Source organism: Leucoraja erinacea, chromosome 17 (assembly GCF_028641065.1).
Source record: "Leucoraja erinacea ecotype New England chromosome 17, Leri_hhj_1, whole genome shotgun sequence".
In the NCBI taxonomy this organism is placed as follows: domain Eukaryota; kingdom Metazoa; phylum Chordata; class Chondrichthyes; order Rajiformes; family Rajidae; genus Leucoraja; species Leucoraja erinaceus.
The window spans coordinates 14,278,609-14,422,787 of record NC_073393.1 but is presented as its reverse complement, the minus strand read 5'-3'; the positions used below and the strand labels follow the sequence as shown (position 1 = coordinate 14,422,787).

At 42.1% G+C, this 144,179-nt stretch overlaps 3 protein-coding genes across 8 annotated transcripts; 1 reads left to right on the top strand and 2 right to left on the bottom strand.

Annotated features, from left to right (window-relative positions):
* Nucleotides 1-1,531: 1,531 nt before the first annotated feature.
* Nucleotides 1,532-37,644, bottom strand: prmt7 (protein arginine methyltransferase 7). Its single transcript, XM_055648614.1, has 17 exons — nt 37,455-37,644; nt 30,565-30,601; nt 29,911-30,060; nt 26,145-26,253; nt 24,261-24,373; nt 23,801-24,045; nt 21,779-21,959; nt 17,003-17,130; nt 16,473-16,608; nt 13,490-13,573; nt 13,052-13,099; nt 10,471-10,560; nt 7,942-8,103; nt 6,548-6,622; nt 5,913-6,073; nt 4,199-4,295; nt 1,532-2,688 (listed from the first exon to the last, which is right to left on the bottom strand). Exons 1-17 carry the CDS (start codon nt 37,625-37,627, stop codon nt 2,527-2,529), a joined length of 2,151 nt encoding a protein of 716 aa, XP_055504589.1. The 5' UTR covers nt 37,628-37,644; the 3' UTR covers nt 1,532-2,526.
* Nucleotides 37,645-40,208: 2,564 nt separating this feature from the next.
* b3gnt9 (UDP-GlcNAc:betaGal beta-1,3-N-acetylglucosaminyltransferase 9) lies at nt 40,209-47,830 on the top strand. The gene is made up of 2 exons (XM_055648613.1): nt 40,209-42,064; nt 45,990-47,830. The coding sequence occupies exon 2, from the start codon at nt 46,472-46,474 to the stop codon at nt 47,720-47,722; it is 1,251 nt and encodes a 416-aa protein (XP_055504588.1). The 5' UTR covers nt 40,209-42,064; nt 45,990-46,471; the 3' UTR covers nt 47,723-47,830.
* Nucleotides 47,831-66,818: 18,988 nt separating this feature from the next.
* Nucleotides 66,819-131,819, bottom strand: phaf1 (phagosome assembly factor 1). 6 transcript variants are annotated; one of them, XM_055648609.1, is made up of 16 exons: nt 131,140-131,819; nt 124,064-124,146; nt 114,885-114,968; nt 99,132-99,175; nt 95,523-95,602; nt 93,248-93,342; nt 92,155-92,252; nt 90,943-91,055; nt 82,974-83,107; nt 82,152-82,235; nt 81,988-82,070; nt 79,109-79,152; nt 73,791-73,843; nt 71,842-71,905; nt 69,097-69,169; nt 66,819-68,485 (listed from the first exon to the last, which is right to left on the bottom strand). In XM_055648609.1, the coding sequence occupies exons 1-15, from the start codon at nt 131,201-131,203 to the stop codon at nt 69,105-69,107; spliced, it is 1,188 nt and encodes a 395-aa protein (XP_055504584.1). In that variant the 5' UTR covers nt 131,204-131,819; the 3' UTR covers nt 66,819-68,485; nt 69,097-69,104. The 6 variants fall into 6 exon arrangements, with proteins under 6 accessions (XP_055504584.1, XP_055504585.1, XP_055504586.1 ...); XM_055648610.1 differs by having other exon boundaries at nt 71,847-71,905; nt 114,885-114,990; nt 131,140-131,818; XM_055648611.1 differs by lacking the exon at nt 73,791-73,843 and adding an exon at nt 75,088-75,140 and having other exon boundaries at nt 71,847-71,905; nt 131,140-131,818.
* Between the last annotated feature and the right edge of the window lie 12,360 nt (nt 131,820-144,179).

Sequence of the window (144,179 nt, the reverse complement as noted above, 5' to 3'; positions counted from 1 at the left end):
ACAAAAAAAACCGCAGCTCTTACCTGCAGGTCCAGGTTAAAATTGTTGCTACGGGTGACTCCGCGGTTCTCCCCCGCCAGCTTTCCCGCGTTTCCACCTAAAAGGTGAGTGGAAGGAACGCAGAGTCTTCTTACCTGCTGTTCCCGACTTTCAAATTCTGGAACGCAGAGCCTCGTTACCTGCTGTTCCTGGTTTTCAAATTTTACCGCTAGGGGAACGTCGTTCCTCCTTGCTGTGACTGGTTGCAATGCGTGTAGCGATATGTCACGCATGCGTCCTGGCGGGGTTCTTCACGTAGTTACTCACGTGACTCCGAAGTAAAATTCATATTTGTCTTACAAGCAGGTTGGGCAGAGTCAGTGATTGATACATTCTGTGCGCTCCAACATCACAATGGGTTCATAACTCATTCAACATCGATGGCATGGTCATATCTTTAGGCAAGGTGCAACTGAACAAAGTATAATCTATATATCTCCTGACATTTATTAAATAATGCAGCAAAAATGACAAAATGATAAGTCTCATGAAGCCAGAGTGACTGACACAGCAGTCTGGGATGATTCTTCTTCCAAGGCGCCATCTGAAGGTTGAGGATAACTTGTTTTCCACTCTGATTTTATTAGTTCTAAGGTGGATGTCAAGGTGAATGTGGGAATCATAGACTCTTTCACACTTGTGGCAGATAGATGGGTAGATGGTTTTGCTCCTTCTGCATTCATGCGGTGTTTCTATGTGTTCCCAACGATGGTTATCAATGTCGGGACTATGTGGAGTGACTGCAGCTCTGTACAAGTATATTATGGGATACCACAAGTGCTTTTTCCACTTTGAATAGCTGTGGGCCAGCAACATGGTAGTCTGTGTGGTTGTTGCAATTCATCAAAGCAGCTTTCAGCAGATACTTGTTCCTTTGCTTCTGTCAACCTGGTACGTTTTCCATGCAACACTCAAAATACTGTGTTTACTTCAGGAATTTGGCATCAGGAATGTGAATGACATGGCCTGACATCCTCAAGCATACCCTAGGATTATACTCATCAGTAAAACACAGATGATCATTGCAACTCCTGCTAGGAGCTGGTTCTTGACAGATTGATATGCTACAAGATGAATAATGCCAATAAAGGATATCAAAGAGCCAATAGAGACAACATACACAAATCCTTTTTTAACCAAGGTTGCACACATTATCAGTAGTATTCAACAGAATAACACATATAAATACATCCACCATTCTTTTACCAAGCAAAGGGCAATTCAATTTTTGGGGAGAAATAGCTTTCAATCTCCAGTATAAAGAGAAAGGGAATGAAAGCCTGCACTCTGGTAAGGGGTTCTCATCTCACTAAAACATTTGCTATTATGTATTCATTTAACAAAACCTCCAGTAACGCTAAATTCATTCTGCACTGAGCTGAGTGAATTTGGAGCAAAGTTCGAATTCACTAGTTTGACTCAAAGCCAAATTCAGCTGTGCTGAACTAGTCTGACAATTAAAGAAAGTAAAAGAACCAAAACACATGTGAAATGAAATTGAGTTACATCTGTGTATTACAGGTCAAGTTATGTGGAGTGACTGCAGCTCTGTACAAGTGTATTATGGGATACCACAACTGATCTCCAGCTTACATACATGTATGAATATGAATTGGTAAAACAGGGATGGAGATTTATAAAATGATATTAACAAAGGGAAGTTTGAAAAATCCATTAGTCTCCTTTAGAAGTAAAGTAAATCTTGTAATATTTGAAACCACAAGTTAGGAGCAAGGTAAAACACTGACTTTACACAATGAAGACTGAAGGTTAAGTAGTTAAAAGCACAGAGATAAGTCGTGAAAGCCGGAATTTGTGTCAAAGAAGAAGAAATTTATACATGTTCTTTCATGGTAACAAGTTAGCTTTGAGTTGTTGCCATTTCGACAGCAGCCTACATGCACATATGATACCATAAATTGATTATACAAATAATTTTCTAATTGTTTTGGGAGTATTTGTTGAGGGATGAATGTGATTGAAGGAACTAGTCAAGCTGACCATATCCTTTCAATACCAAGAGATTGTTAAACATCCACAAGCAGGCAAATGGTGTCTCGTTTTAACATCTCATCCCCCAGACGATAGGTACAAAAATGCATCACTGTCTCCAAACAACCACCCACAACATCCCAGATTGCCTGCTCCAGCCCTGGTTTGGTTCGATTTCACACCTTTGGCACTCAGAGATGAGAGAGTCAAAGCTGGGACAGGTAGGATATGTACTGGGCCCATCCTCTTTTCCCAGTAACTGTCTACACAGAAAGCACTTTAGTGTACCAACAATGTCTCAATAAAACATATCTGCTTGTTCTTCCTTCGAATTCATATAGGTGGACTCAGTTCTTCATCTCCCAGTTGGTGTGGATCTGCGCATTCACAAGAACAATATCCGGGCCCAGATTCAGTGGCTGTTGCTCTGCAGGACAGCCAGTTTTCCGGTTACTGACCTCACAAGGATACTTGTCCTTCACACACTCCTGCTGATTACAGGCACAGCTGGAAATCCATGGCTAGTTCACCGTTTCTTGGGTGGAAAGTCACGCTGTAGGCAATGGAACTCTGTTTGTTTGTCAAATTCTCCTGACTGGCCTCCGAGCGGAGGAAGTAAACACCCTGCTTGTTGTGTGGATTCCACTCACAGTCACCCTGGCAATGGAAAAAGAGTTCACAAACCATCAGCCAAGATGGCTGCTGCTGCGTTATTCGGGACAGGTGCCCAACAAAGGCCCAACCCCACTTGCCATCAACCGTGCCTCCGTCTGACATCCCTTAACCACCCCCTCCGCCCTCTTCCCTCACCAGAGTTATCCCTTCTGCCCCCTCGCATCCGAGACTTCCCGTCCGCCACTTAAATGGTCGCCTCTATCATAGAAACATAAACAATAGGTGCAGGAGTAGGCCATTCGAGCCAGCACTGCCATTCAATATGATAGTGGCTGATCATTCAAAATCAGTACCCCGTTCTGGCTTTTTCCCCCCATATCCCTTGATCCCCTTAGCCCTAAGAGCTAAATCTAACTCTCTTTTGAAAACATCCAGCCAATTAGCCTCCACTGCCTTCTGTGGCAGAGAATTCCACAGATTCTCAACTCTCTGGGTGAAAAAGTTTTTCCTCATCTCAGTCCTAAATGGCCTACCCTTTATTCTTGAACTGTGACCCCCCTGATTCTGGATTCCCCCAACATCGGGAACATTTTTCCTGCATCGACCCTGTCCAATCCTCTAAGAATTTTAAATGTTTCTATAAGATCCCCTCTCATCGTTCTAAATTCCAGCGAATACAAGCCCAGTCAGTCCTGCCATTCTGGGAATTAACCTGGCGAACCTACGCTGCACTCCCTCAATAACAATAATGTCTTTCCTCAAATTTGGAGACGGAAATTGCACACAAAACTCCAGGTGCGGTCTCACCAGGGCCCTGTACAACTGCAGGGTCATGGGCCTGTCCCACTTTGGCCGTCAGTTCCGCGACAGGCCGTTGGCGCGCAAAGATTTCATTCACTACAAAAATTTCGGAGCACCGCACGATGTCGCACATAACTACATACCCCTCCGCGCTTCTAAGTGGGACCGGCCTCGCGCGACCATAGGATGCCCTTACGCCTCAATGCGACCACGAGGTTGCGTAATTTGCGTGCCAAGGACATGTAAGTGGGACAGGCCCTTAATTTCTTCATCTTTGTTAATACCCACCTCCTGTTCCAAACTATTCCCAAAATTACGCAGAACAGATATTTCTCGGTCCAGTTATCCCACGGGTAGTACTCTGATAATTTACTATCTGATTGTTTTGAAATTCAAGCAGCTTGGCATCTGGCTCATTGGGTGCAAATTCCTGCTTTCCCTTTACACACTGAGACCATGGTTCCTGCATTTCCACTTCACCCCCAACCCCCTTCTCACCTGGGCCCTGCCTTCATGCTCCTTTGAAACAGGATCCTCTTTTGAGAAAAACCTAGCAATTTAATTGCAAAAACTAGGATACTGTTGCATGGCATATAAAACAAAATGCATTTGAGCTGGGGTGGAGTGTTAATTGGAATAAAGTTTGGAAAATCTGCTTGTCCAGTACCACCAGTCAGCCTGATTAACTAAGATTTACTATGTTGAGATCCCACTGGACTTGAGCTTACTGTGAACAACAACAAAGCCTTACCATATCAGAATGAAACCTGGTTAACCCCGTGGAGACAATGATGTCTTTGGTTAAGCAATAGTCCATCCAAAGCACTACTCCATGACAAGTGCCAGATCTAGAAAACAAAACATCACTTGAATGTTCTAAACTTATACTTCAATTTTTAAATTGGAATTAAAACTTTTAATTTTAAAAGAAAAATTGAACCTTAATAAATAACAATCTGCAGAGGTGCAGTGAAATGGGGCTGAGTTTTTAATTCTTTGCTTGTAACTTTTAATTATTTTTAAGCTGCAACTTTTTCCACACAAAGGGTGGTGGGTGTATGGAACAAGCTGCCAGAGGGGATAGTTGAGGCAGGGACTATCCCAACATTAAGAAACAGTTAGACCGATATATGGAAAGGGCAGGTTTGGAGGAATATAGACCAAAAGCAGGAAGCGTAGCTGGGACATGTTGGTGGGTGTGGGAAAGTTGGGCCGAAGGGCCTGTTTTCACTGTATCAGTCCATGACTACATTATGCCTCCACCATGCATGAATGCTTCAAAATCAAGTGGTCGTGTTTTATTGCTATATACTCAAGCATAGAAACATAGAAAATAGGTGCAGGAATAGGCCATTCGGTCCTTCGAGCCAGCACTGCCATTCAATATGATCATGGCTGTTCATCTAAAATCAGTACCTCTTACCTGTTTTCTCCCCTTATCCCTTGATTTCCCTAGCCCCAAGAGCTAAATGTAACTCTCTTGAAAACATCCCTGGCCTCCACTGCCTTCTGTGGCATAGAATCCACAGATTCACAACTCTCTGCGTGAAGAAAGTTTGTCCTCATCTCAGTCCTAACTGGCCTACCCTTTATTCTTAAACTATGACCCCTGGTTCTGAACTCTCCCAACATCGGGAACATTTTTCCTGCAGTTACAGTAAGTGAAAATCTAGCAGGCAAGCAGGGTGCTTTTCCAACCACCCCCATTTGAAGACCACTATCTTCCACCGTTTCTACCCAGTGCTTGGTACTTACTTCCGGCAGTCGCTGGTTGTCCTCCAGGATGCACCGAGCTGCAGCCTGATCCATGCCGGTCACCTGGGCAAATTCAGCACAGAGTCTCTCACGGCAGTGGCGCAACGCTTATGACGGCAAGGGACTCTTGCACTGAGGCTGCTCCATGGCTGGAGCTGCAGCAAGCGACTCGCCAGCCCGGCAAACGCTCGGCAGCCCGGCAAACGCTCGGCAGCCCGGCAAACGCTCGCCAGCCCCAGCTCCCCGTCCGCATCTGTCCCCGCCGCTGCTTCTGCTTTCATCCCTCCCTCAGCCCCGGCTCTCCAACACCCGTGGCCCATGCAGTTGATATGAAATTTGAAATTTTTGTTGATCACAGAATTTTTCATGACAGTGAGAAATTTGTGATCAGCGTGAGAAATTGGCGAAATGCGTGATTCTCATGCTCAATTCATGAGAGTTGGCAGCTCTGTTATTCCGGATCTTAGGAGCGAGATGAAAGCATGGCCCATTCATGCCTATTCCCCATTTCCTGGTCAGCCAACCAATCTTCCATTCATTTCATACACCAGCCCCAGTAGCTTAAATTTTCTGCAAGTCTTTGATCCATCACCTTTCCAATTACCTTCTAAAAGGGGGAGCAGGCATTGGCTCATCATTCACACCCTTTAAATGCCTTACCCCGAGAAGAATTTCTCCTCCCTAAAGGAACCACTTGCTGTTGTCCATACCTCAAGAGCTGCATCGAGCCGGCCGAGCAGATTGACTGCACTGGTACCTCACGGTAAAAATCAAAGACGAGGACCTGGCATGGGTCACTGAGTGCTCTGCAGGGATATTCCCAAAGAGGATGAGGCTCGGCCTCCTGACTCTCCCGGAAATTCAAGGAATTCTGGCAAGAAATTATACAATAAAATTGAGAACAAAGTAGAGAATGATCGTTGCAACATAATTTTACTGAACCCATCCAATACATTGCAAAACCAAACATGCACGCATATACATGCAGGTGACGCATGTCATCTGTGATTCAGTTGCAGGCTCCTTGACTTCATGACTATGACTGTGTCTCACCTCGTAGACAAACACAAATCTTAGGTTGCCAATTCAGTCTAGGAGGTAGAGCACAGACAATATGTTCGGGTTTTCAATGCTTTCAGACTGACAAAGATTCCATGGCACTCTGTGAAATATAGCTGGACATGCTTCCCAGTCAATATTAAATGGCTTGCAACTGCCCACTCAACCTCCTCTGAATACAAAGCCAAGTCACCCTGCACTGAATCCAGTTCCCACAACTGTCTAGCCCAGCCGTCCAAATCAGGCAACTGATACTCCAAAAGCTCCATCGTCAAAAAGTTCTTACCTGTACCATCTCATCCATAAGGTTGACATCAAAGCCTTCACATTCCCTGCAGGGTGCACGGATGTGCCAGAGGTCCTAGAGAGCGAGAGAGAGGACAAATGGGCAGTATCTATGGAAATAATACCCCACCCATTCTTTCTGCCATTTTATTTTATCTGCAACTTAAAATCACTTTTTTTTTTAGAAATTTCTATTTTCCAAATCCAACAGTGCAGTCTGACTTGCTGAGAGTTTGCAGCATTTCCTGTTTTTGTAACACACAAGAGTGATATTAGTAGCTGCAATTTCCCCAGCCGGCCAGCACAGGGTACACAGTTCAAATAATTGGGAATTTCAATTATTTGGTGGTTCTGTTGGGCTCTGGCCTGTTGAATATTGGGCCAAGGAAATAGCAAGAGCAACGTTTAATGTCCATTCAAAATTGGCCCCTGATCTGAGTGGCTTATTTGGCTACTTCAGAAAACAATAAAAAGTCAACCACAGTAATGTGCTGGGGGCAGCAGGGTTAGATAAGGATGCAGATTTCCTTTCCTCAGAATGCTGGCACCATGTTGTTTTTTTATGTCTGGTTCTGTCTGGTTCTTTCATCGTCACCATCATTGACCGAGCCTTTTAATTCAATTTTATTAAATTATTTAAATTTAAATTCATCATTTGCCATTGTGAACCTCAATCAAATCCTCCAGATCAAAAGCCTCGTACCACTTTGGCCACATTCTCAAACTATGGTCAAAGCAGTTACTTTACATAGGTTCAACAATCATTTTTCATTCTCTATTTATGAAACTCAGGATCCCATACACTTTTTTCATTGTTTTTACGACAAAATCTGTATGAAAGTCTCGGTAGACACAAGGAACTGCAGGTGCTGGTTTACAAAAAAAGGCACAATGTGCTGGAGTTATTCAACGGGTCAAGCAGCCTCTCTGGAGAACTTGGATAGGTGACTTTTCAGGTAAGGACTGAAGAAGCCTGTGACCAGAAACACCAACTAACGATGTTCTCCAGAGATGCTGCCTGACTGATGAGTTACTGCAGCACTGTTTGTGTCTTTTTTTGTATGCAAGTCTGTCTCTCTGTTCCTAGACACTTTTAGAACTGTGTTATTTAGTCTTCCTGCCAAAATGAATTACTTTAGACTTGTCTGCATTCATTTTCATCTGCATCCTGACTGTCTATTTTAGTTTTGTATGTTGTACACTCATGCCCATGTTTTACATTCACTGAATAAAGTAATGGTCCTAGTTGACTCTTGGACCTGCCACTATCCAGCTTAAAAATCAACTGCTTACCAGGACTCTGCTTTCTGACCAAGTTATCCTGCGTTCCTTAAAATTTGCTACAACTGACTGCACCCTCCTCTCAGATCATCTTTGGCCAGTTCTTTTACTCACCTCAAACTCAACGGCCATCGCAAACAGTGTGGCAGACTGCGGCAGCACAGTGAATTGATTACCCAGGTGCTTAGCCAGATAGGTCCGTGCGTACCAGAAATAAAGGTTGTGCCAAGGTAAAAGGCTGGTGGTGAAGAATGGCTCCCCAATCAGAACTGATATCTGGCACAGAAATAACCCATGGGGAAGAAAAATACACATGAAAAGTGAGTATAATACAATAAACACATTGCCGGATTTTAAAACCCACCTCATCAGAAATCAGTCAAAACTCTGTTTCTTTGCTCACCGTTTTATTTGAGCATATACCAGGAAAGCACCCAGACAGAGTGCCAGGAAGACTTACAACCTACATCTCAAACCATGAACATTATACCTTAAACTTTATGACATGTGGACTTGTATAATCCAATTTTCTTGTATTGCTTGTATCAGCTATGTATTGTTCATAGTTACATTTACTTCAATAACCATACATGGTTCCAAAGCTAAAACCTCTTTCTACATTTCTCAGCATTGAATTATTTTCCAAGCATGTCTGTGGATCCTGACAAAATTCTGTGGCCTTACAGTTGTTCTGCACAGTCCGCTAGTTTAATTACAGAAAACTGGTCACACTTGTTTAGGAAAGGGTCAATTGTTCTATAATAACACCTATGTCAATGGCCGAAGCATCATGAGAAGAGTTTCATTAAAACCCAATCAAACCCAATCTTAGCAAACCCAATCACTTGATTCACCTTCAGTCTGGATCCAATGACATTTTAAGACCTCCAGTAAGCAATACTGAGCTACACACACCACCCCATGCACCATATCGAGACATGGATGATCAAGTCTACATGTGGGCTTAACTTCTCCAATTGCCTAACAAAATCCAATAATCACAGAAGAGCCCATAAAAGGGCTGCCCCCCCCACCTATATTCCTTCCACTGGCTTCACAATTATACTTCCTCTATCCTTACCTCAGTTTTTGTCTCTTAATCTCTGGTCTTTATCCAACAATCTAACTATCAAAAACCCTCTTCACCTGTATCCACCTATCACTTTCCAAGCTTTGTCTTGGCCCCACCTCTCCTCCAGCTCTCTACCTCACGCCACAAGCTGTCTGAACAGGGGTTCCGACCTAAAGCGTCACCTATCCATGTTCTCTGGAGATGCCGACTGCACCCGTTGAATTATTCCAACACTTTGTAAACTAGCATCTGCAGTTCCTGCTGTCCCCGAGAACAAGATTTGATTAGGCTTGGAAGGACCCCTCACCATGACAGATTGTTTGCCTAAGCTCAATATTTAGGTTTGAACAATGATTAGGTAACTACATCACAGCTTCAAAGCAAAGAACAGACTGAATTTCAGAAACAGAAAAAACACACAATTTTATTTTGCTGTTGTAACAAATTAAAGATCCGGCCGTCTTTATAAATCACTTTTCAACTCCTCCTCTGCACTTTGTATCCAAATACTGTCACTTTGTATTATAAGAAACACAAGCACCCACAACAGCAATATATTATGACTAGATCATCTTTCTTAGAAACATTAATTGAAGAATATATTTTGCTGATAGACAGGAACTAAGACTATATGTTTCTCATTTCTTCACCAAGATAGTGTAATTGATTGACCATCTGAGAGGGTTGGTGGCACTTTTAACACTGGTGATTATGTACTTCTCTCAATCCTGCAACAGCCTAGATTTTTGCATTCAAGAAACAAGAAACATGCCTGTCAGCCTAACAACATTTACTGGTCTATTAAAACAAATACTGTTTTCTCTTATTTCTGCCATTTCCCATATTTTTGCTGACTTTTTGCCCATTCACTTTATATCTATTTTCACTCTTTGCACTCTTTACAGTTTACTTTTCCAGAGCTTTGTGTTAGCGACAAAATTGGGATACCTTATACCTGTTCCCGTCATCTAATTCACAGCTATTGAACTTAAATAATTAAAACTTCCAGCACCTCCTCAGTTACCAAGTGCTAACCTAAAATTACATTGTGTAATCATTCATTTCTCTATCCATTATGTTTAATCCAAATTGATACATTACTCCTAATCCCACGAGCCCTAATCTTGTGTGGCGCTTTAAAGTAGAAACCTGCAGCTGGAATTATTGCTCTTATTTACTTCAGTTAGAAAATCTATTTACTCAGCACGCAGTCTATTGCTGAATGAAATGGCAGCTCAATTCGTCAAGAACAGCAAAATTATTTCCCTAGCAAAATACAGCAAGTATAGTAACATGAATTGTATGTGTAAGATCAATTGTGGTTACTTACAGCCACATGTGACTGATGGGCCTGTTACTGCAACATGCGGTGCAAAATAGGTTGGTTACTAATTTTGGATAAAGTAAGCTCCTTAGCTGGGAGTGCAAGAACAGGTTCATATAAAGTTTCAGCCTGGTCAAAGCCTTGCATTTTTGAAACATGGATTACTTTATTACATAGACTAAAAAAGCATGACAGGCATCACAAATTAACCACATTTACTTTGATCTTCACTCAAGCACAGGCTTACCTGGTTGTTATCTAGGTCCACAGGTGTTAGCTGCTCCGGACTTTTGTCAGAAACTATCACCTTTCCAGTCAATCCATTATCAGCTAAAATCTGCGGATCATATATATATATATATAAACATATTTAGTGGTCTGATTCATGTGATAACCCTACTGCACTGATAAAACTTGTCATGGATAAACTATCCAGCACCAACACATCTCCGGGATATCCTGAAGCATTTCCTAACATATGGACTATGTTTGAAATGCAGTTACCGCTTTATGGAGATTTTTTTAATTATTTGAGATGCAGATATATTTGGCAAGACCAATACCAATGCTTATCCCCCAATTGCCTTTGAGAAGGTGGTAATGAGCACGGCAGTTCCTCTGGTGAAGTTTTTGCCCACACCACTGTTAGATGGGGAATTCCTGGATGTAACCCAGCCATGAAGGAACTGCAACATATTTCTAAAGCAGAATGGTGAGCAATTTGGAGAGCAACATGCAGCATATGATGGTCCCATGAGTCTGAAGAAGGGTTTCGACCCAGAAATTGGCGGAAAGCAGTCAAAATAAATCAACAATACAGTTTTTGGCAGAACATGCTTGCAAAATATTTTTAATACTATTCACTGAAAAATTAATAATTTACAAGGACAGCATTCTGTTTATAAAATGATGGCATCATGTCATAACCATATAACAATTACAGCACGGAAACAGGCCATCTCGGCCCTATAAGTCCATGCCGAACAATTATTTTCCCTTAGTCCCACCTGCCTGCGCTCATACCATAACCCTCCATTCCCTTCTCATCCATATGCCTATCCAATTTATTTTTAAATGATACCAACGAACCTGCCTCCACCACTTCCACTGGAAGCTCATTCCACACCGCTACCACTCTCTGAGTAAAGAAGTTCCCCCTCATGTTACCCCTAAACTTCTGTCCCTTAATTCTGAAGTCACGTCCTCTTGTTTGAATCTTCCCTATTCTCAAAGGGAAAAGCTTGTCCACATCAACTCTGTCTATCCCTCTCATCATTTTAAAGACCTCTATCAAGTCCCCCCTTAACCTTCTGCACTCCAGAGAATAAAGACCTAACTTATTCAACCTTTCTCTGTAACTTAATTGTTGAAACCCAGGCAATATTCTAGTAAATCTCCTCTGTACTCTCTCTATTTTGTTGACATCCTTCCTATAATTGGGCGACCAAAATTGTACACCATACTCCAGATTTAGTCTCACCAATGCCTTGTACAATTTTAACATTACATCCCAGCTTCTATACTCAATGCTCTGATTTATAAAGGCTAGCATACCAAAAGCTTTCTTTACCACCCTATCTATATGAGATTCCACCTTCAAGGAACTATGCATGGTTATTCCCAGATCTCTCTGTTCAACTGCATTCTTCAATTCCCTACCATTTACCATGTACGTCCTATTTTGATTTGTCCTGCCAAGGTGTAGCACCTCACATTTATCAGCATTAAACTCCATCTGCCATCTTTCAGCCCTTTCTTCCAAATAGCCTAAATCACTCTGTAGACTTTGGAAATCCTCTTCATTATCCACAACACCCCCTATCTTGGTATCATCTGCATACTTACTAATCCAATTTACCACACCTTCATCCAGATCATTGATGTACATGACAAACGACAAAGGACCCACCACAGATCTCCGAGGCACCCCACTAGTCACCTGCCTCCAACCCGACAAACAGCCATCCACCATTACCCTCTGGCATCTCCCATTCAGCCACTGTTGAATCCATCTTGCTACTCCTGCATTTATACCCAACAGTTGAACCTTCTTAACCAACCTTCCATGAGGAACCTTGTCAAAGGCCTTACTAAAGTCCATATAGACAACATCCACTGCTTTACCCTCGTCAATTTCCCTAGTAACCTCTTCAAAAAATTCAAGAAGATTAGTCAAACATGACCTTCCAGGCACAAATCCATGTTGACTGTTCCTAATCAGACCCTGTTTATCCAGATGCTTATATATATTATCTCTAAGTATCTTTTCCATTAATTTGCCCACCACTGAAGTCAAACTAACAGGTCTATAAGTGCTAGGTTTACTCTTAGAACCCTTTTTAAACAATGGAACAACATGCGCAGTACACCAATCCTCGAGGACTATTCCCGTTTCTAATGACATTTGAAATAATCAGCAGGTAAATGGAGGGGATGTTGGTTGACCACCCAACATCAAGAAGCAGGGGTACATCAGCACACTTAACCACATTGTTAGACAGGAGTACACGCATCAAACTGAGACCGAGTCCAACAGGCGCTGCGGAACACTGCTAAGCTACGTCCAACAGTTGAAGGCACCACATCCTGTAAACTGGAGCCAAGACATCACCTTGTGGCCGAGTCTGTCAATAGACTGTACTCAGCCCTGGGGCCAAGTCCATCAATTGACCGCACTAAACCAAGGGGCTTGGAGCTCATTTGTTTATTGCAGCCAGCAATACATCAAGCTTCCAGCTGCACAATATATCATTCTTTCTACTATACAAAATTGCTTTTCTCAAACAATAAAAATTCAAGTAAGTTCAGTTCAATCCGTGCCAACTCACCTTCCCCATTACGCGTCTTGACATGGCAGAAATCTCTAGACTATAAACCTACAGAAACACAGAGTTAGTCAAAAAAGGAACATATAAATAGTTTGATCCAAGATAGACACAAAATGGAGTAACTCAGCGGGACAGACAGCATCTCTGGAGAGAAGGAATGGGTGACATTTCAGGTCGAGACCTTTCTTCAGACTGATGTCAGGGGAGTGGGCGGGACAGAGATAGAGTGTAGTCGGAGACAGTAAGACGGGTGGGAGAACTGGGAAGGGGGAAGGGATGGAGTGGAAATAAAGGGCTATTTGAAGTTAGAGAAGTCAATGTTCTGAGCAGCAAAAAAAAGCCTTGTTGAGAGTAGGAAAAGCAACTCCTATACAAAATGCGACAGAGAATTATACCCAAGTGCTCACCTTCAACCCTGACCTACAATGATGTCCATACCTGTGCAGCACCCAGCAAATGAGCGAAGATAGAGAGCAGGCTTCCATCGCCGATAGTCATGCACACGGCGTCTGGTTTCAGAATCTGAAGACACAACATAGTCAAATCCATAACCATCATGATCAAACAATGTACACAGAACACTTTATGCCCCAAGTTAATCCTAAGGTGCAAAGCTCTGAAATAACATTGCCCAATTCTTTATACAACGCTTAATATTTTGACTATACCTGATCTGTGAAGATCAGTTTGCTTTGCTGATTGAATCCATCCATCTTCTAAGATAGAATGGAATATTAACAACACTTCAGCTGCTTTCCTTCTAGCCATTCATCTTGTAGCATGGCAACAAAATTGAAACTGAACATACTGGAGATATGATAATATGCACAGCAGGTAGGTGTGCGTGTGTGTGTGTATATATATATTAATCACCGACAGTGATGTGCTAACCCACCATTCATTCCAAAGTTTTGCAGCTTGCCCTTGGTAATTCAGGTTTATATTAAAATAGGAATTGTATAATATTTGAAGAACAAAAAAACTGCAGGGTTCTAGGAAAAAGGGAAGCTTAAAGGGGCCAACTAGATTGCTAACGGAAATTTGCAGTACAGACTTGTTATTCCTTTGGTGTAATATTATTATTTGATCAATCAATCAATCAAGCAATCAATCAATCAGTTTTTATTCATCACATACACAATAAAGTGCAGTGAAATTAACTTGCCAGCAGCGGTACAATCAAAAAAGAACACACAATACACAATAAAATTTAACACAAACATTCCCCACAGCATTCTTCACAGTCAGTTCTCCTCCATTGTTCCCCCGTGGTCAGGGCCATAAACCTCCGCAGTCGCCGCTGCGGGCGGATGCACAGGCCCTCTTGTCGGGACGGCATGTCCTGAATCGGTGCTTCCCTACCGGAGACCGCGGCTTCAGGGTGTTGTAGGCCGCAGGCCGGCGGTCGGAGCTCTCCTCCGGGGATCCCCGGTGAGGGATCCCACTCCGGATGGTAAGTCCATGCCGCGCCCATGGCTAGAACCTCCGCAGACCGCTGCTTCAGGATGTCATTGGCCGCGGGACAGCGATCGGATCTCTTCTCAGGCGATCCCTAACGAGGGATCCCAGGCTACGAACGCAGCGCCCGCGGCTAGAAGCTCCGCAGACTGCGGCTTCAGGATGTTATAAGCCGCGGGCCAGTGATCGGAGCACTTCCTTCTGGCGACCCCGGCAAGGGCTCGCCCGCTCGGCGATGAGAAGTCCTTGCTGCGCCTGCTGCTGAAACTCCGGGCCCGACACCGGGAAAGGTCGCACCAATCCATGGTGTTAGGCCGTGAGGGAGGGGACATGGAAAATGTCACCTCTCCGTGGAGGACGCAACCAAAAGCGGTTCCCCCCTTAACCCCCGCACCACCCCCCACACAAGACACACCAAGATACCTTAAAACACACATTTGGAACACATTAAAAAAAACAAAAAAAAGTAGAAATGACAAACACGCTGCTGGCAGGGCAGCCGACTCGTAGCGCCCCCATCGATGAATCAGCTGCTCCTTGCCCAGTTACTGTTGTTACCATCTAAGATTACTTGAAAAAAAAATTGGGTTCCATTACACACCCTCCAGCACTGCATCAATCCCACCAATCAAGGTTCTGGTAAATAAAGCAATGGGTACATCATCTAAACCATATGGTTGGGTACACATTCTTGATTTGACATGTATTCTCCACGTTGCATGGAACCTTTCACAAATGGGGCACTGAAGACATAACATAAGCATTGCCTGGAATTAAGAAGAATGGGAAGTGATGACATTGAGATTTACAACATTTGAGAGAGATTGACGAAGGGCATGTTGACAGATTTTCTCTCCCAGCTGGTGATTCTGGAACTCAGGTGTTGGATAAAAGGTTAGCTATTAGAAATGAGATCAGAATAGTAACTCTTTGGAATTCTCTACATAAAAAGGACGGTGGATGACATATGTTAATGACAGAGCTTGATTATCTTTGGACAGCAAGGAAATTAAAGGAATTGGTTGGGAAAGTTTCAGACTGGATCAGCCACAATTTTACTGAAGAAGGCAGCAGCTCCGTGGGAGCCATAGAACGTTCTCCTGCATTTACTCCATGTGCACCTAATCTTTGATTGTGGTGGAATCTATATTGCTGCCCTTGCTGCATTTGTCATCTCTGCAGAAAGACTGGATGAACCGTTGAAGGCTACGATGGTTAATCCAGTCAAATACCTATTTCTCCCCTCCCTCTCAACCGACTTCCTTTCTCCAGCTTCACAATTCACAACTCTTCAATCTTGTCTCACACCTTCAGTCTTTTCATCTCTGGCCTTTGTCCAACCACCTGGTTATCAAATAACCCTCCTCATCCATGTCAGCCTATTACCTGCCAGGCTTTGTCCTGCCCCTCCTTTCTTCCCACTCTCTCCACACCCACCCCCCAAACCTACAAGAAGGGGCCCAACCCAAAATGTTACGTATCCATGGTCTCCAGATACTCTGGTTGACTCCCTGTGTTACTCCAGCACTTTGTCTTTTTTAGGATAAATGTTCCTAAGTTCCTGCCTTTACTTTCCTTGTTTTAATTTTAGCTTGTTCATATAATGAATTATTCCCTCTCTCAAACTACCTTATGAACAAAGGGCAAAAGACCAAGCTGTGCGAGGAACACAGCGGTTCAGACGGCATCTGTGGATGGATACAAACAGTTCACATTTAGCGGTCAAGATCCCAAATTGTTCAGATTCCAGTATCTACATTCTCTTGTGTCTCCATTCTAACAAAGGGTCTCTGATTTGAAACATTAATTCCGCTTCTCTCTTCACAGATGCTGCCTGACCTTCTGAGTGTTCCCAGTATTACGTGTTTATAATTCAGACTTCTAGTGTCGTTTTTTTAGTTCAATTTCCTGTGCACAGATTCCAACATGAGTTGTGACTAACAAAATATTCCAAAGTGCTCACTGTTTTCAGGGCCTTGATGTAGGTGTTGTTCCTTTGTTGGTCATTTAGCTCTCCAAATCGCTGCCTATTACACATGAGATGGGCCTGACAGGAGCACAGTGGCCGTTCGCTCAGCACTTCAGCTTCACGCTCAACGCTGTGGAGCACAATGTTAGAGTCAGATAAACTAGAGCCATATTACTTCTTATTTCTTCAGTCCTGAATGTTGTCAGTCTTGGAACACTTCCAGATGAAAGGCAAATATATAGGCCAGATAATATCGCAAGTAAATCTAGATGAGGAATCATGGACTGTACAATGTAAGGCACAAGATTATGTTGTCAATACATAGTATGGAGCTTATGTACACACTGTACAATTTGTACACACAGGATATGTACTATAGGCTGAATAATGGCATCAACATATGATATATTTTAACTACATTAACGAGCAAGTGTGTATGGGGAAAAGTACAATCTGCAAGGATTACAATCTGCACTGAGTATTCGCCTGTCCAGCACTATAAATAATGATTCTATATTACATACCTGCGACGCTGCAGTTTATACCACAAAGAGTAATCATCGTGCATGGCTGAAATACGCAGACATTCCCCTTCTTGAACGGGTATCTCCTGGGGTAGGAAGTACACACACTGCATCCAATGATCTCGCCACTGATAAACAAGAATAACTCAATTTCAGACTCAGATACAAGGTGCAGTCATGTCAAACATAAAATAGGTAAGCTAGAGATGATGAAGAGCTCTCAAAAGAGATAGCATTGCTTGACTGAACTCTCCGGTTGCCAAAAGTGAAAAATATAAAAGCAACAATATCAACAAAAAATAATTCGCAACCTAAAAGTAATGAGAATGTATTTTAAGTTTTCATGAGTCACTTTACAGTGAGTTATACTTTTGCCCTTTCATGTCAGAAGTGGCTTAACACCTCCATTTCCCCTGCTGTTGTCTGAAAAGAACAGTTTGACCATCGTAAATTGAACGAGCCGCACCTCATATTTCGCTTGGATAGTTTACACCCCAACGTTATGACCATTGACCTCCAATTTCAGGTAGTCCTTGCTTTCTCTCTCTTTCCCCTCCCCTTCCCAGGTCTCCCACAACCTACTGTCTCTGCCTCTTCCTTTCTTTTTCCCACCCTCACCACCCCCCACATCAGTCTGAAGAAGGGTCTTGACCCGAAACGTCACCTATTCCTTCACTCCATAGATACTGCCTCACCCACAGAGTTTCTCCAGCATTTTTTATCTACTTTCGATTTTTCCAGCATCTGCAGTTCCTTCTTAAACAGTTTGACCAGTTGGTGATTTTTCCTCTCTTCTTACGATTTCTATTGCTAAACTACTTCACAAATTCAGAGATAGACTCTCACCATTACAGCTGGTAGTATATTGATAGAGAATTAAGATTTAACAACCAACAGAAAGCAAAGTTGAGGGGACCCAGCATAATACATTCAAATATGCAGATCTGCAAGAAACCAAATGGCAGTGCAAATTGCCAGTGGTATGCTGATCGGGCTCAAGGGGTCACATGGCAAATTAAATATAATTTGTAAAAAATGGGAAGTCATCCACTTTGATAGAAAACATATATAAAAATGCAGAATATTCTTCATATGGCGAAGAGGCAAAATGAGTTTGTGTTCGGAGAGGCAAATCACTGAAAGTTAACATGCAGGGTTAGGAAGGCAAATTATTGTTAATTTTCAAGGGAGTCATACTGAAATAACATTGTGCCTTGTGAAACCTGCAATACAGGGCACAGGTCCATGGTCTTGTTGCCTTGGGAAGAAAATACTTGTAACATAGGAAGTGCAATAAAGATTCAGCAGGTTAATCCCCAGGATGGGAGGGACCATCCTATGTGGAGAGATTATGCTCTCACTTGAGAGATTTATCTCTGGGATTCATAGGGTCTCCCCTGAGTCCGGTACCTGGAGCCAGGGGTCACAATCTTAAAATAAGGGTTCAGTCATTTATGAGAGAAACAAGAAGAAATGTCTTCACCCAGAGTAATGAATCTTTAAAATTCTTTACCCAAGAGATCTGTAGTGATTCTACCACTCAAGTTTATTTAAGTCGAAGATTGATAGATCTGTGGGCCTCAAGGGAATCAAGGTATATGGATTCAGTGCAATAAAAGTGGCATTAAAGTAACAAATCAGCTATGCTATTATGTTCTTTCTTAGTGGTGAATCAGGTGTAGGGGGTTAAACAGCCAACTCTTGCTTCTACTTCTTGTGTTCTTATCAATACTTCAGCCAAACAGCCACCAGTCATATGCAAGCCTAGGTAGTTCTAAAAGATATTTTGCCCAAGGTATATCTATATTTAAACCTAATAATGCTCTCTGGGGTTACAAAGTTGTGGGTTCAAGCCGCAAGGACTGAATCCACTACAATTTTGCGGATTCTGAAGTGGGAACTGGATTACCAAAGGAACTGGCTCTAGAAATAGTGATTGAATTGTTGTAATCTTCTAAAAAATGACAGGCTCTGGAGAAGTTCTTACCAGTTGGTAGGTGGCATAAGTAACTCCATTATTTTAAAAAAAGGAGAGGGTAATAATAAACAAGGAGTTGCAGACCAGTGCACTCAATGTCAGCTATAAAACAATTGATGGAATCCATTACAAAAGATGCAAATACAAACACATTTGGAAAGTATTAATGGGTTTGGATAAAGTCGGCTGGGTTTATGAAAAGGAAATAATGCTTAAAAATCTACTAGAATTTGGTGAGAATGGACTTAGAATAGATATGGGAGAGCACGTTGACGTCTTGCACTTGGACGACGTTTTTGTTAACAGTCCAACATAAGGGCATAGTGTGCAAAATTAAACTACCGTATTTCCCGGTATGAGGACACTATTTTTCACCCTAAACTAAGGGCCAAAAATTTACCTGCATCTTGGAGGCGGAAGGTTAGATTGTTTGCCATGAAAGATAGACTTGGCTATCCCTCAGTACAGCGGCTGTAAAAGGACAACACCGCTGGGGGGGGGGGAGAAAGAGTTCCTTCCACAGCGTGTGGGGAGTCTGGCCCGGGTCAGCTGGGCCGCCAGGGGTAAAGTTGCGGGGAGCACAGGAGCGTTGTGAAGGAGGGGGTCGGGGATCATGCCAACAACTCACTCAGTAGCTCGGGTGGCTGCGAACGGCCGCCGGGACCGGACTGCGGAACTGCAACAAGACCTGGGGCTCGCAGGGGACTTGGGAACTGCAGCTAGTCCCAGGGCTCGCAGGCGACCTGGACACTAGCCAGTCCCGGGGATAGGCGACCTGGACACTAGCCAGTCCCAGGGTAGGTGACCTGGACACTAGCCAGTCCCGGGGCAGGCGACCTGGGCACTACAGCTTGTCCTGGGATCTGGGAACTGCAGCCAGTCGCGGGGCACGCAGGCAATCTGGAAACTGCAGAAAACTAATTGAAAAACACTTGAAAATTATGTATTATTAGTATGTATTATTACTAATTACTAATTTAATTAGTACGTATTGTTACCTCCATTTATTAACTATGGCGATAGATGTGGCCCGCCATCCGCTCATAAACATGGGTCCTGGCCCCTATGCAAAAAATGTTGCTGACCCCTGGACTAAACCTAACCCTTGATCCTGTCCCTCCAGCCTTTTAAAAAAATGTAGCAACTCAAAATGGGGGTGCGTCTTCATTGGCGGGAAATACGGTACATAGATTGAAAGCTACATACAAGCATGAATTTAAAAATTGGGAGGAAAGGTATAGATAAGTCTTTTTCCGGGTGGCAGGAAATTACTGGCAGCGCGTATGGATCACATGCTTGGGCCCCTGCCACTCACGGTACACTAAAAGCAGGGGGGGTGGGGGGGGGAGACGTTTGAGTGTTGACAAGGGTGCAAAGAATCTCCCATGTAATTTTGACAAGATAGGTGAATAGGAAAATGCATTTTAATGTGGATAAATGAGAGGTTAGCCACATTGATTCTAAGTCAGATTATTATCTCAATGATAGACAAAAATGTTGGAGATACTCAGCGAGTGAGGCAGCATCTATGGAGCGAAGGAATAGATGATGTTTCGGGTCGAGACCCTTCTTCAGTCGGAAGAAGAGTCTCGACCCGAAACGTCACCTATTCCGTCGCTCCATAGATGCTACCTCACCCGCTGAGTTTTTCCAGCATTTTTGGCTACCTTCGATTTTTCCAGCATCTGCAGTTCTTTCTTAAACATTATCTCAGTGGTGACAGAATAGCAAAAGAGGTGCAACAAACTGGCGTCCTTGTATATCAGTCAGAGAAAAACAAGTAATCACGTGCAGCAAACAATTACAAAGATAAATGGCATGTTGGCCTTCAATGCAAGAATATTTAAGTACAGAAGCAAGGATGCCAGCAATACTTATACATATCTTATTGAGACCCCATTGGGAGTTTTGTGTGTGGCTTAATTCGCTCTTTGTTCTCCTTATCTGAGGATGGATGCCCTAACAGAATTATACAGACTAGGTACAAGTATGATGTAGACTATGACTGAGGAACCAAAAACACCATATTATCTGATTTGATTGGATAGCCTGCAAAAACAAAACTTTTCAACGTCTCCAAATGCACTGTAGAATGTAACCCATCGGGATGCATCACAGCTTGGTTTGGCAACAGATCTGTCCAATTCCACAAGAAATTGCAGAGTTGTGATTGTTGCCCAGTTCACCACTCAGACCAGCCTCACTACACCCCTCGCCCCCATCCACACTTCATGCTGTCCTGAGAAAGCAGCCAACATATTCAAGGACCTTTTTCACTCCAGTCATTCCCTCTTCTATCCAGAAGAAGATATAAAAGCTTGTAAACACAGAAAGAACAGCTACTGAACAGACCTTCCATAAACTAGGGTGTAGTTCCAATCTTCCAACCTAGCTCAATGTGGACTTTGTGTCTGTACTTGTAACACCATAATGCTGCATTTTAATCTTTGCACTGCCCATTGGCCTTGTGTATGGTTTGATTGTAATCGCATATAGTTTCATTCGATTGGATAGCATGCAAACAAAGCTTTTCACTGTTTCTGGATACACGTGACAATAATAAACCAATCAATGTTTTAACCTGGAGCCCACATGTGCCCTCTCAGATGTGCAGAAAATACTGCAGAGCAATACTTCAAAAGTGGGACCTGCTCAAAGCCTACTCTGAAATGTTGAATTGGATTCTTCGCAGTATATCTAATTTCTTTATGAGTTTACAACTGCTAAAGCCCATTCCTACGCCTCCACCACTTCCGGTTATTAGCCGCTCATATCACAGAACCAACATGCTGCCTTACCTGAATACTATTTGGAGTCGGATGTGCCCAGTATGGTGCCATAGTACATCTGATGGTTCCTTCAGGGTCCATTTCCATGTCCCACCAGGACAGTACAACATGGGCTTGCCCACTGCCAGTTGCTTGGACCTGCAAAGTGTGCTGGGCTGGAGAACTACTCACTGCTTTACTGAAATCCACACTGCAGAGAAAGCAAGATGTTAGAAAATTAAGCTTCTTTTTGTTTTGTGAGCTTAAGCATCACACTTTAAAAAAATGTATGATAACTGCTCTCATGACCTAACACTACCAGTGATTTATTCACATGCACATCTTAACCCGGAATACTTTATGCTGATGAGAAAAATTGGAAGGCATTCCAAGCTATTTAGAGATTTGGTTGCATTGCAGTTATGTTACTGCATCAAAGTTTGGACCAGTGATTTGGAGATCAGAGCTTGAATTCCACCATGGCAGCTGGTGATTTCAAATTCAGTTAAGTTAAATATGAAGATTTCATAACAGGGATCACATAACTACCCGACTGTTGCATAAACTTGTCAGGTTCACTCACGCCCTTTAAAGAAGGAAAATTATTATTTACAAGTAACTTCAGCAATGTCCACTCCCGGTGGGAAGTCTAGCCATGAATGTGGGAATGGTATCAGCAAACCCCAATGTTCAATCCAGATGTGGGGATATTTCATGCAGCCTGCCAAACATGAGCAAGGGAAGCTGTGAATGATCACCAACCACAGCCCTTTCTCAGCCAAAGAAGATTTCATATTATGCATCGAGGTTAACGAGATGCATCCTGGGTGAATTATTGTAAACTCCATTAATGGCAGTAACTGAATGACAACCCTTCTAAACTAGACCTGCCTTACGTAGCAAGTGAATTAGAACAACACAACTAATAGACCATGCCCTTACTGTCCATTCTCAGCTGCTTATCACTAATTTTCCCTCGGTCATAAGGCCAGAAAGGGAGATGTTCACTCATAATTGCACAGACTCAGCTCCATTCTCAACTGTACGGATCATTACGTTCAACCCACACCCAGCACAACTGGGCCATATCCAGGGTTAAGCAAGCAAGTGGCAAGTAACATTCAGATGTCAAGCAATAACAATCTCCATCAGGAAAGAATGCAACTATCTTCCTTGACATTTAACAAACCATCATTAATGCCCACCTTAATGTCCTGGCAGGCCACCGTCAACCAGAAACTTAACTGAACTAGCTGTAAATGTGACTAAAAAAGCAAATCAAAGATCAAGCATTCCATTGATAGTGACTCTATAAACCCTTTCCACCAACTACACCATACAAGTCAGGAATGTTTAAATACTAATCCTTTATCTGGATGAGTGTAGCACCAAGAAACTTGATAACATCAAAAAGATGGCAGCTCAATCTTCACTAACGTCCACCTTAAGCAGTTCATTCGCTCACTCATTCACTGGAACACTGTGGCTGCACTGTGTAAATACACAAAGCAGCATAGCAATCACCAAGGCTTTAACTGCACCTCACAATAAGCAAACCCTCGCACTTAAAAGGACTATGGCAACAGTTACAAGGAAAATCAACCTCTCCAAGCTCCTTCTGAATCGTACACTGCCTTAACTGAGAAACATTTCATCATTGAGTCAAAGTCCTGGATTGCATTATGGAATCCAGGCTCCATCTCAAAACATCACCATCCATGTTCTTCACAGATGTTGCTTGACTCGCTGAGCTACTCCACCACTTTATGGATATTTTGTTAACCAGCATCTGCAGTTTCTCATGTCTACTCATTATCTAACAACAGCTTCCCCACAAGGACTCTACTTTCTCAAGAGTCATCCAGCAGCACCTCCTCAGGGTTATTTGGAACGTCAGCAACTCCCATACTCAGCAAAAAAATTAAATAAACAGTCCTACCTTTAGCTATACAAATAATTCCACAAATAGGCAATGACATTTGATGGAAACTTTGAATTCCTTTATCCCTTCTCATAAGTATTCATTTTCCAGCAGGAAACCACTGATCATACCTGAAGATCTCTGTAACCTCTGTAAGGGTGGTGAAGTGGTTTTGGTTCACTTGATTGAGCTGAATGTCATAGACGCATGGGCACCCTGCACACATGTCCATGTCCTTTGTTGGTAAAATAACCTTATCATTTCTGTCCTCCATTCCGATGTGAATTGGCAGCAATTTGTTCCAGGCCCACATCCGCTCTGATTCCACCAGCTGTGCATAAACGGTGGCTCTGTGTGGAACAGCTTCACATTCATCCTGTGGCCATGAAGAAGGTAGATAAAAATAAATAATCGAACTAGGTTGTAAAACATAACCTGCTTTGCTTGATTTGATTGTTCTAGGTTTGCAGAAATTATTAAATAAAGAAGAAATAAATACTATGCTGCTATGAGTCAAGTACCTGAACCACACACTGGGGAATCATAAAGTCCCACAACAGGAGTCACTTTGCCCCAATATCCTCAACCCACCTGGACAAGGTATTTGTGAGCATGCTCGTAACTTGGCAGTGCCCCCTCGCCAATAAGCTCCGTATCAAACAGCTCCGTGACCAGGATGTTAGCTCGGCATGACATGTCACCATCTGCAGAGTGGAAATCATTGTGAGGAAGGTGCAATCAGCATTGTTCAATGAGGAATCCATTAACCACCATCCATTAACAGTCAACGTAATGACACAGCATGAATTCATTCTGAAAATGGGGACATCAAATATAATAGCAGCATGGCTGTTCAAGTGCTTCTAAAAGAAATAAAGCTATTGAAAGATTGCATCTGTTCCTCATTAGTATCCCTTTGATCAGCAATAACTTTTAGATGAACCTTTAAACCTATTTCTCAAACCAGTTGTGTTAGCATGTTGCAGTATAATTACTACATCAGGGATGTCTCCATCCTTGGCAGTCCCAATACTGACTGCTTTCCTCTCAGAGACCTCTTTGCCAAGAGTACTGTCACATTCCTTCTACACCGGTCATCTCATCTTTGATCATACTATTATTAACCAACTGGTGAGTCTGATGATGCAAGCTTATGCGAAGCGTTGTTAGAACAGTATAACAGGCCCAACTCACAAAGGTCATTAACATGTAATGTTAACTCTGTTTGAGCCAAGGAAACAGACCCTTCAGTCCAATTCATCCATGCCGAACAAAATGTCCAATTTCAGTCCCATTTACCTGCCTTTGGCTCATATCCCTCTAAACCTTGACTATCCATGTGCAAGTCCAAGTGTCTTTTAAATGTTGTTATTGTTCCTGCCTTTACTACCTCCTCTGGCAACTCATTCCCTAAACCCACCACCCGCTGAGTGAAAAAGTTGCCCCCTCAGGTTCCTATTAAATCTTTCTCCTCTCACCTTAAACTTATGTTCCCTGGTTCTTGATTTCCCTACCCTATGTAGAAGACTCTGTGCATTAACACCATCAATCCCCCTCATGATTCTATACACTATATATGTTTGAACTCTCCTCCTTCACTTTAATAGGGAACGTGACAAATTGAACAATTACATCGTGTAAACGCTGCCTCCTGGAAAAGGTCTTATTGCTACAGCAGGTCAAAGAGTCAGTTACGGTCATTGAGAATCAAGTGCTTGGTGTCTCTTTAGCAAGCAGCATCTTTGTCCTTGTAATATTGCTTGCCATGTGACATGGTGAACTGTTATGTGTGTCATGGAAGTCAAATCAAATTAGATATTTAAGATATTACCACCGTGGTGATCACAACTCATTCTAATCAAACAACATTATACATTGCTAACCCAGTAATACAATTAACTGATTGGGGTAGTCCATAATCAGGGGCCACAGTTTAAGAATAAGGAGTAAGCCATTTAGAACGGAGCCGAGGAAACACTTTTTCTCAGAGAGTAGTGAGTCTGTGCAATTCTCTGGCTCAGAGGGCAGTGGAGGCAGGTTCTCTGGATGCTTTCAAGAGAGAGCTAGATAGGGCTCTTAAAAATAGCGGTGTCAGGGGATATGGGGAGAAGGCAGGAACGGGGTACTGATTGGGAATGATCAGCCATGATCACATTGAATGGTGGTGCTGGCTCGAAGGGCCGAATGGCCTACTATTGCACCTATTGTCTATTGTAATATTGCTTGCCATATGACAGGTGATCAGTTATGTGTGTCATGGAAGTCAAATCAAATTAGATATTTAAGATATAGCTTAAAAGTGACTATTTTGATTACCAACGTGGTGATCACAAATCATTCTAATCAAATAGCTTTATACATTGCTAACCCAGTAATACAATTAACTGATTCTATGCTACGACTCAACAGGTAACACACCACCATAATATTTCCTATCAACGTTCTCTTTAATACCGACCACCTCAAGTGTCTTACCTGGCCCCACTGTTACCTCAGTTGAATGTTTGTTGATGACTTTAATTTTTCCACTGTATCCATTTCTATCCACAATCTTTACAGCAACATCAGCCATTGGCTTAAAAACCTGGGTAATGATAACAGAATGACCATAGTAAGACCCATGTTATATTCTATATCCCATTTCCTTTATACTGTGTCTCATTATAGATGCCTGCCCCAATGATTAGAAAGCTACTTCCTGCCAGTACTGTGAGCAAGGCCACAGATCTTGTGAAATATTGAGCATCAGAATATAATCATAACCTACGTTCCAATATTCAAGAGACAAGTCAAGAGTCAAGAGAGTCAATTTAATTGTCATTTGGACCCCTGGAGGTCCAAACGAAATGCCGTTTCTGCAGCCATACTTTACACACAAATAGACCCCAGACACAACATAATTACATTTTACATAAACATCCATCACATAGCTGTGATGGAAGGCCAAAAAAACTTATCTCTCCACTGCACTCTCCCCCCCCCCGATGTCAGAGTCAAAGTCAAAGCCCCCGGCTGGCGATGGCGATTGTCCCGCGGCCATTGAAGCCACGCCGGGTGGTGCGAGGTCGCACACCGGGTCTTGGTGTTGGAGCCCCCGGTGTGCGCTCGCAAAGTCCCGCGGCCATTCCAGCCGCGCGGGGCAGTGATGTCAGGCCCCGCTCCAGGAGCTCTTCGACCCCGCAACACGGGCGGGAGAATTCGCCGTTGCAGGAGCCCCGAAAAGCGGTCTCCCTCCAGGGATCCGCGGGCTCCCGGTGCCGCCGTCCGCAGACCCGCAGTAGCAGCCTCCGACTCAGCAGCAGCATCGGCAGCAGCAGCAGCAGCAGCAGCAGCAGCAGCGCAGCAGCGCTCCTCCACCGCTCCACCCGCTCCGGTCTCGGCCAGCTCCGCGACGGCAACGGTGAGTCGGCACCAGAGTCCCCGGCTTCTTCCCGTTGGAGGCCGCTCCTCGTTGCGGCCTCAACGACACCTGAGACCCGACGAGAAAAGGTCGGGTCTCCAGTGCAGGGAGAGATTCAAAAGTTTTCCCCCCCCCCCCCCACCCCCCCCCACACACACACCCCCCAACATAAAATAACAAAAACTACATAAAAACACAGACAAAAAATAATAAAAACGCGGACAGGCTGCAGAGGCCGCTGCTGGCCAGAGCCGCGCCGCCTTCCTTACTACGGTACTTACTACGGTACTACGCGCCGCCTTCCTTACACGGTACTAAGAAGTTACTTCTTTAAGTTGCGTTTGAGATCGAAAGAGATTTCTAAAGGTAACCCATCAAATTAATATCTTCAGAACATACAACTAACAGATCATTTCCACGTTCGGTTAATTTTGCCATGAAAGTCAAGTCAATACTAAAAAGATCTATCATCACAAGTTTGAGCCACAATCACCTTTGCATGTCCCTTCTCTCAAGATCACCATTGGGATCAAGAATGATTTGCTTCTTTTCCATTTTTGTGGCTTCTGAAGTAGCTAATGAGTCTGCCACGGATAGTGGGCAAGTTGTGAAGGAGTATGCCACAGTGTAGGTTTTCGGTCAGCATCCAATACATGGCCTTGGGGTTCTGCGTGACGTTTCAAATGCTCCTTCTCCATTGTGCAGTCATGGATCAGAGGTTTCCCCGATGTCAGTGGAGATGTTACTCCTCTTTACTGAGGTCTTGAGCACATCCTTGAATCCATTGCATATCCTTGAATCTATTGTTTATGCGGTGTTCAAATCATATAACTTTCTTAGGTGGAAATTTAAGTAAAATGTTGTTGACTCAAGTGCAGCAAAAGTAAAATCTGGAGCACAGCCTAGACCATAATCTGCAATCCTTGAGAGTCAGGGGGTGGAAGTTAGTGGAATGGCGATTACTAAGGAGAAGGTGTTAGGAAAACTGTAAGGTCTGAGGGTGGATAAGTCACCTGGACCGAATGGACTGCACCCCAGGGTTCCGAAGGATGTGGCCTCAGAGATTGTGGAGGCATTGTCGAGGATATGGAGGTGATATTTCAAGAATCACTAGAGTTAGGAGTGGTTCCTGAAGATTGGTAAAATGCAAATATCATCCTGCTGTACAAGAAGAGAGCAAAGCAGAAGAGTGGAGAATATAAGCCGGTTAGCCTGACTTTGGTGAATGGTAAGATTTTTAAGTCAATTATAAAGGTTGAGGTTATGCGGTACTTAAAAGTTCATGATAAAATAGGCCAAAGTCAGCACGGTTTTGTAAAGGGATGATCTTGCCTGACGAATCTGCTGGAGTTCTTTGAGGAAGTTAATAGCAGAATGGACAGAGGGGAGGCTGTAGATGTTGTTTACCTAGATTTTCAGTACGCCTTCAATAAGGTGCCGCATGTCAGGCTGCTAGGGATGATGAGAGCCCATGGCATTAAAGGGAAGATACTAGCATGGATAGCAGGAAGGCAAAGAGGAGAGTAGCAATAAAAGGCGCTTGTTCAGGTTGGTTGCCAGTGACTAGTGGAGTTCCGCAAGGGTCGGTGCTGGGGCCACTTCTCTTCATGTTGTATATTAATGATTTGGATAAGGGGATTGAAGGCTTTGTGGCCATGTGTGCAGATGATGTTAAGATAGGTGGAGGGATAAGCAGTGCAGAGGAAGCAAGGACTCTGCAAAAGGACTTGGACGGGTTAGGAGAGTGAGCAGAGAAGTGGCAGATGAAATTCAGTGTAGCATCATGCATTTTGGTAATAAGAATAAAGGCGTATATTATTTTCTAAAGGGAGAGAACCGAAAAAAACCGAGATGAGAAGAACTTTTTTCACGCAGAGAGTGGTGAATCTCTGGAACTCTCTGCCACAGAGGGTAGTTGAGGCCAGTTCATTGGCTATATTTAAGAGGGAGTTAGATGTGGCCCTTGTGGCTAAGGGGATCAGGGGGTATGGAGAGAAGGCAGGTACGGGATACTGAGTTGGATGATCAGCCATGATCATATTGAATGGCGGTGCAGGCTCGAAGGGCCGAATGGCCTACTCCTGCACCTAATTTCTATGTTTCTATGTTTCTATGAGAGTGAATCCAGAAATAGAAGGTGCAAAGGGACTTGGGAGTGCTGGTGCAGGACTCCCAAAAAGTTAATTTGCAAATCGAATCGGTAGTAAGGAAGGCAAATTCAATGCTAGCATTTATATCAAGAGGACTGGAATACAAAAACAGAGATGTAATGCCCAGGCTCTATCAGGTTGCATTTAGATTACTATGAGAAAATTTGGACCCCATTTCTGAGGAAGGGCTCTGGAGAGGGTCCAGAGGAGGTTTACAAGAATGATTCCAGGAATGAGTGGGTATGATAAGCGCTTGACAGCACTGGACCTCTACTTGCTGGAGTTTAGAAGGTTGAGGAGGGTTCTCATTAAAACCTACAGAATAATGAAAGGCATAGAGTGGATATGGAAAGGATATTTCCACTGGTGGGAGTCTCGGACCAGAGATCATAGCCTCAGAATTAAAGGGTGCTCTTTTAGAAAGGAGGTGAGGAGGTACTTTAGTCAGAGGGTATGTAAACTCATTGCCATAGAGGACTGTGGGGGCCAAGTCAGTTGATATTTTTAAGTCAGAGATAGCAAAATTCTTGATTAGAACAGTTGTCATGGGTTATGGGGAGGAGGCAGAAAAATGGGATTAGGAGGCAGAGAACAGCCATGTTTGAATGGCGGAATAGACTCGATGGGCCGAATGGCTTAATTCTACTCCTATAACTTGTGAGTAACACATCCACCGGCTACCGAATCTCACCTCAACTGCAAAACATAAATCGGCGCCAGCTCTTGCTGCCATCATGGATAACAGCCCTGTCCCAGTTCCAATATCCAGGACAATCGCCCTCTGACCTCGTTCCTTCACCCTGCGGACTGCTGCCCGAATTCCACTGTAGTACTTCTCATTCTGCAAAATAGTTTCATGGTTTTAAGCATCTGCTGTGCTCACTCATACTGCAGTTTCTCTTTTTTTTTGTCCTGCAATCAATCATTTTTAGGTCTCCACAAACAGCAGATAGAAACCATGTTACTCTGAAACAGGCCACTGCTTTAAGAGAAAAGACAGCAAACAATGCAAAAAAAAAAATTCACTTTTAGCTGCCCAAAAATGGGAAAAGATCAGACCACACTAACATTTTTGGTACTGATAATCAGTAGTAGTTTTAAACAAGCATTTCAGAACCTAAGCTACAAATAAGTAGCATGTAGCCTGGACAAAATCAAAACCGATTCCATTTTTTGTGCAATGAGTCATCACTGCATTCTTGAGTTTGGGAGTGAAAACATGCCACGGATTCTGTGCAACTTGCAGCCCAGCTCTACAGTCTGAAAAGGCTAGACAGCTTAATTACAGCCTGAACATAAATACATTAAAAAAAAATAATAAACCTATTTTCTGTCACACACTTACCCTGTCTTTGTCATGTAGCATATCTGCATAAGATGACCTGATAGGGCAATAAAGAAAAATGTTAATTCTAATAAGTTTAGCATTCATATAACAAATGGTTTTAATTTGTTTGGCTGCATTAAACTAATTGACATGTTCAGATGTCAGATACAGAATCCTTATAACTTGAAATCTGATTGAATGAAGCACATAGCTTGCGGTTAGAATAGCAGAATCCAAGCTGCGAAGAAGACCAGACCTAATGGGTTTCTGACTAAATATATTTTTTTAAATCCTTAAACAAAATAATGTGGCTGCAGGAAATATAAAATTAAAACAAAAAAATGCTAGAAATACAGCATTCATAGAGAAAAAGCAGGATGAGTTATCCAAAACTGGCTGGTAACCGTATAAATGGAAGCAGGTATGGGATTTCTATGCAAGCATCGGTCAAACATGATTGCATGTTTCATGTTTAAAACATGCAATCATGTTGCATGCTTCAACAAGATTGTTGAAACAATCCCAAACCTATCGATCAAAATCCCAAATCTATTGACCAATTTAGATCATAGACCCTGGGTGTTGTCTGTATGGAGATTGTACATTCTCATCATGACCACGCAGGTTTTTTCGGGTGCTCCGATTCCCTCCCACACTCTAAAGATGAACGGGTTAAATTGGCTTTGGTAAAAATGTTAAATTGTCCCTAGTGTACAGGATAGTGCTAATGTACGGGATGATTGCTGGGCGGTGTGGACTAGGTGGGCTGGAGCCTATTTCTGCGCTGTCTTTCTGAAGTAAGATATCTCACTAATGTATGTAACAGTTCATTGGATGTGGAGCCAAGCAGTGGAGTTCCATCTTGCTGAGACTTCTGAGCATCCTGGCACAGGATCATATTTGGTCCATAAAGGTTTCCATAAATAGAACTGTGTATAATAAGATAAAGGAAGAAATGCCTTTTCTAAATTATTTTGGTTTGATGTTTTTAATCATGTTTCAGTATGTACTACTTTTATTTTATTTTATTTTGAAGGAATTAATATTTATTTGTCATCTTTAAGTCTTCTTACAGAGCAAATAGGTCCACTGAGGATGCCATCGCCACTGCTCTTCACACTGCACTAACCCACCTTGAACACCAGGGGAGCTATGTGAGGATGCTTTTCATTGACTTTAGCTCCGTCTTCAATACCATCATCCCCAGCAGACTGGTCACCAAACTCATGGATTTAGGACTCTCCCAACCCATCTGCCTCTGGATCAAGGACTTTCTGTCTAACCGCCCCCAGACCGTCAGATTGGGCCATCACCTCTCCACCCCCATCACACTCAGCACTGGCTCCCCACAGGGCCCCCTCCTCTACGCCCTCTACACCCACGATTGTGCCCCCGCCCACTCCACCAACACCATCGTCAAGTTTGCGGACGACACGACTGTGGTTGGACGCATCTCAGGAGGAGATGAGACAGTCTACAGGGAGGAAGTCCAAAGACTGGCAGACAACAACCACATCCTAAACACCACAAAAAGAAAGGAAATTATCATAGACTTTTGTAAGAACAGTGCAGCCCTCAAACCCCTATTCATCAATGGGGACTGTGTGGAAAGGGTCTCAGACTTCAGATTCCTGGGCACACAAATTACAGAGGATCTCTCCTGGACTACAAACACCACCACAGCAGTCAAGAAGGCCCAGCAGCGACTCAACTTTCTGAGGATCCTCAGGAAAAACAACCTGGAGGAGAAGCTGCTGGTGTCCTTCTACCGCTGCTCCATCGAGTGTGCTGGCGTACTGTATAACCACATGGTATGCCAGCTGCTCTGCAGCGGACAGGAGAGCCCATCAAAGGGTCATCAACACCGCACAAAAAATCACTGGCTGCCCACTGCCCTCCCTGAAGGACATCTTCAGCTCTCGCTGCCTTGGCAGGACAGCCAACATCCTGAATGACCCTTCCCACCCTGGACACAACCTGTTCCACCTGCTGCCCTCTGGCAGACGGTACAGGTCTTTCAAAACTCGCACAGACTCAGAGACAGCTTCTATCCCATAGCCATACGTGAACTTAACAATGCAAAATAAGAAATAGCACTCACATTCAACTGAATGGTTCTACCTCAGCTGCTATTGTTATTTATCTGTAATTTTTTTTTTTTTTAATGTATATATTTTTACCTTTTCTTATATATTTAAAATTGCTCTTGTGAATCGCACCATGGGATTGACTTTTAAATTTTGTTGTACCATGTGCAATGACAATAAAGAGATTCATTCATTCTTATTGAGTCCACATCACAAGATTAGATATTGTTCAGCCACAGCTGAACACACTTCTCAGCATTTTCATTGTAGGCAGCGAGATTGGCAGCTGTGCATTGGTTTTCCAGTTGGGGGCATTTCCGCAGGTGTTCCATTGTTTGTGGTTCAATACCACATTCGCAGGCGACATCGTTGGAGTTATATCCCCACTTGTTTAGAGACACCTTGGCTCTGCCAACACTAGTACTCAATCGATTGAGGCATTTCCATCTGGCCCAAGTTGCATCTGCACCAGGAGGGAGTTGCTCACTTGCCGTTAGAACCATGGCAGTTGAGGTGACATGGTGACATTATTAAGTGTCTGTAACATTGTTGTCTTTAATGTCCTGGATATCAAAGCCTTCAGAGGTATTTTACTGCATCGTTGGGAGATCTTGCTACGAAATCAGTCATAACAATGGCAATCCAGGGTCTTTGGTCTAACAGAATACACCTTCAGCACCTGGACAAGGTACAATCATAGGGTAGCTGCAGGTGGTATATGCTAGCAAGATCTGGACCACTGTTATAGAGATGCTGAAATATTAATTGTGTTTCTCTCCAAAGGTGCTGCCTGGCCTGCTAAGTACTTGAGGCATTTTCTGATTTGCTATCAAGTCTATTGCTCTACAATGTCTGAGATTCCCCATGCATGCAGTGGAATACTTCTTTCTTTACAATTGTAATCAGTGAGATGGTGCACGATCAGAATATGTCCTATAAGTGACAGTACTACATTTATTTTATAGTTGAATGCTCATATTACAAAAAAAATTGAGAGGCTAATTCGCAGTTTTTATCACTTGCATTCTTCACCACCTTTGTTTGACATGCACTCTTTACTATCTTTAAAACTCCAGTCATGCTGTGACTAAAATCATCACTCAACAAAACATATTTTAGTCTTTCCCAGTCTGGAGAGAATATCTTTCCCACAAGGATGCAATCATTCCCTTTTTACAATCTCTACACACTCATGACTCTGCAGCCAAATTCTGGTCTAAATTATTTTCAAGTTAGCAAATGGCACCCCCATAGTGGGCCAGTTCTCAGACAATGACGAGATATAAAGGAGGAGATTGAGAGCTTAGTAATATCTTGTCAAGACAATTAACTTCAGGAAATAAGGTGGATTACATGGTCCATTTTATATCAAAGATGCTGAAGCGGAGATGGTTGAGCGCTTCAAATTCCTAGGTGCAAGTACACCACCAATTTGTTCTGGTCCAATGCATTGATGCCTGGGTCAAGTAAGGGCATTAATGCCTCTAATTCATCAGAAGACCAAGGAAATTTGGTGTGTCTGCAATGACTAACTAATTTCTACAGTTGCACCATAAAAAACATTCCATCATAATGCATCTCATCTGATGCAGATGGCAACTGTTCTGTCCAAGATTGCAAGAAATTACAGCGAGTTGTGAACGCAGCCCAGTAATAAGGTCATAATTTATAGGAGCAGAATTAGGACATTCAACCCATCAAGTCTACTCCGTCATTCAATCATGGCTGATCATCTATCTCTCCCTCCTAACCCCAATCTGCTGCCTTCTCCCCATAAACCCTGACACCCGTACTAATCAAGAATCTATCTATCTCTGCCTTAAAAATATCCAGGGAGTTGGTCTCCACAGCTTTCTGTGGCAAAGAATTCCACTTTGTTGTCCATTACACAAACCAGTCTCCCTTCTACTCCAACCATCAACTAATCTATACTTTACACTGCCTTGGGAAAGCAGCCAACATATTCAAGGACGTCTCACACCCAGTCATTCCCTCTTCCAACGTCTTGCATCGGTCAAAAGATATAAAGTTTGAAGGCACATAGCACAAAATTCAAGAATAGCTCCTTCCACAAATCAGATCCTTGAATGGACCTCTCAATGCCAGAGATGAATTCCTGATCTGCCAATCTACCTCGTTACAGGCCTTCTATTTTTTACTGCACTTTGTCTGAAGCTGTAACGCCATATTCTGCATTCTGTTTATTTTCACTTTTGCACATCCTGAAGTAAACATGCATGGTATAATTTGCCTGCATAGCATACAAAACAAAGTGATAATAATAAACCAATATCAGAGTGAAAAAAAGGCTGGTTTCTCTTGGGCTTCTCACTTTCAGGACACTGAACATTCAGTCTCACAACAACATCGCTTAGGGGTCAATTTAAAACAAGAAAATCAACTTTTCAAGCTTTCAGTTTAATAAGAAAAATTAATGTTAATACAATTGTATCCATTAGACGTACAAGACAAATATAGAGCAGATTAAAATTATTTATATTGTAACATAGTCTACAATGATTTGAGAATTGTTACAGATTATAAATATCAGGAAAGTATTCACAAGGTTTGAGAAGGCAACTGCTGTCCGCTGGGTGGGTGGCTGACTGTATATTGCCCTCTTCCCCAAAATATTGCTAGTACTCAAGGTAAGGGGAATAGTTCCCCTATACTCTAAACAATTATTTTACATGGATGTCCAGTTATTGCCTTACTGCAGTATAAAGCCTTATTCACATAATTATTGCATTGAAGGATGCATAATGTGAATGGAATAGCTAAAATATAAAGCTTCATCGATCATAGCTACGATATGCAGGCAAAGATAGCACATAGTGAATACTCCCAAACTTAAATATACATTGAATTGTTTGTTTTTTTGAACTGCAGAAAAAACTAAAAGTAAAAAATGCAGAAACAAGAAACTGCAGTTGCTGGAATTATGAGGAACTGTTGAAGGTGAGACAGAGCACCCCCTTAAACCTTGTATATTGCATCTAATGCTCTTGATGTGGCTTCTTCTAAATTGGTGAGATTAAGCTTTGACAAGGGAACCACTTTGCCTAACACTTGTGGTCTGTCCAGGAGGGCCAGCTTGAGCATATGATTTCTTGCCATTTTTAATTCCCCTCACATTTCCATACCAATCTGTCTGTCCTTCATCTCCACCACTGTCAGAACGAGAGCACACACAAATTGGAAGAACAGCACCTCATACTCTACTTGGGTAGCCTAGAACCCACCCAGAGGTGCCCCGAGGTGGAGGACTTTCCGAGGTGCCACATCGCCCACCATGAAGGCTCGTCGGCCAACGGGACCTCACCCGAAGGCTCGTCGGTCGACAAGATCAGGAACCTGCCTGAAGCCTCATCAGGACTCGTCGAAAGGCTTGTCAGGGCCCGTCCAAATACTCGTCGGATGACAGGCAGGACCAGTAACTTGCCCGAAGGCCCGTCGTACAGCGTAACCGGGAGGTAGCTGGAGACATTAGGCGCTAGAAGTGGGCTGGTAGGAGGGTTGTATTGCCTTAACGCTTTCAGGGTCGGCTGCAGGAGATGCCCTTGGGACACAAAGATGACTGGACTAGGAGAGGGACGTTGGTTTGCAGGAACTGCTAAAGTATATCGAACCTGTGGGCCTACCTGACTTTGGACTGTGAAAATTGCATGTGAAAAATAAAGTAACATTGAACCTAAAGACATGAACACATTTGTCTTTCCCCTGTTCTCTTCTACCCTATCCCTCCCTCTGGTTCTACATTTAATTCCCCACTGGATCCACCACCACTTGCCTTCTCTTCTTTTTCCCCCAGTTATCTCCCCTCAATTTTATTAACAAGAAAGGTCCTAGCCCAAAAAATATGTTCCCTCCACAGATTCTGCCTGATCCACTGAATTCCACCAGCAGTTTGATGTTTGCTAAAAAACAGAAAATGCTGGAAATACTCAGCAGATTTCGTTTAGTTTAGTTTATTGTCATGTGTACCTAGGTACAGTGAAAAGCATTTGTTTTTCAAGTCATGTCTATATTTTTTGTATTTTCTGTGTTTATTTTTAATATACAGGCAGCCCTGAGTTACAGGACTAGGAAGGAACTGCAGATGTTGGTTTACACCAAAGATATACACAAAATGCTGGAGTAACTCAGCAGGAGAGACAGCATCTCTGGAGAGAAGGGATGGGTAACATTTTCAGTCGAGACCCTTCCTTCAGAAATTTCCTTAGTTATAGGAGTTGTATTCCTGAGAACTACATGAAAATATTATCACTAGCTTAAAAAATGCTTTAGAAAAGTATAGGAGTATTTGAAAAAAAGTGATTGCCCAAGTCAAGTCATTCAAAACATGGGTAAAATAATATACGTGCAAATGTCTGGGTTACTCATCAGAGGCGAGAGAAAAATAGTTGCTTTCAGGTTGGCCATTCAGTGGAACTTAAAAGGTAAAGAACTGCAGATACTGGAAATCTGACAAAAAAAAACAGAAAATGCTGGTCAGGCGTCACCCATGAAGAGAAAAAAAACGTAAACGTTTCATTCCTGATGGAAGAATCACTTTCAACAGGCGTTGCTTGACATCTCGTGAATTTGCAGCGCTTTCTGTTTTTCGCCTCGGATTTCCAGCATCCGTGGTTTTATTTTATTTTCTCCCTCCCTTGTGTTTAAACACCGGACACGAGGCGGAGGCGGCGACAAACAAGTCACCCGTGGCCACTGTCTGCAGTGGAGCCAACGTCAAACTGCGCCGCCGGCGAGGCCAGGTCAGGTCACCGGCGAGGCGGGACGGCCCGGCTCAAGAACAGCGGCAACACGCTGAGTCGGTACCGTGCTATCTCCTGATGGTAGTCATAGTCCTCGTCTTCCTCCTCCCACTCGGTGGCCCCAGTGGTGGGATTCGCTCTGCTGCAGAACGTCTTCATGATGTCGCTCGAGCCGGCGGGGAGAGATCTAGAACCACGCTGCCATCTTGCCGGCCCGGCATGCAGCGCGCCGGTCATGACGGGACCACGTGACCGCCGCGCCGAAGCGATCCAATCACGTGACTGTTAAGTTGCGGGTCTCCAACACGTGTCCGCGGTGCAGGGCTGAAGCTGGGGTGTGGTATCACCGTGATGGGCTGCACCCTTGACAAGATCATCGCGGGCAGACAGATCCATGAAAACTATAGGGTGATTTCACTAAAGGTCACTGGAGCGTAGATCCGCACCCACGTGACCAAAATTCTCAAGTGGAGGACACTCGAGGGTTCGGTACATGTTAGTGGATGGGAAAAAACGCATTTTCCCACCCGTTAAAAACATAGAAAACGGCGAGGTTGTGAGCTGCAATTTACTGTGCCAGTCGGGGTGACCGTGAGGCACAGCTACCTAGATTTACAGGGGAGAAAAAAGATAGCAAGTAAGGTAAATTCAAGAGGGAACTGAAGGTGCAAATCCAGCGGAAATGAACAGCCGACATTTCCTTAATAAGGCATTATTAACTTACTTTTGATAAATTCAGCGAGCAAACGCGATAATTCCCGATATTTTGGACCTGTAAATATCCACGGCAAATGTCGGCTGTTCATTTCCGCTGGATTTGCACCTTCAGTTCCCTCGAGTGTCCACTTGAGAATTTTGGTCACGTGGGTGCGGATCTACGCTCCAGTGACCTTTAGTGAAATCACCCTATTTGGATCCACACTCAGGAGCCACACATGTGGCGTTCATTAACAGTGTAGAAGGTGGTGGCTGGTTACAGGCTGACATGGATGTGTTGGTGAGAAGGTCTGAGAAATTGGGATTTAATCCAGATAAATGTGATGTGTTTTGGGAACACGCACGGGGCTAGGATATATACAATGAATGTTATGGTTCCAGTGAGTATTGAGGAACAGAGGAACTTCCTTGTGCAAATCCTTGACGATGTTAAATAGCATGGGTAGGAATGTAGAAGGGATACATACTGGCCTTCATTAATAGGGGCATTGAATACAAGCGCAAGAATGTCATGCTGCAACTTTTAGCCAGAGGACTATGTGCAATTCTGGTTACATAGTATTGGAAGGATGTGATAATGCTGGGGAAGATGCAGCAGAGGTGTAACATTTTAGCTGCAACGAGACCCTGATCTATTTTCCCTGTAGCAGAGACGGTTAAGAGGATATATAAGGTGATTGGGGTACGTAGAATTATGAGGAGTGCAGATAGCAATGATTGAAGTAAACATTCTCACATATCAGAGGTGAAATAAACTAGAGGAAATAGATTTAGGGTAAGAGATTTCGAGCAATCCGTCAACATTTTCTATCTAGAGAATGGCAAATACCTGGATTGCATGCATAGTCGGAGAGAGTGGTGGATTAGGGCTACAGAGAGGATTTAATTTGTATCTAGATGAGTTTATCTTGAATCACCTAAGCATTAAAGGATACGAGCCAAATGCTGGCTTGGGTGACCATTGATCTGTGTGGATATGATAGGGCGAATGATCTTTCCAATCGGTGTAACTTTAAAGCCTCTTATTGCGTTCATCGTGAAACTGCTGCTGATATTTAGTTTTGGCTGCCCATTATCAACAGGAGGCTCCTGCATAATCATATTATTATGACAGGCCTACACAGAGGTTCAGCCATGCAAAAATGTGTTTTCCCTCCAACTTTTTGCCTATTTTTCTTGCAATGCTGATTAACCTGGTGCTAATCAGCAGCCGCTTCCACGCCTGGATTTCCATCAAGAACTGAATGGATGGGAAACTTCCCTGCCCAACTGTGTGCTAAATCCAGTTCCGAGAGAATGTCAGTCATGTAACCTGAATGTACTGATGATTGACCCACATGTGAAGGAAGGCACCAGGCCACCAAAAACTGCTGAACATGCATCATTACAATGAATGAATGAATACGTTTATTGTCATTGCACAGTACTGTGCAACGGAATTCCATTACATCTCCTCCGGTTAAAAAAATACAAACACGACAACCATTGACACATATGTACACTTATTAGTAAAATAATAAATAAGTATTTAAAAAGAATTAAAAAGAATTTGGCGGCATTTCTTGGAATTACATTTTGCTTCCCCAGTGTTCTCTGTTGGAATTAAGCTCTTTTATCGCACATGGGTAGAAACTATTTTTTAGTCTACCGGTGCGAGCCTTCAGAGACCCGAATCGCCTCCCAGAGGGTAGTAGAGTGAAAAGGTGGTTGGCAGGGTGGGATGTGTCCTGCTTGATATTTGTGGCCCGGCGCAAGCATCGGGCCCTATATATATCATCCAAGGAGGGCAGTTGAGCGTTTGTAATGCTCTGTGCAGTTTTTATAATTCCCTGCAGCGCCCTCCTCTCAGCCACAGTACAGCTAGCAAACCACACCAGGATTCCATAGGAGAGGATACTTTCCACGGCGCATCGGTAGAAGGACAGCAGCAGCGGCTGTGAGACGTTTGCTCTCCGCAGAGACCTCAGGAAATACAGCCGCTGATGTGACTTCTTCATGAGAGTGACGGTGTTCATTTGCCATTTGAGGTCCTGGGAGATGTTTATTCCCAGGAACTTAAAGCCAGTGACTCTCTCCACCATGTCTCCTTTGATGTATAAGGGAGCAGGTTCCTCTCTCCTCTTCCTCCTGAAGTCAACGACCAGTTCTTTTGTCTTTGATGGGTTGAGTACCAGGTTGTTTTTGGTACACCAGACAGTCAGTTTTTGGACTTCATCCCTGTAGGCAGACTCGTCGTTGTTGTTTATCAGTCCCACCACAGTCGTGTCGTCCGCAAACTTGATGATCCTGTTTGTACTGTGTGTTGATATACAGTCATAAGTATATATTGTATACAAGATGGGACTCAGCACACAACCTTGTGGCGCTCATGAGCTGAGCGTCAGGACTGGGGAGTAATTGGACCCCATCCTGACAGTCTGTGGGTGGTCTGTTAAAAAGTCCTTAATCCATCCGCATGTGTTTGCATTAACACCCAGATCAGACAGTTTGTCCACCATTCTGCTGGGGATGATGGTATTAAATGCAGAACTAAAATCTACAAATAACATCCTCACATATGAGCCAGGACGCTCCAGATGTGTCAGTGCAGAATGTAGAGCTATGTTGATGGCATCCTCCGTTAACCTATTAGCTCTATATGCAATCTGATGCTGATCCAGGGTGGATGGGAGTGAGGACTTAATGTGGGCCAGGACCAGCCGTTCAAAACACTTCATCACCGTTAAAGTGAGAGCAACAGGTCTATAGTCATTCAAGCTGGTAATGGATGTTTTTTTGGGTACAGGCATGATGGTAGCAGTTTTAAAGCATTTAGGGACAATGCAGAATTAATTCAAAGATAGACACAGGAAGGAACTGCAGATGCTGGAAAATCGAAGGTAGACAAAACTTGACCCCATACATTTCCATGTGAAAGACAGAGTGTGCTCTCTCTGTGCTATGGGTCAAGAACCTTGAGGGTCAAAGTAAGACTGAATTTCATCAAAAGTAAGGCATTATTAACTTACTTTTGATGAAATTCAGCGAGCAAACGGGATAATTCCAGATATTTTGGATCTTAAAATCACCACGGCAATTGTCAGCTGTTCACTTCCGCCACTTTCTACCTTCAGTTCCCTCTTGTAATTACCTCACTTTCTATCTTTTTTTTGCCTGAAAATTTAGGTCGCTGTGCTTCACGGTCACCCCGACTAGCACAGAAAATTTCAGCTCAAAAATCGGCCGTTTTCCATGTTTTTAACGGGTGGGAAAGTGCGTGTTTCCCCATTCACTTACATGTACCAAACTGAGAGATGTCCTCCAGTTAAAATTTTCGGTCACGTGAGGGGGGGATCTACGCTCATTTGACCTTTGGTGAAATCACCCTATAGACCTGCATGTCTTTTGGGATGTGAGAGAAAACAGGAGCACTCGGTGGAAACGATAGATGAAGAACGTGCAAACTCCACGCAGACAGCATCCGACACCAGGACTGAGCGCGGGCTCGAGCGCCGAGGTAACGGCTTTTAGCGCGATACCGGTCACAGGCTGGTACATGAAGGGGGAAAGAGGTCTGAACTATGGTAGTATTCCAGTCACACGCTGCATTCCTCGGCAGAGCACACCACTGCGCGCTATTGGAATGCAGCCAGCGTCCCGTCAGGCCGGGCTCTGAACACAATGTCCCGTCCCGTTCACCAACACCGGGAATCCCAACGTTATGTGTGGCTGGGCGCACGCTGGCCCGCGGCTTCGAGCGGAAAACCCAGGTACCCCCCAAACCCATGTTCCTGAAACCGGCAGTTCGTGGTCCCACTAATGAAATCCAGATGTGGTTTCGTTGGCTCCCACGGCTTCCTGGCTCGCTGCTCGTACACTGAAACGCCTTCCTCTGCATCCAGCTGCACCGCTCTTCGCAAGCGCCGGCAGCTTGTCACCTGGCGTCCCGCGGCTCGCTGTCTCATGCCCAGCGCTCAGGTAAAGGGGTAGCGGCGTGCTGGGGCGCTCTTGTAAACGGACCGCCCGACTTTCCGTTCCTTCGAAAGGGTAGGCTTGACTTTTTAATGCCTGGCCGGGAGGGGGGTGGGTTCGAGGTTCCCCTGTCCTTACGGAGCAGGCTCTGGTTCGACAGGGACGGGTTCCCGCCTTCCTTACTGCCCGTATTGTACAAATGTCAGCTCTCTGCGCCGCCACACAGCAGATGTATCCAAAGCGAAGCCGTTAGTTCGCAGTGAAGGCCACAGAAATGGCAACAAGTAAAGTTCATGGCTTACACTGCCTCTTCATCGGGGAAATCAGATATTTCAATAGACAATAGTGCAGGAGTCGGCCATTCGGCCCCCTCGAGCCAACACCGCCATTCAATGTGATCATGGCTGATCATCCCCAGTCAGTACCCCGTTCCTGCCTCCTCCCCATATCCCCTGACTCCGCTATCTTTAAGAGCCCTATCTAGCTCTCTCAAGAGGAAGATGCCTGCCCTGTATAAGATGTCTGCCCTGAATACTGCAGGCACACTTCAGACATACTTTCAAGAATCCAGAGAACCGGCCTCCACCGCCCTCTGAGGCAGAGAATTCCACAGACTCACAACTCTCCTGCACAATTATCTCCTGGTTGCAAGTACATATGTCTGAAGTGTGCCTGCAGTATACAGGGCAGGCATCTTATACAGGGCAGGCATCTGCCGGGTGATATGCTGCTGCAAGATCTTATCCCTTCCTGCAGACTACACAGGAACACTCAACAGCACCTCCAAATAATGAATGGCCAATATGGTGTCAGCAATTCAGATAGTTTAATCAGATGCAGTTTGGTAAGATATGTGCTGAATATCAGGTGGCAAGTGGGCAGATGATTTTGTATTGTTGATTGGAAGTGGATTGTAATATATGTGATGGATATTGGGTGTGAGCAGAGATGTGTGTGCTGTGGATAGTAAGTGTGAGCAGAGATGTTTGCATTATGGATAATGAGTGAGAACAGAGATGTTTGCATTATGGATAATGAGTGTGAGGAGAATGTGTGTGTTGTGGAAAATGAGTGAGGAGATGTGTGTGTTGTGGAGGAATGTGAGCAGAGATATATGTTGTGGAGAATATGTGAGCAGGGATGTGTGTGTTGTGAACAGTGTGAGTAGAGATGTGTGCTGTGGACTGAGTGTGAGCAAAGATGCGCATGTGTTGTGGACATTGAGTGTGGGCAGAGGTTGTCAGTATGAGCAGAGATATGTGTGTGAGGTGGAGTGTGATCAGAGTTATGTGTTGTGGACGGTGAGTGTGAGCAGAGGTGTGTGTTGTTGATACTGATAGTGAGTGTGAGCAGATATGTGTGTGTTGGACACAAGGAGTGACATGGAGCATGATGTTCTTGCTAATGAGGGAGTGCAACATAGGTTCACGAGGTTAATTCCCGGGATGGTGGGAATGCCATATGATGAAAGAATGGAGTGACTGGGTTTGTATTCACAGGAATTTAGAAGGATGAGAAGGTATCTTATAGAAACACATAGGATTATGAAGGGATTAGACATGCTATCTGCAGGAAACATGTTCCTGATGTTGGGGGAGTCCAGAACCAGGGGCCACCGTTTAAGAATAACAGGGAGTATATTTAAGAGGGAGTTAGATGTGGCCCTTGTGGCTAAAGGGATCAGGGGGTATGGAGAGAAGGCAGGGACGGGATACTGATTGTGGATGATCAGCCATGATCACATTGAATGGTGGTGCTGGCTCAAAGGGCTGAATGGCCTACTACTGCACCTATTGTCTATGTGTCAATGTATCTATGTATGTGTATGTGTGCCTTGGACATGAGATGTGACATTAGAGATGGTTGCGCATACTTTGAGCATTTCCTTAGGATGGCGAATTTTGGGTGTGTGTTGATTAAACATGGGTTGAAAAGCTATGTGTCTTGGTCATTAAGTGGAATAGGTTGGAGAGAGGTGGCTGTGTGTGTATTGCCCATTAGATGTAGGATACAGAGCTACAGAGGTATAAAATATTGCAGTAAACCCCCTGCAACATTTGTGATAACTAATTTCTTTAAAGGATACAGAGAAATGTCCTTTTTCAAACCGGGGCTGAACCCATGCTTCAATACATGGCACCAGAAACTCATTGTGAGGACAAAGGCAAATAATTTCAGTTTGTCACAGCTATTTGTCTAGATTAACTAGAATACAAGGTCAGGGAAGAGTGGTAACAGGGGAGGAAGATGTAACAGAATGATCATTGGTCAGTGTCCCCTTGATACAAAGATGCCTATCACTGCACCTTCGCAGATAATGGATTTAGAAGCATGTAGCACTTAATCTTAAGAACCAGAAATAAACCAGGTCCAAACAAGTCCTTCTCCCAGTATCACTAGGTTTAAATGTACATCAAAAATTATATTTCAAGCCCACTATCAAAATAAACGACCTGCAGTCATTCAAGGAGCCATCTCAAGGATGAGACTGTACAAGACACGATTAGTATGTATGTTTACCACTGAAATCAGTGGTATCATAGACATTGAAGATTATTAATCTGAGGAAGGACATTATTGCCATAGAGGGAGTGCAGAGAAGGTTCACCAGACATCCCAGTTCACCCAGACTGATTCCTGGGATGTCAGGACTGTCTTATGAAGAAGGACTGGATAGACTTGGTTTATACTCTCTAGAATTTAGGAGATTGAGAGGGGATCTTATAGAAACTTACAAAATTCTTAAGGGGTTGGACAGGCTAGATGCAGGAAGATTGTTCCCGATGTTGGGGAAGTCCAGGACAAGGGGTCACAGCTTAAGGATAAGGGGAAAATCCTTTAAAACCGAGATGAGAAGAACTTTTTTCACACAGAGAGTGGTGAATCTCTGGAACTCTCTGCCACAGAGGGTAGCCAAGGCCAGTTCATTGGCTATATTTAAGAGGGAGTTAGATGTGGCCCTTGCGGCTAACGGGATCAGAGGGTATGGAGAGAAGGCAGGTACGGGATACTGTGTTGGATGATCAGCCATGATCATATTGAATGGCGGTGCAGGTTCGTAGGGCCGAATGGCCTACTCCTGCACCTAATTTCTATGTTCTATGTTTCTATTATGAAGAATTACAATGGGATCTCGATCAGCCGGGCAAGTGGACTGGGGAATGGCTAATGGATTTTAATTCAAATAAGCATGTGGTGTGAGGCCACATATAAACTGGAGGAACAGCACCGTATATTCTGCTTGGATAGTTTATAACCCATTGAATTGAACATTGAATTCTCCAATTTGAAATAATACCCCAACCCCCCCATCAACACCCTTTCCTGTGCCTCTCCCTAACCAGCACCTATTCCTCCCCCTATCCTCTTCCATGTTTATCCTTCCCTCTGGCTTTACATTTCACTCCTCCTCTCCTAATCTGACACTATTTATCTCCTGTCTTTATCTCCTGTTATCTCCAGCTTTTGTCATTTACTCCACCCAACGGCCAATCAAACCCACCCATCGCCTGTATCCACCTATCACTTGCTGTGACTTGTCCCGCCCCACCTCTTTTCTCCCTGTACTACAATCAGTCCAAAGGGTCCAGATAGACCCAGGTGAGGTACTCTAGCACTGTGCTTAACTCAAGATTACTACTGCAGTTCCTTATATCTCCTACATATATTAAATATTAATTAATGCAGAATTCTGTGCTGCACCATTTCTAAACTTCATGCAACTGAGTAACTGAAGGAAAGTAGCAATAAAGCAAGTGCCAAGATACAGAACAAGAAGGATTATTAAAGTAATTTTTATTCTGTAAGAGTGGTGTTTCTAAGTTTGCCAGAGCTATTTTCCAGAACTTCCTCTATATTGCACAGTAAAGGTTGACGTGGCAGGCTGGACAGCTGGTTCCTTTAACAATGCCTTTCTCTGTTTGTTCCACAGATGTGACTGAATAAAATAAACATACCCCATAGTCAGCCTGTGAACTAGACCTGGGCAACATCATTGAAGAGTTGGTCTGTGAATTTCAGAACCGCACCCAGAGGCAGCACGTGAATCCCAACCCTGTACAAAACCAACCAGTGAACATCAACCAAAAATAACTGGCCTGTGAACTCCAGCCAGTATAAAACCAAACAAGATCAGTTTGTGAATCCCAGTACTGTACAAAACCAGTCCGTGAACCTCAACCCTGTATAAAATCAGCCGATATAAACGAACTCTGTATAAAGCAGTCCCTGAAACGCCACCCTGTATAAAAGCAGAAAGAACCCCCACCCTGTGTAGAACGGCCCGTGATATCAGCACAGACTTACTCCACTGTGACCTGTAAAATTCAGTGGCGCACAATTGTTCTGAAGATCAATTGGTGCCCATCTAGCCGTCGGCCAGCTTTCCAGGAATAGCCCGTACCTCCGGGGATCATGAGACTGAGAAGGAAGGGTGATCTCATCTGCACTGTTCTCCTGCTTTCTGCACTTTGCATTCTGCTTTACTTCCAAATGCAGTCTGTAAGTCAGTGGGCGGACGAACAAAAAGGTGACGGGGTATCAGGCACTGAACGGCCCATTACGGTGCAAACCGCGGAGGCGGTAAGTCAAATACCCTCTCCTAGTGCAGGGTCATCGGTGGAGAACATCTGCCGGCTCGGCCAGGGTGTGGAGAGAGGGTCAGTTCAGGCGGCAACACTTCCAACCGCAGACCCGTTACCCTGGAGCTACCGCCAGTACCTCTGGCAGAAAGACTGCCGCGAGTTCAGTCAGATCATCAACCAGGTGGACAAGTGCCGGAAGGTGAACGGGGAGCCGCTCCTGCTGGTCTCCATCAAGTCCAAGGTGGAGGAGTTTGAACGGCGGGAGGTGGCCCGCAACACCTGGGCCCGCGAAGGCCGAGTCCACGGGCTGCATGTCCGCCGGCTCTTCCTCTTGGCCACCCCCGCCAACCAGAGCGCCCTGGCCTCCTGGAGGCGCCTGGTGCAACTCGAGAGCCAGGTCTACCGCGACATCTTGCTCTGGGACTTCCAGGACACCTTCTTCAACCTGACGCTGAAGGAGATCCACTTCCTCAAATGGCTCGACCAGTTCTGTCCCGCCGCCGAGTTCGTCTTCAAGGGAGACGACGATGTCTTCGTCAACATGGAGAACATTGCCGACTTCTTGCTGGGCGTCAACCCCAAGGCGGACCTGTTCGTTGGGCACATTATTTCCCAGGCGCTCCCCATCAGGTCCAACAGGAGTAAGTACTACATCCCCGAGATGATGTACGGCTCGGGGGTTTACCCGGTGTACGCGGGCGGCGGAGGCTTCATCATGAGCGGGCACACGGCCAGGAGGCTCTATGGCGCCAGCAAGGAGGTCGACCTCTTCCCCATCGACGACGTCTTCCTGGGCATGTGTTTGCTCCGGATAGGCCTCACGCCGCAAACCCACAAAGGGTTCCGGACCTTCGGTATCGTGCGGCCTTCCGCCGCCCCGCACCTGCAGACCTTCGACCCTTGCTTCTACCGGGAGCTGATGGTGGTGCACAGCCTGAAGGTGCCCGAGGTGTGGCTGATGTGGAGCCTGCTCCACGACCCAGGCCTCACCTGCGCTCGTAAAATGTCGGCCCGGCGCCCGTTCCGCTGGAGGGCCAAGAAGAAGGCGACACCCGGCCCTGCAAGGAAAGCGAAGCACTGACGGCGGGGTGGAGGGTGGGGGATCTCTCCCGCCTCAAGTAGACAGGGGTGGGGAGTCTCTCCCACCCGGAGAGAAACGGGGAGGGGTTTCTCCCGCCTCAAGAGACCCGGGGGGTCTCTCCAACTTTAGAGAGACGGAGGAATTTTTCCCGCCTCAGGGAGACGAGATTGTGAGGATCTCTCCCGATTCGGGATGGGGGGTCTATCCCGCCACAGGGAAACGGGAGGTTTCTCCAGACTCAAGTTTAGGGAGTGGGACAACCCCATCAGGGAGATGGGCGTAGAGGCGGTTCACTCCACTGAGGGGTGGGGAGGGGAGGGGTAGGGAAGGGGTGGTGGCGAGGGGGTTGGCGGCGATCTCGCCTCCATGAGCCAGAGGGACCCTCAATAATTTACCCGGCACATTTATACTTCGAATGTTTATAACTGTCTCAGCCCCTTTTATATTATTTAATCTCACTGGTGGAGACGGTTTACTGTGATGTGTAACGGGCGCGTTGAGAAATACCACTGTGAACCTGTTCTTTAGAATGTACATTTGGAGAAAAAACAGCGTGTAATTACCATTATTACCATGACCAATTACCATTACAAAGACTCTTAATACGTCTTTGATTATTTTTTAAAAGTTTGACGGTTTTCACAAGCCAAGGTCATTTACAAGATCCCCAGAGGAGCGATCCAAACGAATCATTGGTGCTTTGAACATTACAAATTGTTTTGAACAAGCAGCCTGAACTTATTATAGAACCAGTTGAAAGAATTCATGACACATTCAGTCGCCATGCTGAATCCCCAACCTGCACCAATCGAGCTTCAGGGAAGTCCCATGCTTGATCCTTGTAAGCCATTTCAGTCACTTCAGTCAATGTGACTGCAGAAGTGCCACAATTGGCCTTGTATTCACTGGAATTTAGAAGGACGAGAGGAGATCTTATAGAAACATATAATTCTTAAAGGATTGGACAGGCTAGATGGCAGAAAAATGTTCCCGATGTTACGGTAGTCTAGAACCAGGGGTCACGGTTTAAGAATAGGGGTTTAGGACTGAGATGAGGAAAAACATTTTCACTCAGAGTTGTGAATCGGTGGAATTCTCTGCCACAGAAGGCAGTGGAGGCCAATTCAAGATGTTTTCAAGAGAGAGTTAGATTTAGCTCTTAGGGCTAAAGGAATCAAGGGATATGGGGAAAAAGGAGGAATGGGTAACTGATTTTAGATGATCAGCCATGATCATATTGAAAGGCGGTGATGGCTCGAAGGGCTGAATGGCCTATTACTGCACCTATTTTTCTATGTTTCTATGGTACTTTAGCCAGTGGAAAATCATTTGTGGTTCTTGTTCTTTATTATAATCTATTGTTTGAGGTTAGGCATGACCAAGGTAATGGCATAGCTAATGGATGATAATGCTCACTGCCGGTGGTCACCAGGTATGACCACATGCCCATCAATATCAATACAACTACGCGATAACATTGTCTCTGTCTGAAGAAGGGTCCTGACCCGAAACATCGTCTATCCCAGTTCTCCAGAGATGCTGTCTGACCTGCTGTTACTCCAGCATCTTGTGATTTACTCAAGATACCAGATTCTGCAGTTCCTTGGGTCACCATTGTCTCAATCTCCACTGACTGCCAGTGTTCCACAGAATGTAGGAAGGAACTGCAGATTCTGGTTTATACCGAAGATAGACACTAAATTCTGGAGTAACTCAGTGGGTCAATAGACAATAGGTGCAGGAGTAGGCCATTCGGCCCTCCGAGCCAGCACCGCCATTTAATGTGATCATGGCTGATCATTCACAATGAGTATAGAAGCTGGGATGCAATGTTAAAATTGTACAAGGCATTGGTGAGACCAAATCTGGAGTATGGTGTACAATTTTGGTCGCCCAATTATAGGAAGGATGTCAACAAAATAGAGAGAGTACAGAGGAGATTTACTAGAATGTTGCCTGGGTTTCAACAACTAAGTTACAGAAATAGGTTGAATAAGTTAGGTCTTTATTCTCTGGAGCGCAGAAGGTTAAGGGGGGACTTGATAGAGGTCTTTAAAATGATGAGAGGGATAGACAGAGTTGATGTGGACAAGCTTTTCCCTTTGAGAATAGGGAAGATTCAAACAAGAGGACATGACTTCAGAATTAAGGGACAGAAGTTTAGGGGTAATATGAGGGGGAACTTCTTTACTCAGAGAGTGGTGGCGGTGTGGAATGAGCTTCCAGTGGAAGTGGTGGAGGCAGGTTCATTGGTATCATTTAAAAATAAATTGGATAGGCATATGGATGAGAAGGGAATGGAGGGTTATGGTATGAGTGCAGGCAGGTGGGACTAAGGGGGGGAAAAAAATTGTTCGGCACGGACTTGTAGGGCCGAGATGGCCTGTTTCCGTGCTGTAATTGTTATATGGTTATATTATTATATAGTACCACGTTCTTGCCTTCTCTCCATATATCCCTTAACTCCGCTATCCCTAAGAGCTTTACCTAACTTTCTCTTGAAAGCATCCAGAGAACCAGCCACCACTGCCCTGTGAGGCAGAGAATTCCACACACTCACAACTCTGTGTGTGAAAAAGTTTTTCCTCATCTCCGTTCTAAAAGGCCTACCACTTATCCTTAAACTATGGCCTCTGGTTCTGGACACCCCCAACATTGGGAACATGTTTCCTGCCTCTAGCGTGTCCAAACCCTTAATAATCTTATATGTTTCCATGAGATTCCCTCTCATCCTTCTAAATTCCAGAGTGTACAAGCCCAGCTGCTCCAATCTATCAACATATGACAGTCCCGCCATTCCGGGAATTAAACTCGTGAACCTACGTTGCACTCCCTCAATAGCAAGAATGTCCTTCCTCAATGTTTGTAGACCAAAACTGCACACAATACCCAAGTTGTGGTCTCACTAGGGCCCTGTACAACTGCAGGAGGACCTCGTTGCTCCTATACTCAACTCCTCTTGTTATGAAGGCCAACATGCCATTCACTTTCTTCACTGCCTGCTGTACTTGCATGCTTAGGCAGCATCTCTGGAGGTAAAGAATAGACAAAGTTTCAGGTCGAGGCCCTTTTTCAGAATTCAGACTGAAGGATGATAATGCTCGCTGACCACATACCGTAGCCCATCAACACCAATTCAATGGCACTGCACATTGTCTCAGTCTGCAGAAGGGTCTCGACCCAAAACTTCATCTATTCCTTTTCTCCAGGGATGCTGCCTGAGCCGCTGAGCTACACTGGCATTTTGTGTCTATCCCACAGAATGTAGGTGATTTGGGAGTTGCGTGTTCACAAGGTTTTAGCACACCATTTTTTTCCCCGAATTTGTGTGATAGTGTCGACATGGTCAAAGAAACTGTGACTACTTTGTTATCCATATTGTTGAAAGTAGATGGTTTCAGTAAGTCCCTTTTACAGAAAAGGGGCCATTTGCTGGTGGAATACAGGGGCAATGGTCAGAATATACACAGCAATAAAAGGAACTAATGGCAGCCACAGCTGCCTCAGATCCAATCCTCCTCCACCTCCATTGGCCAGTAACTCACGCAACACCAACTGGCCGAATTCTGGAAGACCACAATCTGCCCACACCAGAGAGGAATGGGTGCAGTTGAAGGTTCTCCTGAGGTTTTGGGGGTCGCTTCTGAGCTGGTCGGCCAGCTTCGAACAGCACAACTGCTGGGATCAGGAATAATAATAATACATTTTATTTATGGGCGCCTTTCAAGAGTCTCAAGGACACCTTACAAAAATTTAGCAGGTAGAGGAAAAACATGTAAGGGGAATGAAATAAATAGTAGAGACATGAGTGAGGAGAAGTGATCAGTAATGAGCAGGCGGTGATGATCGGGATGGAAACATTACTCTGAGAGAGTGCAAGTGACCAGCAGCTGGGGAATGTGGGGAGAGCAGAAGACGAGGGAATGAAAGAGAAGAGACAGAGAGTGAGTGAGGGGCGGATGCTGAGAGGGCAGGGACCAAGGGAAGAAGTTGGAGGACAAAGCCTTAGCAACTAGGAGTACGGAAGGAGGCAGAATCAGAAGGGATGGGGAATGGGGTAAGGATTTGGGTGTGGATGAAATCATGCATGAGAGTATATGTGTATCCTTGTATGTATGAATGTGTACGTCCATGTATACGAGTCTTTGTCCAAACATATGCACCATCGAGTGTGTTCTTCGATGTACATGATTTTTGAGGGCCCATGTATATGGGTTTCTATATGTATGTGAGTATGTCTATGAATGTATATGTGCATGCTACGTCTGTGTAGCAGAGTGGTCTCCAGTCCTCCTGGGTCTCTTTGCCATTAGCCCCGGAATTGGTCAAGGCCATTCTGTGATGGCTGGTGTGCAACAGCCACACCATTAAAACAATTCATAGCAAGTACCTTCTACTCCTTTCAGCTGGACAGAAAGAGAGTCATTCTCCTTGCAGAGTGGTTGCCTACTTTAAGAAATCAGATGTGCAAAGACAGTGGTTTTATCGTGGGGGTTTAGCTTTAATATAGATTGAGCAATGTAGTTTATCTCATTTCAGAAATGTTAGAACATAGAACAGTACAGCACTAGAACTTCAGCGCACAATGTTTGTGTCGAACATGATGTCAAAACCATCATTTATCTACTGGCAGATAAATCATATCCCTGCATACCATATGCCTATCAAAAAGTATTTTGAATGCCACAAACATATATACTTCAATCACCACACCCAGCAGCATGATCCATGCACTGACCGTCATCTGTGGAAAAATGTTTTTACCCCACACATCCCCTTTAAACTTTGCTCCTCTCATCTTAAAATCATGTCGCTAGTATTTGATTTTTCCATGCTTGGAAAAAACTTTTGATTGTCTACCCTATCTGTGATTCTCATAATTTAATATATTTTTATCAGGTCTCCCTGCAACCTCTGGTGTTCCAGAGAAAACACAATCCCAGTCTGTCCAACCTCTCCTTGTAGCAAATACTCCCCAATTCAGGTAAAATTGTGTTAAACCTCCACTGCCTCGCCATCCATCCTGTAATGGGGCGGCAAGAACTGCACACAATACTCCAAATGCGGCCTAATCAAAGTCCTATACAGCAACATCATGCCTTCCTAACTTTTATACTCAATGCCCTGACCTATGAAAGCAAGCATACCATATGCCTACTTTACCACTCTATCCACACATGTTGCAACTTTTAGGGAATTATGGACTTGGATCCCAAGATTCATCTGTACACCAATACTGTTATGAGTAGCGGCATTGGAGACGGACACCATGGTTTGGCAGTGATCATACTGACACTCGTAATAGCGTGAAATCGCATAGTTTATTCTATTTACAGTGGTAAAAAGGTCCAGGACCACATGGGAGCACTGTCCCTCCACACCAGAGTGCATGTGCGATGACATTGACGATCTCGGGCTACCGCTGCAGCTTAGTCCTGGTTTTCGAAAGAGGAGGCGTGGTGATCTCAGGCTTCTTGTTGTAGTTTGCTCCAGCCTCAAGAGGAGTGACTAACGATACAGGTTTCTTCCTGGCAGCTCAGATTTGGGCTTGAAGAGGTGACGATGGCATTCTCTGTTTATCCAGGCGGGCAGTCTTTGCCTCTGTGTGGGTACAGTCCCTCGTTGTCAGTGGGCAGGAAGAGGTTCTGGCACCTCAGGCTTGCCCTGGCCATTCAGTCTTAGCCTCAGTTAGCCTATTTTCCCAGCAGTCCAGCCTTGACCACGCAGTGGTGCTCATGGTCTCGGGTCTGTCCCAGTGGCTCAGTTGTCCTCGTACCGGTGACAGAGGAACACAACTAGGAGGGAGGTTTCTTCCTGTTTATATCTTTGGCTTGAATGCCTGGGTTTTATAGGATGTAGGCGGAACTCCACTGGTCACGGACCTCCACCCAGAATATTGTCCTTCCACCACAACCCTCTGTCTTCAGTCAGTAAACTAGTTCCAAAGCATATGACCAAGTCGCTTTTAATCCCATCCATGATCAGCCTACCATGGGGGACTTTATCAGATGCCTTACTAAAATCCATGTAGACAGCATCCACCACCCAACCCTCATCGATCACCTTCTAAAAACTTGATCAAGTTAGTAATCTCCCTTCTCTTGCCTCTCAATAACCTGGTATAAATCTCATCAGGTCCTGAGGAAATATCCACATTATGCTCTTCAAGAGCCTCAACAGCTCCCCCTTCTTAATCTCAACCTGCATTTGTTTATTAGTATTCTCCACACTGATCTCATTGTCCTTCTTGGTGAAAACAGGTGCAAAGTACTCATTTAGTATCTTGCCTACATCCCCAGACTCCATGCAAACATTTCCTCCTTTATCCTTGAGCAGTCCTACCATCTCCCTGGTTATCCTCTTGTTTTTAATATAGGTATAAAACACTTTGGGATTTTCTTTAATCTGATTTACCAAGGTAATTTTGTGACCACTTTTGGCCCTTCTCATTGCCTGTTTGAGTTCTTTCATTCTTTTTATTCTTCAAAGACCCTGCCTAATTCCAATCTCTTAAACCTTGCATTAATTTATTTTTGGTAAATTTATGACCACTTTGGTCATCCAAGATTCCCATACTAGGCCATCCTTATCCCTCTTCCTTACTGGAACATGCCAGTTCTGAATATTGATCAGGCCTTTAAAGAACTCCCACATATCAATTGTGAACTTGACAACTTACATTGCTCCCAGTGTACCCTCCCGAGCTCCTGCCAAATAACACTGTATATCGCCTTACTCCATTTGGTACCATCCTGCAAGGTTTAGCCTCCTCCCTGTTCAAAACAATCCTAAAAAGTTGTGATCACTATCCCCAAAGTGCAATTTCACTGAAACACAAGGTTCAGTTAGTTACAATCTTGGGTTTCAACAAACCTCAATAGACAATAGGTGTAGGAGTAGGTGTAGGAGTAGGCCGTTCACTGTGATCATGGCTGATCATCCACAATCAGTACCCCGTTCCTGCCTTCTCACCATATCCCTTGACTTCGCTATCTTTAAGAGCTCGATCTAACTCTCTCTTGAAAACATCCAGAGAATTGGCCTCCACTGCCATCTGTGGCAGAGAATTCCACAGATTCACAACTCTCTGGGTGAAAAGGTTTTTCCTCATCTCCATTCTAAGTTATTCTTATTCCTTATACCCCTTATTCTTAAACTGTGTCTCCTGGTTCTGGACTTCCCCCAACATCGGGAACATGTTTCCAGCCTCTAGCATGTCCAAACCCTTAATAATCTTATATGTTTCAATAAGATCCCCTCTCGTCCTTCTAAATTCCAGAGTATACAAGCCCAGCCGCTCCATTCTATCAACATATGACCTCCTTGGATACACCTCACAAATTCTGCCCCGTATAAGCATTTGGTACTGAGCAATCCAGTCAATATTGGGAACATTAAAGTCACCCACTAAGAGAAACCCTGTTGCTTTGGCTTTTTTTTCATAATCTGTCAACATATCTGCACTTCTATCTCCTACTTTCTTTGGGGGGTTTATAGCACAATCCCATCAGAGTGTATGCACCTTTCTTATTTCTAAGCTCCACCCATATTGCTTTAGTGAACGAACCGTCCAATATGTCCTTTCTGGGTGAAGCTGTGACAGTCCCTGATTAGTAGCACAACTCCACTTATTTTGCCTCCCTCTCGATCACATTTGAACCATTGAAATCCTGGAAAATTGAGCTACTAATTATGTTGCTCCTGCAACAATGTTTCTGCTATGGCCACATCAACATTATCCTAAGCACTGATCTAGGCTATAAATTCATCTGTTTTCTCCACAATTCTCCTTGCATTGAGATAAACACACTTTAGCCCATTGACGTCACTGGGGAAATTGGCTGATTCCCCAATGTCTTTCAGCAATCTACCCGGCCCAAGGCTGAAGCGTGATGCAATACTCTCCATTTCCCTCAATGAGTGTAGTTCCATCATTTTTCAAGCCACCCAGGATTAAAAAGGCAACATCTGATCCACTCCATTGAGCCCCTCCACAATCGTGTGCAAATTGCTCAAAGCAACCTTCCAAGTTTGCTTCCTAAACCCCAGATGTCCTTACCAATACTATACCTCTCAATCGCAAGTGCCAAATGAACATACCATCTTCAAATGTTGTCTTCCATTTCACGTTATGATTGCTTAATTACCCAAGTAAACAGTTTTAATCGGTTTGTTCTTTGTATTTTTTATCCGATTCACTTTGGGATCAACATTTTGCTTTCAATGATTATCATGTATCACTGTTTATCTATATTTGTCTTTTATGGAGCAGCACATTCATATTTGTAATTCATTAATGATTGTCAACATATCTTAAGGAAAGAGCAAAGAATACAGGATCGCTGGAAAAAAGGATTTCAATTCTACTTAATTTTCCCTTTCTCCTTCATTCCATTGCATGGAATATTTTCATCTCCATCCTCAACCTACACAAATCTTTGAACAAATCTACTGAATCAACCTCATGGCTTATCATTTTACTTGGCCCATAATCTTTATTAAAAGGCATAACCAATTTGTATAACTTAACATTTTTCAGTATGCTTGATTAAAATTGAAAAATGCTTGAAATTGGTTATGAGCATCTTTGACCAGCAGATTAATGTTCAGCATCACAAATACTGCCTGACCTGCTGAGTCTTCACAGCCTTTCTGTGTTTTTTTTTAGATTACCAGCATTTGTAGTTTTTTTAATTTGCCAAATCTACATGCTAATTTTTCCATTGAGAGTTAAAACAATATTGTAATCTAATCAATACTTCTCGTCCTACTACTGTGACCATCTACAGTAAAACTCCAAACATCCATTACCTCATTGTTTGGAAATCTCAACTGGTTCAGCATCTGGGTCGTTTATTAGTCCCAAGAGTCAGATACGAGCATGAGAATATGTGTCTGGGCCAGGGTCAGGAGGACTGGACTGGACCATATGTTTTGACAACTGAGAGACACCATTTCCCATCACCTTGAAATGCACAAGGATAAAAATAAAATTATACTATTGTGTAGCATATTAAAAAAGTGAAATGTTTATGCATTAATAATGGCCCTACTGCAATTGTATAGGGCCCTGGTGAGACTGCACCTGGAGTATTTTGTATGCAATTCTGGTCTCCTAATTTATTGCTATTGAGGGAGTGCAGCTTAGGTTCAGCACGTTAATTCAAGGGATGGCGGGACTGACATATGATGAAAGAATGGGTCGACTGGGCTTGTATTCACTGCAATTTGTGGATGGATGAGAGGGGATCTGATAGAAACATATAACACTCTGTAAGGGTTGGACAGGCTAGATGCAGGGAAAATGTTCCCGATGTTGGGGGAGTCCAGAACCAGGGGTCACAGTTTAAGAATATGGGGTAGTCCATTTAGAACTGAGATGAGGAAAAACTTATTCATTCAGTGGAGGCCAATCACTTGAAGAGAAAGTTAGATTTAGCTCTTATGGCAAATGGGGAAAAAAGCAGGAATGGGGTACTGATTTTAGATGATCAGCCATGATCATATAGAATGGCGGCGCTGGCTAGAAGGACCGAATGGCCAACCTACTGCACCTATTTTTGTATGTTCCTCTATGAGTATCAGGATGAATACGAGTAGCATTGAAATAGTCTGTTAGCCTCTGAGGCCACTTTATCAAAGTTCTGCTGTGGTTAGTAGAAACAAGGAACTGCAGATGCTGGTTGGCAAAAAGATACACAAAGTGCTGGAGTAACTCAGTGGGTCAGGCAGCATCTCTGAACAACATGAATAGGTGACATTTTGAGTTGGGACCCTTCTTCAGACTGATTGTTGGGGGGGGGGGGGGGGGGGGGGGGGGGGGGATAGAAAGCTGGAAGAGTGGAGGGGCAGGACAAAGCCTGGCAGGTAATAGGTTGATATAGACGAGGTTGACAGGCAGATGTTTGACAAAGGCTGGAGATGAAAAGATAGGTGTGAGACAGAGGGATTGAATAGTTGCAAAGTATGAAATAATGCAAATAATGGAAGGGGAGAGGAGAAATGAGTGCATGTCCAGATGGGACACTGGGGAGAGAGAAGAGTGGGTATGAGGAAGAAGGGACAGGTTGGGGTTAACTGGTTGCTAACCATCTTTAGTGTTCTTCCCATTCTCTTACTGACCTTTCTGTCCTGGGCCTTCTCCATTGACACTTGGGTAGCTTACAATCCAGTGGTATGAACACTGAATTCTTCAACTTTAAAAAAACTACAATCCCAACCCTCCACATCCCTTCTTCTTAACAACCTGCCTATCACCTGTATCAACCTATTATCTGCAGGAAGGAACTGCAGATATTGATTTACACAGAAAATAGACACAGCAATGCTGGAGTAACTCAGTGGGAAAGGCAGACTGGAGAAAATAAATGGGTGACGTTTCGGGTCGTGACCCTTCTGAGGCTCAAGTCTGCAGAAGGTTTTTGACCCAAAATGTCACCCATTCCTTTTCTCCAGAGATGCTGCGTGTCCCACAGAGTTATTCCAGCATTTTGTGTCTATCAACATATTACCTGCCAGGCTTTGCCCTGCCCCTGCCTCTCTTCTTGCTCTCTACCCACTCTCCCTTCCAATCAGACTGAAGGGGAATCTGCACTGATTATGCCGAGTTACTCCAGCACATTTTTTTTACAATGGTAATTGTTCCATCCTGTCATGGAGACTAGTCAGGGTAATTATTAAGGCACATTAAGCTGTAGACATTCACATTGCGGTAAATATAAATTCTTCAAAAAAAATGTATTTTTATACTTTACTTATATCCCTTCAGTAAACAGAACCCAAAGAATGTCAAATCTTTTAGTTAAGACCCCGATGTTGCTTAATTCATTGTATCTGGATAGGGTATTGAAATAATTTCATAATCGAAGTATACTTTATAGAGTGTCTGTAACCAGAGACATTAACTTTTGTTAACTAGCTGACATGTAGAAAAGACAGCTTTATAAAATTGCATTTTCTCAAGGCTGTTCCGAAAATTATTGGGATAATTTCAGTCTTCTCAACGCAGGGATTATGCTAACTAAGTTCAATCATTTGCATAATCAGTGCAGACATGAAAGATTGTTCTGTTTGTGATGGAACTAGTTATGATGGAATAATTCTACCATCTGCTTTAGTGCATCTGGAAACTTTAAATTCAAGATGCAACCCCAATGGAAAATAAAAATTAATCAGGCTCATGTCAAAGTACTGGTACATAATCAAAGTACTATTTTTCACTTCGGAAAAAGTGAAAAGCATGCATTAGGGTGCAATCCCAATGTTTCTAGGCTGTAAGATTGAATGTGGGCGAGGGAAACTCATCCTTCATAATCTTGTTATTGATTTTGCAGACTTTAAACATGAATCTGTTCAATCTGCATTTACCATGACCTCTACCCTACAACCCCACACCCACACATTTAGTATTTTCATTACGTTTTTGGCGACGGAAGAGAACGTTGTTGGAAATTAGAGCATTGGGAGTACACAACTGTAATACATTATCTGGGTTAGCCTGGTTGTTAACAGTAGGTTGGATGTTACTAAAAATCAATGTGGGTCCTTTCACCCCTTCCTATTACTTTTCACATGTATTAAGGGGTGGAAGGAGGAAACAACCTTCATTGGGCTAACAACCTCATTGGGTTGTAGAATTAGGAGGCAAGTGGCAATCTATGTAAGACACATGGGCCATTATAGTAGTACGTAATACACCAAATGTATATGTTTTAAAGGTCTGATATTGCAAAGCACTGCATGCCATTAACACAAAGGGAATCAACCCATGACGTGAACAGCTATTCATGTGGCTGAAAAAAAGTTTGTTAATTTGAATCACCAAAAATCACCAAGAAATATGAGCAATGTCCGCAGACCGTGTGGATTAGAAGGGACAAGAATGGGAATCAAACTTGCAGTAACAGGAGGTATGGGCTTGCAACAGGGAAGACATAGCATCTTATTCATGGAAACAGATATAATCATCTGGAATATGTCAAAGGGAGACAAATAGCAAATCCAAGGTACTGTCAAAAAATATGGCAGCTTTTGTACTACATCACTGGAGATAAAATAAATCAGTTTATGATCCCAGACTCTCCTTAATCATTTATATTCCATTGACTTGCTGAAATTCACAATGGCAGAAAGCCAGTTACCAACGATTTGTATTTATCTTGGAATAATATTCAGTACTTGTGATTCAATGCAGATGTTTACTTTAGAACCTCAGCTTCTCTCTTAATTCCACATTACCAAAGGTCCAAAATAATTTTTTTGTAAATCTGCCAAAACTAACCACTGGAGTCAAAGACATTGTAAAACGACTAAGAATCTCTCCAAGTTGGCAGTAGACATTGAGATACAATTCACATTGCCAGTAGACAATGGGTAGTCAAAGGCAGCAGCTCATTCTTTCAGGATTACAGAGGAAGGCAAATGATGGGGAGCAAAATGAGACAAAGTGCTGGAGTAACTCAGCAGGTCAGTCAGCATCTCTGGAGAACATGGATAGGAGACATTTCAGGTCGGGAAATAAGTACTGCTTCAAGATATTGCGTGAGCGTGCTGTACACACGCTAAGCATACTGCAGTATTAAATTCAGCAGCTGACCCTGAATGATAGTAAATGTGTACCAAAAAAAGTAAAATAGTGCAAATAGAGTCAAACAGTGTGAAAACAGGTCCTTCGGCCCAACTTACCCACACCAACCAACACGTCCCATCTACACTAGTCCCACCTGCCTGCGTTTGGTCCATATCCCTCTAAACCTGCTGTAAATGTTTAAATCTAAAAATAAAATCCACAACATAGTGGAAACATTCAATAGATGAAGCAGGAAAAAGAAAGTTGACATATCATGTTGGAGAAATTTCTCAGATCTTTCACCTATTTTGATGAAAGGCCATGGGCCTGAATTGTTAACTCTGTTGCTCTCTCCCTGGATGCTGGATAACCTAGAGAGAGAGACACACATAGAAAGATACAGCTTTGAAACAGCCCTTTGGCTCATTGAATACAAGCAACCATTAACAATAGATTTAGACCAATTCTATACCAATCCCATTTGATATTCTCCCCACATTCTCATCAACTCCCTCCAGATTCCGCTACTCACCTACACATGTGGGCTAATTTACAAGTGGTCAATGAACTTGCCAAACCATGTGTCTTTGAGAAGTGGGAGGAAACCAGAGCACTTGAAGGAAACCTATATAGCCACACGGAGAATGTGCACACTGCAGTGAGATAACACTCAAGGTCACTAGTTCTACTAGCCCGTGCCATTGTGTTGAGTACTTCTAACATTGCTATTATTTAAACTTTCCAACTTCTGCAGTTTATTTTTTGAAAAAGCTAAGAAGGAATAACAAAAGGGCAGATGTGTGATTGGGTAGAAGGGGAAAGGGATTATAGTGCAATCAAAATTACTGCTAATGAAGGAACAATTAGAAGTTATTTCTTTTTCACAATAATTACATATTTTCCATATTTCACTTTCCAAGTAGAATATTATCCAACATGAAGGATTTTAAACATAAAAGTAATTCTGTTTTCACATGATGGGAAAATTCAGTATCATAAACGAACAATAATGTTGAAAACAGACCAGATACAGATCTTAAGGATTAAGAGTTGTAATGAGGCAAATGGTGAGAGATTGATTCAAATGATGGGTGACAATATAAGCCAAGAAATGTGTGTCAATTTCAGAATTGAATAGGTTCGAAAAAAAAAGTATTTCCAAAGCCATTGGCTGGAACATGGAATTCTTTCCAAAAATGCTCCAGAATATGTTTAATAGAGGAATTAGTTGATTGAATAAAAGAATACCAAACAAGCAGGGTAAGTGGTTAAATCTGGCTGAACATATTGAGAGGATTAACTGGCATACTATTTTATAAACATGCATTTTAATCTGCTTAATACATGTTTATTCAAACAATCTTGTACATCTGTGCTTTCAGACAAAAATCTACGCGTATATATTTTTATAGCACCAATTATTCATTGTGACAGCAGTATTCGGTTTGGAAGGGGTCATCCCAGTGAACGCCCCAATCACACGAGTAAATAACCCTCTTTTCAACCTGTTACTCTTGACATAGTAGACATGATCACCTTCCTTCACTACTGTTGTCTAGCAAGAATGGACCATACCTAATTGGCTCCAACTTACTGACTAACTACATACACATAAGAACTTCTCACCTACTACTCCTGCATTATCTCTGGCATTTCACCGCCTTGCCTTAATTTTCCCACCCCTGCCACCATCACCCAAAAACCATGATCACAGAAATTGTTTTGCTATATTTTATTGGTGTGTTTAAACGAGCTTTGAGAGTCAAACTAATGTTCTTTTTGTGCAGTTTACAGTGTCAGTTTCAATGCATTTCTGCTGTTGATGTCAGTTGCATATTCTCCCCACTGCTGACATATAACCTTGCAGCTGCAACCTTAGCAGCCAATTCTGAAAAGGACATAACAAAATAGCAGCAGCATAAAAAACCCGACTGTAATGGATTGTGGCCACATAATAAGTGGATGATGTAAAGATAGGAGATAGGAGGGTGTTCTAAAGAGTATTGGATTTAGATGAAAATTTTGATGAATTAGTGAAAAAAGTACATGCAGGAGTGCATGGGCACCAGTCAGATGGTCCTACGAAGTACTCGCTTTAGAAAATTCCATAATGAATAGTCTAGAGTGTTCAATGCCATATGAACTGACAACGGAAGAATTAAATTTTTTCTTGCAGCAGTGTTACAGGGGTATAAACAGAAGACACATACATATAATTTTTTTTTTAATTCAATGCATTAATAACAGTAATATTAGTGCAAAAAACCAAAGTCCTTAGTGCACCCAAAATCAGTCCCCAGAAGATCATTATTGCTGAAGGAGTGTAGTACTCAAGAGCCTGATGGTTGTTGTGAAGAAACTATTCTTGAACCTGGTGTCACCGTTTTTAGGCTCCTGGACTTTTTCCCAATGATTTTGGGCAGGATAGCCTGGGTCTTTGATGATATTGGCTGCCTTTTTGAGGCGGCGCCTCTTAATGATCCCTTCATTGGTGGGGAAGTCTGTGCCTGTGATGGAACAGGCCGTGCCTTCCCCACTTTGTAATCAACTTGGTCCTTGGCGTTCGAGGTGCTGAACTAGGCTGTGATGCAACTAGTCAGTATGCTCTCTACCATACAGAGGAAGTGCTGTTGCCTATTTCTTCTGATTGAGGTCGGCTGGCGAGGAATTAGTTACATAGAATCCAGTTACATATGGATGAACAGACACCCGGTTCTCAGAGTTTGATAATAAGTTTGTATGGGATGGTTTTGTTGAATGCCAAACTGTAGGTAATTATACAACAACCTGACGCATGTGTTCTTATTGTCCAAGTGGTCCAGTGCAGAATGGAGAGCCAGCAAGATCGCATCCCATGTTGGTCTACTATGGCAGTAGGAGTATTTTAATGGGTCCAGGTCCTTACTAAGATAGGAGCTATTATGCATCATACCTAATCTCCTAAAATACGTAATCACCACACACATTAGTGCTTTCGGTAGATAGTCAGTGAAGCATGTCACCTTACTCTTTTTGGGCACTGGCATTATTGATGCTTTTTCAAAGCAAGTGAAATCTTGGACCTCGGCAATGAGAGGTTGGGGATGTCTGCATTTCAGCCAGTTGGTCTGTGCAGGTTTTAAAAATGCAACCAGGCACACAACCAGAGCTAGTTGCTTTCAGGTTTCACCTTCATGATCCCCTGATGTAGCCCTCGTTACCAGAGGTCACAATGTTGTCGGAAGCTGAGGGGATCTGAGAAGGTACTATTTCCCTATCGAACAGAGCGTGTTAGAGGGTTGTGAAGTGACCCATAGAATAGAGGGTTGTGAAGCTTCAGAATTCTAAACTTCCGTTGCACAAAGATGCTCAATGACTGAGACCATTAGGCAATGTTGGAACTAGAGGGTGAGGACACGAGGCTTATGATCAATCAGGACCTGAATGGCGACCCAGACCCGAGAGGCTGTTGGGGTGATTTCCGCTCCTTACATCAAACAATAAAATACTGAACATAAAAGAATGGTAATGTACAGTTTAGGTCGCAACTACAGAGAAAGAAGCAGTGACATCTCAAAGATACAAATTCCAAGGATTTACACAGCATCTCCCAGGTTTATATTTTATGTACTTAGCTTTGCACGTCTGCGTAAATGTGCTTTTGTTGAACAAGTGACATTGATCAGTTATCAACCCTTTATTAAACTTCTCCATTGTAATAAATATTACGGATATCCTTACGTCATGCCCAACGATAGTGAATTCCATGGCTGGACTGGAGGATTTAATGAATGACAACCTCACCTTATCTCCCCCTAAAATGGAAAACAGAGGTAAACAGAAGGTTAAAAATATGAATGTGCAGCAAACCAATTGGTAAAGCTGGCTATGCCATTGGAGAATTAGAAAACTTGGTTTGTTTTTTTGGGACTGCAAGCTACAGATCCCTTGAAAGCAATAAAAAGTGTCACAGTGCAGTATTATCCAAACATTCAGAAAGAGAATTTCAGTAATAGGTTTTGAATTCATCACTGTCAAACCCTCAGCATCATGCATGACCGATCACAATGATCTGTGTGAAATTCCTTTGCAAAACATTAAGTAGATAAATTGAGAATGAGAAATAAAATCCCATCACAATTCATCTGCGTTTAGTCGTCAGGTTGATGAATTTATTAATACATGAGAAGGTGAGACCTGGTGCATCATATTGTGCGGATGTTGACCATATAGTTACAGATCCAACACCATTTCAAGGTCCCAGTGTTTTATTTTATGTAAACTTCAGATCCTTCTTCATGACGACCCTGGTTCCACCATGAAACTTTCTTGTTTATCCGAGTTGTGATTCTAAATTTACATTATGTAAGAAGGAACTGCAGATGCTGGTTTAAAACATAAACTGAAGATAGACACAAAATGCTGGAGTGACTCAACGGGACAAGCAGCATCTCTGGAGAGAAAAAAAATGGGTGATGTTTCAGGTCGAGACCCTTCTTCAGACCTGATTCGTGATAAGAGAAATGAGAGACAAAGACAGTAATGTGGAGAGATAAAGAACAATGAATAAAATATATGCAAAAAAGTAACTATGATAAAGGAAACAGGCCATTGTAAGTTGGTTGTAGGGTGAAAATAAGAAGCTAGTGTGACTTGGGTGGGAGAGGGATAGAGAGAGAATGCCAGGGCTACCTGAAGTGAGAGAAATAAATATTCGTACCACTGGGATGCAAGCTGCTCAAGCAAAATATGAGATGCTGTTCCTCCAATTTGCATTTAGCCTCACTCACAATGGAGGAGACCGAGGACAGAAAGGTCTGTGTAGAAATGGGAAGGAGAATTAAGGTGTCCAGCAACCGGGAGATCAGGTTGCTTCATGCGGGCTGAGCGAAGGTGTTCGGCGAACCGATCGCCCAGTCTGCATTTGGTCTCGCCGATATACAAGTGTCCACATCTTGAACAACAGATAGAGTAGATGAGGTTGAAGGAGGTGCAAGTGAGCCTCTGCTTAACCTGAAAGGACCGTCAGGGTCCCTGGACAGAGTTGAGGGAGGAGGTATAGCGACATTTGCGTCTTCTGCATTGTATGGTTCAGTGTATCGACAGCCATTCCAGAACCAACCCATTCTGCTCTGTATTTAATACATTTCTCAGCCAAGCTTCCTAACTGATCACGAAGTCGAACATGGGCAAGAAAACCATATGGCATGAGATTTATTGGGTGTGGAGTTGATGTTGAGACTAGCAGGGTGGCTCTCTTCTACCTGTACACTAATATGCTACCAACTACAAAGGAGTGGGGTGGAATGAGCTCAAGGATAATGCTGGAATAACCTGATTCATTAGCTATAAGGGAGTAGGACCAATCATTGATCACAATCCAATTTACGGTTGTAAAGATGCTTGACAAATTACACAATGCACAATTATGATGTTATCTACATGTTGCATCATTTTGGAATCAAAGAATATCCAGAATGTAATAGAATAATACTAAAAAAAAAGGATATGCTGTATATGATTCTTGGAGTTATAGCTATGACAAGTTGCTGATTGACTTATCTGTGGTACACTTCCTATTTAGATATTCGTTCTCAGATGCTTGCGAGGAGCACTTTGCAAAATTAATTTGCCTTTTCTGTGTTCAGATCCGGTGACGAGGTCAATGCTCAATCCTTTGTTTGATTTTAATCTTATTCTCATTCAAATAACTGAAGGTTATCAACAACAGGCAGTTAAGAGTCATCCACAAAATTCGGATGTCTGATTTTCAAATTATTTTTGTATACCCCGTTTAAGTAGGTTTGTTGTTAACAACTCTTTTAATAAGTTTGTCTTGACTGGTTGTTATGAAAACACCGCAATAGACTCCAACTGGCCAACATTTTCAGCCCTTGTCAAATACCAGTTATAAGTTGGAATCGAGTTATACAGAATCTTCTGTTTAAAGCAGAACCAAGCTGCAACCTCCACATTCCATCCATTAGGAACTGCTCTTCTCCAGCTTTATTTTGCTCCATTGCAGACAAAATTCATAACTTTGGCTTTGTTTACCTATGTATTCTATTTTCCCAGTTACTACTATGCTGGCTTCCTAACTTCTGCTCTTCAAGAACTCCACATCTCAGCCACCCAAAGCTTCTACTTCATTCCCTGCGTAACACGTTGAAAAATCAAAGGTCATATACTTGGAAGTCTTCAGACTACAAGAAAATGGACAGTTCATCCATGCTCGATGGCTAATGTTTTTTTCAAATGCATTGCAAACTATCGTTCGCTGAGCAAATATGCTAGTGGACGTTGTCATGATATGTAATTGGCCCACTGAGAGTAGCGCTGCAGGTGATGTGATGGTTCAGGTAAGCATTTTCACCACACAAGAACCATGGGTTGGAATAAATCACACACCAATTAGCTTCTGTACAGAAAGCCACCACTTTAAGTAAGAGCATCCAAGAGCGTGAGGTTCACTATATGGGTGTGACCATTATGCATTGACAGGCTGTTCTCCACTCTCTCAAGAAAGAACAAGCCAACTCAAATAGTCACTACCAGGGAAATGGAGTCTGTTTTATTTGTGGTGCAGAATACATGCTCTTAATGTGTATCTTTCCCCTTCCCGCCAAAACATTCGTAATCTTTAAAAAAAAAAGTCAGGACGGTGCAGAAAAAGCAAATGAAGAGGCACATATAGTTCCCATGGTAAGCAAAGAGCACAGGAAACAGCACTAAACTCAGCAGTTTAGTTAATAATCAACAGTTACAAGAGAACGGCAATAGCTTCGAAAGTAAACTGTAACATAGTCTTTGAACAACATCCATGTGTATTAGGTTTAACAGTCTGGAATCTCACAGTTCACACAGGAAGACAGAATGTGAAGCATCACCAAAACACACATCACACATCCCTGCTACTGGTCCAGAGTCAAAACATTGATTACAATTCAAAATACGTCCTCCTCATTGTTCAGCATTAGACTATACAGGCACTCCCTGTACATTTTGTTAAAGTTACAAAATGTATTATTTACAGATTTGTACACACAGTGTAAACACACAGATTTTGTCTATTTATTACAAGTCGCTACAACGTGTGATGTAAAAATGTGTCATGGCTAAGAGATTTAGTTAATAAAAAAAAGAAATCGCTCACTATTTTGACCAGGGAAATCCCCGAGTACCCCTTCACATCTTCCTATGAATGAACAGACCTCTTACAAATACTGCGAACAGCGGGAGGAATCTCCACACTGAGCATGTGTAGCATGCAAACTCTCACGTGGGCCGACAAATTCGGCTAATGGCCAGCGTTGTTGCTGGGGTGTGCAGTTCCATCAGTGAAATAGCGCTGAGAGATAATGAAACCAAACACGTTGAAGATATGTCTTTGGCATCAAATTAATAACATGCAATTCAAGAAATGGCAGAGGATTGCATTTCAATTCGATTGAGTGGTGAAGTGAATAAATCACCATTTCTCCACCGGGCAGCGGGACTGGCTGCTTTGCATGGACTGGACTCCTCTCCACATCCAAGTCTCACTGAATTAGCTGGCACTATACCCTGACACTCCTCAGTGAAAAAAAAAAAACACATTAATCAAGTAATTAAAGTGTATGTAGTGCAATGTAGTACAATTTCTATAAAACATGCTACTGTCTAAGCTACAGAGATAGGCTGTGGCTGAACTCACAAACAAACTTCTGTCTGCATACTGTGCTGGGATACAGAAATATGAGTGTATGGAGTATCACACCAAACAGTAACACCTATTAACAGAAACCTGAAACACTGCCCTTGAGGCTCAACAACTTGTGCTTCTTGTGTCTGCAGCTCCACTGCCCGTCTCCTCATCCTCGACAGATGCAGGACAGGGCAGGGCCCTGCTGGTCTGTTGTGTTCGACTGAAGAGAGAAACTGGCATGATGCAAGCATGGAGCTACATACCCCATCGCCAGGGGCCTTTGCCAGCGACGAGGCTAGTGACAAACCGATACCCTCCCCCATCCATATGTGGCCACGGCCGGCGTGGATCAGATCATGCTGTTCTGTACAATGGTGACAGCAAACCTAGGCACACTGTACTGAACCGGTGGCATCCTGGTTGGGTCAAACGAAGCAGAGGCTCACTGGATCAGCTCTGTGTTTCGCGATTGGCTGTTGGGCCTGGGAGGGCCATAAAGCGTTACTGACGCTATGTGATTGTTCTGCATGACCTGTAAAAGAGGTGTGGAATTATCATTAAGAGTGATCTGAAGTAAAAATATACACCAAATAAACTTATGTAACACTAAAGGGCCTGTCCCACTTGGGTGTCATTTGCGCGTCATTTATGCGACATAATTTAAGCGTCACGACGCACACGTGATGCGCACATGGTGCGTGGTGACGTAGGCAGTGACGCGCAGTCGCGCACGGCCCCCCAGGTTTTAGGGATTCACAAAATCTGACGCCCAAGTGGGACAGGCCCTTAATTCAGACACACAACATTGGTTTCTTCTTGTGATTTTCTCCCCAAACTGGTATTATGTGTGGAGATTGTGTATACACAGAATGAGCTACAGGAGATGTATGATTTGCAGCCAGGGAGCCGACCAGGACACTCCACAATGTAATAATAGCAATTATATTCCATGCCAATGGGCAGATGGCACTTGAGCAAACACATTAAATGGAGGAGAGTTTTGGTTGGCTATGTGGCTGTAAGGAGCACACCTCCTCAACCCCATTCGATCTGCGCACAATATCCATGCATACATAGGGAACGTAGAAAATGGACCAATTTGCCTTTCTCCATCTTGCAAGTGGCAGGACTAGAGTGCCTCACCTCAAATATCATGCGTTGCAGTCCAAAACAGAAAGTTGATCCAAAAGGGTTTGTGTTGTTTGCTGAAGAGGATCTGCACCAGGAGAGAAATGAAAGCAACTCAGTTAATGTAACACAATGATGGAGAACCTACACCATGCTAACCAGCAATGGAATCTCCACCACCCTTCCAATGAGGCTTGATACCAATACTGCTCACTTCCTCTTACTGTTAAAAACTTCATACATCTTTGCTCAATAAAGATGGGATTAAAATGCAGGTTTGTATTGGTTGTCGGAGAGGAATTTGCTCGGACTTCAAGCTGATGAAGAAAAATTGACCTGTTATCCCGCCCCCGTTTACACAAAAAAAACGTTGCTGCTCGATTGCATCCCTGGATTGAAGTTAAAAGCGACTTCTAACGCCTTCAACATCACGGATCGCAAGTGTAAGTAGGATAAAACAAAAGGAATGTCGTTTATTTAACATCTTTTCTTGCTTTTTGATGTGGTTTCATTTTAATCTGATGATGCGAAAAATGTTATTTAGGCCCCGATACTATATCGGCCGTGTCCTGCCTGCTGACAGGGGCTTAAATCATAAAATTAGCGGCCGCATTCCGATCGATCACAATCTAGAAACAGCCACTCAAGATAATCAAATTCATTATTTTTTTGCACAATCATGTCATAAGAACATCTAAATCATCTATATTTTGTGTTATTGTCTATCCATGATCAATATTTTCATACTAAATATCTGAAAACTTCCACAGTAAAGTTTTAGTGAGATGTTTAGTATGAAATTATTGATTGTGGATAGACAATAAACACAAAATATAGATAATTTAGATGTTCTTATGACATGATTGTGCAAAAAAGAATGATTTTGATTATCTTGAGAGTGGATGTTTCTGGATTTTGAACAAATGTCTGTGTGAAATGGCCCTTGCCTGCTGCAGTGAGAAATAATACAATTTATGGGAATTAAACATTCAATTCCTTCTATTTGGCATAGAAATTCATGACAAAGTGAGATTTAAAAATCATGATATATTGTGAATTCTTGTGTGAATGGGATCAGTTTGTTATTTGGATACCTTGGCTATTTAAAAAAATATTTTTAGCCTTTTCTTAAGAATGGGATAGATGTTTAGATCTAGTAATTGAATTTAGATGAATTGCTGACTGATGAATATGATTTTTTGTTGGATATTTACTATTTGTTTTAACGTTACAGTAATATTAAAGTGCTGATCTTGAGAATATCACATTTTTGAATTTTCAAGGCAGTCTGGGTGTTTATTACTATTTCCGTCACAACGGTTAATTTTGTATTTAGCTACTTAATTAGGTAATAACTAATTCTATATTTTCATTCCAGGCCATCCAAGTAAGATGTATCATATTTGTTTCAGAAAGCTTCAATCTATAATAAATGAAAATTTCATTCAGTTCTCTTAATTTTTAAGAAAGTTATGGGCTTTTATGTCAATTGACTGTCCTCAATCACAGCTTTTGTGTTTAGTTAATGGAAAAGCAATAGGGAACAAGATGCTAATTTCCAAGTATGAAAATGACCATAACCTTTTTTAAACTAAAGATATGAAAGTGAATTTGTTATCAAATTAAAGTTCTTTTTAAGCTTTGATGGGATAAATTACAGGCTTGACTTTTAAAATCTCAACATTTTGTAACATTCCTAAATATTGTCTTAACCAAGGGCAAAGAAAGTTTAGCACAGATAAGAACATTTGACAGTCGGGTTTTTGGCAGGATTTTCCTTTGTCTTAATACTGAAGTTTAAAAGGCAAGAATTCTACTGTGGTAAGATTTTCAGCCTCACTATTCTGAAAAACTGCACCCCTGATTTACTTGCAGGAGAACCAGATTTTACTAAAACCTTTTTCTGTAACAGTGCTATACAAAAAACCAACATGCAAACAGCATACACTGCCTTCATTGTGACCTCCTGTAACCTCAAATACAGTCTCACAAGTGTGCCCGGTTGCTTTGTTTATGGAGGTCAAAATTATAGTCACTCTCAACCACATGGATTTGGGATTATTCCAGATTACAGCTGCCAATCTCTGCCAAATCTCACAGTTTGCTGCACATTTCTGCATTCGGGAGCTCGATCAAACGCCATACTTACTCAAAGAGAGACTTTCCCCCATGCAGAGACATTTGTCTGTCCGACAGACAATTCATACAGTGTCCTTGCAGAGATTTAATTGGCTCCATCCCAGGGGCACTTTGCTATAGCCCTGGAGGACCCCCTCGTCTCTCATGAATAAAGAGAGAACATGTCTCCTGCAAGCATTTATCTTCACCATCTTTAAGAGTCAACTCCAGAGATGGAACCTGCTAAGCTCAATTTGAAAAGCTGTGAGAATTGGCAGAGATCCACAGAGAATGCCAGGCTTAACCTGACAATGCCCCATTTATCATGGAGTCACCCACATTCCAGATTGTAAACCATACATTTAAAGATCTTTTATTTTATTTTCACAAATCTCATTAATGAGGCTCATAACTGTTCTACCATTATTACAATGTAGTAAATCAATTCATAGTCCCTGCTTTTAAGCTAGCCTTGTATGGCTTGGCATTTTTAAGGTAAAGTATGTAGTAAGAAGTCTGACTCAGTTAGAAAGTCCAATAAATTTCAATCTTGTTCCTCAGTTCTTGTATTGCATTCTGCTCTGTCTCATTAACCCCACCCCTATCATCTTACTAATACATTTCATGCTCAAATACACATACCATACCTATGAAGGACCACTGGCTTCTCCATGGGGTGTCCCATCAGCTCCTGAATGACATCCCACTGAAAAATTGTGAACTAAGTATCAGTACTGCTTAGTAGCTCAATTAGTTGCTCATCAGAGGGTTTATAAATAATCAGCAAATCTGGTTAATAAAACAACTTCATGGACCTTGCTTAGCTTGGGCAAGGTACAAGGTGGATTAAGCTTGCACAAAAGACACAACTTGACTTACAGAAAGTTTACCAGGCACCCGATGGGCAGCTTTTTCCAAACAGAGGGTGTTGAATACATGGAATAAGCTGCTTGGGGAAGTAGTAGAGACAGGCAAAATTATGACGTTTAAAAGACACTTGGACAGGTACATGGATAGGAAAGGTTTGGAGGGAATAAGGACCAGGCTCAGCCAAGTTAAACTAGCACGGTCAGGTTGTGTCAAAGAGGCCATTTCTATGCTGTATACTTCTTTGACTCTATATCTCTTTCAGATCAGTTTTCAGGTAGCATCGAGGTCAATGTTCAGATAGCGATCTAGGCTAGTTCAAGCATCCTCATGGTTAACTAGTACTATGTTCAGATTTCGAAGTTGATATGCGGGCTGGAAACGGGAGCATGGAACCTCCACCCAAAGTAAAAATTAGGAGAGCTGAATCCAAATTGATGAGAACGTGTCTGAGAAGCTTCAAACCCGAGAAAAATCATTGCTATTGCTAACTGCTTCCCCAAACAGATGAAAGTGAACTGCTGCATTCTTTCATTCTCTGCAATCAATGATTTGAAAGCACCCTTACATAGAGTAGGGTGGTGTACTACGATGCCAAATGTGCTCTTGCCCTGCTAGGTATTGGAAGTTGGATGATGGTGAAGAAACCTTGTTGAGTTGCTGCAGTACATCTTGTCGGTAACATACATACTCCCAGCACTGTATGTCAGTGTTGGAGAGAATGAACGACTTGTTACTAACTTTTGTGTTGTTATCTGTTTGAAGCAAATCGGACTTTAACAAGGTGGCGGTTGATATGCAAATAGACTATTTTGCCCTGGATATTAAACAGGATAAAATGTTCTGTAATAGGTGGAATTTGTAAGGGATAGGGAATAACTGAAAAAAAGGGCAACATTTGTGCATTGGAAACTTGCACAAAATGAAGGCCCTTTTTGAGGTCAGTATTTCTCCTAAACGGCTGCAATTCAGTTAAAGCAGTTGAGGCAAAGTAGCTAGTATCTGTTCTGCCCTGGCAGCTTTATGTTGATGCAGCAACTGAGAGATGGTATAAATGTCTTTATGTTGTCACAATGATATGCCTCAATATAACATTTTAACTGCATTAGTGTGGCCTTTTAATTGAACTGTACATAATGTAATGTTGTGCATTTACACATTACTAGGTATGAACTTGAAGCAGCTTTCATAAAGGGAACCAGAAATCTGGAGACTATAGTCTCATTAATCTTCTATAAATTTGTAACAACATCCTGAAGTTGTAAATCCATAGATGTGGGATCTGAAAAGGAGTTCTGATTATCAGGTGTCTGATTATCAGGTGTCTGCCATATTTCTCCATCTCTTCTATATCTGCTGGTTTACCAGGTTTACCAGTCCACGATTCCTGTTGTACACAATGGGAGTAGTTTGTTGGGTAGTTAAAATGGTCTTTTAAAAGTTGATACAGTGTGTCATAAACAAGGGGAGTTTCTCAAACACAAACTTAAAGCGTTCACAGGCTTGGTGCCAGTTTAAGTTGGAGCTAACATGCTTTCCATTCATTCAATCATCACTGTTCAATTGTGGAGGTTATGAAGACTCTAACATCAATTATTAAACATCAAATGTAAAAAGAATGGAATTTACATGAAACCGATTGTTACCCATTTACTGGTGGAATGCAAGAGACTATCTGAAAGGAGTGGGACACCGTTAATTTCTTAAGAATTTTAAAGGCTTACCTTGCTGTGTGTGGTAACAATACATGGCTGCGTGTGTGCATCAGTGCTTTTACCTGTTAATAAAATCCAAATAGTCAGTAAGTGGAAGAATTGACGTGGGAATTTTTGAAAGCTACCCTTACATAGCTGTTATTGAAGTCTGTAGGAACGAACTGCAGATGCTAGTTAGGGATAAGGGAAAAGAGAGAAGTCTGTAGTTCCTGCAAACATTAACTTTTTTCTTCCCCAGTACCCCTTGTCCCAAAATGTCAATTTCTCCCCACACCTGTAACAAGTTAAATGAGTACCTTAAAAAGCCCCAAGTGTGTAACTTTTGGTAGACTCTGGCGGGACAAGTAAATGGGACTTAGAACAAGGTGGCGGTTTATATGTAAATAGACTATGGTTGCCCTGGGCAATTAAACAGGAGTCAAATGTTTCTGTAATAGGTGGAATTTGTAAGGGATAGGGAATAACTGAAAAAAAGGGCAACATTTGTGCATTGGAAACTTGCACAAAATGAAGGCCCTTTTTGAGGTCAGTATTTCTCCTAAACGACTGCAATTCAGTTAAAGCAGTTGAGGCAAAGTAGCTAGTATCTGTTCTGCCCTGGCAGCTTTATGCTGATGCAGCAACTGAGAGATGGTATAAAAAAAAACTGAGAGATGGTATAAATGTCTTTATGTTGTCACAATGATATGCCTCAATATAACATTTTAACTGCATTAGTGTGGCCTTTTAATTGAACTGTACATAATGCAATGTTGTGCATTTACACATTACTAGGGATGAACTTGAAGAAGCTTTCATAAAGGAAACCAGAAATCTGGAGATTATAGTCTCATTAATCTTCTATAAATTTGTAACAACATCCTGAAGTTGTAAATCTATAGATGTGGGATCTGAAAAGGAGTTCTGATTATCAGGTGTCTGCCATATTTCTCCATCTCTTCTATATCTGCTGGTTTACCAGTCCACGATTCCTGTTGTACACAATGGGAGTAGTTTGTTGGGTAGTTAAAATGGTCTTTTAAAAGTGTGTGTCATATACTTGAAGGGGAGTTTCTCAAACACAAACTTAAAGCGTTCACAGGCTTGGTGCCAGTTTAAGTTGGAGCTAACATGCTTTCCATTCATTCAATCATCACCGTGCAATTGTTGAGGTTATGAAGACTCTAAAATCAATTATTAAACATCAAATGTAAAAAGAATGGAATTTACATGAAACCGATTGTTACCCATTTACTGGTGGAATGCAAGAGACTGTATCTGAAAGGAGTGGGACACCGTTAATTTCTTTACAATTTTAAAGGCTTACCTTGCTGTGTGTGGTAACAATACATGGCTGCGTGTGTGCATCAGTGCTTTTACCTGTTAATAAAATCCAAATAGTCAGTAAGTGGAAGAATTGATGTGGGAATATTTCAACTGCTACCCCGTTCAGTGCTGTTATTGAAGTCTGTAGGAAGGAACTGCAGATGCTAGTTAGGGGTAAGGGAAAAGAGAGATAAGTCTGTAGTTCCTGCAAACATTAACTTTTTTCTTCCCCTCCTCCCCCATCCATCCCAAAATGTCAATTTCCTCCCACACCTGTAACAAGTTAAATGGGTACCTTAAAAAGCCCCAAGTGTGTGGCTGATTGGTAGACTCTGGCGGGACAAGCAAATGGGAATGTAGAAAAATGTAATAGAATTAGTGTAAATGAGAGTTTGATGGTTGATATGGGCAATGGACAAATTGAGTCAAAGGGCTGTTTCTCGTCCACACAACTGACTCCAGCAAAACATTTCTACTGCAGAAAAGTGACAGACTATTTTTAGAAACATAGAAAATAGGTGCAGGAGGAGGCCATTCGGCCCTTCGAGCCAACACCGTCATTCATTATGATCATGGCTGATCGTCCCCAATCAATAACCCGTGCCTGCCTTCTCCCCATATCCCTTGATTCCACTAGCCCCTAGAGCTCTATCTAACTCTTTCTTAAATCCATCCAGTGATTTGGCCTCCACTGCCCTCTGTGGCAGGGAATTCCACAAATTCACAATTCTCCGAGTGAAATTTTTTTTTCTCACCTCAGTCTTAAATGGCCTCCCCTTTATTCTAAGACTGTGGCCCCTGGTTCTGGACTCGCCCAACATTGGGAACATTTTTCCTTCATCTGGCTTGTCCAGTCCTTTTATTATTTTATATGTTTCTATAAGATCCCCCCTCATCTTTCTAAACTCCAGTGAATACAAGCCTAGTCTTTTCAATCTTTCCTCATATGACAATCCCGACATCCCAGGGATCAATCTCGTGAACCTACGCTGCACTGCCTCAATTACAAGGATGTCCTTCCTCAAATTAGGAGACCAAAACTACACAATACTCCAGATGTGGTCTTACCAGAGCCCTATACAACTGCAGAAGAACCTCTTTACACCTATACTGAAATCCTCTTGTTATGAAGGCCAACATTCCATTAGCATTCTTCACTGCCTACTGTACCTACACACCAACTTTCAGTGACTGGTGTACAAGGACACCCAGGTCTCGTTGCACCTCCCCCTTAGCTAACCTAACCCCATTGAGATAATAATCTGCCCCCTTGTTTTTGCCGCCAAAGTGGATCACCTCACATTTATCAATATTATACTGCATCTGCCACGCATCTGCCCACTCACTCAACCTGTCCAGATCACCCTGCAACCTCCTAACATCCTCTTCACAGTTCACACTGCCTCCCAGCTTTGTGTCATCCGCAAACTTGCTAGTGTTGCTCCTAATTCTCTCTTCCAAACCATTAATATATATGGTATAGGATAAATACAGTATAGTATACATATGGTAAACAGTTGCGGCCCCATCACCAAGCCTTGCGGCACTCCACTCGCCACTGCCTGCCATTCTGAAAAGGACCTGTTCACTCCTACTATTTGCTTCCTGTCTGCCAACCAATTTTCTATCCATGTCAACACCCTACCCGCAATACCATGTGCTCTAATTTTAGTCACCAGTCTCCCTTGCGATACCTTATCAAAGGCTTTCTGAAAGTCTAGATACACTACATCCACTGGCACCCCTTCGTCCATTTTACTTTGTCACATCCTCAAAAAATTCCAGAAGATTAGTCAAGCATGATTTTCCTTTCATAAATGCGTTGACTTGGACTAATCCATTTACTGCTATCCAAATACCCCATTAGTACCTCTTTAATAATTGGCTCCAGCATCTTCCCCACCACCGAAGTCAGGCTAACTGGTCTGTAATTCCCCGTTTTCTCTCTCGCTCCTTTCTTGAAAAGTGGGATAACATTAGCTATCCTCCAATCCATAGGAACTGATCCTGAATCTATTGAACATTGGAAAATGATCACCAATGCATCCACTATTTCTAGAGCCACCTCCCTGAGGACCCTGGGATGCAGACCATCAGGCCCGGGGGATTTATCATCCTTCAATCCCATTAGCCTACCCAATACTATTTCTCACCTAATGAAAATTTATTTCAGTTCCTCTACCCCCTTAGATCCTCTGTCCTCCAGTACATCTGGGAGATTGTTTGTGTCTTCCTTAGTGAAGACAAGATCCGAAGTACCTGTTCAACTCTTCTGCCATTTCCTTGTTACCCATAATAATTTCACCAGTGTCTGCCTTCAAGGGACCCACATTTGACTTTGCTACTCTTTTTTCCTTAACATATCTAAAGAAGCTTTTACTGTCCTTTATATTCCTGGCCATTTTGAAACTCAGCGGTGAAAGATAAATCTACAGAGGACCAAAAAATTCTAAATAGATGAATCATCTTCTCCCAGGCAATGAGGTCCTAATCACACCCCATCCTTAACGTTAGGCAGACCATGGCATTAGCTGCCAACAAGACTCCTGAAACTATATTCAGACCTGTCATGGAAGGTGATTACAAGATGAAGAGGACTAGATTCAACGATGTTCTCAAAGCTTTAAAATTTCTATCTCCTAGAAATCCCCAGCCCATGAATACTCAAACTGGAGGAAGAATATTTGGGACATACATTGAACCACAAGACTACGAATTGGAAGCATACAAAAGCACTACATACGCAGTGGAAAAGATTCCTGGTACTACTTGTTGCCCATCCATTACACACCACTTTAACCAAACTGTTCCAAAATGAACATTGGGCACATTGCTCCAATATCCTTCAGTTAATTGCTTTCCTACAATCTGGTCTGTAACCAATATCTTTAGGTACCAATACATGACAGCAATAGGATATTACTGAACCCAAAAACTTGATGGCTAATAATTGGGTGGCTACTAAATTGTGACTCCACTGTTGGCAGTTCCAATTGGACTGTATCGTAATTGGATAACTTTACCAGAATGCTTAGCATCTGGGGTTTAATAAAAACTGAGAGGACTTCCCATTAGATAGATTGGTTCACCAGTAGATAGGTTCCTCTCCTGCCAATTCCAAATAAAGCCGTCCTCAGTAGGATCTTAAACCATCTTAAAACGGGCAAACAATAAATGGTTGTTTCAATCAAAAAGGTTGCATATGTTGCAAGAGATCATGTGGACCAACCTCATCTTCATTTGCGATTGGGAGAAATATGATGTTTTATTATTTAATGACATCAGGATTAGCCTTGGATTCTAGCATATGCAGTCTTGTGCCTCCTGAAATGTGACATACCTTTAACATAGTTTAAAAAAAAACTTCAGCACATTGATCTAATGTGAATAAATTCCAGGGGAAATAACAAGTTTGTGAAATTCTCTTCTCAGTGAAATCCAAGACCTGGAAAATCAGGACCCCTATAGACAAACTGATGATGAAACTTGATATCATTCCACTATCATGGCTCAGGAACTGAATATTCATAACTCAATATTCTGACTGCGTCTCACTCGGGATAATAAAGTTAATGGGAAAGTGACACTACTTCATCTCTTCACTCTTCCTCCACCTTCTTCCTCACCCCAAAACGGACAAATTCTGATGCAATGGTCATCAGCCCATTCAGCCTGTTCCTGGAAGGTATGGATGTTGCCAGGAGGATTTCTATTCCAACCTAAAATCAAAATCTATAAACAATTCTATTGGTTGGGCAAAGCATTTGATCATAAAATAAATGTAAAAATGTACCACTATGTACTATAACTAGATTATAAAACAAATAATTTTGTATGCAATTTAAGAAGTAGAATATGAAGTGCTCAATTGTTTTATTGATCTCTAAACTGCTGCTTTCTCCATCACATCAACTATGAACAATGTCACCCCAGACTGTTCATTTAATCGTACAGCTACAATAATTTTTCCCAAGAAAGAAGAAATTTACCACTTCCAGTTATCCCATAGAAAGGGATCTCACCTTGTTTAACTGCCAATGGGATCTTGAAATCACAGCGATGGTATCTGGCAAAAATGAAATACATTTCAAACAGTTGGTTATATAGTCGTGAGTTATCCACTGAGCCACTGAGTTCCCACCCTGCCAATCCAATATTGTAAGAGTAAGATGCTACGACAAGATGCTGGATCAAGTTGGTAACAATATCTTCTCACTCACCATCAACACAGGTGCACCTTCACAGATTAATCTACTGTGGTTGGCGGAATCATCAGTGATGAGTCAGTGAACAGGAGAGTGACGAAACACATGGTTGAGTGGTGCCACAACAACAACCTTTAGCTCAATGTCAACAAGACCAAAGAACTGATCGTCGACTTAAAAAAAGGGAAGTCGTGAGACCATGTGATAGTTTTTAATTGGTGGAACAGTGGTGGAGAGAGTCAGCAGCTTCAAATTTCTGGCCGTTAATATATTGGATGACCTGTCCTGGGCCTGGCACATAGATGCAATCACAAAGAAGACGTGCCAGTACCAATGCTTTCTTAGAAGTTTAAAGAGATTTGGTATATCCCCGAGTACTCTAACAAATTATCACAAATGTCTTGTAAAAAGTAAAGGGCCTGTCCCATTTGCATGCATTTGGCGCAACCAAACGGAAGCGGAGTTCGCGCTAAATTCGCGCGTGACGTAATTTGCGTCATACTTACCAATCAGCTGGGCAGGAGGCGGGCCAACTGAATTTGGGCGTCGCACGGCGTCGATGTCATCACACAACGCCACGCCGGGCGGTGACGTCATCGCGCAACGCCACGCGTTAGGCATACGCCGTCAAGACGCTGCATACGACCGCAATGCACCTGCGTGCCGACAGGCCGTTGGCGCGTAAAAATTTCGGACACTGTCAGATTTTCGGACGATCTCGGGACTCGCGCGATCTCGGGACCAGCCCCGCTCAACTCCGCGCTTCTACGTGGGATCGGCCCCGCACTGCCATTCGATGCCCGTACGCCTCAAGCGACCACGTTTGGTCGCGCCAAACGCATGCAAGTGGGACAGGCCCTTAACCCACCTGGTTGCATCATGGCCTGGTATGGCAATTCCAACGCCCAGGAACGCAAGAGGCTGCAGACGAGCATAGCCCTCCCCTCTCTTCCATTGGAAGCAAGACATGCTGCCTCAAGAAGGTGGCATCTATCTTGAGCGATCCCCACCGGGTCATCATGCCCTCTCCTCACTGACACCTTCCTACAACTATCAGTTCATGAATCAACCTACACAACCCTAATGTTACCTTGACAACAGAACACTGCAGCCCACCTCCTGCATTACTTTTCTATGTTTTTGCACTAATGTCTTGTTTGTTTTTTGCAGTCACCTTTCCGTTAGAATTTTGTGTGAAATTTATGTATAACTTGCTTCGTGTGTTTGTCTCATTTTATGTGCCTGTGATTCTGCTGCAAGCAAAATTTTGCATACCACTGTACCTCACCACATATGACCATAGTTCAGGTACATGACAAATTTGAACGAGATTAAAAGGAGTGCAGAAAGGTGCACCTGGTAGAGCCACTATTTCAAAGAAGCAGGGATTCATGTTAAATCTTCTCCTTGGGTGCTATCTATGTGGCCACGTGTTTCCTTTGGATGCCTCAGTATTCCCTCATATCCCAAAATGGTGCTGGTTGGTAGGTTAATTGGCCACAGTAAGCAGTAGAATGAGGGGAATTAATGAGAATGCAAGGAAAATAAAAAGTTGTTTCAATACTACATGGGCAGATAGGCCCTGTTTTTGTACTCTCTCTCTTTAACTGATTCATAGACTAATTGCCAACAGAACAGTATAACAAGAGCTCCCACGGAAACACATTATATGCAAAGAGTCAAAGTTGTTATTCCATATGGAATGTCAGAAACAAGTTTTGAAAGAACTGGACATGTGACAGCAATGAACCAATAATACGAATACCATTGCATGCCTGCTTAATGTGTATTCTTATCTGCTGGGGCTGTATGGAGCAGGAACACCAGCAACTCATAGTATGCTCCCAACTTTTCCACCACCTTTTCATTTGCTCTCTGTGCCAGAGGCTGATCCGTGATCTTTCTAACGTGCATGATGCCTATTCACAGAATGTATTTATCCACTGGGCTATTGGCAGCAAATTTTCCTGAGTGTTATGCGTCAAGGCTTTCAGATAGTAGGGAGATGATGGAAGAACAGACAGGAAATTACACAGACGTGCAAGAACTGAAAAGAGAGGAATTTCCTGAGTATATTCAGGAAAATTTAATTGAGATGTTTCTACTTTGTTATGACATGTTTTAGGGAATAAGATGAACAACATATCTTATTCCCTAGATTATTAATTCTGATTATTAATTCTGGCACAATTTCTGGTTAAACAGTTTGTGCGTGGTTCATGTTGTCTAATTCTCATCTCCCGTTTAATATCAGTGACTCTCCGGTCATGATTGCACCTCTCCATTCTGTATAGGTTTACTTCATGTTATTGTTAGGAAATTGGTAGGAAAAAGGATCAGAATATCATATTTAGATTTAAAATGAAAAACGGCAAGGAGTGATCAGCAGTGCAGAAATTAATTGACAGACAGTAAACTTCACTGTGATGAGAGGGGACGAGGCCATGGTAAATTGAAAGTAAGGATTTAAATGCAAAACCAACACAATAAGAGCACCTTAAGAGATTTCAAGTACATTCAGACCATTTTCCAACACACTTGAAATTTCACATTACAATGGAGCATACCAAAACATCAATTCAGTAACATTACAACCACCAATTACAGGGAACAAGAGACATGATAGTTTGTGCTGTATCAGTCACTGATTCTAACTCTTATTAAATGTAACATTTACTGCTGTGGTTAACACTCACATGTTGAAGTTGTAATGACCTGGGTAGTTAGTATGAAGCACAAATTTCTTCACCTGATGTGTTGTGGCATCAAACAAGACATCCTATCAAAGAGAGAGAGAAATAAATCTGTCGAATAGTGTAACACAAACCTATCAGCAATAAGTGAAATTGTAGGTACGCACCACTCCTAGAGTAAAGTAGTTGAAAAAGTAGTCATTGCACTTGGAGGGGACCTGCTTGTGAGGTGAGGGAGAGTGAATCTTCATCTGTAGAAAGAAGCAAATGGATAATCAATAGCACAAAATGAATATATAGAGGCTAGAAAATTTAACATTTTAATACAAGACATCCAGCAGTTTGGGCAAATGTTCACACCCAGAAATTTTAGTCAATAAAGACACGTGTCACGGTGACTGTCAGAGTTCACAATAGGATCTTCATAAAATGAAGTAAACCTATACAGAATGGAGAGGTGCAATCATGACTGGAGCGTCACTGATATTAAACAGGAGATGGGAATTAGACAACATGAACCACGCATAAACTGTTTAAACAGAGATTGTGCCAGATTTAATAATCAGAGATTAGCAACAAGTATGTTTGCTTCCTCGCAAATACACTTCCGTCAGGTTAAAATTCATTCTTTGACAAACTGATGCCCAGGAGGGTGGTAGACTGAGGGATGACCCGATTGAACTATGCACAATCATAAGGGGCATGGATAAAGTGAACGCTAACAGTCTTTTTCCAAGGATAGATGCTAAAACTAGAGTGTATGCTTAGTAAGAGGAGGGATTTAAGAGGGACCTCCGGGGTTATTTTTCAATGGGAAGTTAGTCCGCATCTGGAACAAACTACCAGAGGAAATTAGAGAAGCAGATACAATTACAAAGTAAGTTTAGAGGGAGATGGGCCATACCAATGAAGTTTTCATGGACAGGTTGAACTGAAGGGCCTGCTTCCATGCTGTATGGGTCTATGATGGGAAAAGAAGTTACACTTACCTTGTCCTCTGACTTGTAGAAGACTTTGTGTGGAGATCCTAAAGCACTCAGCACATCCTGGCAGGAATCCCCAAAATAGACACAGCGTTCAAATGGGTGCATTTTTGTGTCAGCCAATACTCCAGGGCCACAACCTGCAACCAGGAGAGAGGCTCCTTAGAATCAGCTCAAAGTCAGCATGTTGGAGAAAAGGAACACATTACAATGTATTCAAGCAATAAACAAACTACTGGAGGAACTTAGGAAGTCGAGCAGCATGTGTGGAGCAGCCCACAATTTCTTCCCCACAGATGGGGGAACAATTGTCAACGTTTCAGGTCAAAGACCTTGCATCAGGACTGGGAGTGTAGAAATAAGATAGCTAGCGTAAACAGGGGAGGGGAAGGGGTGAGACTGGGGCCATTAGGTGATGGGCAGACCAAGGAGGGGAGAAGGATGATGGGCAGATGGATCCAGGTGGTGGAGGAGTGGAGGAGTGGAAGCAGCCAAAGAGAAGAAAAAGGGGGCAGAAGGTGCCAGGGAAGCATGAACATGAAGACAGGAGAAATGGTTATCAGACAGGTAGTCTTTATGTTCCTGATTATCACCCTCCACGGCTGGTAAGTGGAGTTTACCCAAGCCCAATTTGGTAAGTAAGGAAGGTGACAATGGGAATCATTAGAGAAGAAGTGAAAGGCAGGTGGAACCAGGTAGGGGAGGAGATACAGTAGGTGAAATTTGTGAGTGGTAGATGGATGAAAACAGGGAGGGCAGGTCGATGAAACTGGATGAAGGGGAACTGGAGAAGGTAACAGTGCATGGTTCGAAGTAAGTTCTACTTTTCTTTTCACATATAATTCCTGGATTCTTTACCAATAACTTATAGATCAGATTCTGCAACCACTGTTTTAGCATCAGGCCAAAAAACAGACAGACCACCCATCATCAACCTAGGCACTGAATTTGGACGCTATGAATTTGTTTCAATTCCTGTTGATCTAGCAAAACCCTTCTCACATGTATGTGAGGGCTGATGTCTAAACAAGGAGAGCCGATCCACAGATGTGTTGACCATCAACACCCTGGGGGGGGCACCAGTGACCAGAAACCCAATTCAATGAGCCACACAAAAACTGTAGCTACAAGTGCTGGCTAGAGCCAGCTGCAAATTGTTCACCTCCTAACATTCACAGCCATTCCATCATATACTGGTCAAGAGTGTAATGGAATAGTCTACAGTTGCCTAGATGCGAATGCTGGTCTTGCCAATCTCGCTTAGATCTCACAAAATGAAAAATCAAATTAAATCTCTAAAATGCTCCTTTTAAGAAATGGGCTAGTAAAGATAATTTTAGGAAATCATATCCATCCCTTTTACATTTTGTCTGAATTGATTGTGGTAGTTCAAATATTTAATCAAATAACATGCATCCTAATTTGTGCATATGGAATTCTAAATGTGAAATGCCAAAGTTTTATACATCCTTGAACTACAGAAAGACAGACCTTTGGAGATGGCTATCATTTTGATGGGACAGATAACACCATAAAAAGGGAAAATGACAATTACAAGATCAAATTTGGTTTGTTTTGACAAAAATCAGGAAGAGAATACATCACGGAATTGTTGCGTGAACAGGTCTGGGCTAATGTTCAGTGCTCCGACTCATGATCGTTCCAGCATGGTGAAATTTAACGAGAATGGAAAGGATCTGGTGAGAACTTTAAGGAAGAAGGCAGTACATTTTGTGAATGCTATATTGCTGGGACAAAGATAAATGGTGTAGAAATCAGATTGTGTAATACTGGTTGTTTCGGTGTAATCTAATTGAACATGTACATTTTTCAGAATGAAACCGAATAACCTTCTACTTTACGGTCGTTTCTCATTGCTCCAGAAATATGAGAAGGTTCAGCAGCGGCAGCAGCTTACCTGGACACCTGGCAGGGGCTGGAGTTGGGACTCCCCCAGGGGTCCCAAAATGGGGAGTAGGATTGTCTGAGGTTTTAGTGGATGCTTACATTAACGGCATTGTTGCACGCTTGCAGTGACGGAAATTAATATGCCATTCAATTTAATCTCAGAAAATAGAGCAGTAAATAGAACTGGGAATGGGAATCCCAAGCACAGATAACACTCCATTTCTACTTTAGTGAAATTAATGAATCTTTGCCCACCTTTTCTAATGACACTATCTCAAGAGATATATGCCATTGAACACCCAGCACTATATGTGATTCCAGAAGGAACCCAGTAGAGATGGCTACCAAACATGCTTGGAAGCTGATACACTCTGCACTTTGTGGTTTCTCGCTCAGTAACCATTAGTTAGTAACCATGCCAACACAGCCATGAAAATGACGTGACATGGGACTCTGGGGACCCTCTGCAAGGAGATTTGTCCTCCTTTCAAAATAGGTCATAGTGGTCTAACTCAGAAACATAGTGTAAAGCTGAATATGCATACAGGTATACCAAAACAGGCATGGTACGTTCATAGAAGCTTTTGAGGAATCGTTATCCTGCATTATCAATCATGTTGTTTCTCATTTTACAGAAAATAAACATATTTTTTCTGTTGGTATAATCTTTCAACGATAATTTGGGTTTATCTGCACTCCATATTTACTGTACACTAATTAATTTATTTCCCTCAAGAGCAAAACTGGTTCTCCAACCTTAGAATAGCTAGTTAAAAGGTTTCAATGAAGCACACAAAATGTGATGGTAGTTTATAAATAGATATACTCATGCCAACTCTGCAAAGCAACTACTGAAAAGTGCACGCCATTAAGTATTTAGATAGATCTGGAAGAATGCATCAAAACAATAAACATTTGGAATAATCTGCAGGGCATTGTATTAAAGAGAGAAAACATTGCAGCCGAAACATTGGGAAAAGAATATACATTTGGCATTTTCCATGACCTTAGGACATTCTAAATCCCTTTACAGTCCATGAAGTACATTAACAGTTAGCACACAAAACAATTTCTAGCCTTAACTTTCCTTATGCATTTCCAGAGCATTCATAGATATTAGACACCAATTGTTCAGAACTCAGTCATTTAAGGACATAGGAACCAATGACAAAGTGCTTCACTGTCACCCCATCTGAGGAAAGCCGATTCAGCATTTGAACCAAGAATATCGTAGTTCAGGGAGTTCAGCATGACATCACAAGATATTACAACTATTATCAATAAACATTCTTCATACGGGTACAATAAATATATTACCATTGCACTATAACTTAACTTGGTATTTCCACCTGTATAAATACTTTGTGTTTTTTTCCCCTCTTAAATTTCTCTACTTATTTTTTCTGAATGCAGTTATTCATACTTAGGTACAGCCCCAACCATGAGAAAGGGTTTCCTAACTTCATTTTTCTAAAGCACCTGCACTTTCTTCCCAAAAACACAGGAGCTGTCGCAGCCTTGCCAAAACCCGCCAATGTCATGCATTTGGATTCACATCTGGACCAGCCAGAGAGAAAGACTGCAAGAGAGAAATGCTTTTATATTTCCTAAGGCAGGGGTGCATATCAATTATTGCATATGCACTGCCAACCATTACAAAGGATAGCAAACTCAGCACAGACTGGACAATAAACATTATTGGTTTATATGATGTGATTATATATCCTCACTTGACACAATTACTCACCTCAACCAGCAGGGGGACCCGAGACTTCATTTCAGATGAAATTCAAAATCACAACTTCAATTCAAATGGATTTGTGAGTTATTACAAAAATTATAGAAACTTGTCTCCCCGCTATAGATTGACTGTAACTAATCTCATATACATAGGCAACGTATCTAGATGGAAACACAAGGAAATGCAGATGCTGGTTTACAAAAAAGAGTAGACAATAGACAATAGGTGCAGGAGTAGGACATTTGGCCATTCGAGCCAGTGCCGCCATCCACTATGATCACGGCTGATCATCCACAATCAGTACCCCGTTCCTGCCTTCTCCCCATATCCCTCGACTCCGCTATCTTTAAGAGCTCTATCTAACACTCTCTTGAAAGCATTCGGAGAATTGGCCTCCACTGCCTTCTGAAGCCCCTGTCCCACTGTACAAGGTAATTCACGAGTTCTCCTGAGTTTTCCCTGATTCGAACTTGGAAAATGTCCATAACGGATCTGTAGGAGTTCGTGGATGTCTCTTAGCGGCTCGTAATGCTAACGGTAGGTACTCGGGACATCCGGTAACTTGAGACTTTTTTCATCCCTGCAAAAAAATGTCCACGAGTAAAAAAATACATGTGATGAAAAACAATGGTTACTTTTTATACCTACCGTTAGCATTACAAGCCAGTACGAAACATCCACAAACTCCTACGGACGTTCTCCGAGTTCGAATCAAGGGAAAACTCGGGAGAACTCGTGAATTATTTTGTACAGTGGCACAGGGGTTTGAGGCAGAGGATTCCACAGATTCATAACTCTCTGAAAACATTTTTCCTCATCTCCGTTCTAAATGGCCTACCCCTTATTCTTAAAATATGGCCCCTGGTTCTGAACTCCTTCATCATTGGGAACAATTTTCCTGCCTCTAGCGTGTCTAATCCCTTAATAATCTTATATGTTTCAATAAGATAGCCTCTCATCCTTCTAAATTCCAGTGTATACAAGCCCCGTCGCTCAAAATATGGCAGTCCCGCCATCCCGGGACCTGCATGCTTACTTTCAGTGACTGATGAATAAGTACCCCAAGATCCCGTTGTACTTCCCCTTTGCCCAACTTGAAACAATTCAGATAATAACCTGCCTTTCTGTTTTTGCCACCAAAGTGGATAACCGTACATTTATCCACATTAAACTGCATCTGCCATGCATCTGTCCACTCACCCAACCTGTCCAAGTCACCCTGCATTCTCATAGTTCACACTGCCACCCAGCTTTGTGTCATCTGCAAATTTGCTAATGTTACTTTTAATCCCTTCATCTAAATCATTAATGTATATTGTAAATAGCTATGGTCCCAGCACCGAGCCTTGTAGTACCCCACTAGTCACTGCCTGCCATTCTGAAAGGGATGCGTTAATCCCTATTCTTTGTTTCCTGTCTGCCAATACCATGTGCTCTAATTTTACCCACTATTCTCCTATTTGGGACCTTATCAGAGGCTTTCTGAAAGTCCAGGTACACTACATCCACTGCCTCTCCCTTGTCCATTTTCCTAGTTACATCGCCAAAAAAATTCCAGAAGATTAGTTAAGCATGATTTCCCCTTCGTAAATCCATGCTGACTCAGACCAATCCTATTACTGCCATCCAAATGTGCCGCTATTTCAACTTTTATATTTGACTCCAGCATCTTCCCCACCACCAATGTCAGGCTAACTGGTCCATAATTCCCCGTTTTCTCTCTCCCTCCTTTCTTAAAAAGTGGGATAACATTAGCTACCCTCCAAACTACAGGAACTGATCCCTAATCTATAGAACGCTGGAAAATGATCACCAATGCGGCCACGATTTCTAGAGCCACTTCCCTAAGTACCTTGGGATGCAAACCATCAGGCCCTGGGCATTTATCAGCCTTCAGTCCCATCAGTCTAACCAACACTATTTTCTGCTTAATGTGAATTTCCTTCAGTTCCTCCGTCACCCTAGGTCCTCTGGCCACTAGGACATCTGAGAGTCAACGAGCCAGGTAGCATCTTTGGAAGACAAGGACAGGCAATGTTTTGGGTCGAGAACCTTCTTCATGATAATTGTAGTGGAGGAAAGAAAGCTGAAAAATGAAATGAAGGCAGGATAAAGCCTGGCAAGTGATAGATGGATACAGGCAAAGGGGGGTTTCACAGGCAGATCGGAGAACAAAGGCCAGAGATTAAAAGAAGACAAAAGGCTGATGCGAAGAGGAGTCAATTGTGATGCTAGAGGAAAGGATGTAGATAAGAAGGGAAAGGGGGTGGGATAGAGGGAGAAATGGGTGCACAACTGAGTGGAGCACAGGGCAGTGAGGGGAAAAAAAAGGGGGGGGGGGGGGAAGTTGTAGGCGAGTTGATATGTAAAATTTGAGAATTCAATATTAATACCGTTGGGTTGGAAGTTACTCCTGCAGAATATGTGGTGCAGTACCTCCAGTTTGCATGTGGCCTCACACTGGCAATGGAGAATGCCCAGAACAAATGGTGGATATAGGAATGGAAAATGAAGTTAAAGTGGGTGGCAACTGGGAGATCTAGTTGGCCTAGGTGGACTGAGCATACATGTTCATCAAATTGGTCACCTAGTCTACGCCTTGTCTCACCGATGTAAAAGAGGCCACATCAAGACCACCAAATACAGTAGGTGAGGTTAGAGGAGGTGCAGGTGAACCACTACTTCACATGGAAAGGCTGCCAGGGTCCTTGGATGGATGTGAGGAAGGTGATAAAGGGACAGGTGTTACACTTGCTGTTGCAGGGGCTAGTACCAGGGGAGGGGATGGTTTGGGCGGGAGGAGATGAGTGAACCAATGAGTTGTGGAGGGAATGGTCTCTACAGAAAGTGGAAAGGGATGGGAAGATGTGATTGGCGGTGGGATCACTTTGAAGTTAACAGAAATGTCGGACGTGTAAACAGTAGAACATTTAACAATAGTAGAAGAAACTTATAACAATCACAATCACAATAATACTTTATTAGCCATGTATGTTTTATAACATACGAGGAATTTCATTTGCCAACTCAGTCATACAATTAAAAAGCAACGAAACACACAAAATACATTTTAACATAAACATCCACCACAGTGACTCCTCCACATTCCTCTCTGTGGGGTGGGAGGTTGCAACCTTCACGTGGTCCGCCCTGTTTCTTTGAATGCAATCAATCTCAAACTCTTGTGCACAATCAAATAAGATCAAATAGAACAAGTTGTCCTACAACTTTAGGCTGTGCACGCCATACGCAAGAAGAAGATTCCTCTCTGTGATGGAAGGCGCAAAAAAGTTCAAATCTTATCTTACACATATATATATAAAAATAAAAATTCAGGAACTGAATGAAGCACTGTAATGCATTTGCAAATACAATGCCACAAACAGCAACTATGATCCTCTCATCTTTTTGACTTTTAAAATCACATCAGTTGTCTTTAAGGTGATAAAGCAGGCACGGTAGAATATCTTGCTCTTGGAATAGCATGACTGGACCTTGAAATTCAATCACCAGAGCAAGTGGATGGAAATCTTCAAAGGATGACAGCTCTGATAATACAACGTATCTTTAACACTTCACTAAAACCAATCAATATTAAACCCTCAAGTTTGACACTGGGTTTCAAATCAAACTTTTGATTGAAAGGTAGCACCTGAAGCAAGCCGATTCCAAAGTCATGTGAGACCCATCCCCAACACTGAAAATAAAAAAGACAAGAGCCGCAATTATCCTGCAGCGTACAAACTTACAACTTAACCCTAACGCAGCCTGCAGTATGAAAACATTCTCTATATATATTTACCAGGTAAATTGTAGTCATATAAAGATAATATGAAGTGGCACAGTGGTGCAGCAGTAGAGTTGCTGCCTTACAATGCCAGAGACCAGGGTGCTGTCTGTCGTGGGTTTTCTCCGAGTGCTCTAATTCCTTCCCACATTCCAAAGTCGTACAGGTTTTGTAAGTGAATTGGCTTCTGTTAATTGTAAATTGTCCCTAGTGTGTAGGATAGTGCAAGTGTATGGGGTTATCGCTGGTCGGTGTGGGATCGGTGGGCTGAAGGGCCTGTTTCGACGGTGTAATTCTAAAGTCTAATATCATGATTTGTTTCAAGTAATACAGATAACCTCAGTCACCGCCACAACTGCACCCAATCTAGCATCCTGTGCTATTCTATTCTGTATTGCAATGATACAGATTTTCATTCCCCAATTTTAACATACATCTATATATTCGAAACAGAACATTTCTGGTATTATTTGCAGGCTTCACGCAATGATTTCTTCTTCCTTCATCTACTCCCAAAGAGAGCAAAGGTTTTGTTTTACCTGCTGTTAGAAGTCGCAACTGAAGGCCATGGGGTCCCACTGGATCTCTCAATACTTCTACAGTCTCTGCATACACGTTACCATAGAAACAACTCAGTGGCATCATGGGAGCTCTATAATAGCCAGATTGATATGCTTACTATTCAGGCATTTCAAGAAATCTCATTAATAAAAAAATAATCATTTTCAAATGGTCAGTGACTCTGCTGCATAGTTGCAGTATTTTGCTTTTTGTAGACTACTATTGTCAGGGGAACAGGTTTCAACAAATACTACGGTCTATAGTGAACATTCTGCATTGTGCAGCATGCCCTTAATTAGCAAGTAATATTATACAAGAGAAGATTCATTAGTGTACAATCCAAGCAAGTCGAATCTACTAACACTTGCCTTTAATTGCTATCTTGCAGCTGCGGGTCTGTCATAAAACACACTGCAAAGACTGCCTATTAAAGGAGCACCCAGCCAGCAAATACAAACCAGGTTTCAAAAGCAACGTGGATTGTGTAATTGTCTATATAGTTTCAGGTATTTATCTTAAAAATGCAAATTGCTCCTGGTTGACAACCACTTTCAGTTCACTTGCAAATGGTGCAGCAAACACTTTGGTCCAGCACAGCAACTCATAGAGGTCCCTGGTGTTCGGGGCAAGATGTATGATCAGGGTTTGGGGAATAAGAGGAGTTGTGAATTAGCATCCCGATTTGGGAGGGCTGGTGTTTTAGTTGCCCTTAATTGGATGATCTCTGTGGGTCAGGTAGGGACCAGTCAGTAAATGACATTGCAGGGAACCATTCAGAGTCTGGTTCTTAGGGAATGGTTAGGACCTACATAGGGATCTCCCTGCAAAATGTCCCACAGCGACTGCACATCCAAGGCAGTCAATTATTTTGTTGGCATAACTGTGATTCACAACCATGTTGGTCAGTCGGATTTCTACAAATACAATTTAATCCCAAAGAGGTCATAATTGTGGTCCACTCTAGAAATAACCTAATATTACACATAATGCTGAATAATAACAGGGCTATGCGACTAAATTATTAGGCTAAAGACATTTGACAATTTCTAAATTAATTTCTAACATACTTCTTCCCAATCTGCATTAGATGGATAAGAGAATCAGGAATAAAAGATACAATTTGTCAGATAAGGGAACCAATTGAGAAAAAAAAAATGCATGGACACTTCTATATTTGGCAGTTTGCTTACTTTGTGTCCTGTAGACTGTTTGCAGTGTAAATGTACATGCGTTTCACAGTTGCCCCATGAGGAATCTGCAAGGAGGCCAGGCCATGAGCAAATTTCGGCTGTGGAAACACAAATTGTTGAAACAAATATTCACACCTCCTCATTACACTCTACCCTTTCTCACACTTTACTTCCAATCTACGCTTTTGCACATCCAAACTGTAGGGCCTCCATTTTACTGCTGCTCTCTAAACTCTACCTACACCTATACTCACTGCTCCCTCGACACATCTCGACCTGCACTCACTGCTCCCTCATCTGATGTTGGGGATATATTAGCTTTAAGTTCAATTCACTTCCTCAATTCACTCTCGACCAGGTCTTCTCTATTATTTCTGGGTTCCCATGTCTAATCTGGTTAAGACAGACAACATATTTGTTTATTGCCCTCAGTCTTTCCGTGACCCACATTAAGTTTTGCTAATAGTTTCCTTTTTCCACAGGAGCTTTTTCTCATAATTACTCTTACATTCTACTTTTCCTTTCCTTTAGCTCCCTGATCCATCTTTGCTGAACATTGAAATGCTTTCAATGTCAAAACTACTTAGACATGATTATATGCTCCTTCTTTTAATATAATACTATCTTTAACTTCACATTAGTTACAGCTGAATCAGTTTTCCTGCAGGGGTTAGTACCTTAAAGGGACATTTATTTGCTGTGAACAATATATTAGTGCTTTAAATGTCATACATTGCTTCTTCATTATCATGTATTTTTAACTTAGTTTCCAATCTACCAAAGCTAACTCTCATCTAACGCCTTTGCAGTTTACTTTCAGCCTTAAAACCCTGGTTTCAGGTCAAACTAAATCACTTCCAATCTGAGCACTCTCCCCAAAACGTCTCTTAACTACTCTCAACTCTACACTTTGTCTCGAGGAAACATCCTCAGTGTTTATCCAGCACATTCCTCACAGAATCTTGCATGTCCCAAAAGAGATCACCTCATAATTCTACCCTCCAATAAGCAGATGACACAAGTTCAAAGTTGTCCATTGCAGTCCAAGCAAACGCAGGGCTAGAATTCTCCATCGAAGAACCCATCTCCTCACCTCAAATTTAGGAGCTTCTTTCCAGGAGTCCAGTTGAAAGGAGAAAGAAAGCCCTCGGAAGTTGAGATGAAAAAGTTGTTCAGCTGCATTGTACACTACAACATGAGGAAAATGGGGAAGAGGAAATAAAATTAAAATTATAACTATCATACATTATTCTAATCCAATAATCCAGCAAATTATCGGACAGTGAACTAGAAACATAGAAAAATAGGTGCAAGAGTAGGCCATTCGGCCCTTGAAGCCAGCACCGCATTTCAATATGATCATGGCTGATCATCTAAAAACAGTTCCATTCCTGCTTTTACCCCGTGTCCCTTTAGGCCCAAGAGCTAAATCTAACTCTCTCTTGGAAACATCCAGCGAATTGGCCTCCACTGTCTTCTGTGGCAGAGAATTCCACAGATCCACAACTCTGTGGTTGAATTTTTTTCTCCTCATCTCAGTCCTAAACGACCTACCCCTTTTTGCCAGGAATCAACCTCGGAGCTCCAACCATGGGTGCTTACGGGCTTAACATCACGGAGCTCACAGAGACCGACTTCGGAAACTCCAACCGCAGAAGTTTTGACCGCCCCGACGCGGGAGTTTCGATCGCCCTGATGCGGGAGCTTTGATCGCCCCGACGGATGGTTCGACTGCCCTGACCGCAGGAGAACAAAGAGGAAGATTGGACTTTTTTTGCCTTCCATCACAGTGAGGAATATGGGGAATCCACTGTGGTGGATGTTTATGTTAACTTCTATGTAGTTGTGTGTCTTGTTGCTTTTTTCCCCCCATATGGTTGTGTGGTATTTTGCATATCACTGTACCTTAATTGGTACGTGACAATAAAAGACCTTTGAAACCTTTGAATTGGCCTCCACTGCCTTCTGTGGCAGAGAATTCCACAGGTTCACAACTCTCTGGGTGAAAAGGTTTTTCCTCATCTCAGTCCTAAATGACCTACCCCTTATTCGTAAACTGTGACCCCTGGTTCTGGACTACCCCAACATCGGGACCATTTTTCCTGCATCAAACCTGTCCAATCCTTTAAGAATGTTATACGTTTCCCTAAGAAACCCTCTCATTCTTCTAAATTCCAGTGAATACAAGCCCAGTCGACCCATTCTTTCATCATATGTCAGTACTGCCATCCAGGGAATTAACCTGGTGAATTTACGCTGCACTCACTCTATAGCAATAATGTCCTTCCTCAAATAATCTGCCTTCCTGTTCTGGCCACATAAGTGGATAACCTCACATTTGTCCACATTATACTGCATCTGCCATGCATCTGCCCACTCGCCAATGCAAAATTTGGCAGAATTGTGGTGGAAAGTTGTCAAGAGATACAGCAGGCTATAGATCAGTTCGAAATACGAGCAGTGGCGCAATACAGGTCAGTTTTGGATACACGAGTAGATAAGGTGGTAAAGCTGTATTATATGCGTGTCTTCATCATTCAGGTAAGAGTATCAAATTCAGGAAGTTATGTGGCTCCTATCAAAAACTTTGGTTAGGCCACATTTGGAATATTGCGTGCATTTCTGATCACCACATTACAGGCTGAAGAATTGAGATGGTGCAGAAGTGGTTCACTAGTATAATTGCCTGTGTTAGAAAATATTAGCCAGGGCAAATTTTGATTGATTTTGTATTTTTCAGAGGCTGAGAGGCGTTCTGTGTTAAATAAAAGAGGGCATAGCTTTAAGTTGAGAGGGGGAAAATTTAAAGGAGATTTACAAAAGATTTTGTTTAAAACACTGAGTGGTAGGCGCATAGAATGTTCTTTTTTTAAAAACAGCGAGTTGTAGATGCCTGGAATGTTTGCCCTGGAGGCAATGGAAGCCCATAGTATAGCAATGTTTAAGAGGCACTTGCACAGGCATGCGGACAAGCTGGAAATGCAAGGGGATGTAGATCCATGTCCAAGCAGATGGGAATCATTTAATTTGGTTTCATGGTTGACACGGTCCACGTGGGTCGGAGGACCTATTCCTGTGCTGTACTGTATTATGTTCCATGTAAATACTTACCCTGTAAACTTTTAGCAGGTACACATGAAGCATTGGCTACTGCTTTGTCCGATTTCCCAAAAAACACAAGTTGCAGGGATAATGTGCAGTCATATTAAAATCAGAAACAATGGCCAGCTAGAATCTTGGTACAGTGCAGGCCAGTTTTGAGAGCTCTCCTTTCATTCTAAAGTAATCAAGTGTTAAATTATCAGCTCAACGACCATGGAAGCAGCCTTACTGTTCATTTGATCAGACATTTTATGCCGATCCCTTACCTCCAGGATGAGTTGCTCCAAATGACTGGTCAATCTGTTCTATGGTTGGAGCTATAGCCTGAGAATTGAAGTGCACACCACTGAAAAATAACCAGATTAGAAATGTCAATTAGAAATATTTAGTACAGAATATAGAGACTTAATCAATAAGGTATAACCGGTTATATTCCTCTGATTCTCACTCAACCACTCCCCACCCTACACATACCTCTCCAACCACCAAAGATGACGCTGGCCTTAAACTAATGAATTACAGCTTGTAGAGTGATTTGATTTATTTTGCTAACTCACTGGCAAAATGCCAGTGCATGGATGTTAGGTTTCATTTCTTCTAAATAAAAGGGGTCGAATGTACGAAAATTAGCCATGAAGTACAGGTGATATCTGGAATTTAATAAGTTAGAGCTTTATATTTTACCACTGCAAATCGGTAGCATGGATAGAGGCTCCTATTAGCGGTTATTTTCAAGTTACTCTGTGCCTCAGAATTAAAGAAGGTAAAGAATTGGAGGCTGGTAATGAGAATTGGAATTGTTACAGAAGAAACAAACAGTATATATCGATATGGATCAAGAATGGGCTATTGGATGGACAGCAAAGTGGCTCAAACTCCCTCCCTCTCTACCCCCTCCACCCCCCTCCCCCTCCCTCTCTGGTGCCCCTCCCTCTCTGCCGCTCCACCCTCCCTCCCTCCCCCCCCCCCCCCTCTGAAGTCCCTCCTGCCCCATGAAGTTTCAAGCATGCCATATGCCATTTTCATCACCCTATCTACCCGTGTTACCACTTTTATTGAAGAATGAACAAGGTCCTTCTCATCAACATTTCTTAGTGCCCTATCATTTATTGTTTATGTCCAATTGCTAGTAGACTTCCCAAATGCATCACCTCACACACCCGTCAGGAATAAATTCCATCAGAGAATGCTCCACTCGACTTTTCACCCGACCTATATCCTACTGTAGCCTTACACAACCTTCCTTGTTATTAACACTCATATCATCCATATTTTAATCATACCACCTACATTCACATCCAAGTTTTAACATATGATACCACCAAGGATCCCAGTACTGATCCCGATCAGAAAAAACATTCTATCGTTACCCTCTGCCTCGTATTACCAAGCCCATTTTAGATCCATTTAGCCAGCTGACCTTAAATCCCATATGTTCTAACCTAGTGTGAACCAGAGTACCATATGGGTCCTAGTCAAATATCTTACAAAAATCTGTTTGGACAATATCTGCTGCCCTGCTTTCATTAATCTTCTCAGTGACCTCCTCAAAAAGCTTAAATCAAATTTGAGAGGTAGCATTTCTCCTGCACAAAGTCAAGCTGACTATCCCTGATCAGCCCCTTTCTTTCCAAATATACGTACATCCAGGCTTTTAGGATTGTTTCCAATAATTTTGCTAGCACTGACGCAGAGTTCACTAACTTGTAGTTGTGTGCTGCTCTTAAATAAAAGAGCAACATTAGCTATCCTGCAGTCTTCTGTGACCTCGCCTGTGGCTAGTAAAGATGCAAAAAACACCTCTGTCAGCATCCTCTCTATCTCCTCCCTTGCTTCCCTTAGCAACCCTGGGCTCGATCTCAGAGACTATGGATATATGGACACTTCGGAATCCCATGAAATTTATCACCTCCTCCTTAAAACTGGACTGGACTATATATCCCTGGATCCACCTGAACGCGCGATCTTCTACATAACTTCTTGTTGAATCCAGAAATATGCAGTTATGGACCTATCCCACTTAGGCGATTTTTCAGCCGACTGCCAGCATGCACACACATACAGACACTGCCTCCTTCATGTGTGCGTGTGCGTGCGTACGGGTGACAGGGCAAGCGGGGTTAGCACTGTCTGAGTGAAATTCACACGGTGCAAAGCCAATGTGATACAGACACACATTGCGATGAACAGGAAGATTGGCGCTATAATTAGGACGGTGAAGCAGTGTAGGGGAAGGGACACGGAAGTCTTTTTAGAGGGGGGGGGGGGAGGGGAAGAAAGAAATAGAGGGGAGAAGGAGTGGAGACAACTTTTAAGAAGCCAGAGATACACGGCTGTGAAGTTCAGCAGACATTAACATTACCGGTCGGTTATCCTTGGTTCTGAAAACGACGGTGTTTTTTTCCCCCAATGAGCCATTGAAATTCACCGGTGAGCACCGGTTACAACCTACGAGAATCTACGACAACCTTCGACCTCCTGGCAACCCACTACCACTGCACCTGCGGCACGAGAATTCTCGCTATTCTCCATGGTGGCTTCATTCTGGTCACCACTAACTTTTCACCATGTTGAAAAATTTGCGGCGATCATAACGAGGCCACGACTAGTTCCCAGAATGCGGGAACGCCTCACGACCATGAAGGCGACTCCCCGGCAACCACCCACAAACATGTGGTGACCCCATAGTATCCTGCAGTCCACTAAATGGGACAGGGCCATTAGGACCTCACCCAAAACACCTGGCTCCACATACATACCTCTTTAGTCCCTATTAGGACCTGTTATTTGCAGTTACCTACTTGCTCCTGAGATGTTTGTAGAATATCTTAGGATTTCGACGAGCTTATTTGTCCAGGATATTTCAAGGCCCTTTTGTTCCCTCCCAATTCAATTTTTTAGTTATCTTTTACATATTCTATATTGCTGGATTCCTGTTATCTCTCCCTGCCAAGAACGTCATATCCTAATCAAACCTTCCTAATAAGGAATGTACTTGCCATTGAGCGAGTGCAAGAAAGATTCATCTGCTAAATTCAGATATAAATCTAATTTAATTCTGAAGACTACAGTGCCTTCCAAAGGGGATAGAAACAGGGAAAAAAACAAGAACCGTACAAGGACCACAGTATAGGTATGGCAAGTAGGATTTGATTTCTGGTGAAAATTTCTGAATTGCGAAATGAGATCATGAAATACAGGTGATTCTGAATTCTGGAAAAGCATTCCAACACATGGTTAGTTAAGATTGCCAACTAAGCTGCAAATCTCCCTCTTCATCCATCAGGTTCCACCCAAGTCAAAATTTAAAACTTAGATCCCCATTTCCTGCCATACATGTGTCTCACAATAAAGATTAAAGAGAGTAAAACATGATTGTATTATTTTCTTGCATTTCATCAGTGAACTAAAAAAAAAAATCAGTGGAAATATAAGGTGCTCAGAAGCTTCATTCAGACTGCAATACCCGAGTAAACCAATCACACCTTTTCAAAGCCCTGGGAACTTCACATCAATTAGACCCACAGTAGGTAATGTAAGAAATTCAATTCACAACCAGACTCCCCTTAGCAAAAACCGAACTGTTGGAAGAACTCAGCGGATCAATAAGGGATGGTTTGCATTTCAGGTCGTGACTCTGCATCAGATTTTGGTTGACCAACTGAGTTCTTTTAGTAGTTTATATTTTGTTCAAGATTTTAGCATCTGCTGTTTGTCATTCTCCAGGCAAAATTCAAAGTTCTCAATTGTTTTGCCACCGGAAGACAATCAAACGTTAGACTATCCTGCACACTCAGCTACCCTGTACAAGCTACTGACCCCAACATGACTGTTTGTCTTGACACATACTAATGCAATATAGTAAAACCACTCACCAGTATTTCAATTTAACTTTACTCAAGTCATAAACTTCAATCACCTATGGAGAAAAGAAGATTGTAAGATCAGTTTGAGTTGCTGAATTAATGAAAACATATTCATAGATACTGTATTATCTATATACTGTATTACCCTATATTAAAAAAATACAGGAAATGCAAGAGGCTGGTGAACAATTAACCTATCAATTAAGCAATACAGAAATCAATACTCCTCACCAAGTGTAAGGCCTGGCAAGGCATCCAAAGTTATGGCATAACTATCAGTCAAAAGATAGGAAACAACCCAAATCATTTTACTGAAGAGAATTATAATCCGCATTACAAATTTCAACCTTGGTCATTCAAGCTACAAGCCAAAGCAGTCAAAAATTAGCACCACAGAGAGAGGGAAAAAACACAGTTGCAGGTAAGAGTTTTCTATTTGGATCAATAAATTAAGGATATGTCTAGGGTAAATGGCTTGAGATGACTTTGAGCCCCCACTACAGAGTGGAAGTAACCTAATAACCTGCATTGCACACTTTAGACTCTTATGTAACAAAGGCACTATCAAAGATGGAATTTGTTTCAGATAACCAAAAATAAGCCAGGGTTCATACACAGTCTGGCCAATGGGGCAAAGCTGGTAGATTATAAAATAGATTACAGTTATACAGCTAGATGATTAAGCAACCTACACTTCAGTGCAGTATAGAGGATATCCCATACTATTAGAGGGCAGTATTAGGAATGACACTTTATAATCTACATAAGATACGATGGGATCATTTTTTGAAGATCTTAGTGCCAAGCCTAAAATTGATCACTCAATCAATATCTGCTGCAAAAAGAAAACACAGTTATTATCACATTTCAGCCTCCAGATCCAGGTCAATATTTAGTGTTGGCCAGTGTATTCTGCTGCTTAGCAGAGGACTGTCTTATTACCACCGATGGGTGCAGTTGTCTTGTTAAATGGCTTTATTTTATGTGCAAGCTTTGACACTTTGGTCAGACCTTAATGAACATGGCATGATGTTGGTGAACAAAGGCCTGCTAATGCATAATACATAGGTCGCGTACTGGTGGGCATAGATCCGGCAAGATGATGAGCAGCAGATGTGGTGGGTGGATCAGCACAGGAGGAGCTATTGGAGCCATGAAGTGCACAGACACATCGAGGTGATGGGAGAGTAGCTGCAAGGGGAGATTGAATGAAGAATTGAGAAGGTAGTGAGTGCAGCAGCATGGCATGTGCAGCCTGCACTCATGGTAATTACTATTTAATGAGACCTGACTGGCAACATCCTGCCGGAACTGTAGACTGAAGGATTTCTTGCAGATATTGTTCCCCTCTAGCCTCTCCAGGTCCCCCAAGAGCTTGGGCATCCCTCTCTCATCACTGCAGCAACCATTCGTGGAACAGCAGCATTCTCCTGTCATTCCTGGTTCTTGAATCAGTATTACTGCAATGACTGTGTATTTGTGTGTGTGTACCTTTAAGGACTGGCCCAGAGACGACTGATGTGAGGCTAAGTACAGACAGCTGTGAGACTTTGCAATGGATCTTTAGAATAGCAAATACAGAGGCTGACACAGTGCTTCTTCCCCAAGGGAACCCCAACTGTTCTGGGAATCTTCCAATAGAAAGGTTGCTACTATGCAATGCTGCTTTAGCCCCGGCTAATAGGAGGATATAAATTTCTTGGCTAGGATTTTTTTTTGTTTGTTTTGTTCCACCGCTTTGTCCATTTCTTTTTGTTATTTATCATTTCTGCCTTCCACTCCATTCTGCTCTTTTGTCCCTTTCCCATATTTTCTCACCCTTTGTACTTAAAATTGTTAACAGAAGGAAATTTGAACGGCTTTTCTCTTTTTGGAGATGCTGCTTGATCTGCTCAATATTTTCAGCACATTTTCTATTCCCCTTTTAGGGTTCAAGCATCTGCTTGCAGTATGCGGTTTGCTTTTTTAAGTTCTCTGGTACTTCTCTTCCAACAATGACTGCCTGGAAAAATTTCCACTCTGACTTGCTCTTGAATGGAATTTTCAATTTTCTCAGTCCTCATTTGATCTACTGTCTGTTAAAAATCATATTCAGTCACATTTCTTGCTATTTTAAACTGCCTCCAGCTTGTATTAATTGAATTTGGATTCCTCTTAAATCCTACCCAGTGCTGAATAAAAAGTCTTTAATTTAAACATAGCTAACTTCTTAAGAATGGAAAGCAATTGGCCAAAATAAATTAGGAAATAAGAATCAGTATTGAGAGACCAGCAAAGGGTTCCGGTAAAATCTAATCAAGTTGCCAATGTAAAACTAAATTGTAAAGTAGGCTATGACAAAGTCAATAAATGAGAGAGATTAAATGAACAAGCAAAATGGTAAAGTACAAAATGCAAGAGTACTTTGGTTGAAAAAATGAACAAAAGTATTTGAGAAATGATATTGCTATCCAGAGAATGAAGCTGGAAGAGGGGTCCATATTCAAATTGTCATCTATCCATGTTCTCCACAGGTGCTGCCTGACCCAGAGTTACTCCAGCACATTGTGTATTTTGTTTGCTAACCAGAGAGATGTGCATCTGCTTTCATATGAAGTGCAGAAAGTTAAGGTGAAGGTACATTAAGCAATTACAAAGACAAAATGGTTAATTAGTCTAAATTGCCAGGAAGCTAGAGTAATGAGAACTAAATGCCACCTAATTACCAGTAACGTTATGGATTCCACGATTCTTCTTCAAATAATTCTATAAAATCCCCTGCATCTATCCAAGAGTGCACGCTTGAACTTGGTTTAAAATCAGAAAGGCACCATATTGAACAATGCAGCCCACCTTCATCAAAGCCTAGATCTTGAACATATGTGACCCAAGGGCCCTAAGTGATACATTGATCCAAACTGGCGATCATTTTTCAATGCACTTGCAATTAAACCAGAAGTGTTAGTTGTTCTTAAAAGTATTTATTCATAAGCATATCAGGAAACAAAGGACAAATTCATAACTTAGGAACAAAAGGAACACTATGTGCATTCTCTAGAAACCAGGAGCACAAGAACATCGTACTATTCTATGAAAACATGGATTGCAAGCTAATTTTTCAAATGTCCTTTGGGATGTACTTTGGCCCCAAGTGACACAACACAACCTCGGATTTGTTTGAATCTGTTCACTGTCAAGTTAGAAAGCCAAAGATGAACACTTTTTTTTTCACTTAAATTCTTATTGATTTTTCACAGAGATATATACAACAGTGCAACACCATCACCATAAATAAAACAAAATAAGAAAAACAATCAAAATTAAAAAATAAATATAGAGAAAAAAGATTAACACTTCTAGTCCTAACTGCTCTTCAAGTTGAGAACCACTGCCAAATAATGAGACGACGGACTGATCTTTAAAAAAAATTATGCAGAGCTGAGCAAAAGTAAATTTGAAATATTAATTCTGTAGGATCCCTAAAATGTACATTTAACAATGTCAATCAATCCAGCCTACACCAAGCAACTTTCATGAAAAGGAATAAAATTCCACACACTGAGAAATTCACCAATTAATCAAATAACCAATTCCATATCTTTGCCATTTAAAAATTACATTAGTGTACCTCTCCTTTATGTCATAGGTCAGCCGGTATTGAATCGGAATTGCATCTTTGTAAGATACTTTACACCAGTCATTGCCCAGGACTGTGAGACATGACTAAACCTTGGAAATCTATCAGCGTTACAAATACCACAATATCTTTAGCCCACCTTTGGCTACTCTTCCATTAGGATTTATCCCTCACATGTCAAGGAAATGAGGTACCCAAGGTATCTCTGGGCCAAGACTCTTCAAAGTGGAGAAGGTGCATTCAAGATGGAATCGAGACCCTTGAATCCATCTGAAAGGAGCTCATGGAAACCTTGCATAAGCTGTGGACTTAGACTTAGATCCTTTATTTGTCATTCAGACCTTTTGGTCTGAACGAAATGCCGTTGCCTGCAGCCATACATGTAATAATAAACAACAAAACACACAATAAACACAAATTAACATCCACCACAGCGAGTTCACCAGGCACCTCCTCACTGTGGTGGAGGCAAAAATCTTAGGGTTACTGTCTCTTCCCTCCTCTTCTCCCTCTGCACTGAGGCGATACCCCACCGAGCGATGGTAATCAGTCCCGCGGCTCACCGAGCTCCGCGAACGGGCCGGTTCAAGCTCCGCGGCCCGGGGTGGTCGAAGCCTCCGCCCTCCAGTCCAGCGGATGCAGCTGTTGCCGCGGGAGCTCCGGAAAACAGGCACCAGCCTGTGACCTGCGAGCTCCCGACGATGTCGTCCACTGACCCGCAGCCGAGCCCCGGATTCAGGTCGCCGCCTCCAGAACGTCGCCTCAGCCACCGGAGCACCATCTCAGCCCCGCGCCGGGCCGCCATCACGGGAGCGCCGTCCCAGCCCAGAGTCGTGCCACTGCCACCGGAGCGTCTCAGCCAGCACCGTCTCAGTCCCGCGCCGGGCCGCCCTCACCGGAGCGCCGAGTCGTGCCGCTGCCACCGGAGCATCTCAGCCAGCACCGTCCCAGCCCCGCGCTGGGCCGCCCTCACGGGAGCGCCATCCCAGCCCCGAGTCGTGACGCTGCCACCGGAACGTCTCAGCCAGCACCGTCCCAGCCCCGCACCGGGCCACCCTCACCGGACCGCCGAGTCGTGCCGCTGCCACTGGAGCGCCCGAACGCCGCCACAGCTCGAAGACGGCCAGCCTCGTGTTGGTGAGTCCTGGCTGGTTCTGCCTCCGGGCCTCGAGGTCGGTCGCAGGTTGGAGGCCGCCAGCTCCGCCATTAGGCCTCAGCGCAGAAGGAGGCAGAGAAGGGGGATACGACAAGAAAATGTCGCATTCCCCCGAAGGGAGAGACACAATTCATAACACAGCCTAATAACTAAAAATGTAACTAAACAAGACAAAAAAAACCAACAAAAAAAGTAAAAACAGACGGACTGCAGGCGAGCCGCAGCCGTTCAACAGCGCCGCCACTTCCGGAAGCATACCTCTTCACTAACCTCCCACACAGCTACCCCATAAGACATCTCCTGTCCAACAGCTAAAGTCAGCCTGTGGGAGTGTGTTCAAATCTCTCAGAATCCACTAAACTACTAAACCAGACTGGAACAAAAGTTCCTGAGAGACTATCTAAGAAGAAGATCCCTAATAAAAGTTAAGCATATTTAATTGCATTAATCATGTCAGTAGGGAAACAGAGATATGATCAGATAGGCAGTATTAGGGCTTGCAGAAAAAAAAGAGCAGTTAGCAGAAGAAAATCCATTTGGATTTTCCATTTGTACATGAATGTGAGGATTCAAGCCTTTTTTTTCCCATCGGTTGTTGCGACAATAATCGACCAGACCACTGGGTTCCCAAAAACGTACGTTTTTATTGAGTCTTTACATCAGTTCACCCGGCCACAGGCCAGGTAACCCTGCAAAGAGTCGCTACTCCTCTTCTTCAGGCATTACCTTATATACCTTTTTAAACAAAGCTTTCCTTCCCCCTTCTTATCCAATTACATTTCTTCCACATAGTCCTTTACATCAGTCATCCATTAGCATGATGTCATCGGTCCTCTTCAAATATGGGGTTGTTTTTCACCCTTTGTTTGAGGTTGGTTATCAGCAAAATTGCTTAAAGTTGATCACCTCCAATTATGAAGTTGTTTGTTTTCCATTCTTTGCTAAAATCAGTTCTCTGCGGTTAGTCATTCTGTTTGTTTGCAAGTTGTACAAGGGTAGTGGTTCTGCCATTTGTGTTAGTAGACTTTTTGCACATGCAAGCTCAAATCTTAAGGTTAGACATTTAATAGAATCAGTGGCATTGGCTGTCTCACATTTAATAGAATTAGTGACATTGGCTGACTCAATCTTTCCATAGCAGGAATGAACACAACTCCTCAAATGTCATAAAAGTTACTTGTTTTCTTTATCCATGCTCATGATTTCCGCGTTTTAGACGCTTTGGCACACTGAGTCTGCACAGACCTCAAACACCATTCACAATAATTTCATTTGATTCTCCACACATTCCCATGGTTTTGATGTGATAACGGGACTTTAACTGCAGGATTGTATACTTGTATTCTCCTACCAATATTATCACAGGCAATTGTACCTTTTCCTTTCACTTAAGGAGGCTAGAGTCACCAATGATGCCAGCATCTATTGCCATTTCCTAATTACGTGAATTATAGTTCTCATCGGTGAGTTGAGTCACATGCAAAACAGAATGAACATGTTCAGCAAATTTCCCTTTCTGATAGGATATTGATAAATCAGGATCTTCATGAAAATCCAATAATTTATCACCTTTACAAGCACATTATGTTAAATGGAAGATTTATTTCGTTATTTGGATTTATATATTTCTTTGCTCGTGTTTGATTTTATATTATGAGATTGGATTGGACTGGAGCCAATACTGAAGTTTTGAGGACCATTCTCAGTCTAAATACAGCAACATGCCTGTTGTTGAAGAGTCTTCTCTGCAACATAACATACTAGGGATTATTCTGGTGATTATATCAGAAAAGTATGATGACCAGATAGTATTCAACTAATATGCAAGACAGCGCTACCAAATGAGATGCCACTCCCCTGATGTTTACCACAAAAATTTTGCAGGGTCAGTAGAAGCAGGAGTAGGAGCTAAATTTAATGCATTGATTAGTGATGGGTGGATTTACAGATTTATTTATTTTTTAACTGGTAGATTTTGATACAACTTCATGGTTGGCCATTGCACTTGGGAAACAGCCATTGTGGGTCTGTATGCACATGGACAGGGCTGTGTACTTCATGCCTGAAGGACAACAGGGAATCCCTGTTGATTTATACAACAAGTCAGTCGGTTCATGATCGCAATGGCAAAATGATTGTTTTAAACTGAATTATCAGTTTAAATTCCACAGCTAGCAGGTGGATCTTGAACTTTAATCTCCAATGATATAGCCCACTGACCTAACCTAATGCACTGAGACCCACAGTGTTAGTGCTACAAAAGTGACACAGGAGCACAAATGATTCCTAAATGGTTAATGTTCACCGATTAAAATAGACGCAGAATTCCAAGAATTGTTCCCAACTCAGCATCTTCTGTTCTGCCTGCCTGCCCACTACTTCATTGGCTGCACAACAGTATAGTTTGTGTTGGCCAGTAAAAAAAACCACCTCATTATGATCAGCATTGTTGAAGTTACTCAACAGGAATTTTGAGAGTATAGAAATTTGTAAGTGGGTAGATCTCGAGCTAAAATCTGGTTCAGCATTTAGAATTCTTGTCCTGTCCTGTGCACTGAACTCCAAATCTCTTTAAGCACCATCCCTTTGCCCCAGAACTAATTTACTGACAAGCTTCCAATTGACATTTCAATCTAGTAAAACTGGATAAAATATATTGGGATAGTAAATATAATAGTTCATCAATGTACAAAGTTAATGGGCCATTATTTCAGCAGGAGTGAATAGCTTTGATGTAATAGCTATTAAAGAAAAGTGGTTGCAAAGTGACCAAAGCCAAGAATGAAAGATGTCTGGGTCTTTAAGTTGATTAAGGCCAAACAACATGGATATTAACTATGGACATTAGTGAGAAACCATTGAAATCCAGAAGAACCATGAAGCCAAAAAAAGTTACAAAAATGGACAAAATTAAAAAGGTTTCAGGGCTAACAGTTTGGTTTAGTGCTCAAATTAGGCTGTCTAGGGTTCGGGGTTCACACGAATAAATCCTATAACATTGTTTCCAAACAGGAAGAGAGAAGAAGATAAAGATATCTTTGAAGTAGAAAAATGCCAATTTTATGTTTAGGAGGCAATAAAGGAAGAATAAGGAATAGGCATCACATCTTTGTAAAAGATGGCCTTTGGACCCACAAGTGAAGGGGAACACCAAACAAAAGTGGAGACTAAATGACCAATGTTTGGGGAGGAGGCAATAAAGGAAGACGAGGAATAGGTGGTCACATCTTTGTAACAGATGGACTATTTAGGAGGAACAAGTGACAAAGAATGCAAAAAATCTTCAGTAAAAAGATGACCAATGTTTATGGGGGGAGGAGGTATAGAGGATGAGAATGGGGTCCATCTTTGGAAAGAGGGCAATGTGTGCATGTTTGAAGGGACCAAGTGACAAAGAAAAAAAACCAGGAACGTGGAAATAAAATGATAAAGCAGATGGTCAATGTTTTTAGTATATCTTGTACCATGTAAACAAAAGGCCTTTGATGTGATGCAATCTGTGGAAACCTTTTCCTGTACCTCTGACATGATTAATGTCTGTGGAAGGTGTTAAGGGGAAAAAACCCTATTTAAGGCAATGTAATTCTGTTGTTCAGAGAAGAGGACTGGGGACAGTGGAGTGTCTACATTGGTCACTAGCTGGAATCCTCGCTCCCTTCCATCGGCCGATGTTAAGTAAAGTTTTGAACTGGTCTACCAAACCGTTTGTGTGGTGTCTGTTTATTAAGAAGCGAACCTGGTTTAGTTGTTATAAAAGTAACTTTTTCAGAACCAGAAGTAGAAATGGTAATGGATGGACATAAGAGATAGACAAACATTGGTTATAAACATTGGTTTGTAGGCCTCTTCACACGAGACATTTATTTGGAAGGAACTAAAGAAATATGAAAAGCCTTTTGCAGATGGAATAATAATCAAAGCATTTGAACCCACACAGTGACTAACCAAACAAAATCTCCAAAAGCAGTTTGAAGGATGAATTCACATAACACATTTAGGACACATTCTGGAACAATGCAGCTCATCTTCTGTAAAAAGATGAATGAAGTCATAATCTCATGGAATGGGGCCTTTCTGGAAATGTGTGCCGTTTGAAGGAAACACATGCCAGTCATAAATTAAGACTTTCAATCTTGTTCACAATACATTTAAGAATAACGGGTGGGACATTTAGGACTGAGATAAAGAAAAACGTTTTCACCCAGAGTTGTGAATCTATGGAATTCTCTGCCGCAGAAGTAGTGGAGGCCAAACCACTGGATGTTTTCAAGAGGGAGATAGATTTAGCTCTTAGGGCTAAAGGAATCAAGAGATAAGGGGAAAAAGCAGGAACGGGGTACTAATTGTAGATAATCAGCCATGATCATATTGAACGGCGTTGCTGGCATGAAGGGCTGAATGGCCTACTCCAGCACCTATTTTTCTATGTTTCTATATATTAATGAGATGGTTGCTAATAGTTTCTGTAAAATAAATTTGATGCAGCATTGTGATTGACATGATCACCTTTGGTGCTGATGCTACAGTATTCCCTGGCATAGCACTAAAAGTGTTTCTATTTTCAATTATCACAAAACTTTGAATAATACACCAAAATAAAGAAAGAAATCCACCATCTCCTTACACGTAAAGTTCAGGATGTCAGTTATCATACTGCTCAATAGGTGCAGGGGTCCTAGATTTGCATTATTCAACAATCAGAGCAAGTACATTTCTAACAAAGAACAACTTCAGAGAATCAGAACAGATATTTCACAGCAATCCAGTGATTGCAGTAAAAACTTTTCTGAACTGTGTTGCTACTGAGGAGTATTAACATCTATCATTGGAGTATTCCTTGGTTTTTAATTCTTGCTTGTGAAACAGATCAGAACAACTACAACTGGACAGCTGTGTACAAAGCTGGTGTGAATGTGCTAGAATTCTTGTTGCTGCAGCTCTTTCGGCAAAACAGCTCAAAGGGGTTGTTGATTTGATTCCCAATCCCTAATTTCATCGTTAACAAAACCCCCAAGTGACATTGTCCTCTTCTTCACAATTTATTTTTATGTTAGTTATAATTAGTTAGTGAACTCTGCAGAAGCAGTGTCCGGACTTTAAATGTCACACAAAACACTATGTAGGTTTTCCAAAATCCTACAAGTGGCCGTGTCAACAACTGGAGAAATTATAATCCTACTCCGCCAATGAATAAAATAAATTATGAATTTACATTGTGTGTAGAAAGGAACTGCAGATGCTGGTTTATTCCGAAGATAGACACAGTGGGTCAGGCAGCATCTTTAGAGAAAAAGGAATTTGAAGAAGGGTCCCAGCCTGAACATCACCCATCCCATTTCTTCGGAGATGCTGCCTGACCCACTGACTTACTTCTGCACTTTGCGTCTACCATAAGAACATATTTTGATTTTGTTGTGCATATTTTCAGATATTTTATAACCAACACTATACTGTATAAGATTTCCAAACACCAATGAAAACAACAAAAAAAAAAAAAATCACCTCACTCAGCCAAAAGAAAATCCAAGTTTAAGCACAAGCAGAAAAAACTAGATATTATTCAACACCGTAAGAATAGAACAGAATACTGTAAAACATTAGGTAACCAATGTTGATGTTCAGAGGGAAGTTGATATAGATGTAAAGAGTAAAGAAACACAGCTACCAACTAGGACTGGAAATAATATATAGTAGACTTCAATGCAATTAGAATGGAGTATGAAAGTAAGAAGTCTTGTTGAGACATCATTTGAAGAATTGTGTGCAGTCTTGGTTTGCACCTGCAGAAGTATATTATCCTTGACATCAGTACAATTTAGCATATCACTACATTGATTCCCAAGAGGAGAGTCCTACAGTATGGATGTTATGTTACAGTTGAACAAGACATTGGTGAGATTGTATCTGTAATATTGTGTGTGGTTCAGGTCGCAATAATATAGGAAAGATGTGATTCAGATGGAGAGGACACAGAAAAGATTTGCAAGGATGTTGCTGGGACTGGAAGGTTTATGTTATAAGGAAGAGAATGGATCGGCTGGGACTGTTCTTCCTGGAACGAAGGATGTTGAGAAGTGACTTTATAAAGATTTATTAAATAATGAGGGGCATAGATAAGATGGATTTTCCCCAGTGTAAAGTAGCACTGCAGATTGGAGTGTGATGCATACAGTGCACTTGCCTTCATTGGCGGAGGCATTGAGTACAAGAGTCAGGAAGTCATGGTGCAGCTTTATAGGACTTTGGAGTAATATGGGCAGTTCTAGTCACCCCATTACAGAAAGCATGTGGTGACTTTGTGGAGAGTGCAGAAGAGGTTTACCAGAATACTTCCTGGATTAGAGCATATTAGCTATAATAAGAATTTGGAGAGACTTGCTGTTCTCTCCGAGGTGTCGGAGGCTGTCCCAAAGTATATTAAATTACAAGAGGTATTGATAGCATAGACAGTCAAAAACATTTTCCTTGAAATGTCAAAAACAGCAGGACGTGGCTTTAAGGTGAGAGGGGCAAGGTTTAAAGGGGATATGCAGGGCAAGTATTTTACACAGAGAGCAGTGGGTACCAGTGGAATGCATTGCCCAGGATGGTGGTGGTGGTGGTGGCATCTAAGAGCCTTTCAGATAGGCATGTGGATATGCAGGGAATAGAAGGATACTGACCATTTGATAAGTAGAGCAGATTAGCTTATCTAAGCATCATGTCAGGCACAGAAACTGTGGGCCGAATGGCCAGTTCCTGTGCTGTACCATTCTATTTTCCATGTTCTATGATTCAGAACTCACAAGTAGTGGAAAAGTAATTTAAACAGAGCCTTCCAAAGAAAACTGGATAGGCACTTATGGAAAAATAAATGAAATGCTTGAGTAAACAGCCTGGCAATGGCGTGAATAGATATCTATAAGGATTTGGCACAGAATTGATGGGTCCAATGGCTTCCTTTGGATATAGAAATTCCGAATTCATTGATATCGCTCATGCAATCAAAATATACTGCTCATCGGGTCAAGTGAAATTAATAGTTAAAATTCTCCCTTTATATTAGTGCAATTCAGCAATCATTTAAACAGAAGCAAAGATCCCAAAGAAATGAGGGGATTGAGGCTTATGAACAGTTCCATTTTTTAAAAAGAAAAAATTCCTATTTTGTACTGCAGAAATGGTGTAAAAAAAGATACTAGAATATACTGATAACGACCTGAAGAAATTATTCAAACATTGCCCAAACACTACATTTCAAAGAAAAATATGATAATCATGTTGGACATTACTTACGGATTTTCCACCGCAGGGCTTCTATTGTAGAAAATTGATTTAAGTAAATGCAACTGAGTCATATGAAATAAAGACACAAAAAGCTGAAGTGACTCAGCGGGACAGGCAACATCTCTGGAGAGAAAGAATGGGTGACGTTTTGGGTCGAGACCCTTCCATTTAAACAAGCATCTGCAGTTCCTTCTTACACATATGAAATAAAGGGTCACTTTCAGTTTACGCCATGAGACAATCCCAATAAAGACATTACAATAAGCCCTGGCTTCCTAGTAATAGAAAAAAGGGAGGTAGTCTTGTTTTCCAATGATATCATGTAATTTCTGCTGGACATGGAATAGGATTGGAATTGGTCATAATGCCCTCCACAGTCAGATAGCCTGTCAAATCCAACAGCAGAGCCTACTTTCGAAGGAGAAGGAGAAGAGGTAAGGTTTGGGAACAATCATTTTCAGCCATTTATCAGCCAAGAATCAGCCATTTATTTGCATAACATAAAGGATTGGGAAATGAACTGAAAGTTAAGTGAGAGCCCTGTAATGTCCAAGAATTCCATACCAGCAAAAAGGACATGCTGCCTACAGTCAAGGATCTACATGAGGAGAGAGATGGATGGTGGGTAGTAAGCATTACATATTGAAAACTAAATACAATGTCATTCATTGCACAAATTTAGTGTAACATTTAACTCACTTATATGGCTTTAAATTTGGTTTGCACAGGCTACAGAATTGAGAGTTTAGCTAAATTAAGTTATTCTGATGATTCTTGCTAGCTACTACTCTCAGGATAAACACGGAAGTTTTCATTCTGACTCGTGTTTCATGATTAGCTAAGGAGCAAACAAAAAAAAGTAGTCAAAGGGCAGATTGTGCATGCTCTAACTAGTGCACTGTTACAAAACAAACAGCTGCACAGACTGAAAAATAATATTAGCCTCAAAAGCAAACATGAACCATGGTATCATAGTTAAATTAATAGATTAGAGATCTGGATGATGTGGCTAATCAGTTTGAGAACCAAATAAAATTAGTAAGTACGTTAAAATTCAGTTATGTAACTGCAATATTGTTTTCATCAGGGACATTAATATCTTTAGCGAATGAAATCAGTTCTCATACATGGTCAGGTCTCTTATAAGCAAAGATTGAGGAGCTCCTCTATAATCTTTGCTTATAAGACTTGTTCCACAGAATGTGGATGAGTCAACTGGTTCACCAACTCACGTGGTTATATTAAATCCCCATATCAAAATACAGCAAGACTTAAATATTGAAGATCAACTGACCGCCCTAGGTACTAGATTCAAGGATGCTGTCAACGTTCAACTTGAACAAGATGTAATGCTATGAGTAAAAGATCAAAGGATGGGCTTCCTGCGGTAAATGACTGTGCTCCACAACATAATGCTTTCCATTATTAACAAAACCCAAGTCAGGAATAAAAGGAAAGGCTCTCCATTTGTTTAGATCCGTTCCAATTGTAGTCATGAAGCTTAATACCATCAGGACAAAGTAGTCCCAGAGGTTGGATCTACTACTCCTTCCTCAACCGTCTGCAGCTACAGCGTGTATTATCAACACAATGGAATGCAGCAAATTGCGAAATCTTCAACAGCATCTCTCAAGCTTCTTTACAATCCCAAAAGATTGAGGGCATTAGGCATAACGGAACACCAGCACATAAAAATCAGTCTGAAGAAGGGTCTCGACCCGAAACGTCACCCATTCCTTCACTCCAGAGATGCTGCCTGACCTGCTGAGTTACTCCATCATTTTGTGTCTACCAGTACATAACAGCTTCCTTCAACTTACAGCTTAACTTGGAACCCTACTTTTCCTGTGTCATTGCTGGACCATGTACAGAAATTCTCGACTGTGCAAGCACCTACAATACATCGAATGTAATCATTCAAGGCACCAACTCATTACCACTTTAAGTAATAAATGCTGATTTTGCCAGAGACCGGCTCCGGGAGCCCCAACCGCAGGAATCTGCGGGACTTTAACATCGTGGAGCTTGTGGTCCCCGGTTAGAGACCGACTTCGGGTGCTCCAAGCCTCAGGAGCTTCGACCGCCCCGAAATGGGGGCTTCGATCGCCGGCTGCAGGAGCTTCGATCGCCCCGACTGTGGATGGTTCGACTAACCCGACCGCGGGAGAATAAAGAGGGAAGAAGATTAGACTTTAGTGCCATCCATCACAGTGAGGAATTTGGGGAATCCGCAGTGGTGGATGTTTATGTTAACTTTTATGTAGTTGTATGTCTTGTTGCTGCTTTTTTTTTTTCAGTATGGCTGCATGGTAATACGAATATCACTGTACCTTAATTAGTACAGGTGACAATAAAACCCCTTTGAAACCTTTGAATACAGTGGTGTTCCACAGAGGTCATTTATTAGCGACCCAGACATAGATATGCTGGGCATAATTAAAGTTTGCAGGTGACACAAAACTCCAATGTGGTAAAATAATGAGGATAGCAGAAGTCCTGAGAAAGACCATCCTTCTTCTGTATGTCTAAAAAAGGAACACTAAGTTATTTTATGTATTGTACTAATCTGTCGTCTTGCATTCTTTCTTTTCATTCTCAATTGTAGATCTCACATGTGATCAAAACCACTGGTTCATTCATGTCTTTAAGGAAAGAAAACCTTCCATCCTTACCTGGTGAAATTTGTGTCATTCCTATTTAATAGATAAATGTTTAAGGTAAACATAATAGAACCAGGAGGATGGACCAGCAATCTATGGTCTTTTACAAATGGCTGGCATAGACAAAATGAGCCATATCGCTCCTCCTGTATTATTCTATTTGGATCATTCCATGATTCACAGCATTAATGTCTCAACTTAAAATATATCTTGCAAGAGATTTAGTGGGATATTTAGCTTCTGACAAAGCTTAAAAGCTTCAGAACTGGTTAACAGAATTTCTTCTGAAAATTAACGGCTTCTGAAAATTAACTGCTGGTCCAAGAAAAATTGAAACTCAGTTTATCCAAATTTACTTTTGAACATTGTTCCTTTGGTAAGGGGAGCATGTCTGATGCTAACAACATCTACAAGAGGGAGAAATTAATGCAGTTACAAGCACTCAAAATTACCATAAAAACAGTTTTCAGTTTCAGTAATACAACAGCATATCAACAATGAATAATAAGTAAATAACAAACATATGATGCAACTTAAGTGTAGCTTGTCTTGGCACTATTAGGAATAAATCACTTACAAAATGGAGCTGGATGTATGCTGCTCAGCAATGCAGCAATTTTTTTCATTTGTATTACTGCATTACATCTATGAAACAACATTAGTATTACAGTTGGGTGTCATTTTTTACATTAAAAATGCCAATGTGCATAGTTATAATGGAAATTGCCTCTTTAAATGCCAAATTGTAATTACAGCCTCCGTTCAGTGGTCCTGCAACAGCAACAAATATCAGCTCATTCCAGGCTCGCTCTGATGCATCAATCAACTCTTCTTCTCTGCTTTCCAACTTGCCAGACATTTTACTATTTAATTATTTTCAACATAATGATTGACACTTATAAAGATAGGCTTTAAAATAATCCTAAACTTTACTTCTTAAATGCCGTGCCATGGGAGATTGATTTGCAGAGTAAATATAACGATCACATCAAAACATTCTAATGCTTAATTACAGATTTAAAAAAAAAAATGTAATGGGGAAACAAGAGAGAAGCCGAGCTGACCTTTAGTCTCTGATTATAAGCATCGAAAAGTAGTTTGATTCCGTCCTGAGTCAGATTGAGAATGAGGTCATGGCTGAGTGGGGACTGGAAAGAAGGAAGAGATACCCTGTTAAGGAACAGCAAAAACATTCTGTACATCATTCACGGTACAAAATATAAAGAACTGCTAAAATCAATTTATACAATCATGTAGAATGCTGAAGAATAATTCTCATAAAAGCGCTAAACACAGAGAAACTGTTATTACAGAGCACAAATCTACTGACCTACTGTACTGTAAATATTCAACAATTACTGCTATGGCCACTTCAACTTCTACTGCAGCGCCCACCTAACTGTGTCCCATATGCGGATGAGCCTTACGGGGCCGGATCAGTCTCACCAGACACCTCCGGACCCACAAACAAAAACACTTGTGGTCTTCTTCGACTACGAAGGACGAACAACAACTGCTATGGTTATAATGGAATTACTGTTCTATTCAGTCTTGGGATATGTAAACTTCAAGGCTGCATTTACTTCCCATACCTGGATGTCAAGCCTTTTCCTTGAATTGAATAATCCTGGCTGCTTCCTCAGTATACGAGTATAATTGCTATTGTCTTTTCTGGTGATTGAGGTCACGGGAAAGACAGTTAAATCAAAAGCCAGAAATGTGAAGGTAATGTTCAGCACTGAGTCTAGCTACTGCTGCACTCTTCCAGGCAAATGAAAAGTATTCCATGACAGTCCACACTTGACTATTGCAGAAGTGGAGAGGCTCATGGATGTTTGGAAGAGTTGCTCATTAAATGCATACAGCTTCTACCCTGTTCTTATCAATGTTAATGTGGCTAACTCAGTTAACTTTATAGAAAGATATTACAAGGTGATCATGGTGGACTTCACAATGGAAGTGGTTCTGAAAGTATTAATACTAATGGGGAAGATGGAAGGCACAAATTGGAATCAATGTAATTTTTTTTATAAGCCAGGCCAATAGTTTTACAAAAGATTTACTGATTGGACTACTCATTCAATGTGTCTATCTATGTTTTGGTTATAGGTGCTCATTTTTGCTGACAAAACAAAATCCTGAAGCCTGTGAGGAAATTCTGGAAAAAAATGGAAAGGAATACTTACATGATGGCTTGAACAAAAAGTGGCAAACATAACACACCGGTTAAATATATTATTATTTTTTGTTCAGACAATTGAGCCGCATCATTCTCCACTCGTCAAGTAGATACTAGTGTCACAACCGTACCAGAATAGCTTGACGAGAACTTAGAACAGTACAGCACAAGAACAGGCCCTTCGGCCCAGAATGTTTATGCTGAACAAACATTCCTCAACCTATGACGTTCCAGTGAAAACAATCCAAGCATATCCAACCTCTCCCTGTAGCAGAAACCCTCTAAACCAGGCAGCATTCTCTTCGTGCTTCCTCATCTTTCTTGTAATGGGGCGACCAGAACTACACGCAATATTCCAAATGCGGCTTAAAGTCCCCAGCAACGAAGGCAAGCATAAGCCTTCTTTACCACCCTATCTACTTGTGTTGCCACCTGTAGAGAGCTATGAACTGGAACTCTGGGACCTTTCTGCACATCAATGCTGTTAAAGGTCTTGCTATTAACTGTATACTCTCTCCTTACATTCGCCCTCCCAAAGTACAACACCTTACACTTGCTTGAGTTAAACTCCATCTGTCACTTTCCTGCCCATTTCTGTAGCTGATCTATATCCCACTACATCTTCTGACAGCTTCCCTCACTTCTCAAGGGGCCGCGCGGCAGAAGTCTTCCCAAACCCCCTCCCTCAGGGCACGAACGGTGAAGATCTGGAGAGGAAAGGGACTGTTCACTGGCAAACCGTATGAGGGAGAGTTGAGCCACAGAGAGACGGCCGGAGTGCTGAGAACAAAAGGGTCCATCGGGACTCTAATGTGTACTTTGTCGGCGCCAGATGCGTTATAATTTTCTGCGTACTCTGTATTGTATGGAAAACCAGAATTTCACTACCTAGGTACACGAGACAATAACACATCAATGAATCACTGTTTGCAACTCTTACAATTTTTGTGTCATCAGCAAACTTACTCACCAACCCATGTACATTTACGTCTAGGTCAATTATATACATCACAAACAGCAGCGGTCTCGGCACTGAACCCTGCAGGACTCCACTGGTCACATACCTCCAGCCAGAATATCTTCCTTCCACCACAACTCTGTCTTATATGATAAAGCCAGTTCAGAATACATACGACCAAGTCATTGTGCATCCCGTACATCTTAATCTGGATCAGTCTACCATGAGGAACTTTACTAAAATCCACATATCCAACATCCACCACCTTACCTTCATCAATCTCCGTTGTCACACAAAAAAACAATCAAGTTAATGAGAAACGATCTGCCACGTGTAAAGCCATGCCAGCTATCCCCAACTCTGGCATGTTGGTCTCTGACATGGCTATCAATATGTTATCAGTGCTTAAAGCCCTAGCAGAGAATGCGATATCTTTATGTCGCCTGCAAGTAGTTGAATTAGATGTGCACTTAACATTAATAACAGACAATCAGATGTCATGGAATTCACTAAATTTACAAACAGATGGTTAAAATACTGTTTTTCCATATTTTACCAGACCTCGATTCCAGCAAACTATCATTCAGCAACTTTTGAGTTCTTGTAATTTTCAATGACTCTTGCCAAGATTCATTCCTTCATTTGAGAGTCCACATAGATAGGTTTTCCTGGGCATGCATATCTCTGAAGATTTATCATGGACCCAGCACATTGATGCAATCATAAAGAATACCCATCAACATTTCTACTTCCTTAGAAGATTGAGATGCAATATGTTGTCAAATACACTCTTGAAGTTCTACAAGTGCATGGTAGAGAGCATATTGATTGGTTGCTTCATGACCTGGTCCCACAACAAATGCCCAGGAATGAAGGAGATTACAAAAAGTGGTGCCTGGTTCTTTACGGATACTGATCTCCCCACCATGGAAGGGATCCATAGGAAACGACTCAAAAATGCAGCCAGCATTAAAGACCCACACAACCTTAGTCACGCTTTTGTTTCAGTCCTGCCATCTGGAAGGTGGTGTAGGAATAAGAAAACAGTGACCTCCAGGTTCAGGAACAGTCTCTTCCCAAAAACCATCAGGATACTGAACACTACAAATACCAGCTAAACCTCGAACTACAAAGTGTCTTTGTTAGGGATTTTTGACTTTTGTTTCGTATTTTCATTAATATATATATTTTTTATTGAACTTTGTTTTATTATGGCACCTATTGAGTACTGTATTTACAGACCTGTTATGCTGCTGTAAGAAATAATTTAATTGTTGTGTTTTCAGTACAAATTACAATTAAACACTCTGGACAGGATTAAAATAAGATTTTCTCCACCAACACACAAGTGAGGGAGTGGATTGAGTTAATTGCCGGTAATGGTTGTGGAGCTGTTTGGTGATTGGTATATGCACAATTGGCCAAATGGTGCACGAGCTATAAATTTGAGATTACCGGACTGAAAACTGCTATCAATGCCACAACATGCACCAAATTTGAAAGACAATGTAAACCAATAGTCTCCTAACCCAAAAGCCAAGCTCAACTTTAACACCATTAAATCCAGGAGTCAGATGTACAACATGCTCACTCTGATCCAGTAAGAAATTCAGGAGAAACTTTGTTGACAGAAATATGTAACTGGCTAGCACGTATAATTGAGGCAAGGCATAAATGCATTTAAATGGAAATCAAGCAAGGAAAAGGAGAAAAGTATGGAGGGTTATATAACAGTTAGATGAAGAGATACACAAGGAGAAGTACAGTGCAAGATACAATTTGTACTGACTTGCATAATCAACCTCCAATGGTAAAGGCATCATCTATTACCGAAACAATCACAATTTATATAATGCAACTAAGAATGTTAAAAAAGTACCAAAGAGCTTCACAAGATAGTCAAAGAAAATATATCAGTTAGCCAACTGGTATAAGAAACATTAGCTTTAAGGAACATCACACAAAAAGCAGCAGCTGGCTTGTTTGGGAGGTTCAGGGACATACATCCAGAGACAAGGGCCTAAGCAACTGAAGAGATTTGCCAATTGTGGGGCAATGAAAAAGATGGATTCTTGACAACACATTTGGAGTATTCTCAACAGTATTCAAAATGAGGTCCACCCAAGACTGTACAATATTTGGAATCAAAACAAAAACAACTTGTCAGGTTAGACAGCATCTGGAAGAAGACAAACTGCATGTACGTTTCAGATGGAAACACACTTATGTGAAAGAGTGGATATCTTGGCTGATGAAGGGTGGGGTCTTCAAAGAGAAACATTAACACCAACTCTTTCCATAGATTGTGTCCAACGTTGGGCGTTCCCAGCGTTTGCCATTTTATTACATTTATTTCAATCTGCAGGTTTTTATGAATGTCTATCACTGCATAATATATGGTTTGTATTCAGTGGTCATTGGCAAGATGTCCTTGTAATCCATTTCCTTTAACAAGACCTTGTGGATCTACTTATGAACATGCAGAAGTTTATTCATCAGCATTTCACCTGCCAAGTCTCTGTAATTTTATTAACAAGTAAATACCTTGTGGATCAAAAGGCTGTACTTCAGCCATGAAAAAAAAGAACATGCAGTTTGAAAGGGAAACTGGCAGACTTTCATTCATTAGAAGACAACTGCATTTTTAGAAAAACAACCTGCCACACCTTTACAGGCCATTAAAGCAATCTCTGTAAAATTTTAATCAATAATACAATATTTTCACAGTAACCATATTTATTTTGAAGTTAGAAGTCAATGAACAAAGTAAATAACTTTATTCATTTTAAGGTCATTGCGAAACTATACAACGATGATAAAACATTACAAAAGGCTGTTTATAACAGAAGAGCAGTTGTCCAGGGATGATATGGCTCAGCCATTGTCTCCACAAGCTATCGCAAAGAAAGGACATTCAGACAGTTTGAAAGGGAAACTGGCAGACTTTGAACAGTGCAGTTCCTTCTTACAGATCTGCAGAGATATGCATGCCCAGGAACTTGATGCTGGTGACTCTCTCCCCACCGCCCAGTCGATGAAGACAGGTTCATGGATCCACGGCTTGCCCCTATTGACATCAACAATCTGATCCTTGGTCTTGCTAACGTAGATCAGGGTCGTTCTGGCAGCATTCAATCAGATTATCAGTCTCCCTCCTGTACTCCGGACTCATCATTATCTGTTATTAGTCCAACAATGGTGATATCAGTGAATTTAAAGATGATATTAGAGACGAGTCTGGTTACACAGTTATAGGTGTAGGGAGAGTAGAATGAGTCAAGTCAAGTCAAGTGAGTTTATTGTCATGTGTCCTTGTATAGGACAATGAAATTCTTGCTTTGCTTAAGCACACAGAAAATAGTAGGCATTTACTTCAAAACAGATAAATGTGTCCATATACCATGATATAAATATATACACACATGAATAAATAAACTGGTAAAGTGCAAATAACAGAAAGTGGTTGTTAATAATCAGAGTTTTGTCCGAGCCAGGTTTAATAGCCTGATGGCTGAGGGGAAGTAGCTATTCCTGAACCTGGTTGTTGCAGTCTTCAGGCTCCTGTACCTTCTACCTGCAGGTAGCAGGGAGATGAGTGTGTGGCCAGGATGGTGTGGGTCTTTGATGATACTGCCAGCGTTTTTGAGGCAGCGACTGCGATAAATCCCCTCGGTGGAAGGAAGGTCAGAGCCGATGATGGACTGGGCAGTGTTTACTACTTTTTGTAGTCTTTTCCTCTCCAGGGCACTCAAATTGCCGAACCAAGCCACGATGCAACCGGTCAGCATGCTCTCAACTGTGCACCTGTAGAAGTTAGAGAGAGTCTTCCTTGACAATCCGACTCTCCGTAATCTTCTCAGGAAGTAGAGGCGCTGATGAGCTTTTTTGATAATTGCGTTAGTGTTCTCGGACCAGGAAAGATCTTCAGAGATGTGCACGCCCAGGAATTTGAAGTTCTTGACCCTTTCAACCATGATATAAATGGGGCTGTGGGTCCCCCTCCTACTCCTTCCAAAGTCCACAATCAGTTCCTTGGTTTTGCTGGTGTTGAGGGCCAGGTTATTGCGCTGGCACCATATGGACAGTTGCTCGATCTCTCTTCTATATTCTGACTCATCCCCATCAGTGATACGCCCCACAATAGTGGTGTCGTCAGCGAACTTGATGATGGAGTTCGCACGGTGGTTCGCTACGCAGTCATGGGTATAAAGAGTGTACAGCAGGGGGCTGAGCACGCAGCCTTGAGGTGCTCCCGTGCTGATTGTTATCGAGGCTGACACATTTCCACCAATACGAACAGACTGTGGTCTGTGGACGAGGAAGTCGAGGATCCAGTTGCAGAGAGATGCGCAGAGACCCAGTTCTGCGAGTTTGGTAACCAGTTTGGAGGGGATGATTGTGTTAAATGCCGAGCTGTAATCAATGAATAACAGCCTGACATATGAGTTTTTGTTGTCCAAGTGGTCCAGTGCGGAGTGGAGGGCCAGCGAGATCGCATCCACCGTTGATCTGTTGTGGCGGTACGCGAACTGCAGTGGGTCCAGGTTTTTGTCAAGGTAGGAGTTGATTTGCTCCACGATCAACCTCTCAAAGCACTTCATCACCACCGGCGTTAGTGCCACTGGTCGATAGTCATTGAGGCACGTCATCTTACTCTTCTTGGGCACTGGTATAATTGATGCCCTTTTAAAGCAGGTGGGGACCTCAGACCTCAGAAGTGAGAGGTTGAAAATGTCCGTAAAAACTCCCGCCAGTTGGTCCACACAGGTTTTTAGAACACGGCCGGGTATACCATCAGGACCAGGTGCTTTTCGGGGGTTCACCCCTCTGAAGGATTTCCTGACATCGGCCTCTGTGACTGAGACTGAAATGCCATCACAGCGAATGGGGCTGTGTACACAGTACACAGGCTTGAGGTGTCCTGGTGTCAATAGTCAGAGAAATGAGTGTTATTGCCAATTCATACTGACCGTGGTCTGCCAATGACGAATTCGAGGTTCCAACTGCAAAGGGATAGGCAGAAACCCAGTTCCGAGTTTGTTTACAAGTTAAAAGGTTTATGGCGTGGAACGCAGAGCTGTAATGGATGAACAGCTGACTGACGTACCTGTTCTAATTGTTCAAATGGTCCAGTACAGAGTGGAGACTCAGTGAGATTGCATCCCTGTTGATTTGCGGCAGCAAATTGTAGTAGGTCCAGGTCCTTACGAAGATTGGAGTTGATATGCATCGTTCCCAACCTCTCAAAACACAAACACAATGGGCACGAGGGCTACTGGTCGGTAGTCATTGAGGCACCTTGCACTTCTTGGGCACCGATATTAAGGATGTCTTTTTAATCCAGATGAGAGCTCAGACCATAGTAGTGAGAGGTTAACAATGTCTACAAAAACTCAAGCCAGTTAATCTACATGGGTTTTAAGAACACATCCAGGTACATGAAAGCCAGAAGCTTTCAAATGGTTCACCGCTCTGAATGATCTTCTGACATCACCCTCTGTACCTGAGATTAGAGTGTTGTTGGAGGTTGTCAGTGCCCAAGAAGGTACGTCAATGTTCTCCCTTTCAAAGAGAGCACAGAAAGCATTGAGCACATCCAGGCATGATGATTCGCTGTCACTTGAGCTACTTAGCTTCACCATATGAGAAGTAATGGTGTGCGAACTCTGTCACAGCTAACAATTGTTAACGATCCACAGTCGAGATCTTGGTATGAAGGGTCAGTTTTGAAATAACAAACTACTTTGTCAGATGTTAGGCCTCATTATTCTCAACTTTTTTTATATTAATTTGTGCAACTCAAACAAGCGTAAACTATAGCAGAGTGCAACGGAAGACCTACTGGGCTATTCGCCAGCAGTTAAACATTTTTTAGTTTGGATCTCATGGAGGCAAGCCAGCAAAACAACCTGTGACACACTTTCCTTAAGCCGAGTACCAAAACATAGAAATCCTGAATTAATGATAAAAATCAATCTTTTAAATACAAAATGCAGCCTTTTTTCTCCTCTTCTAATAAAAAATTTCATTAACAAAACATTTTGAGGTCCACTAAATCCTCCTAACCTCTTACCTCAGACAGAAACCAAGCAGCTTCATTAAAGTCTGAAGTCTGAAGATGGGTTTCGGCCTGAAACGTTGCCTATTGAGTCTGACGAAGGGTTTCGGCCCGAAACGTTGCCTATTTCCTTCGCTCCATAGATGCTGCTGCACCCGCTGAGTTTCCCCAGCATTTTTGTGTACCAGCTTCATTAAAGTTTCCTTTATCTCCCAATTCATTCCAAACTGATCTCTATACAAGATAGATACAAAAGGGTGGAGTAACTCAACAGGACAGGCAGCATCTCTGGAGACGTTTCAGGTTGAGACCCTTTTTCAGAGAAGTCGGGTAATCGTCATAAAATTCACTGAACGGAGTCTGCATTTCATCCCATCAAATAGCTGGACCTGTGCCCACCAAAATAACCCACAAGTACAACTATTTATAGGAGAGGTCACCACAGCTACTTTAGGAGGATGAAGGGACATAAACAGAAATAAAAATAAAAAAACAGCATGAAAACAGGCCTTCAGCCCACCAGATCCGTGCTGACCATCAATCACCTGTGCAGACTAGTTCTATATTATCCCACTTTCTCATCCATTCCAGACACACTAAAGGCTAATTTGCCTGCAAACTTGCACATTTTTGGGATGTGGGAGGAAACCAGAACACCAGGAGGAAAAAAAAAGTCACAAGGAGAACATGCAAACTCCTTACAGGCATAAGGCAGTAGCTTTGCAAGCTGTGCCACCTGAATTATACCAGTTGTGAAATCAAGTGCAATAAAGAACTAATTACATGGGCCCACATGTCACAAAAGGTTTCCAGGCATCTGATAGACAGTGCACACTGATATTCCAGGGCCATTGAAACATGCACCTTCGGTCAAAGAACCTGGCCAGAGATCCAAGCCAGCAATCAATATTAAAAGGTTAAATATTGCATGACTGTTTTTATTTTCTTCAGTTATAATGCATCCCGAACTGAACTTTAAAGTAATACAAAAACTGATATCAGGCAAATGTGAGTCTCATGGAACATGTAAAGAATGAGTCTCACTCACCTGCTCGCTATAGAGAACTTGTACATTTTTGATGATACGACAGTGCTTTTGGAGAATAGCAACACCCTGAGCCAATGGCATTCCTGAAATAAACATAAAACGTGTGGGAATTAGTAAGTAACCAGGTCTGAATATTTGGACACAGAGAATGTTTTTATTAATCTTTTAGTACATTAGCATTGCTAACAAGGCAAAAGGCAATTATCTACCCTGAACTTGCCTTGAGAGATGGTGGCGGGCTACATTCTTGAATGACTATAGTCTTCCAAATAAATAAATTATTGCCATGGCATTGGGTGTAGAGTTCTGGATTTCAGGCCCAATGACAATGAAGGACCAAGATAAATTTTCCAAGTCAAGATTGTGTGCGACTTGGAGGCTGGCCTGCTTTGTACTTTGTCCCAAAAACATGGCCCAGCGCTTGCTTCGTACAAGTATTGTGCATGCAGCTCTTGCAAGTATCAGAGAACATCCCCACTCCGTCACATGATGGAAGGAAGATTACGGACATGGAGCTGAAGGTGGTTGGGCCTAGAACCCACCGTATAAACTCCATCTGTGATGTGCTGAGATTAGAATTATTGAAATCTAACAACCAACGCCATCTTCCATTGCACAATTTGCAACACCTACCTTAGCACCGCATTAAGCAGACTGACTTCAGTATGGCTGGGCTTTTCAAAGCCACAGATGATACAGATACACAGAAAAGCTTTTGGTTGTGTGCTACCCAATTAAGTCAGATCATACTATACATGCGCACTATCAAGCATACACAATCTCATGGGTTGCATAAAGAACACCAGGTAGTGCAACGAAAAAATACCAAAGCGAGAATATAGTTTTAAAACATTACAGCGAGACAGTCACAGAAAAAATATCTAAGTCCGCAATGAAGGTAGGTTAGAGAATCGGGACTGACCCCGATTTATGGAAGGAACATTCAGTAATCTAGGAACAGCAGAAAAGATACACAGAATGCTGGAGTAACTCAGCATCTTTGGAGAAAAGGAATAGGTGGCATTTCAGGTCGAGACCCTTCTTCAGAGTGAGAGTTAGGGAAAAGGGAAACGAGAGATAAAGACAGTGATATAGAGAGATATAGAACAAGTGAATGAAAGATATGCAAAAATGTAACAATGATAAAGGAAACAGGCCATTGATAGCTGTATGCTAGGTAAAAACGAGTTACAGACAATGAGACTCAACAAGATGACTTTGAAGTTAGTATGACTTGAGTGGGAGGAGGGATGAATAGAGAGGGGATGCAAGGGTTACTTGAAGTTAGAGAAAACAATATTCATACCCGAGTACGAGACAGTCCGAAGAAGGGTCTCGACCTGAAACATCACCCATTCCTTCTCTCCAGAGATGCTGCCTGTCCAGCATTTTGTGTCTGGCTTGTCAATATTCATACCGCTGAGATGTAAGCTGCTCAGGAGAAATAGGTGCTGTTCCTCCAATTTGCAAACTGACCTTGATGTCCTGGACCTTCTCTATTGCCAAAGTAAGGCCATACACAAACTAAAGGAACATCACCTTATATTCCACTTGGTTAGCTTACAACCTAACAGTATGAACATTGTAAAATTGGACCAAGCGCAAGTCTTCGGTGAAACAGTCGCTTAATCTACACTTTGTCTCGTCAATGTAAAGGAGGCCACAACAGAAGCACCGAAGGTAGATAAAATTGCTGGAGAAACTCGGCAGGTGCGGCAGCATCTATGGAGCGAAGGAAATAGGCAAAGTTTCGAGCCGAAACCCTTCTTCGGACTGATGCATGGTGGTGGGGGGGCGGGGGAGATAGAAGAAGAAAGGAAGAGGAAGAGCCAGAGGGCTGAGGGGGAGCTGAGAAGGGTGAAAAAGTTACTTTTATAACAACTAAACAGATTTGCTTCTTAATAAACAGAACACAAACAAACTGTTTGGTAGACCAGTTCAAAACGTTACTTATTATCGGCTGATGGGAGGGAGAACACCAGTCAAGTGACCAATATAGACACTTCACTGTCCTCAGTCCACTTCTCTGAACAACAGAATTACATTGTATTATATAGTGTTTTGTTGTCACCATAGCACATTCCACAGACATTAGTCATGTTCAGAGGTACAGGAAAATAAAGGTTTCTACAGAATGCATCACATCAAAGGCATTTTGTCACATGGTACAAGATATATTAAAAACATTGGCCATTTGGTTTACGACATTTTACTTTTCAAATACAACAAAGAGATCTAGCTACTTCTCTCTCGTTACCTGGGAGACAAATGCCTTTCTGTATTCATTATCCCACACACCTCAACCCGAGACAAGACTAATTTGAGACTAAATATAAGCTGTAAACTAGCCCAGAAACCAATTTAATATCTTCTTATATGTTTAACTTAATTCGGCTTTATCAAGGGGAGGAGACAGCAAGGGCTACCGGAAATTGGAGAAGTCAATGTTCAGGCCACCGGGATGCAGACCGGGGGCACCAAATGCAGTAGATGAGGTTAGAAGAGATCCATGTGACTGTATCTCACATGGAAGGAATCTTGGGATCCATGGATAGATGCAAGGGTGGAAGTAGAGTGACAGGTGTTACATCTCCTGCGGTTACAAGAAAGTACATGGGAGGGAACAGTTTGAGTGGGAAGCAATCAGTGAACCAAGGAACTGTGGATAGCAATGTTACAAAATTTTGAGATTTAAAAAATCAAGTCTGCAATTTATCCCAGCAGATAAAGCATAACAATAAGTTTAATTTGACACCAAATTCACTTTCATATCTCAAGTATTAAAAACGTTATGACCATTTTCATACTCGGAAATTAGCATCTTGTTCCCTATTGATTTTCAATGGACATTACAAAAAATATAGATCTTGGATAGTCAAATGCCCATTTCTCTGAACAAAGATTAACATTTTATATATAGCCTAAGTGTCACCATAGATTATTCACAACATAAGTCACAATCAGAGATTTTTACATCTAATTTACAGGTTAACATTATAGGCCAAATTGAAGGAATTTAGTTTTCACATGGCTGTAAATATATTAAAATTTAAATCGGCTTTCTAGTGGGTTTATGTGGAACGCGCTGGTTTTCAGAACGTTGACAAAGCGATGGATTAGTTCTCTCAAATGCCGAGAAAAATACTGCGGTATTCATTATCCCACACACCCCAAAATGAACTATTCGTTATAGATAACTTTAATTACAGGGTTATATATATGCCCCATTTAATTTAAAATCTTCTTACATTTTTACCTTTAATTGTTTGCTTTATAAAAAGGGGGGGAGACGAGAGGCTACCGGAAATCAGAGAGTAATTTTAAAGGCTATTATAACTATATTATCGGGGCACCTATAAAACTAATAATACCTTTTGCGACCGGGTCTTGCAGCGATTTTTCGTTAATGATTTACTAGGGATGAACATGTGCGATTAGTACAGCCTAGAGTAAAAATCGCGTTTTAAATCCCGCCCCCTCCAAACAAAGCCAAAATCGCGGACCTGGCTGTGGGCAGATTCCCAATGACGATTCAGGTAGGTTTTGTAACATACCTACTGTGGAGGGAGCAGTCTCTGTAGAAAGCAAAGGGAGGGGTGGGGGGGTGGGAAGATGTGATTAGTGGTGGGATCACACTGAAGGGGGCGGAGATGTTAGAGAATGATATGTTGGACGCAAAAGCTGGTGCAGAGATAGGTAAGGACCCTGGGAACTCTATCTTTGTTCTGACTGGAAAAAGGGGGTACCAGAGCTGAACAATGGGACATGGGGGAGACATGAATGACAGATCCATCAATGGCAGCGGAGGAGAAACCAAGTTTACTAAAGAGAGAGGACATCTCTGATATTCTAGAATAGAAAGCCTTATCTTGGAAGCTTGAGGGCAGATTGTCTTTAAAAGAGGCAGGGTGGGAGTAGGTGTAGTCCAGATAACAGTGGGAATCAGTGGGTTTATAGTGGATGTCAGTGAATAGTCTGACCCCTGTGATGATCAAGAAAGGGGAGAAGGGTGTCAGAAATAGTCCAAGTAAATTTGAGGGCAGGGTGGATGTTAGTGGTATTCCCCCAGTGCGTACGTGGCCTCACTCTTGCAATGGATGCAACCCAGGACAGAAAGGTCAGTATGGAACTCCTCAAGATTTCACAGTAACAAAACAAATTAAGCAACATTAGGAGATGAGGTTGAGTGACCAAGTGGTAGGCTTTACTTGAAGCAGCCTACAAGAGAGATTTAAGGAGAGAATTTCTGCTGAACACACAATGTTTTACCACCAACTATAAGTACACTGCAATGGCAAAGCAAATGATAATTCAAGGTTTGAGATCCTGTGTTAAGAAGGGTCTTCCAGATACACCAATGAAACATTGTGGGGCAAGAACATAGATTTTGAACAGATCCTTCTTGTTACAAGGTCTTTGAACCCCAAAGAGAGAAATTACATTTTTTTTAAACCATTAACTTAGCAAAAAGCTGAAATAGTTCACTAGAATAAAGAAATGAACAGATATGTATCAATTTATGCCACATCACAATCCCAGCCAGCTTGCTTAACAACTATGCTTAGGGAAAATGCGTATGTGGCACTTTTATTTTCATCTCAAGACCACACACTGTGAATATAGCAAAGTACTTCAACATATCACACAAACATTGTCAAACAAAAATCATTTAACCTCATTAGAAGAACCAAAAGGTTGGTTAAAGTAATAAGCTTTTTTGAAGCATCTTGAAATAATTTCAGAGTTTATATACTGTAGAGCTGATGGTGCATTGCCAAGAGTTGAACAGTGAAAGACGTGTGCACCAGAACTTGTAGACAGACAACATTTAAACAGGAGTAAGATATTCAATACACCGAGCCTGTTCTTCCAATCAATGAGAACATAACTCAATCTGTGACCTGTGTTCATATTCTTAACTAAAAACTATTGATTCAGGGATCAGTAACAAACAATCTGTCATTCTTAGATTTAAAATTAATAATTGACTCAGAATCTGTTTACCTCCTGCATGGAGGTGTGTGCGCTAGCTCCATTCCTGAATGCCTCCTTTGCTTTGACCAGTACAGGGACCTTGGATACCTTTTCAAGTTTAGTTAATCTGGCAATTCTATGGTCTTAAAGTACACTGGAGGATAATTTGAAATGGCTGCAACATGCATCGGCTCAGCAAATACCGATACTTATTAAATTATCTTATGCACCACAAATTCTTAAAAGGATCCACTTCTGAGGTCAACACAGTTTTCAATACTACAAATAATTACGCAACACATTCATTTCAGTTTCATCAGATGTCCTATTACCTAATTTCTGAAGGGCAAATATATTTATTTGTGAAATTGATGTAATAAAAGAAAATATGATTATAGAGATGCCTCATTAAAGTGAATTACACTAGACCCTGAAGCTATGACATCAGCTCTGCACGTGGAGTGATTTAAGATAATCCTAGCACAATTACAAAGTATAATACATTCAACTAACAATGATTAATGATTGGTAATTGCCAGTAAACTTCCTAAAGTCACAGGATTTACACATAAACCAACATGATATGTAGTGCTCTCTTGAATAGAGAATGAGAAACACTTGTTTGAAGAATAAATGCAAGATAACTGTACCAGCACATAGCCCAGGTGAGCCTCCTGCAACATAACCTCTCGTCCAAGTAAATGCAATGCAATTTATTGTATTGTAATTGTATTGTAATTAATTTATTAGCCAAGTATGTAAAAGCATACAAGGAATTTGATTTGCCATGCAGTCATACCAAAAAAGCAACAAGACACACAACTACATAAAAATTAACATAAATATCCACTACAGCGCACTGTGGAGGAATTATCTTCTAGTCTTCTCCTTCCTTCAATAATAACTACCTCTTTAGTCTATTTTTAATTTAAAATGAGCAAACCAAGGCCCTTGAAACGAACTATCAACATTTGACACTAGAGATTAAGGCAGATGATTAAAAGCTCAAGAACTGAAAAAACAATCATGCTCTTTCATCAGATTCCCTTGCAATGGAGGATTCACATCATAATTAAATCACAAGTGTTCAGCATCATAGCAACCAATAACAAAGTAGGAGACAACCCTTGAGAACAACCCTTGAAGTCCCCCTCACACCTCAACATATCTGCTCCACCATCCAATCCACCTCACTTGTATTCTTGTCATGAACCTGCCCCTTATCCTCTGCCATAGCAAACTCTCGCACCACATCTGGGCTATCCCCCGTAACCTCTGATTCCACCTGGGCACTACATGACACACAAACTTCCCTCCCCATTCTCCCTTCAACTTACACAAACCTCATTCCATCACCTTCTCAACATACCTGACCCTAAATTCTACTCTGGTCTCGCCTCATGTCACACAAATCTTGTTAACCCTCATCGTGGTCACCTCCATCACATACCATCTCCATTACACCCCATTCAACAACACACCCATCTTCACTCCAACTCCCATTTCACATCCCCGCGACAAGATAATCTATCTTCTTTCTCACCCCCATTCCACATCACCCGTCACATCTCCCTCCATGAAATAATCTACCCACAGCAGACCCCAATCATTTCTTCCCCGTTCATCCCCTATCAATGCAGACCCTAATTCTTTCCAACACATTGCACCCACACTACAGTACACCTGGCCTTATCTCCCCCCCACCCCACAATATTCCCCGCTACCATTACCCCATTGAGGGTTACATAATTTCCATTTCCCCCTGGCCATCTCTCTCCACCTTATATCAAGTTAGTACATATCACAGCCCCCCACCCACTCCAGGTTCCTTCACCTTGACGCTCAACCCATAGTATAGCCCACAACTTAGCCTTTCCACCCACTGACAGCCCACATACTATCCCACCCGTCCTCCTTGTTACTGTATTCATTCCTCCCATGATTACATTATCTACACGTTCCCAATACAGTTCACAACAATATCAAATCCTCCTCATCCCGAACGTTTCTTCCATCAACTTATTATTCCATGAACGTCAATGGGGCGGATACTTTGTGTGCGAAATTCCTTAAAAAGATGGGTTAACCTCGCTTGAATTTACCTAAAGCGAATTCCCATCGTTCGTTCCCCAAAGACCGCTCGGGCACCACTTCCAGATCCAGCATTGGCCCGGCTACGGGAGAGGTGACGGGCGGATCTGGGCACCGTTTCGCCAGGCCGGTGCGCGTTGCTGACCGAGCCGTCTGCCGCTGACTCCGGGAAAAGGCCAGCGGGGACGACTGCGGGGTACCGGGGGTAGGATCCCGGCAACTGGTGCCCCGGGTATAACCGGTCGGGTGCTGATCGCCGCGGCTATAAAGAGCCGGGTGCCACTGCGTCTGGGCTTTAAGATGTTGAGAAGATGCTGCTGTGTCTCAATGAGGAGAGGCAGGTGTGTCGGTCTCCGGCGACCGGGAGCCGATGTCTTTCAGCCTGAGGACGGTTGGCTTGGTCTCAAACCCGAACAATAACAGCCGCCGCTTCCATCGCCATCAGCTGATTATACAATACCACTTCCGTCCCAACCGCTTCCGGGTTGCGCTGCCCCACGTTTGCGGCAGTGAGGACCAAAGCTCTAGGACAGCGGTCTATAACGACGTTTCGCGGTCACTCTCCGCCGCGACTCGCAGGCGGTGGAGCCGCTGGTCGGTAGGGAGACATTCTCCACCTGCCCAGACCGGCAGGCGCTCAACCTCCACCCGGATCACATGTCCGGCCGGGATCGGGGATCGGGGCTCGCGCTGCCCCCCCCCCCCATCACGTGCTTGGTCAGGACTGGGGCGCCTTGCTGTTCCCCCATCACGTGATTGACCGGGACCCCCCCACTGGCGCGCGTTGCCCCCCCCCCCATCACGTGTCGGGACTGGGGCACGCTTTACCCCCCCAATCACGTGTCTGGTCAGGACTGGGGCGCCCTGCTGTTCCCCCATCACGTGATTGACCGGGACCCCCCACTGGCGAGCGTTGCCCCCCCCCCCCCCCCCCCGATCACGTCGGGTGGGGCAAAGATCACGTGCTTGGTCAGGGTGGGCGCCCTACTGTTCCCCCCATCACGTGTTTGACTGCCCCCCCCCCCCCCCGGGTGGGCGTTACCACCCCATCACGTGTTTGACTGGGACACACACACACCCCCGCCCCGATCACGGACGGCCGAGGTGGAGGTCAATGGCTGCAAGCAGCGCGCCCCGGGGATGGGAGATGTTACCCTGGTCATTGCCCACTCGAGAATGCAAGTATTTCCTGGTGTTTTTTCTTTGCTGCTGCTACTGCAATGGCCATGCCCATTAGGAACAGGCCTTTTGGTGCATGGCCACTGCTCCACCATTCATGTGTTCCTGGCTGACTTGAATTCTTTATTCCACTCTACCCCTGTCGCCCACCTGTCGCCTGTCAACCTCTGCTTTAAGAATGTTCAAATACTTCGCTTCGACCACCCATCGTGAAATAGTTCCTAGGTCACGATGATAGTATCTAAAATAAGATGATACAATCATTTGCGTTAAATGGGTTATTTGATTCTGGGTTCTCCCTAAAACTTCCTCTCTATCCTTCCTATTAAACATCATGAGGATCTTATATTTTCATTCAAGTTCCTTCTCTATATTCCGCACTCCAAGCATGTTCTGTCCAACCTTTCCTCATTTGACAACCCGCCCATTCTAAGTACAAGCTTAATTCCAAGTATAAGCTTATTCCCAAAATAAGGAAATCAATACTGTGCAGAGTACTTCACGTGTATAACTCATGCTTTCCCTGCTTTTGTACTCTATTCCCTTGCCATCATTCAACTGAGTTTAATTATGTGCTTGCCTAATGTGGCCAGGTGTTGCTTGAGAAGTAAACAGCATTGGCTTTCAAAAAAGCAGCATGGAGTTTCCAAACATGACAAGTAGGCAAGCCTGAATGTTTACCAGCGTGGTTTTGTAATTGAATAGCACTCGGGACATGACGTTTCTAAAATGGTGATGGTGTAGGCTTTACATACACCCACACTTCATAAAAACCACTTCTACAACCATTGTATCCATATGAAATCAGTTATTGCCAACAAAAATAAACAACCAGTGAGTATTCAAAGCCGTAAAACACGTAACATCTCATCTCAAAATAAAATTAGAGTGACCATTTTATTGACCCGAGGATGGAAATTAGCTCAACTAATACCTTATTACTAAAGCTTCCAGAGAAGCAAAGAGTTTACCAATTACACAACTTTGCCTGTTCCTTATATTCCCTTTTATTGTTATCCATCAATCATGACTGTGTTTTTGCCACAAGCACCGACGATGAGTGAAATTCCAAGAGCTCTGAACTGGCTGATTAGGTTTCTACTCTGTTTCGAATCTTGCATTTACTCCTATTTCTGTTGCTACTTTTTTCAGACCACTGGGAACACTTTCATCAATCTTAATTGATTCTTAAATTTTAAAAGTTTTTTAAACATACCAATTTATTATTCTTAAAGTCACATACTCTGAAGTTCACCGATCTGGTTAAATTTAAGACTACACAAATCATGTACAAAGCAAGAAATAATTTACTTCCAGGAAATATGCAAAAACTGTTTATGGAAAGACAGGGTGGGTACAATTTGAGAGGGGAACATAATTTTAAAAAACTCAATGTCAAAACAACTCTTAAAAGTATGTGCATAGCAATCTGTGGGGTGAATTTGTGGAATGGTCTGGAACAGGAGATAAAACTTAGCACAAACATAATTCAGTTTAAAAAGATGTATAAAAACACTTTTTTAAAAGGATATTGGGATGAGGATAGGTGATTGTGAGTGGGATATTTGTTATACTGATTGTATTGGGAAGGGTGATTATAGGGTGATGGGTTGTATATATGACTAAGAGATACTGTATAGTATATGAGGGTTTTTTCTGTTTTTTCTCTTTTTTTGTATGGCTTTGTAAATATTTGATTAGTGTATAAATATAAATAATTTGGTGTACATATAGCTGGTGGTGTACATATGGCTGCTAAATTTGTATGATAATTATAAGCAGTTGAATAAGGGGTGTGAATTAATAAGCTTTGGCTTCTTCCTGCTCCTTTTCAGACACATACAATTTCATTTATTTATAGATATTGTTTATGACACTTTATAAATATTCTTGTTTTGTTTTTTGTATGCTGTTTCACACTTGCTTTTTATTCTTTTATTCTGTTCGAAATAAAGAATTAAATAAATAAATAAAAGTGCTTTAAGAATATTTTGCCCTAATGAAATATGCTCAATTTTTTTTCAAGTATTTTAATCTATTTGCATTCCTTGAGCATATAATGTAATTGAAGAACTGAATGTTGTACTTACACATGAATTTGCAGAAAATTCCATAGTTCTGGGTTAATATTGCAGTGTGGAACTATTCCCATATATGTTTGCATTGGTATTAGTTAACTGCATATATTGCTAATGTATTCGATAGACCTCAAAAAAACATATGCCAACATAATGTTAACAGTTATTTCTGGTTTAGATGGTATTTATTATAATATATAAGATTATACAGAAGAACAAGGACTCGGAGATACAGATCTCAAATGTAATAATGGATGCAATAAATGCAGAAACATGCAAATTATGCAACCGGTGACTTTGTCTCAGAAAATCAACATGACCAAACATGCAATTTAGGAGCAGATATTGGCTATTTAGCCCCTTAAGCCTGCGCTGCAATTTAACAAGATTGTGGCTGATCGCAATGGAATCACTTTGCATTCTTGTCTGCCTGCAAAAACATTTTACCATTTTGCTTATCAAGAATTTATGCACCACAGCCTTACAAACATTCAAATGTACATTGAGTGAATCCAGCACTGTGTCGTATTTGTAGAGATACTCCAGCATTTTGTGTCTTTTTTTGTTGACTTTGCCTTTTTTTTGTAAACTAGAATCCACAGATACTTGTTTCTACATTCACAGGTACTTCATTTGCTGCTCTTTTCGGAGGTCCCATAATGTACTGAGAGAAAATAAAATCATAACTCATTTGTCTTAAATGGGAGATTTTTAATTTCTAAACAGTGGCCCATTATTCTGGATCCTCCCACAAGAGAGAACATTCTCTCTTCATCCAACTGTCAAGATACCTCAGGATCTTATATAATTCAGTCAAAAGCTCTCTCATGCTTCTAAATTCAGTTTATGCAAGCCTAGCTTGTTCATTTTTCCTCATAAGATAACCTGACCATTCCAAGTATTAGTCAAGTAAACTTTCCCTAAACAGCTGCCAACTCATTGGCTTCCTTCCTTAAATATGAGAAAGACTGTACTCCAGATATGATCTCACCAGTGTCCAATATATTTGAAGTGTAATTTCCCGACCTTTGCATTAATTTCCCCTACCAATAAGCAATAACATGCAGTCTAGATGAAGGGTCTCAACTATATACGTCGATGGTCCATTTCTCTCCACAGATGCTGTCTCACCTGCTAAATTCCTCTAACAGTTCTCCTTTTTTTGCCTCCAGATTCCAGCATCTGCAGTCTCGTGTGCCTGCCAACATTTTGTTAGCATTCTTAATTATCTGCCAGACCCACATATTAGCTTTTTGCAAATCATGAACCATAGTCATACAGCATGGAAACAAGTATCAAAGGTTGGGCCAAAGGCCTGTTTCCATGCTGTATGTGGTCAACAAATGTGAAAAACAATGCTCCACTCCCACCCTTTGATTCCTTCCTCCAAGCCAGTCTTGAATCCAGATTAAAAATCAAACTGCTGGAGGAACTCAGCGGGTCAGCGGAGGAAAATGAACAAACGATGTTTGAGTCGGGACTCTTCTTCAGTCTGAAGACCATATAGACAATGTTCCCCTTGGTGACCTCTTCAAAAAAACTATCAGATTTGTGCGACATGATTTCCCAAGCACAAAGCTATGCTGACTATCTATACTCAGCCCTTGTCTATCCTAATGCTAGTAGTTCTTGTCCCTCAGGATCCCTTCCAGTAACCTACCCATCACTGATGTCAGGTTCACTGGCTTGTGGTTCCCTGGCTTGTCCTAGTAGCCCTTCAGTACAATATAAAGTACAATATCAGCCATCCTCCCACCTTCTAGTATCTCCTTTGTGGCTAAAGGTCCCTGCCAGGGCCACAACAATTTATTCCCTCAGATCCCACAATGTTCAAGGATATACTTGGTCAGGCTCTGAGGATTTATCCACTTTAATATCCCTTAGTTTGATGGTATCTCCTCTTTTGTAATTTAGAATTACCTTTATTGTCATTCAGACCTGAGTAAATACAGATGAGAAGCATTTCTTCAACCCCTGGCCCATCTATTGTGTCTCGACACATTGACGACATATCCTTAGAGGAGTCCTATTCTCTTCCTTGTTTCCCACTTGCTATTAATACTCCTGCAGAATTTCTTACGATTTCCCTTTATCTTTGATGTGCCTTCAGCAAATCTAAGTAAAATACCCTTTAACCACAGCATATGTTGTTTCTTCAAAAAACTCCAATGAACTGTCAAACATGATTTTCCTTTTATGTAACATTGACTTTGTCTAATTACATTGATATTTTTCTAATTGCCATGCCATTATAGCATTAATAATAGCTAACCTTTTTTATCAGTGAGCGATGTCAAGTTAACTTTGAAATGGAATTTTTTGGAATGAATCGTGAGAGATGGTTTTGCATATACATTTTCATTGAGCATGTGGGATATTTGAACTACTTTAAAAAAAATGTAAATATTCAAGTGTTACTGAATATGACACCAGTTGTAGATTGACGAGATCGGTGTTTTTTTTTTAATGTAGCTTATGCCTTGCTTATCCACTTTTCAAAGTACATGAGATCAATTAGGCAGATATTTCTTATTCTATTTATTATTTAAATGATGAATTATCTTAAGCAGCACATATCAAATGTTCCAATATATGGTATAGTTATGCAAATATCTGCTTAACAGACACAAATCTACCCAGTAACTCATAGTGAATGTTGTTAGCAGTTTGTAATCTCAAGAAAATAGTATCTGCAAACACATTTTCTTCTGTCACTTTCCTGCAGCAGATTTCCCCATCAACCTGCTATTTTGACAAATGAATTTAGAAATTCATTACTAGAGTATGAAAAACGTTAGCTGCATTCCATATTTCCATAAAATAATACATCTAAGTAGTTGTATCAACAGAATGAACATAGGAATATTAAAGTCCTTCGTCAAAACATGAGAGGAAAGAGCACAAAGGAACATTAGAAATCACACAATTTGTATGGTGTTTAATAAAGCGCTACATAAAATGTTAATGCATGTTTATTCTGGTTGGGTCAATATATTAGCATGGATAGGAATCTGGCTACTTAAAAAATCGTGAATCAGATTGGCAATCAGTAACAAGTGAGATAGATTTCCAATCAACGATAGAATCCTATGTTATGGGAAATGGCAAGAAAATGGACTTAAAGAATGATGAATGAGCAGAAGATGCTTAAGGGTTTGTTTGGCCAACATCAGTTCCTACTCGTAATCGTGGTAAGTAAGGTGCCTCAGGAATCAGTGCTTGGTTATTATTTACCTGCAATGTACCTTAATGATTTGTATGAAAGAGCAATGTGTACTCCAGCCTAATTTGCTGATGATACAGGATAAGTAGACCAAGTTATAAGGTGGACACAAAACGACTCAATACTTTGGCGTAATGGGCCGCTGGAGGTCCTGCAGCAGCCTGGGGCCTGATTGGTTTGGGCACCGACCGCTCCAAGAGGCTGATCACATGGATTGGACACAGCCTGCAGTGGCACGGAACATCTGAGCAGCGGTGGAGGACATCAAAAACATCCCCATGTCAGGCGGATCTCTGCACTTCCACCCCAGTGCCACCACCAGGACAATGGGCCTTTATGTCCAAGTTAAGACTCTACATTTTTAACAACTTTGAACTTGAAGTGTACAAGATGGGCCTGGAAACTTGGTGATTCTTACGTACTACCTCAGTATAATCTACCATTCTTACACTCTTGTACTTAAGTATGATTGTGCCTATATATATTGGAAGATTTTTACTGAACAGTATGCAAAAAAAATGTCACCGTACTTTGGAATAAAGTACCATTGAACCATTGTGGAGGGCTAATGGAATGTTATTCTTTTTGGCATGAAATATGGGATATAAAACTAGAGGTGTTTTGGCACAGCTTTACAGGGGGCTGAGCCTGTATAAAGCTTTTGTTCAATATTTAAGGAACGATGAACTTGCACTGGAAGCAGAGCAGAGAAGCTTAGCTTTTTACGTTGACATACGAAGAAAAGTCAAGCACGTGAGAGTAAACGAATAAAAGGTTGAAACATCTAAGATTTTGAGGATTGACAGGTTGTTTCCTCTAAGAGTATCTAAAAAAGCTTATTTTAAATGGAGTGCCGGGTTCAGAATAAAGGAACACCCACTTAAGATGAAGATACAAAGCATTTTATTCTCAGAGGGTTCTGAATCTTCAGAATGTTCTCACAAGGAGCTGTGAAGGCAGAATCATTGAATATATTCAAGGTAGAGATAGAGAGGCACTCAAATTAAAAGGAAGTCAAGAAGAATGGAAGAGATTGGAAAAGTAGAGATGAGGTCATGCGATATATTACAAAATAATTATATACAAAAATGGATCACACCAGCAAAGCAACGAGATACGTACTGAGTTTAAAAAAGACACACGACGCTGGAATAACTCAGCGGGTCAGGCAGCACCTCTGAAAAATATGGCTAGGCGACATTTTGCATTGGGACCCTTCAGAACTGAAACGTCGCCTATTCATCATCTCCAGAAATGGTGTCTGACCAGCTGAGTTACTCCAGTTCATTGTCTGTTTTTGTAAACCAGCATCTGCAGTTCCTTGCGTCTTCATGATACTTAGTCGGAGGAACAGAGTGTACAAACTAGGAAAACACTGAGCAGTTCATCAAGGTTACTCAGCATCTTCCATGCCAGCTTCCTCCGCCATCTAGATGGATAAAAGCATTATCTACAGATTCCCCTCAAAAACACACAATAGGAAATGGAAATTTACTGTTGTATCATCAACTGGATATCTGGAATCTTTGATACTCTTGACTCTTGGGAGTAAAGTTTCCATGTCCAATCCAGAGACTCAATGAAAGTTGTGGCTTGGGATAGCATAGCAGGACAGTATTTTCGGAAAAATTACTTTAAAGGCTGGTCATAAATATATTTAACATTATTCACAAGGTTGAGAGGCTATAATGGAAACAGGCTTGGCCACCTTGTGTGGCGTGTGACTCATCTTTGGACGCTCCCAACATTAACACGGCATGTCATGAGTGTTGATATTTCCTCCTTCCCTGAATTAATACAGTTCCAAAATTATAACTACACTACCCGGCCAAAGCAGCCGAGTTGATTGCCATCCCTTTCATCACCTAAAAACTTTGCTCCCATAATCAGTTATGCAATGTAGCTCCATTTGCGTACATATAGGAACAGTACAGTTTAGATGCTTTCATCACCACCTGCCAAATCCCTGACCTCTAATACCTGGACTGACAAGGCCAGCTGGCCTCAAAATCACCACCATTGGCTGTAAATGATTTGGTTCAGTTTCAGATAGTCAATGGCTATAAGATTGTGACAGATAGTGATGTTTACAGCTTTGGTCTCCCACTATTTATTTGTAAGACATTGTTTCTCTTATCTGGTAATAGATGTTGTACAATCTCCCCAGCAACATAAAAAACAAGGTAGGGGAACAGGAGAGTTAATGATAAAGTGGAACAGTGAGCGAACAACTCGCAGGTGAAAAATGTGTTTGTGAATGGTGTTGCCAAGTCGTTGCACAACAATGGAAAATAGAAAACCAATAATAATACCAGGGTTGCAGTATTGGTGGATACAGATTTAGTCACCCTGTTATAGGAAAGATGTTAAGCTGGAAATGGTGCAAAGAAGATTCATGAGGATGTTGTCAGGATTTGAGAGCCTGAGCTATAAGGAGAGGTTGAGCAGGCAAGGACTTTATTCCTTTGCGAGCAGGAGGATGAGGGGTGATGTTATCAAGATATATAAGATGAGAGGAATAGATAGGGTAAACGCAGTCTTTTACCCAGAGTAGGGGAATCGAGAACCAGAATACATAGGTTTAAGGTGAGAGAGAGGAAAAATTTAATAGGAACCTGCGGGGCAACTTTTTACGCAAGGAGTTGTGGGTATATGGAACAAACTGCCAGACGAGGTAGTTGAAGGAGATAAGTTTAAAAAACATTTGGACAGGTTGATGGATAGGATAGGTTTAGAAGGATATGGCCAAAATGCAGGAAAGTGAGATTAGTGTTGATGGGGCATTTTGGTCAGCATGGGCAAGTTGGGCCAAAGGGCCTGCGTCCACACTTTATGACTCCATGACACTGTCCTGATCTCTAATTATTCCCCTAGCTGATCTCCAGGTTTCTGACCCACTGAATCTCAACAGACAGAATGTTAAAGATTTTAACCTCATTTTTAAATATTGTGACTACAAAAATAAACAGTAACTATGTGAGAACTATCTGTAATAGAGAGAATGTGGAAGAATGGAAAATATGCAAGGTAAATATGCAATACTTAGTAAGTTAGTGGGACTGACAATTTACCACAGCCAGATATGGTGACATTCGGGGGACATTAGTAATGCTCAATGTAATTTCGTAAAGCTTGTGTTAAGGGCACATTTCCACAAACCGCAATATTGTAGATTATAGCCCATGTGAAGAATTGATATTCCAGGAAATAACAGAATAAAACTGTGGAAACAATAGTACCAGCTCTTATATGGGGCGGCACAATAGCACAGTTAGTAGATCTGCTGACTTACAGTGCCAGAGATCTATATAGAAACCTGACCTTGTGTGCTGCCATGTGAAGTTTGCCCATTCTCCCTATGATCGCATGGATTTCTTCCGCGACCTCCGGTTTCCTCCCACATCCCAAATACATGCGGGTTTATAGGTAAATTGGCCTCTATAACTTACCCCCACAGTATCGGTGGATGAAAAAGCGAAATACCATATAACAAATATGTACTCGTTATATATCGATGGTCGACGTGGACTTGGTGGGCCGATGGGTATGTTCTATGCTTCTATCTACTCATTCTGAGAATGAGAAATACCAGGTAAGGAATGGGCTGTTGCAGAAATGGATTTATCACAGATTTCATTTGAATAATTTTGTGAGAAATCAAGTAAGGTTGAACAAATTAATAGAATATGTAGATGAATTTTTTGATGTACTTGGGAGGCACTATGCAATATTTGCCTCAGCAATTCCCTTAGTTATTACCTACGTATCACTTTTTGTGTGAACAGGAACATGATTTGGTACAATATTAAGAACAAACAGATCTTTTCAAAAGACCTGTAAACAGTTGTAACAATCATATTAAACTGTGAATACTCAGATGGGCATGTAAATCCCCAGTGAGACTTTGCTCCAAATGTGCACATCAATACCAGTTGACATTGAGTTCACAGTGAATTCTCCCAGTTATTCTCAAATAACACAGCCCCTCTTTCATTAGAAATCACCACAAAAGACACAAATCAGTTGTGAGCACCTGTCAACAGTAACCTGGCATAATGCCAGACGTAAGGGCAGGTGAAGTATTACGGGAGGGAAAGAAAACACTTTTGTAGAGTGTTTTAATATTCCATACACCATATGGCGCACACACACCACTAAATTAACGTGCAGAAGCCTAGGATTTTTTACCACAGTTGATGGACAGGAAATAAGTTTGATATATTGGCAACTCATGGGTAGTTATTATTTTATTGATAGCTTTTTAGCTTCAATAATTCATTACCTGCCACCGTCAAGGCCCCAGAAACCTCCTCTCTTGCCTCTCTCAAATAAGCTGGGATGGATATCATTAGGCCCTGGGTACTTCTTCAGCTCAATTGTCTTCAAGAGACCCAACACCACCTACTTCTTGATCTAAAAATGTCTTAGCCTATTAGTATACCAAACGCAGGCTTGGCGATCGTTTCGCTGAACACCCCCGCTCAGCCTGCCTTAACTAACCTGATCTCCTGGTTGCTCAGCACTTCACCGCCCCCTCCCATTCCCAATCTGACCTTTCTGTCCTGTGCCACCTCCATTGTCAGAATGAGGCCCAGCGCAAATTGGAGGAACAGCACCACATATTTCGCTTGGGTAGTTTACATCCCAGCGGTATGAACATTGACTTCTCTAACTTCAAATAGCCCTTGCTTTCCCTCTCTATCCCCTCCCCTTCCCAGTTCTCCCACCAGTCTTACTGTCTCTGACTACATTCTATCTTTGTCCCACCCACTCTCCTGACATCAGTCTGATGAAAGGTCTCGACCCAAAAACACCTATTCCTTCTTTCCAGAGATGCTGCCTGTCCTGCTGAGTTACTCCAACATTTTGTGTCTACCTTAGTATACCCCACACTGATCTCACTATCCTGCAATCTGTCGCCTTGGCGAACACTGATGCAGAGCATGATTTTAGTAACTCGACTGTATCCTCTGACTCCAAAGATAAATGTTCTCCTTCATCCTTGTATGATTCTACTCTCTCCCTAGTTACTCTCTTGACTTTAAAATATGCGCAAAATGCCTTGGGATTCTCTTTAATCCTTTCTAGTAGGACATTTTAACCATTCAAATTCCATGCTTGAGTTTTTTGCTGCTTTCTATATATTCCCCCAAAGCTCTGTCTGATTTAATCTTCCTAACCCATACATATGCTCTCATTTTATTTTGCCATCCTTGACCCTCTTCCTTACTGGAACAAGCTGGATCTGAACTTGGATCAACAGGCCTTTAGACAACTTCCACGTGTTAGATGCAGACTTTTCAATAAGAGCTGCTCCCAATTTAGTCTCCCCAGATCCTGCCTATCGATGATTTTGTTTTCCCTACCCCCACAGGGTCCAGACATATGCTTATTCATAACGTCTCGGAAAGAACTGCAGATGCAGGTTTAAATCAAACGTAGACACAAAATGCTGAAGTAACCCAACGGGACAGGCAGCATCTCTGGAGAGAAGATATGTGTGACGTTTCGGGTCGAGACCCTTCTTCAGACTATTCTTATCCTCATTCATAACTATCTTAAAACTTAAGGAGTTGTGATCGCTGTTCATTAATGACATGTATGAAAGGGAACTATGTACTCTAGACTATGTATGAAGAAAGCTTCCAGACCAGACTTATCTTGTCACTTGGAAAATCAAGCTTGGTTAAAGGCATATTTGTCTGTCTATCAATAAATGGTGGTGTCTATGTACTCTTAAGTTTAGGTTTCTGGGGTCCCTGCACTCAGAAGCCTTTAGACCATCCATATTAATTACTTTGAACTAATAAAGATGTTTGAACATTCAGAGGTGTCTTGTCAGCTACATGCGCTCACATTGTAAACGTATAATTCAATGGAACCTTTGTCAAACTCAATATCACTGTAGCTATTGAAATTGTAACAAATCATCGACTGTTATCGTTGAACTTAAGAGTATGAAAACATATATTTACTTTGAGTCTGAAGAAGGATCTCGACCCAAATCATCACATTTTCCTTTTTTCCTGAGACGCTATCTGACCTGCTGAGTTACTCCAGCTTTTTGTGTCTATATTCTACATGTACTTTGAGTTTGGAAAATTCTACTGGGAAGGTCTCCAAGACCATCCTGATGAATAAACACTTTTATATCAACCAGCTTCAACCTCTGAGTGGCTTAGTTCACAACAAATGTTCTAAGTATAAGTGTCAGGAAGTCATTTAACACTTTGGTTAGACCACATTTGGAGTATTGTGTGTTCTGCTTGTCCATTCTGGGAAGGACGTGGTGGCTTTGGAGAGGGTGCAGAAGAGGTTCACCAAAATGCTGCCTGGATTTGAGGTCATTAACTACAAAGAGAAAAACTTGGATTGTTTTGTCAAGATTATCAGAGATTGAGGGGAATCCCGATGGAAGTTTATCAAATTATAAGAGACATAGATAAAGACATCAACAGGCAAAATCTTATTTTGAAACATCAAAGGTTTCGAGAGCTTATCCAGCATTTTCTGTTTTTATTTCAGATTTTGAGTATGTGCAGATGTTTTCATCTTGCTTCTTGATCGTGTT

Bases quoted from the DNA above. Each gene is read 5' to 3' on its own strand.
- prmt7 (XM_055648614.1), bottom strand. From the start codon at position 37,627: ATGACCGGCGCGCTGCATGCCGGGCCGGCAAGATGGCAGCGTGGTTCT. The intron at 13,574-16,472 runs GTGAGCACTTTG...TTGTGTCTTCAG, and splicing joins ACATCAAGGCCCTGAAAACA to ATTCTGAAACCAGACGCCGT. The intron at 2,689-4,198 runs GTAAGGCTTTGT...TTCCATTGCCAG, and splicing joins CCAGGTTTCATTCTGATATG to GGTGACTGTGAGTGGAATCC.
- b3gnt9 (XM_055648613.1), top strand. From the start codon at position 46,472: ATGAGACTGAGAAGGAAGGGTGATCTCATCTGCACTGTTCTCCTGCTT.
- phaf1 (XM_055648611.1), bottom strand. From the start codon at position 131,203: ATGCTGGATCTGGAAGTGGTGCCCGAGCGGTCTTTGGGGAACGAACGA. The intron at 93,343-95,522 runs GTAAGGGATCGG...CTCATGTTGTAG, and splicing joins TGGAGCAACTCATCCTGGAG to TGTACAATGCAGCTGAACAA. The intron at 68,486-69,096 runs GTGAGGCACTCT...CCTCTTTTACAG, and splicing joins TGCAACGCATGATATTTGAG to GTCATGCAGAACAATCACAT.